This window comes from Hyla sarda, chromosome 4, assembly GCF_029499605.1.
Source record: "Hyla sarda isolate aHylSar1 chromosome 4, aHylSar1.hap1, whole genome shotgun sequence".
Taxonomy (NCBI): Eukaryota; Metazoa; Chordata; class Amphibia; order Anura; family Hylidae; genus Hyla; species Hyla sarda.
Window position 1 is genome coordinate 242,653,850 of NC_079192.1, and position 144,179 is coordinate 242,798,028.

The 144,179-nt window shown below is 43.2% G+C and overlaps 1 protein-coding gene across 5 annotated transcripts; it reads left to right on the forward strand.

Annotated features, from left to right (window-relative positions):
- Positions 1-9,092: 9,092 nt before the first annotated feature.
- ANKRD26 (ankyrin repeat domain containing 26) lies at positions 9,093-105,090 on the forward strand. Of its 5 annotated transcripts, none has more exons than XM_056573834.1 (40): positions 9,093-9,609; positions 22,150-22,264; positions 22,337-22,510; positions 26,666-26,772; positions 30,000-30,137; positions 30,560-30,720; positions 33,784-33,820; positions 34,440-34,503; positions 35,013-35,061; positions 35,149-35,381; positions 38,975-39,089; positions 40,657-40,718; positions 43,628-43,724; positions 44,704-44,778; positions 44,937-44,983; positions 45,521-45,593; positions 45,677-45,721; positions 46,111-46,377; positions 47,305-47,351; positions 49,525-50,406; positions 50,842-50,981; positions 51,133-51,276; positions 55,915-55,945; positions 56,070-56,196; positions 65,307-65,520; positions 67,325-67,508; positions 69,275-69,415; positions 70,693-71,664; positions 77,925-78,077; positions 78,160-78,335; positions 78,447-78,540; positions 79,405-79,482; positions 81,035-81,169; positions 81,887-81,999; positions 83,786-83,915; positions 87,656-87,946; positions 89,646-89,881; positions 101,549-101,792; positions 101,998-102,043; positions 103,671-105,090. In XM_056573834.1, exons 1-40 carry the CDS (start codon positions 9,404-9,406, stop codon positions 103,817-103,819), a joined length of 6,792 nt encoding a protein of 2,263 aa, XP_056429809.1. In that variant the 5' UTR covers positions 9,093-9,403; the 3' UTR covers positions 103,820-105,090. The 5 variants fall into 5 exon arrangements, with proteins under 5 accessions (XP_056429809.1, XP_056429811.1, XP_056429810.1 ...); XM_056573836.1 differs by having other exon boundaries at positions 49,525-50,343; XM_056573835.1 differs by having other exon boundaries at positions 9,094-9,609; positions 70,696-71,664.
- Positions 105,091-144,179: the final 39,089 nt, after the last annotated feature.

Genomic DNA, 144,179 nt, shown 5'->3' on the forward strand with positions numbered 1-144,179 from the left:
AGAATTTATGGCGCAAAACATAAGCCATAATATGGAATTTTAGGTGCAAAACTGAAAGGGTTAGGTAAGGAGGAAAAACAAAAGTGAAAACATGAAAAAACTCTTAATTAAGGGGTTAAAACTCAGAAATATTACAAGATAAATACAAGGTGCATGATTAAGTAGACATGGTCAGAATTGTACAAATGACCAGCACAAAGTGTAGCAGAGCTCGGATTTAAATAGCCCCACCCGAGTTCTCATTGGCTAAGAGCTTTAACTATTCCCTAGCCAGGGAGAATAGCAAAGACAACAATTCAGGCACAAACCTAGTGTCTGAATAGACTCCAAAACAGAGAAATACAAAAAAACACAGAAACAGACATTACAATCCTTTACTGTGATAAAAAGATCAAAGTTAGCCTGTGGACAAAAGAACAGGCCCAAGCTAAGAACCTGTTCCTGCTGGTAAGTCAGAGGTGTATCAGACAGATTAATTACCTTTAGAGGGGCCCCAACTTGTCTCCCAGTATTTTGTTGATGGGCATGTCTCCTCTCAATATGACATTGTCCATAGTAATTTTTGCGATGAGATCCTCTCGAACGATTTCTCCCAGAGGTATTGGATGAGACACTGGAGGAACTACACAATTTCCTCTGGAGCATACAGCATCTGATAAGTACTGGAAGGATTAAGATTTTTAACCTCTTCATGACGCAGGGCATATGGATACGCCCTGCATTCCGAGTCCTTGAGGACGCAGGGCGTATCCATACGCCCGTGTGAATTCCGGTCCCCACCGCTAGCCGGTTGGGGACCGGAGCCGGATGCCTGCTGAAATAGTTCAGCAGGCATCACGGCATACCGCCCAGGGGGGTCATTATTCCCCATGTCGGCGACAATTCAGCCCAGCGATCTGCGGCGATTCCGGGTCAATCGGGTCTCCAGTGACCCGGAATTACTGGCTGATCGGGGCCGTCAGAGACAGAGACAGCCATAGCCAGCAGGGGTGAGGTGGCACTGGTGCCACCTCACGATCGCCCTGATTCGTCGGCCGGTTTACCGGCCGACCAATCAGGGCACCTGCTGCGGGTGTCACTCCCGCAACCCGCTCTGCTCCTCTTCCAGAGGACGTAAGCGGGTGCGGGAAGTTGACCCCGGCAGCTGGGGACCCCGATCCCCAGCGTCCCTGTTGGGATCGGGGCCCCAGAAGCGACGGTGGCGGGGAGGGACTGACCTGTGTGCGGCGGTGTGGAGCAGCAGTTGGAGGTGATTGACAGCCTCCTACTGTTGCTTAGCAACAGCTCCCAGCATGCAAAAAGGGCATGCTGGGAGCTGTAGTTATGCAACAGCAGGAGGCAGACCACCACAACTCCCAGCATTCCCTTATGGGCATGCTGGGACTTATAGTTTTGCAACAGCTGGAGGCACATTTTTTCTATGGAAAAGTGTACCTTCAGCTGTTGTATAACTACAACTCCCAGCATGCCCGTTGGCTGTCGGTGACTGCTGAGAGTCGTAGTTTTGTAACAGCTGAAGGCACACTGGTTGTGAAACTCAGAGTTTTTTGTTACCTAACTCAGTGTTTCACGACCGGTGTGCCTCCAGCTGTTGCAAACTACAACTCCCAGCATGCACCGTATATGCTGGGAGTTGTAGTTTTACAACAGCTGGAGGCACACTGGTTGTGAAACACTAAGTTAGGTCACAAACTCAGTGATACATAACCAGTGTGCCTACAGCTGTTGCAAAACTAAAACTCTCAGCATGTACAGTCTGTCAGCACATGCTGGGCATGGCGCTCTCACTTTGGAGCCCTGTCGTATTTCAAGGCAACAGTTTAGGGCCACATATGGGGTATCGCCGTACTCGGGAGAAATTGTGTTACAAATGTTGGGGGTATTTTCTGCTTTTACCCTTTTTAAAAATGTAAAATTTTTGGGAAAACAAGCATTTTAGGTAAAAAAAAAAAAAATTTTTTACATATGCAAAAGTCGTGAAACACCTGTGGGGTATAAAGGTTCACTTAACCCCTTGTTACGTTCCCCGAGGGGTCTAGTTTCCAAAATAGTATGCCATGTGTTTTTTTTTTTTCTTTTTTGCTGTCCTGGCACCATAGGGGCTTCCTAAATGCGGCATGCCCCCAGAGCAAAATTTGCTTCCAAAAGCCAAATGTGACTACTCTTCTGAGACCTGTAGTGCGCCAGCAGAGCACTTTTCACCCCCATATGGGGTGTTTTCTGAATCGGGACAAAATGGGGTTCAAATTTTGGGGGGTATTTTCTGCTATTACCCTTTTTAAAAATGTAAAATTTTTGGAAAAACAAGCATTTTAGGTAAAAAAAAAATTATTTTTACATTTGCTTAAGTCATGAAACACCTGTGGGGTATTAAGGCTCACTTTATCCCATATTACATTTCCCGAGGGGTCTAGTTTCCAAAATGGTATGCCATGTGTTTTTTTTTTTGTTTTTTTTGCTGTTTTGACACCCTAGGGACTTCCTAAAGGTGACATGCCCCCCCAAAAACCATTTCAGAAAAATGTTCTCTCCAAAATCCCCTTGTCGCTCCTTCCCTTCTGAGCCCTCTACTGCGCCCGCCGAACACTTTACATAGACACATGAGGTATGTGCTTACTCGAGAGAAATTGGGCTACAAATAAAAATAAAAATGTTCTCCTTTTACCACTTGCAAAAATTCAAAAATTGGGTCTACAAGAACATGCGAGTGTAAAAAATGAAGATTTTGAATTTTCTCCTTCACTTTGCTGCTATTCCTGTGAAACACCTAAAGGGTTAAAACACTGACTGAATGTCATTTTGAATACTTTGGGGGTGTAGTTTTTATAATGGGGTCTTTTTATGGGGTATTTCCAATATGAAGACCCTTCAAATCCACTTCAAAACTGAACTGGTCCCTGAAAAATATCAAGTTTGAAAATTTTGTGGAAAATTGCTGTTGAACTTTGAAGCCCTCTGGTGTCTTCCAAAAGTAAAAACTCATAAATTTTATGATGCAAACATAAAGTAGACATATTGTATATGTGAACCAAAAAAAAAGTTATTTTGAATATCCATTTTCCTAACTAAAAGCATTCTAGAGTTATTAATGTTTAAAGTGACAGTGGCCAGAATTGCAAAAAACGTCCGAGTCCTTAAGATGAAAAAGGGCTAAGTCCTTAAGGGGTTAAACAGAAGTAATTTTCACCAGAATACCCCTTTCACCAGTGCGAGACAGCTTGCAGTGACATTGCAGACTGACAAGCAACAAGGTGCTCAATAATTATTTATTTGCAAAATGGTTTCTCTTTGGTCATTTTATTAACTTATTTCTTGTGTATTTGCGCCATAAAGGTTCCAAATGGCTGCTTTAGGGTTTTATAAAGCATGCACTTTTGGGCACAAAGCTCAGCAAAAGTAAAAATGTTTGTGAAGACCTCATGGCAAGGAAGGGGGAAGGAAAGGAGCTCATCATGCTCCTGGAGAAATGCCCCAGCCTCCAAGAGAAGTGCAAAAAGACTGATTACAGCAATACATAGACCAAAAAGTATTTTACATATGAAGACATCCATACATTATGCATACTGGTCCAGGGTTGGCCCAAGACATTGTGCTGCCTGGGTCCAAGAGTGACACCCCCCCCCCCCCTATGAAGGAAAAAAAACAATTAGGTAGGCAGCTTAGTTACCCCACAATACATAGGCAGCATATAGTTTCTCCACATTAGATAGGCAGCATAGTTTCCCCACATTAGGTTGCACAGTTTCCCCACATTAGGTTGCATAGCTTTCTCACATTAGGTAGCATAGTTTCCCCACATTAGGTAGCATTTCTTCCCCACATTAGGTTCCAGGTTCCCCACATTAGGTAGCATAGCTTCCCCATATTAGGTAGCATAGTCCGCCCCGCTTTTTCTGGGATAAATCCCTGTGTGGGATCTCCTGCAATCTGCTCCTGTACTATTGCCACCGCCTGTTAGCGGTCTCGGCAGAAGGCTGCTCCCGATCACCAACCTAAGGTTATTTTCCTCGCCACATCATCGGGACTTTAAGGATAGTGGCACCCGACTGCTCACCTCGATCTCCACCGCGCACTGGCCGCAAGGTACCAGCACACATCGAGGGGATCATCCGGCTGACCGCATCCGCCGACTCTGCCAAGCGGACCGCATCTGAACATCTGGATTACACCAGCGGACGGTGTCTACTCCACAAAAGCAGCGCTCCACATCACCGGCATCGGGTGACACCCTGCAGCACCGGAGACAAGCAAGAATATCAGCCAGCAGATCCAGCGGTCAGCGGCCCCGGAACCTTGCTGCATACCAGCCTATACGCATCGCAGAGTTGTGCCTGCACAACTCTGAAAGGTGAGCAGAAAATCTCCCTATCCTTCCCCGCTAAATCCCCCCCCCCCCCCCACCCCTTACCTCCTGTAACTAGAAAGGTAAAGGCACCATCAAGGCGCCACTTCTGAATTTTTTCTCTACACATATTTTACTCATATACTTTCTTGGCACTCAAAGGAAAACTGTCAGCCAGTTCACCCAAACTAAACCCAATACATGGGATAGGCTTCTTTCACACTACAAAATTACTCCATTTTAAAGATCCGTATGAAGTTCTGTCTGAAAATCAGCTGAAAACGGCAGTTACAAAATCCTATACGGCTGTTAGAAAATCCCATTATAGTCTATGGGATTTTTCTAATAGCCGTTTTAAGTCGTTATAGCCTGCTATTAATAACGGCCGTTATTTTGTGACGGAATATATTAACGGGAGAAATAGTGCATGATTTTGTAACTGCCGTTTTACAGCTGATTTTCAGACAGAACTTCGTACGGATCTTTAAAACTGAGTAATTTAGTAGTGTGAAAGAGGCCTTATAGTGTGGGTGAACAGGAGTCCATACAAGGGTCACTTACTTGTTTGCCTCCACTGAGTTATGCCCCAGTAAATTTCCGCTGTTTTCCCCCATCTCCGCCCCCTTACTTAGCATAATTATTATCTCCAACTCCACATCCTAGTGACATGGAGTAAGACACCCCCTGAGTGCAGCACTCTGTCTGCAGAGTGCATGCGCTGAAGTTTTTACCCAGCTCTCCCATCCTGATGATGTGAGAGCTGTGCGTCGGAAAAGCCGCTCTGCGCAGTTTAACTGCGCATGCGCTGGTCTCTCGCTACACCAAAGTCGGATGTTGCGAGGGACCGGCACATGCGCAGTTACGCTGCGCAGAGCAGCTCTTCCAACGCACAGTTCTCATATCAACAAGACGTGAGAGCTGGGTAAAAACTTCAGACAGAGCGCTGGGCTCAGGGGGCGTGTGACTCAACATAACTAGGACGTGGAGTTGAAGATAATGATTATGCCTTGAAAGCGCGATGCTGGGGACAAACAGCGGAAATTTACCGGGGCATAGCTCAGCGGCCAGTGTAGGCAGACAAGTAAGTGACCCCCTGTATGGGTCTATGTGTTTAGTCTGGGTGAACTTGCTGACAGTTTTCCTTTAATATGCCTGAAATACACATTACGCTATAGTACCAATATACCCTAATCCACTACATGTTTTTGTTGTTGCCTTATGTGACCAATAGAATTTGTATTTTAACCATATTTTAAATATTATATACCCGCTGCTGAAGAAAGGGCCACCCCACCTTAAAGGGGTTATCCAGGAAAAAAAACTTTTTTTTATATATCAACTGGCTCCAGAAAGTTAAACAGATTTGTAAATTACTTCTATTAAAAAATCTCAATCCTTTCAGTACTTATGAGCTTCTGAAGTTGAGTTGTTCTTTTCTGTATAAGTGATTTCTGATGACACATGTCTCGGGAACCGCCCAGTTTAGAAGAAAATCCTCATAGCAAACTTCTTCTAAACTGGGCGGTTCCCGAGACACGTGTCACCAGAGAGCACTTAGATAGAAAAGAACAACTCAACTTCAGAAGCTCATAAGTACTGAAAGGATTAAGATTCGTAATAGTAATTTACAAATCTATTTAACTTTCTGGAGCCAGTTGATATATATATAAGGTTTTTCCTGGACAACCCCTTTAAAATGCATCATGCATCTTTTTATCAGAATTTTTCAAATATATAAAAAAACTTTTAGACATATGAACAATATACTTTACCTGTAAGGGAAAAAAATGTGCATTCTGGAGACACATGGACACTGCGGACATTAACAGTGTTTGCTGCCACAAGCCTGGAATCCATACCATCTACCAGAGACCCCAGCGATACATTGGGGTGCACCGCTACCTGCCAATTAACTTCACCGCAGTGCAGAGCTCCACAGAACATCAACACATACGGGCACTATTAGACTTGTAGTCCGTCACTGTAATCGCACAGGATGAGTGGTGTAATACACCAAACCTTTCCTGCTATCAGACTTTATAACATAATCGATGAACAAGTAATCTTAACCTATGTGACTACCGTGCATAGTACAGAAATATTACAACTTAAAGACTATATATACTGAATCTTTGGATACAAATTTTTGACACTATTTGCTTCTGTTTTGATACATAAACAATACAGACTGTTACAATATAAATATCTCATATTGAGGACAATGGACATCCGGGATTTCTCTTATTTAAATATTAATATTTCTATTATATATACTGTTATATGATTTTATTTTTTATTCCTGCATATTGGTTGGTGAGTGGATCGCAAGGGCCTTGTGGTCTCTTGCTCATTAAAACAATATATTATCCATAATATTTATTTATTTTTACTGCTATTTGCTTAAAATATTAAAAATAAAGCTTATCAGTTGTTCCTTATGAACTTAGAGGACTGCTTTCTAGATTTTGCTTTTTTTTCTTGGGTATTGGAATACTGCAGTTACCTCAGATATAGGAAGGTGCTGCACCCCATTTCTGCAACCAATCAGATCGCTTCTTTCATTTTTATAGAGGCCTCTGAAAAATGAAAGCAGCAATCTGATTGGTTGCTATGGGAAACTCAGCAACTTTTTCTCTAGACAGGTTTTGATAAATCTCCCTCTTTGATTTGAACATTTTTATTAAAATGTTCTTACTAATGACAGCAACGCTTTAACCCCTAGGCAACATGCAAGGTAGGGCTGGGCGGTATGACCAAATGTGTGTATCACGGTACTTTTTAAACTTTTGGCAGTTCCACGGTATATAACGGTATTTCCTAGTCCCCCCCGGCGGGTGATAGGCTGAGCACATGACAGTGGGCTCAGCCTATCACCGGCCGAGGCGGAACCGGACGGCTGTCCGACGTTCCCGTCCCCAGGAAACAAGTAAGGCCGGTACCGGACCAACTGGAGGTGAGTTAAAGTTTATTTTGTTTATTTTTTGCAGCCCGGGCATAGAGATACCACACCGTATAGAGCAGTGGTCTCCAACCTGCGGACCTCCAGATGTTGCAAAACTGCAACTCCCAGCATGCCCGGACAGCCGTTGGCTGTCCGGGCATGCTAGGAGTTGTAGTTTTGCAACATCTGGAGGTCCGCAGGTTGGAGACCACTGGTATAGAGTGTCAGCACAGGCGGCCGCAACAAACAGGACGAGGAGGGCAGCGCATGCGGGTGACATGTGAGTAGTACCCTGATGGGAACAGCGCTGGGCTAATAATGAATTGGGCGGGGGCAGAACAGCGCTCGCAGGTTACATAGGATTAGTTCCCTGATGGGCACAGCGCAGGGTTTGGCTGATTCATTCCCGAGGGGGAGGGGCCAAACCGGTATTGCGCTATGGGTTAAAATTCATATCGTGCAGCACAAAAATTTCAGCATTCGGTATGAAGAGGTATACCGCCCAGCCCTAATGCAAGGTTGCCATCTGGTACTTGGAGCACACGACACACGTGTACATCACATTGTGTGGTAAGTCTAGGAAGTTAGCGCAGCAGCTGTGCTCACATTACAGAAGGTGAGTAGCGGCTGCTGTCTGTTTTTCCATACAGTGCAATGCTTGAAAGCAAAAAGTTGCTAAATTGTGGGGGGATGTGAAATGTTACCTCACATAAAAATATTTTTTCAGTTTCACCATACATTTTTATGGTAAATAAATATAATAAAAAAATACAATTGTTGGAGTAAAAAAAACAAGCCCTTATATGGGTACATAGACAAAAAAACAAGTTATGTCTCTTAGGTTCATTCACACCATGTTTTTGCAATACAGTTCCCGCATACGTTTTCAATGTGAAAACCGCACAGAACCGTATTTAAAACCGTATGCATTGACTCTCCATTGAAAACCGTATGCCAAAAGATGCATCAGGTTGTGTCCGTTTTGCATCCTGTACGGTTTTGTCAGTTTTTTTTTCCATAGTCTACCACGGTTTTTGGTCCGGGTGAAAAACTGTATTAAACCGTATACGTTTTTTTAATTAACATGGGAGTCAATGGGAACGTACAGAACTGTATGTGCATACGGTTCCATCTGGTTTTCACCATACGGTTTTTGACTTTGCACAGTTTTTTTTCTTGGAATTTCAATCAAACAAGTAGAACTTTATTCAAAATGGAGTGAAAAGTTAAAAACTTATACGTTTTTTTCTTAAAAAACAGATGCATCCCGACATCATTTTTCAAACCGTATACGGTTTTTAACTGTATACGGGTTGAAATTTATACACACGTTTTGATACAGTTTAGTCAGGTTTTGAGGAATCCGTTTTTCATCAAAAACCTGACACGGGAACTGTATTGCAAAAACGTGGTGTGCATGCACCCTTAAAAGGTGAAGAGGAAAAAAAATCAAGCGTAAAAGTGAAAATTGGCCTGTCCTCATGACCAGAATGGGCAGTCAGGGTCCCGCTCTGGAGATGGTCCCAGAGGACAGCCCCCTACTAATCTGGGACTTAGTGGATAGGGGAACACGTTTGTAAGTTCAGGAAACCCCTTTAGTGGACGGTGTAAAAACCACATTACAAGAAAAGGCCCGACAATCCCATAATAGTGCCATAAAGGAGACCGTGCCAGCTGAAAACGATACAAATGGTAAATTCGAGTTGTTTTCACTGTGATATGTTATTTGTATAAATGCCATAGAGACCCCGGATAACCACCATGTTAATCTCACGCCAGAAGACTCCGCGCATGCGTTCTACACACGGAAGTCATCCGGTTTCCAAGTCTGTCACGTGACTATTCCATTCCAGCTTTAAACTCTTCGGTGGGGCTCGCGACCTCTGATGGGCGGGGCTCGGCAGTGTACTATGGGCTCCTAATTGGTCCTTGCCTATAGTAACCGTGCGACGCTTGGAGTGGGCGGGACTTAGCAACTGGTAGCTGTGCTGTGTGCCCTGAGGTGTCACGGCGGAGCCCATGGGGTGTATGTAGGGTGATGTTGTGATCCGGGATCTCAGCATGGAGTGTGCGCTCTAAACCTCTACACTACTGACTGCAGCCTCCTAGCGAACGGGAAGATGAAGAAGATATTCAGCTTCGGGCGGAAGAAGAAGAGTGGTCCCCCGTCCAGCACCTCGGAGACCGGCAGCGTACTGTCCGCCGGCTATGAGCTGAAGGAGAAGGACCTCAGCAAGTTCCATCGGGCTGCCTCCTCCGGGGATGTGGCCAAGACCAGGCAGCTGCTGCACAAGCAGGACATCAACCAGCTGGACAAGGAGAACAGGTGAGGGCAGCCTATTACACCAGGGGACTGGAGGAACCACAAGTCCCAGCATACCCTGACAGCTGTCTGTCAACACTTACATTTCTGCTGCAGAAGGGGATTCTGGCTGAAAGTTACTAGAGCTTCTCCCCCATTTTGCCCAGCTATGTAAGTAAAGGCCAGAGGGGTCTCCCCCACGTCACCACAGCAGCCACTGCCCTCACAGCACACCACCACTGAGGGCAGTCATCGGCTACAGCTATGATGTGCCCATATACCCACGTCACCTCCGCAGCCAATCACTGCCCTCACAGCACACCACCACTGAGGGCAGTCATCGGCTACAGCTATGATGTGCCCATATACCCACGTCACCTCCGGAAACCAATCACTGCACCTACAGCACACCACCACTGAGGGCAGTCATCGGCTACAGCTATGATGTGCCCATATACCCACGTCACCTCCGCAGCCAATCACTGCCCTCACAGCACACCACCACTGAGGGCAGTCATCGGCTACAGCTATGATGTGCCCATATACCCACGTCACCTCCGGAAACCAATCACTGCACCTACAGCACACCACCACTGAGGCCAGTCATCGGCTACAGCTATGATGTGCCCATATACCCACGTCACCTCCGCAGCCAATCACTGCCCTCACAGCACACCACCACTGAGGCCAGTCATCGGCTACAGCTATGATGTGCCCATATACCCACGTCTCCTCCACAGCCAATCACTGCCCTCACAACACACCACCACTGAGGCCAGTCATCGGCTACAGCTATGATGTGCCCATATACCCACGTCACCTCCGCAACCAATCACTGCCCTCACAACACACCACCACTGAGGCCAGTCATCGGCTACAGCTATGATGTGCCCATATACCCACGTCACCTCCGCAGCCAATCACTGCCCTCACAGCACACCACCACTGAGGGCAGTCATCGGCTACAGCTATGATGTGCCCATATACCCACGTCTCCGCAGCCAATCACTGCCCTCACAACACACCACCACTGAGGCCAGTCATCGGCTACAGCTATGATGTGCCCATATACCCACGTCACCTCCGCAGCCAATCACTGCCCTAAAAGCACACCACCACCGAGGCCAGTCATCGTCTACAGCTATGATGTGCCCATGTACCCACATCACCTTTTCAACCAATCACTGCCCTCACAGCACACCACCACTGAGGCCATTCATCGGCTACAGCTATGATGTGCCTATATACCCACATCACCTCTGCAACCAATCACTGCCCTCACAACACACCACCACTGAGGCCATTCATCGGCTACAGCTATGATGTGCCCATGTGCCCACATCACCTCTGCAAACCAATCACTGCCCTCACAGCACACCACCACTGAGGCCAGTCATCGGCTACAGCTATGATGTGCCCATATACCCACGTCTCCTCCGCAGCCAATCACTGCCCTCACAACACACCACCACTGAGGCCAGTCATCGGCTACAGCTATGATGTGCCCATATACCCACGTCACCTCCGCAGCCAATCACTGCCCTCACAGCACACCACCACTGAGGGCAGTCATCGGCTACAGCTATGATGTGCCTATATACCCACGTCTCCTCCGCAGCCAATCACTGCCCTCACAACACACCACCACTGAGGCCAGTCATCGGCTACAGCTATGATGTGCCCATATACCCACATCACCTCCGCAACCAATCACTGCCCTCACAGCACACCACCACTGAGGCCAGTCATCGGCTACAGCTATGATGTGCCCATGTGCCCACATCACCTCTGCAACCAATCACTGCCCTAAAAGCACACCACTACCGAGGTCAGTCATCGGCTACAGCTATGATGTGCCCACGTACCCACGTCACCTCCGCAGCCAATCACTGCCCTAAAAGCACACCACCACTGAGGCCAGTCATCGGCTGCAGCTATGATGTGCCCACGTCACGTCCGCAGCCAATCACTGCCCTAAAAGCACACCACCACTGAGGCCAGTCATCGACTGCAGTTATGATGTGCCCATGTGCCCACATCACCTCTGCAAACCAATCACTGCCCTCACAGCACACCACCACTGAGGCCAGTCATCGGCTGCAGCTATGATGTGCCCATGTACCCACATCACCTCTGCAACCAATCACTGCCCTCACAGCACACCACCACTGAGGCCAGTCATCGGCTGCAGCTATGATGTGCCCATGTACCCACGTCACCTCCGCAACCAATCACTGCCCTCACAGCACACCACCACTGAGGCCATTCATCGGCTACAGCTATGATGTGCCCATATACCCACATCACCTCTGCAACCAATCACTGCGCTCACAGCACACCACCACTGAGGCCAGTCATCGGCTACAGCTATGATGTGCCCATGTGCCCACATCACCTCTGCAACCAATCACTGCCCTAAAAGCACACCACTACCGAGGTCAGTCATCGGCTACAGCTATGATGTGCCCACGTACCCACGTCACCTCCGCAGCCAATCACTGCCCTAAAAGCACACCACCACTGAGGCCAGTCATCGGCTGCAGCTATGATGTGCCCACGTCACGTCCGCAGCCAATCACTGCCCTAAAAGCACACCACCACTGAGGCCAGTCATCGACTGCAGTTATGATGTGCCCATGTACCCACATCACCTCTGCAACCAATCACTGCCCTAAAAGCACACCACTACCGAGGCCAGTCATCAGCTACAGCTATGATGTGCCCACGTACCCACGTCACCTCCGCAGCCAATCACTGCACCTACAGCACACCACCACAGAGGCCAGCCATTGGCTGCATCCATGAATAAAGCTATGATGTGCCCATGTACCCACATCACCTGCCCTAACAGCACATTACCCCTGAGGCCAGTCATCGGCTACAGCTATGATGTACCATGATTACAGCTATCATCGGCCATCTCCAGCAGCGCCATATACAATGAATGGAATGGTGGCCCACAACTCGCTGCATGGTGGTACCAGTGATTGGACCACCCACACGCTATCTGACACTTATTACCTATTCCAAGTGGTCTACAAACTGTGAACCTCCAGCTGTTGCAAATCTACAACTCCCAGCATGTTTGGACAGCTGTAGTTTTGCAACAGTTGAAGGTCCACTGTAACTTAGAATACTATTCTATTGCCATTTTAGGCTTCTTTCACAACACAAAATGACTCCGTTTCAAAGATCCGTACGAAGTTCCGTCTGAAAATCAGCTATACGGCCGTTAGAAAATCCCATTATAGTCTATGGGATTTTTCTAATAGCCGTTTTAACCCATTATAGCCCGTTATTAATAATGGACGTTATTTTGTGACGGGAGAAAAAGTGTATGATTTTGTAACTGCCGTTATACAGCTGATTTTCAGACGGAACTTCGTACGGATCTTTAAAACGGAGTAATTTTGTAGTGTGAAAGGGGCCTAAATAATAATAAATCAGAAACATGATCATGAGGTACGATGGGGCCCTTAGTTTTCTGTGGCATTACAGCTCTATACATGGACATGCATGAGCCTCTGTGTGTAAACCAAAATGCTTCCATCCAGATCTGAGGATGCGGAGGCATAACAAACATAATCGAGGCAGAATTTTTTTTTCTCACAATGGGGGAGATTTATCAAAACCTGTGCAGAGGAAAAGTTGCCCAGTTGCCCATAGCAACCAATCAGATCACTTCTTTCATTTTGCAGAGGCCTTGTTAAAAATGAAAGAAGTGATGTGATTGGTTGCTATGGGCAACTTTTTCTCTGCACAGGTTTTGATAAATCTCCCCCAATGTGTATATTTTACTCGTAAGACTATTGGGACTTATCATTGTTGTCTTTAGAAAGTGTGTTTTGAAGTCATATTTTTACTTAGGTTTTGCTTACACGCAACATATTTATCATACTATTGCAGGGGGTTCATAAATTTGACGCATGTAAGCAAAAAACAATAAATCACATTATTTTGTAGGGTTTCTCCTCTTCTCTGCAACTTTTTGTGCAACTTGTGCTATCCAAAGGCAGTTTTGTAAGCCAGGTCTGGGCTGGTGTAGATCTGCCGTGTTTTTGAGGGGTTTGTGACTTTTTGTGCGATCTTTGCCCTTGATAAATCCATTACCACTGCAAAGTGAAGACTGAAATTTATTTTTGCCAGATTGTTCTTGGAGCTTTTTGCTTACAGCCCAAAAAAAAAGTGCTTTGGCGCACGTTCAGTAATTTATGTACCAAATATAAGTAAAATAAAGGCTCTGTATGCAATGATAGATGTCCCCCTGTAAACTAGGGATCGTCCGATTATCGGTTTAGTCGATCTTATCGGCCGATATTCACGATTTTCTAAGTTATCGGTATTGGCAAATACCTTGCCGATAATGTGGGCGCTTTAAATCAATGAACTGCAGCGGCTTTTGTGGGGCCAGAGACCGCCGCCACCATCCGCTTCTCTCCCCCTGCCTGTCCAACCACCGCCGCTTGCCTCCCCCTGCCTATCCTCTGGCCAGAGACCGCCACCGCTGCTGCCCCATTGCCTCCCCCATTTCCGGTTTTATAATTACCTGTTCCCGGGGTCTGCGCTACTTCTGGCTTCTGCAGTGTCCTGCGCTCTTGCTGTGTGCTGCGTAATGACGAGTGATGTCCTCAATGCGACGTCACCATCAGTGGCCCGGTGCACAGTGACAGCTCAGGACGCCGCCGGAGCCAGAAGTAGCGCGGACCCCGGGAACAGGTAATTATAAGACTGGGGATGGGGGAGGCAAGCGGCGGTGGTTGGACTCAGGACCGGCAGGGGGAGTGAATCGGGTGGCGGCGGTGGTCCCTGGCCCTGCAAAAGCCGCCGCAGGGCAGCGGCGGTGGTTGGACTTAGGACCCCAGGACAGGCAGGGGGAAGAAACGGGTGGCGGCGGTGGTCTCTGGGCAGGGGGAGGCAATCGGGCAGCGGATTAAAATGCACAGAATATCGGTATAAGTTATCACCTATCGGCCTGAAAGTTCACAGGTTATCAGTATCGGCTCTAAAAAAATCAATATTGGTCGATCCCTACTGTAAACCCTTTGTTTTCCCAGTCTTTAGAATTGGTAAGGCTTTGAGGATAAATAGATGGTCATCTCTGTGTGTCTTTGGAGCAGTGTTTCCCAACCAGGGTGCCTCCAGCTGTGGAAAAACTACAACTCCCAGCATGCCCAGACAGCCTTTGGCTGTCCGGGCATGCTGGGAGTTGTAGTTTGGCCACAGCTGGAGGCACCCTGATTGGGAAACACTGCTATGGAGTGTGGAAATGAGGTTAGGCTTAAATCTGCACATAAGTCCTTGTCTGTTGTAATGGGATTACCCAGTTATCCTGTCACGGCATGGCTGCAGGTTGTCACTAATAACATCCTCCTCATCGTACACAGTCCCCCGCATCTTGAGGGGACATGTTACCATAGTAACCACTTCCAAACTCTACTCCATTGTCCAAAGTGCTAGTTTCTGTGCACTGGCATGCCCCGTCTGACAATGGATCTTCTTGTTTGGCATGCTCACATTCCAGTGGAGGCCATTCTGTCATTTTCACCTTCTGTTTACATAGGTAACCTTGGCAGCTTTTTGTGTGTTTTAATTTTTTTTTTATCCTTTTAATATTCAAAAGAATAGTATATTTTAATATGCTGTTGAAAAACCCAAAGTGAACTCTGTAATACAAGAATGGTATGGGTCCTCTTTATTAGGCTGGGTTCACACCACATTTTTGCAATACAGTTCCCGTATACATTTTCAATTTAAAACCGCACGGAACCGTATTGAAAACCGCATGCCAAAAGATGCATCAGGTCGTGTCCATTTTTCATCTTGTACCGTTTTGTCAGTTTTTTTTTTTCCCGGACCCAAATCTGTAGCCTACCACGGTTTTTGGTCCGGGTGAAAAACCGTATTTTAACACTGGAGTCAATGGGAACCGTACAGAACTGTACGTGCCACCGTGGACCTGAAGAAACGCCCGTCAGTGTGAAACTGTGCAGTCGTCCAGGGGAATAGCTCCTGCCGCTCCAGCTCTGTTTAGTCTAGGGGTGTCGGGATGTTGGATCAGAATTTACTGAAATAAACCACTTCAAGCAAGTCAAACAGGTGTGTGCTCCAATTTTTCTTCTCTTCTGCACACTTGAAGAACCGTATGTGCGTACGGTTCCATCCGGTTTTCACCATTACGGTTTTTGACTTTGCACAGTTTTTTTTTCTTGGAATTTCAATAAAACAAGTGAAACTTTATTCATAATGGAATGAAAAGATAAAAAGGATCCTTTTTTTTTTCTTAAAAACAGACTCAACCGGACATCATTTTTCAAACCGTATATGTTTTTTTTTTTTTGTTATCTTATACGGATTAAAATTTGTACACATCAGGGATGTGGAATCCTATCGCCCGACGCCCGGGACAAGTAGTTTTGGGCGCCGGGCAGGTGAATTGTTCATAGATTTAGCCCTGTATCGGGCTAGCAGGGACAGACAGACTTCTCCCTTATTTTTCTTTAATGCCGGTGTGAGGTGCAGGAACCGATGCATGTCTGCACCTCACACCAGCGCTCAGAGAGTATGGAGGGGGCAGTGGCGGCCCCCAGCTGATTTCAGTAGCCGCTGCTCAGAGCCCTCCAGCCGGTGTGAGGGGATCTCAGGAGCGAGGGCAGAGCCCGAGATCTCACGTCTGCAGGAGATGATTAAGCCACGCCCCCTCATTCCCCCCCCCTCCCGGAGGATGGAGAGCGCAGCTCTGCACAGGAAGACAGGGGGAGAATGAGGACGTACACAGCTCCTCCCTCCCCCACACACAGCCTCTCCCTTCCCCCTGCTCTGTCTACACAGGACCCAATTCATCACGGGGAGGTTTCATGTATTCACGGGGGAAAATACAGAGCGGGGTGAGGACGTGTGTGAGGAGACTGCACTGCACGGGCTGGGGATTTCACCTCACACCGGCTCAGGTGAGGAGGCCGAGCATGCAGGCGGCGGGAAGGGTGGTTGTATATGTATGTAATGTATGATATAGGGGGCAGCGGCGGGTGTATGTATGATGTGTGCATATGTATGGTGTATGTGTCATGTGTATATGTGTTTAGTGTCCGTATATGTGTGATGTGTGGTGTATCAGCGGCTGGTATATGTATAATGTGTATAATGTGTGCATATGCAGAAGAAAACGTTTAGTCTCAAGGGGTGACCCGCTTTCTTTACCATAAGAACTGTGAACTTATGGAACAGTCTACCTCAGGAACTGGTCACAGCAGGAAAAATTAATAGCTTTAAAACAGGGTTAGATACATTCCTGGAACAAAATAACATTAATGCATATGCAGAATTATAAAACGACATCCCTTCCCTTCAATTCCCTGGTTGGACTTGATGGACGTATGTCTTTTTTCAACCATACTAACTATGTAACTATGTAACTCCCAGCATGTTACACAATAACCTTAACTGTACTACTATACAGTGCAACACCCACAGAACCATAGGCTGCATCAGGGCATGCTGGGAGTTGTAGTTATCTAGTAACTAAATGCAACTTCCAGCATTTTCTGACACATAAATTAGAGTAAATAAAATGCACCACACAAACTGGAGAAGCAGAACCCCCCCCCCCCCCCAGTAACACAGCGTTGTTCAGTGTTCTCCAAGCAAAAGACTCCTGTGAAGTCCCTATGAAGACTGAAAAATAGTGATAAAAATATTTTAAGAAGTGTGTATATATGTGAATAAGCCCCTTTCCTAATAAAAGTTCTGATAAAAACTACAGATCATGTCACACAAGATTACCCTCATCCCTGTATATGGAAAACTTGGAGTTATAGGGGTCAGATGGGGGGGGAGTGGTCTTGCCTTGGGTGTAAAAGGAGCTAGCTACATCTCTCCCGCTGCTAATTGCCTGGCATGCTGCGATCACCGTGACCGACTATTAAACCATTAGATCACCGCTGCAGGGTGTGGAAATTTAAAAAAAAACTACTTGTCCAAGGGACTAAAGCGGAACACAATCTTCTTGTCCCTCAAGAAAATCCACTTGTCCTGGTAGATAAAATAATTTCGACCAAAATAGTACGATCCACCCCCCTCCCCCCCACTAGACCACCAGGGATGGATATAAGATGCCTTTATACTGCTGTCAACTTAGACAGCGGTGATCTAATGGTTTAATAGCGGCCACGGTGATCGCAGCATGCCGGGATATTAGCGGAGGGAGAGCTGTAGCTCCTTTTACACCCGAGACAAGCACAAAAAAGTCTAGATGTAACTTTTTGATCACCATAAAAAAATTCTAATATGAAGTGACCAAAAATGAGCAATTCCTGACTATTCTTTTACATTTACACCGTTCACCATACGGTTTAATTAACATTATATTTTTATAGTCTGGACATTTCCACATGCAGCGATACCACTTATGTTTATTTAAAGAAAATTGGAAACTTTTATTAGGAAAGGGGCTTATTCACATATATACGCACTTTTTAAAATATTTTAATCACTATTTTTCAGTCTTCATAGGGACTTATGTGTTACTGGGGGGGGGGGGGGGTGTTCTGCTTCTCCAGTTTATGTGCTGCATTTTGTGTCAGAAAATGCTGGAAGTTGCATTTAGTTACTAGATAACTACAACTCCCAGCATGCCCTGATACAGCCTATGGTTGTGTGGGTGTTGCAGCATGTTGCACTGTATAGTAGTATAGTTAAGGTTATTGTGTAACATGCTGGGAGTTGTAGTTTTGGTTTGCGTCAGCTGCAGAGCCATAGTCTGTGTCAAGGAATACTGGGAATTACAGTTAGTAACTACAACACCCAGCATGCCCTGATGCAGCCTATAGCTCTGCAGCTGACCCGAACCAAAACTACAACTCCCAGCATGTTACACTTTATAGTTTTACAGTTTAGGTTATGGTGCAACATGCTGGGAGTGGTAGTTTTGGTTCGGGCGTGTTTGCATGCATCCGTGGGGCTCTGGTTGGCGGGTGAGTATGAAGGGTGGGATTCTGGGGGTGCAATTCAGTGCGGGTGGCCAGAAGCCACTGAAAATAAAATTAGATGGCACAACTGGCGGCAGCAGTGACCCCCCCCCCCCACATCATACATTACATACACACATCACAGATACATCATACATATACACCATACATATGCACACATCATACATACACCTGCCACTGCCCCACCACATCATATATTGCATACACATCACACAGACATCATACACACATCACACATACACTCACACCATACATACACCGCTGCCCACCCCACATCATACATCACATACACACACATCATACATACACCGCTGCCCACCCAACATTATACATCACACATAGACAGACATCATACACACATTATACATTACATACACATCACACACCGGCATTATACACACACATCACACATACACTCACACCCTACATATACAACCACCCTTCCTGTCGCCTGCAATCTCTGTCTCCTCACCTGAGCCGGCCATGAGTGGACATCAGAGCTGTAGTCCCGGCCGGTGTGGGGTTACATGGGTTTGAAAATCTCACCTCACACCGGACGTCCTCTCTCCCCTCCCCCCCTGCTGTGTTTTCCCCGTGCAAACATGCAACCTCCCCGTGGTGGATTAGGTCCTGTGAAAAAAGAGCAGGGGGAGGGGGAGGGATAGAGCTGTGTGCGGGGGAGGGGAGGAGCTGTGTGCCGAGCTGTGGACATCCTTTCTCTCCCCCTGTCTTCTTGTGTTATGTGTAGCTGCGCCCTCCATCCTCCGGGAGGATTAGATAAGGGGGCGTGGCTCAACTATGTAATGCGAACGTGCGACCTCGGGCTCTGTGGTAAGCTGGGGGCCGCCGCCCCCTCCATACACTCTGAGTGCCGGTGTGAGGTGCAGACTTGCATCCGCTCCTGCGCCTCACACCGGCAGTAAAGAAAAATACGGGGGAAGTCGGTCTGTCCCTGCCCGATACAGGGCTAGATTTATAAACAATTCACCTGCCCGGCGCCCAAAACTACTTGTGTCGGGCGATAGGATTTTCACATCCCTGCACTGTCTAAGTTGACAGCAGTGTCTAAAGGGATCTTATATCCATCCCTGGTGGTCTAGTGGGGTGGATCGTACTATTTTGGTTGAAATTATTTTATCTACCAGGACAAGTGGATTTTCTTGAGGGACAAGTATATTGTGTTTCACTTTAGTCCCTTGGAGAAGTATTTTTTATTTTTTTATTTTTTTTATTTCCCCACCCCTGCACATGTTTTGATACAGTATAGTCAGGATTTGAAGAATCCGTTTTTCTTTTTTTTTTTTTTTTTATCAAAAACCTGATATGGAAACTTTATTGCAGAAACGTGGTGTGAACCCAGCCTTACCCACATTGGAAAGCTACTATAAAGAACCACCATCCTCATCCAGAGTTTTGCTTAGTAAGCAGTGAAGTGGACATGGCACTCTACATGGGGGTGCTGGGAATAAGAACACAACTATTGTGATATTCATAGCCTATAATAAGGTTAGCATGGCAGTTTGCAGAAAAGGGGTTAAAGTAGTTATCTCAAGATGGGGTTCAACTGCTGATCAAGTGAACAAAATCAAATGTCCCCTAAGTGAATGGATCAGCAGTGTGCACCCTCCGCCACCTCCCCATTCACTGCCTATTGGACTTCTGCACAGTAATGGACTCGACTGCGTTCAGAAGTCCCATAGATAGTGAGTGGTGCAGTTGGCGAGCATGCACAAAGCCATTTTATTCACTCGGGGGGCATCTTGAGAAAACTACTTAAAGGGGTACTCAGCTGGATAGCAAGGAACTAAATGTTCCAAATGCTGTTTTCGCGCTGCGGGGGTCGGGCACGCCCCCTTGAATGCAAGTTTGTGGGTGGGGGAGTGATGGCTGTCACGCCCGCTTCCATAGACTTGCATTCAGGGGGCGTGGCCTTGACATCACTAGTGGGCATGGCCGACCCCCACAGCGAGAAAACAACGTTCGGAACATTTAGTTTCACGCTGGCCAGTGCAGTACCCCTTTAAAGGAGTATTGTGTAATGCTTTGCTTCTCCTGCAGCAGAGTCAAATGAACATTTGGTGTTCATATAAGCGGATTACAACCCCCCCCCCGCCCTCACATCCACACATCATTGGTCACAATTCACATACACAGAGGTAGTCCAACCCAAATTAACAGCCGGCTCCTTTATTACAGATGTTTAATTGCAGTTTTCCTTACAAAAGTTTGATATGGAAAAGCTGCGAATCACATGATTTAGTAAAGACAATACTCTGCATACTCTCCGGATACAGCAGCTGCAGAGCCATGTCATGTGGTTGTTATAGAAACCTAATGTGTGTTAGGAGCACCAGTCTGACATAAGAACCCTTCACTCTCATTGTCTGCACTGGTGTATGTCTTCTGAACACCTGCATGAACAGTTTACCGGTACAAGGAAGGAAACGACATAGAACACCTAGCTTCACTGGTTTTATTAGTGAAAAAATATGTTGGAGGGGTATTTGACATTTAGGGTGAATTCACACATGACAGATTAATCACAGAAATTTCTGCTACTGTCTTATTGATCTGAAATATTCCCATTCAGAAACTGTTTTTGAGTTTCAGAAATGTCTGCAACAAATCTGCCACATTTGAATGCATGCTGATAGTACATCCACATCATATGCCATAAGTGTCTGATAGATGCAGGTCCCACTCCTGGGACTCCCTCATCTCTCAAGAACAAGGGCACTACTGCCCTGTCAAGCCTTCTTGCAGTGGTCGGGGAAATGAGGACAGCCAGTAATAGTACATATCCTTCCTTTCCTAGCTTAGCTCGCTGAGTTCTGTCACCAAGTTGAATGTAATGCTTCACAGTTGCACATCATTTTTTTACATCCACATTATAATATATGAGTCCAAATAGAGTTGTAGCTGGGCACTGCCCATGTGTTATCTGCAGATATAGATGTCACTGAGGCTAAATGGGAGTAAGCATCGATGGCAATTCAGGACCTAATATGGTGCTACACGGCTAGTGACAAGCACAACATAATTTCATAAAGAAAAAGAAAAGATCGGAGCACTCACCATTGAATCCTCATGCATAAGTTTATTCAAAGTTCAAGCGCAGAACATTTAAAAAAACATTACCCCCGTGTCACAAGCAGAGCTAGGATGGCAGGAGTGTGCACCTGGACGACAGCTGCTGTTTCACGCTGCTAGGCGTTTCCTCAGGCCCCCGGTGACCTAGCGGCGTAAAACAGCGGCTGTCGTTCGGGTGCACACTCCTGACATCCTAGCTCTGCTCGTGACAAGGGGGTAATGTTTTTTTAATTGTTCTGCTCTTGAACTTTGAATAAACTTATGCATCAGGATTCCATGGTGAGTGCTCCTATCTTTCCTTTTTCTATATGAAATCGCATTATAATATATGCTTGGCGGACAGATAACTGAATACAAGAAGATATTGCTCCCGTATATTGCTCCTATGCATCTAATGCAAATCTTTATTATGTGCTGTTATGGAGATTTACAATCTCACAATTTTATGATCTTACTGTTTCTGAGTAAATGTTCTTTTGTTTTTTTTTAGGACACCTTTGCATCTCGCTTGTGCAAATGGACATCTGGACGTGGTGAAACTGTTAGTAGAAAACAAGGCAAAGTTAAATGTCTGTGACACTGCCAATCGTACTCCATTAATGAAGGTGGGTGTAAGCAAATGGTGCACAATTCTAATGTAACACCTGAGAATGCTTAAATGCTGTTTCTGTCATTAGGCTATACAGTGTCAACATGAATCGTGTGCAACCCTTTTACTAGAACATCAAGCTGATCCTAATGTTGTAGATGTCAATGAATATGCTGCACTTCATCTTGCTGCCCTTATTCCATCAATGTCTATAGCAGTTCAGCTGCTTGAACATGGTGCCAACATCAATGCAATAAATAAGGTAGGTAGTTTGTTACCTTTCGTCCTGTACACATTTCACAAGATGTGCTTTGGGTGGAACTGCAAAGAGTTAATCTATTTACGCTCACTCAATTTATTACTAAAGGGCCTTTTACATAGACAAATTATAAGGCAAATGAGCACACACCCTGAAACATAGTTCTCTACCATAGGCTACCGATTTATGGTCTGAAACCATTCCATGGTGCACACTTCTCTTCAGAAGAAAATGAGTTAAAGTGCTATTAGAAAGTCTATAGATTTTTTTATTTTTTTTTTTACAGCATGCAAAGACCAAACTTATTAAAGGATTAACCACTTAAGGACCAAGACCATTTTCACCTTAAGGACCAGAGCATTTTTTGCACATCTGACCACTGTCTCTTTAAGCATTAATAACTCTGGGATGTTTTTATTTTTCATTCTGATTCCGAGATTGTTTTTCGTGACATATTCTACTTTATGGTAAAAGTAAATTTTTGTAGATACTTGCATCATTTCTTGGTGAAAATTTTTAAAATTTTGCATTTTTTTTTTTTACTTTGAAGCTCTCTGCTTATAAGGAAAATGAACATCCCAAATAAATCCAATATGTCTACTTTATGTTTGCATCATAAAGTTGACATGTTTTTACTTTTGGAAGACATCAGAGGGCTTCAAAGTATAGCAGCAATTTTTCAATTTTTCACAAAATTTTTCAGGGACCAGTTCAGTTTTGAAGTGGATTTGAAGGGCCTTCATATTAGAAATACCGATTAAATGACCCAATTATAAAAACTGCACCCCTTAAAATATTCATAATGACATTCAGAAAGTATGTTAACCCTTTAGGTGTTTCACAGGAATAGCAGCAATGTGAAGGAGAGAATTCAAAATCTTCATTTTTTTTTACACTCGCATGTTCTTGTAGACCCAATTTTTGAGATTTTACAAAAAGTAAAAGGAGAAAGAGACCCCCAAAATTTGTAACCCAATTTCTCTCGAGTAATTAAATAAGGAAATACCTCATGTGAACGTTAAGTGCTCTGCGGATGTACTAGAGGGCTCAGAAGAGAAGGAACGACAATATGATTTTTGAGAGTGAATTTTGCTGAAATGGTTTTTGGGGGGCATGTCACATTTAGGAAGCCCCTATGGTGCCAGAACAGCAAAAAAAAAAAAACACATCGCACACTATTTAGGAAACTACACCCCTCAAGGCACGTAACAAGGGGTACAGTGAGCCTTTACACCCCACCGGTGTTTGAACTATTTCTGCTAAAGTTGGACGTGAAAATGAAAAATTTGATTTATGTTTTTATTTTATTTTTTTACAAAAATGCTGGTGTTACCCTAAATTTTTCATTTTCACAAGGGGTAATAGGAGAAAAATCCTCCCAAAATGTGTATCCCCATGAAAAACCAGTGTGCCTCCAGCTGTTGCAAAGCTAAAACTCCCAGCATGCACTGACAGACCATACATGCTAGGAGTTGTAGTTATGCAACAGCTGGAGGCACATTGGTTGCGAAACACTGAGAGTTTGTTACTTAACTCAGTGTTTTGCCTCCAGCTGTTGCAAAACTACAACTCCCAGCATGTATTGTCTGTCAGTGCATGCTGGGAGTTGTAGCTTTGCAACAGCTGGAGGCACACGTTGCGAAACACTGAGTTAGGACACAAACTCTGTTTCACAACCAGTGTGCCTTCAGCTGTTGCAAAACTGCAACTCTCAGCATACATTGACAGCCGAAGGGCATACTGAGAGTTGTAGTTTTGCAATAGCTGGAGGCACACTGCTACAACTCCCAGCATGCCCTTCGGCTGTCTGTGCATGCTGGGAGTTGTAGTTATGCAACAGCTGGAGGCGAGCGGCAGGGACCGGAGTTCCCACAGGCGTATAGGTATGCCCTGGGTCCTTAAGTCCCAGGGTGCCAGGGCATACCTGTACACCCTTTGCCCTAGATGGGTTAAAGGGATATCCCCACAAATACCCACAATAGGGGGAAGTTGTCAACAAAGTATGCCTGGTTTCATGTGCCACAAATCTTTGCGCCAGGCCTATTTCGCTTAGTTTCTGACTTCTTACAACTTTAGATTGTGCTTGTGGAGTGTGAGGGATTTGCCATGCTCCTTTGCGTGCAGTAAACTTCATGCTGAAAAAATGAAAAAGAGACTATTGGTTGGAGGGTAAATTAAACTATACACCAATTTAGACCACCAAAGTGGTCAATAGAAACCCTAATATCCCAACCACTACTGTAACGTACAAAAATAATTTTATTGAATAATATTAATAAATGATACACATTTAAAAACACAGTGCACCAGTGCCCCTAAATAATCAGTATTTTTGCCAACCAGACAGTTGGTAATAGTATTGTCTGTAGCTACATATATTGCATGGAAAGTTGGTAGACTACATCACTATACTAGGGGTACTGTGCAACTGAAGTTGAAACCACAAATACAGCCCACCTTGACATTTAACAACTGTTGTGGCTTTATCAAGAGGCTAAAGGACTATGGCAGACAGAACACTGTGAAGGGGGTTAATAGTTGATCCAGTAATCAGATGATGTCGTCAGTAGGAGGTGATTTAACCCCCTTTCACAGCGTTCTGTCATTCATAGTCCTTTAGCCTCTTAAAGGGGTGCTCCGGTAGAATTTTTTTTTTTTTGTAAATTACTTCTATTAAAAAATCTTAAACCTTCCAGTACTTATCAGCTGCTGTATATTCCACAGGAAGTTCTTTTCTTTTAGAATTTCCTTTCTGTCTGACCACAGTGCTCTCTGCTGACACCTCTGTCCATGTCAGGGACTGTCCAGAGCAGGAGCAAATCCCCATAGCAAACCTCTCCTGCTCTGGACAGTTCCTGACATCGACAGAGGTGTCAGCAGAGAGCACTGTGGTCAGACAGAAAGGAAATTCAAAAAGAAAAACTTCCTCTGTAGTATACAGCAACTGATAAGTACTGGAAGGATTAAAAGTGTTTAATAGAATTAATTTACAAATCTGTTTTACTTTCTGGCACCAGCTGATAAAAAAAAAAAAAAAATTGTCAGAAAGACTGATTATTTACACACAATAGGGCACTGATGCACTGTGTTTTTAAATGTGTGTCATTTATTAATATTATTCGATAGTTATTTTTGTACATTATATTACTGGCGTATAGTAAACTCCATGCCAGCTCTAAGACCGGTGTGTGAGACTCCCCCGAGATTGCCATAGCTGGCTCCATCAGTCCCATAGTCTTTGACTGAAGCTAAACCATGCATGATTGATCACCACTTTATTTAAACTACTCTTTCCTACAGTCCAGTGACAGAAGAAACGTGCAGCTTGGCACCTCCTTTCCCCCCAGTGAGTAGATATGTCTTTTATCCTGTGGATAAGTGAAAAATGTAAATTGTAGGGAAATCCTTTTAAACGTGCTTACAATGATGATAGGGAGAAATAATAGAAAGGACTAAACAAGGGCTAAAGATCTCAAACTTGGATCTGACCCCCACAATATGAACCAATGACATTGCCCCAATCTTGTTTATACAGTTTATCCTTTCTTTTGGCTCCGATTTACAATGCTGCCCACCGGTTCATAGGCAAACAAGGTGTTTGTGACTGGAATGTGATAGTGAGTAAGAACCATAGCCCATTGATTGTCCTTTAATTCGTCCCACTGTTTCCTTAGTCAATGATAGAGGATAACTAGTTGCTTGTCTTTTGAAGTTGTAGGTACCAGGCTTAGGTTTAAAGGTCACACTAAACCATGGTCCAGTACATCCAAATCTACTGTAAAAATCCAAGGGTTCATTACCTTTTACTCCAGACATTACCCATGGTGTGACTAGTTATATACAGTCTGGTAAATCGAAGAGCTGACAAACATGCCTGGCTAATCTTGCAGCTCAGGTTGAGACTTAAAACAGAATGATCGCTTGCATCAAATGTTTTTATGCATTTGTGCAGCTTTTCTTCTTTTATTTGGGTTAGATGTTTTTCTTTTCTTTCAAAACTGACTAGCCCACTTACTGTAAAATGATTGGAAACAGGATGATGTAATGTTTCAGTAGAAAGTAGGTCGGTAGGTATGCAGTAGAGGAGTAAGATATGGTGAAAAAGGGTTTCCAGGAGTTTGATATTTATATTTTATTGTTTGCATTATTTTCTTCTAGGATGGCTGTACACCACTTATTCTTTCTGTTACTGAAAATCATCAAGAAATGGTTGAGCTGTTAATCAAAGAAGGAGCTGATATAAATTCAAGAGACAGCAATGGAAGGTAAACATATACCTGAAAAAGTGAAGACATCTACCCAGAATATACACTTAAAAGGAAACTGAGAGCAGGGTCACCTATGACACTGTGTGTGTGTGAGGATGATCACAACGGTGTTTTTATTTTTTGCTGATGTTGCACTAAGTAGGGGATATGGACAAAAATGGTAATATGCAAAACAGTATGCTTGGTGCACTGGGGGTATTCCCTAGCCCATAAGTGCACTGCTAGGCCTGTCTGGCAGGTCCAGTAATGCCCCATAATAAATTTGCGTTACCTTACTCAGCATTGACATATTTGCTATGTGCTGTGACATCTGCTGAGGAAGAATCTGCATATTGATTATGGGTGTTTTTAGTAGACCTACCAGGCAGGCGTAGCAGTGTACTTACTTATTTGTATATTGCTATTTTTGTCCATACCTCCTAAACAGCACAGTGTATGCAAAAAATAAATACACAGTTGTGATCAGTGACGTCTGCATTACCACCCAGCAGCCGCAGGTTAGCATGGGCAGCCCTGCTGTCAGTTTCCCTACCATGGTGAAATTGCTGACTGATCTGCCAACATTATGATATATATAATTGTTTTTGCAAGAGATTCATTATAACTAAAAGGGGTATTCCAGTACCTATCCCCTATCTGTAGTGTCTGAGAGGAATTTTGACTGTTGAGACTTCCTGCGATCTCCAGAATGGGGCTCAGCCTCTCCCTGTGCAGTGGCACACACTATGCACTGTCCATGGCACTCTACTCTGGTATCACCAGCTTCCCCTAACCAAATAGGCCATCAGACACTTATCCCCTATGCTTCAGTACTTGAGTACCCCTTTAAATGGATTCTTCTCCCCTTATCAGCCCTCTGCTACTGCTGTCCAGTTCACACTTCCAGAATTACTGGTGGACAGCTGGGGTCAGAGGCAGATCATTTGCTTCCGTGTCTGACAGAGCCCAAGCTAATAGTCTATGCCTGCAACTATCAGACATAATGAATGGGCTAAGACTGATGGTCGGGGATCCTAGGTAACCAACAAACAACAAGGTGGAGAGATAAGAAGAGAGAGCTGCAGAAGTTTGCTAAATGAAGCCAATTGGAAACTTTTTTAAGTTGTCGTGCTGTACACATATAATAACAACATTAAAAAAAAGACAGGCAAATATAGAATTATGTTTTAATCATAATTTCGTAAAAAAACAGGTATTTCTATTGTTTCTATTGCTAAGTAAAAAAGGTAACTAAACCACACAGTAGACATATAAAAATGTAAAAACAGGGTGGTGGCCAACACGGGATGAGTAGTGCTGCCTCAGGGGAAAAAGACCCCAAGTATTCCCCTTCCTAAATACAGCAGCAACTCTGGTCATCCCCTTCCATAGTTTGGGTTCTTTGTGCAAGTGTTGTGTTATTGTCTGGTATTGGTTCAGTACCCATATTCACTCATTGTTTTTGCACCTTATTTGTCTGTTTTCTGGGCTATAATTTGCATATTTTATGCACCCTATTGGTTTGCATTCTTGGATTGTGTGTGATTCCTGTATGGGGACACTACATATTTTTTGGTGCGTCATAGTATGACAGCACTAGTCCACATTATGATATCTAGCACATCTATATATTGCATATATTTCTATTATTTACATGGCCACTTTTTTTTATTTATATTAATATTTTTATGAATTGCAAGTAAATTATTCTCAGCTTGGGAAGGGTGTTGTATGCTGGTCACATCCACACTGATTCTGTATGTTTTTTTTTTACCTCTTGGAGACGCAGGGTGTACAGGTACACCCTGCATCTCGTTGCTTAAGGACGCAGGGCGTCCCGTTTACCTGGTTTAAAGCATTCCCACCAGCGAAGAACAGGTTAAACCCAGTGGGTCCCGGTTGCTGCGGGCAGCCAGGACCCGCGGCTAATGGCATTAACACTTTAGTTAGTTGATTGCGGCATCTAAAGCGAAAGTAAAAGAATCCCGGCACCTCAGCAGAGCTGATCGGGACTATCGCGACAAAATCGCTAATTTTTGGTCACTTCATATACCATAAAAATATTAATAAAAAAGCCAAAAGTCTTATCAAAACAAAAATGGTACCAATAAAAACTACAGACGATGGTGCAAAAAATATGCCCTCATATAGCCCCGTATGCGGAAAGTTATAGGGGTCAGAAGATGCCAATTTTAAACATACTCATTTTGGTGCATGCAGTTTATAATTTTGTTAAATATTAAAGTAAAATAAAACCTATATAAATTGGGTATCCTTGTTACCGTATGGACCTACAGAATATAGATAAGGTGTTATTTTTACCAAGCAGTGCATTGCATAGAAACAGGAGCCCCCAAAAGTTACAAAATGGCTTTTTTTTTTTTGCCACGGGTTATATTATAAAATAAGTGATGTAATTATAAAGTACAATTGGTGAAGCAAAAAACAAGCCCATATATGGGTATGTTGGTGCAAAATTGAAAGCGTCCTTAATGTGAAAATGGGTTAAAATAGTTTTAAGTGTCTTTTTGGTCTATTGTGTGGTTTACCTTTTTGTTTATCAATATAAATCACACATTTTTTTTTACTTTTGTGTGTATGGGTCTATATTTGCCTTATCTTTCTCTTTTGTTGCTATTGCTGATCTTTGGCCAAATTTGTTGCACCCCTTCTTGTGTACCTAGGTGGTGCCCATCCTTACGTACTGCTCTACACATATAGGCATGCTTAAGGAGAAGGGTATACCCCTTTAAATATATTTCATTTTAAATCTCTGCTTAGGAGTCCAGGGGGCGGTCCTAATCAGTGATGATAGCTAACTCTGTAGGCATGCTTATATGGGGAAGGCTGACAGTCATTAGATGGGACTGCCCACTGGACTACTATTCAAAGAAAGAGCATTTCAAGAAAAAAGTTACACTGAATTCTTCCCCACAAAACTCTGCATGTATCTGCTCAGCTCCTGGTCTATTACATGCTGGTGGTAGATAAAACAGCATTTTCATAGTGACTGGTTACCTTTAAGTTTCCTTAGGTCAATATGTAAGCTGTGTTTTGAAATTTCAAAAAGGAGGGACCTTTGGAGAAAAGTTTACAGCCATCGTCTATGGGGGCTGCCGGAAATAGCTGAGCACTGTACTCAGTGGCAGTGTATACATGACTGCATCTTCATTCTCATGGAAGCTATTGTATTGCAGGGCGTTCCAGGGAGACCCCTTTCTGAGCATAATGTTTTTTCATTACAGGACATCTTTAATGATTGCAGCAAGCAATGGTCACATCGGTTTAGTGAAGTACCTACTCCAAAACAGTGCCGATAGTTCCATAAAAGATTTGACTGGCTGGACTGCTGATGACTATGCTGTCAATGATGGCCATCATGCGTAGGTTTAACATTTTGTGTTTTCGCAGTGGGGTTTTTCTTTTTGTACATTTTAATTCTATAGTAGTGTGCAGAAGTGTTACCCAGGTGGAATAGGATTTTGGGATTGGGTTTATTATGACTTTGCTCCATGATTTCATAGATTTTATGAATTTCCTTTTTTACTTTTATGCTACATATCAATCATAATAAGTAATTGTTTTCCTTTTATTTAACAGTTGCTAGTGTTGGTGTCCTCAAACCTGCAAATATTTATTTCCCTTTTTTTTATTTCATAAAGCATTTATCTTAATTTAAAATGTATATTTTTACATGGTAAATATACTGTTTTATATGCTTCTATAATGGGTTTTTTTTCCCACTGGCCCACTGTTGTGCTGACCTTTTTTTTTCTTCTTTGTCATTTTGGGTTCTCTCCTGTAGATGTTCACAGTTAATTTTTGAACATGGCTCAAGAACCAAGCACAATAACTCTTCCCCTTATTATGGAGCTAGTAAAAAGAAGGGAACATTAGGGTTTGGCAGTCCTGATAAAGCAGTGGATGGAGCATTTACTCTTGGCAGTCCAGCTACAGACAGAGAAGGTAAGACCTACACAGACTTACAATGTTAGTCAAGTCTCTCACTAAAATATAAAGCAGTAAATGTGTTTTTATTTTTTTTTTATTTTTTTAATTAGCTTTAGTAATCTTTGGTACATAAAGTGTACGAATTAGATTTTTTTCTCGCCTCCACAAGTTCTGGATTCACCTGTATGCTTCCCTGTGTGCAGTGCCGCTCAGAAGCTTAACTTTTACTATACAGTGACCCCTTGACCTACGATGGCCCCCACATACGATAATTTCAACATGCGATGGCCTCTCAGAGGCCATCGCATGTTGAAGGCAGCATCAACATACAATGCTTTTTTTATGTCGGGGCCATCGCATGAACGGCTATCCGGCAGTGCTCACTGCTTCAGCTGCCACCGGATAGCCGTTTACGGTGTCCCGTGAGCTCCGGTGATGTCTCTTACTTGCTCTCGGGGCTCCGGCGAGTCCTCTTTAGGATCCCCTGCATCGTCGGTGCTCTCCAGCGTCATCATCACGGCATCCAATAGGAGCGGCGTGCCTAGCGACGTGATGGCAGCGACGGAGCGCGCGGATGCCGGGGAAGCAGAGGCCTTGCCGGAGCGTCGGGGACGCGGCGACAGCGATGGACAGTGACATCCAGGGCAGCGGTGACGAGCGGTGACTGTCTGGAGCGGCGGGGACAGGTGAGTACAACTTCCTCTAACAGTGGTCTTCAACCTGCGGACCTCCAGATGTTGCAAAACTACAACACCCAGCATGCCCGGACGGCCAACGGCTGTCTGGGCATGCTGGGTGTTGTAGTTTTGCAACATCTGGAGGTCCGCAGGTTGTAGACCACTGTCCTATACTTTACATTGCACGGATCCCTCAACATGCGATGGTTTCAACAAACGATAGTCCGTTTGGAACGGATTACCATCGTATGTTGAGGGACCACTGTATAGGCGGAGGGGTTTTGGTTGTTATTATAGGTTGTGTATACTTTTTGAACATCATTTTTTATTCCTGCACTCTACTTATAATGGTACAAAAACTCTTTCTCTATAGGTCTGTATTAAAAAATATTTAGTTTGTATTCATCAGCTTCTGTTGTTGGTAAACTGTGAGAGAAAGAAATTGAGTGATTTATTTATTTTTTCCCTACAGCAGCCAATCGCAGCTCTGCTTTCACTTTACCAGAGCTTGTTAACTGAGCTGTGACTGGTTGCTGTGGGAAAATCACTCTACTTTTTCCTCTCTCTCTCAGGTTGATAAATCTGGGCTTTTATCACTACTTCTTTTCACTCCTGAATTAACTACTGCAGAAAAGAACGATTGTCCAGTACGGAAGCTGAAATGCAGGTGCGATCTTTTATTAGTAGACACAATACACATGGACAGGCAGTGACGCATTTTGGTCGTCTCAGCCATCTTAGTTGCACTTAGTACGACTAAGATCGCTGAGACCACCGAAACCCGTCACTGTGTCCAAGCCGTCACTGTGTCCAATGTCCATGTGTATTGCTGTCTACTAATAAAAGATCGCACCTGCATTTGAGCTTCCGCGTTGGACAATCGATCTTTTCTGCATAATGCATACAGTGAAGTCCGCACCGGTCCGTGACATGGTTGGCAAGTGGGGGTGAGCTGGCTTTTCTCCTCTATCTCCTATGAATGAACTACTACACTGATTTATGACCCCATCAAAGCTAACCTTTCATCTGATCCTAAATCAATTTTGACGCTAGCCCTGGTGAGAAGAGAGTCTGACAAGAAGCCTGTCAAATTATTGCTTCTATGATGGACTTTTGTTTAATACAGATCTATGTAGAAGGGGTTTTTTATAGCATATTAACACAGGATAACATAGAATTTTAAAAAAAAAAGTCGGGATTATTTTAAAATATAGATAGTATAATGGAAAATTTAAATAAAAATATCACCATTTAAAAATATGACCTTTAAAACATGTTTAACATAAATACTTGATTTTAACAATTGGTCATTTTACTTTTAAGTATTGAGAAGAACTTAATTTATTTTGTCTACAATTTTTTTTTTTTTTTTTTTTATGCAAACTGATTTCATCATGAAAATGTGCTGAGATTTAGGTTTAGGGGATTATGAGGTTAGGTTAGTGAACACATTAGCTCTTATTACTCAGAGCCTGATTGACAGTAAGCTGTACCTTGTCTTTTTATATTGGTTGCTTAGTTCCCATGAACGCACAGTCCACTTCTTGTAACAGCAGACAATCTGCAATCTTATTTTTTTACAACCTTAGTTTGTACAAGATCAGATTTTGTAATGTTTTTCAAACCCTTATACAGCCTAATAAATATTGTAATATTTATTATAATCTACTAAAATGTTATTGGTACCTGCTTTATAAAATTTAACATCAGGAAATAATAAAATATTATTAGAAATAATGTAGATTTGGAGCTCTGTATCAGACATAACTTAAACTATAATGTTATAACAGTATATTAACCCTTCCTGACTTTTCACATACATGTACGTCAATTGTCAGTTGGGGACGTATGGAGCAGTCTTGGGAGCTGAGCTTTCTCCATACCTTGCAGGTGTTGGCTGATCTCTGCAGCTGATACCCAGCAATAGAAGCCAGCATCAGAGAACTCCAATGCAAGCTGTTTAACCCTCTAGATGCTGCGGTTAATAGCAACTGTGGCCTCTAGCTGGTTAAAAGCCTGGTGCTGACCATGCGCAGCCTCCCCTTGCGTCACAGTCTATCCAAAAGTAGCGTTCCATTGGTGCCTGGTCATGGCGGAACAGCACTTCCTGCTTTCATATTGTCATGCAGAAAACACTTTCTGAGCCAAACAATAGCTTTTTTTCTGCATGCATGGCACATAACCAATGATGCCAGTGATTTGCTGCAGCATCACGTGCACACTGCACTTTCTGCAGGGGACACCAGAGCAGCGGGGGATTAAGGGGTGAGTGAAGGTTTTCTTTTTAATAATTACCTTGCTTCCAGCCTGTAGAGATTTTTATAACTACTGCTAAACCCCTTTATTTGCATGAACTTAACTTCAAATACTGACTTGTGGTTCTGTGTTTTGTTTTGTTCAGGAGGGAATGACCTTTCCCAAGTGGAATCTGAATCCAGGTAAGAATCCCTAACAAGTTTTACACTTCCCTATTTAGTAAACCATTGGTATGGCTTGATAGGGCACTTTGCACAGAACACACTGTCTTTTGCCGATCCGGTCCGCCACTGTCCTATAATTAGTGTTTTATTAGATAAGCTCATTTGCATGGTAGGTGCACTGGGGTGTGGTTTAATCTGTAGGTATACTAAGGCCGCCTACTCCTGTAGCCACACCCACCATCTAACTCGGTGCCACCGTTGTGCTGTGATGTCTCTCACGCACATGCAATAATCCTGATGTCTTGTTCATGCAGGGTTACTGTGCATGCGTGAGATTTCGCTTAATACTGGGAAATATATCACAGCACAAGGGTGGCTCTGTTTTAGAGGGCAGGAGTGGACGGAGTGATTCTGGCAGCCTTACCGGTGCATCTACAGATGAAACCATGCCCCCAGGGCTAGTTAGCATATGTAATAAAACGCTTATTACAGGACAGTGGCAGACTGGCATAAAAAAGAAAGTGATCAGTCAGGTCAGTGCAAAGTGCCCTATTAGGCCATACACCATTTATTGAACTGTCAAGTTCCATGAAAAATACTCTTTTAAATGTTTACATTGTTTTTTTGTTTTTTATAGCCGTGGATCTGAAGAAGCGGATTCTTGGCCTTCTGATGAAGATGACCTAGATTTTAGTCCAAAGGTATCCCTACAACACTCAAAGAATGTGTGTATAATAATTTATATTTAAAAGCTCATGGAACAATGTGCTAGAGAAGTACATGGTCTCATGCAAATATTAACACAGTCAGTCCAATTTCTTTTTCTTGTCTTTCCTCTTTAAGCCTTTAAGGACTTCTTAGGTTGTTCTTATTTCTCCTACTGTTATTTGTTCCTATGGTTTACCTTACACCTTTATGTTATCTCTTCTGCTAAGACTGTCTTATAGTTACTTCATGCCCTATTTACTTGTATTAGTATACTTTTGTACAGTTATTAAAGGGATATCCTAGCCCCAGAAACTCAGCTGCTGTCCTGGTAGTTTATGGGGATTTAGTCTATTAGGATAATAGTTTGTGTACTGTTGAAAGAATAGAAGAGTAGTTCAACTTGAAAAGGTATAAGTGGTTCTTTAATTAATGATGTTTTTGTGATAATGTTTTGCACACTTTACACATATAATATCTATTTTCTCACATGTTGGTTGTTTAGAAGACTGCCAAACCAAGTTTGACACAGCTTTTGCATACAAAGAAGAACCGTAAGTAACTAGCAGATCATTCAGCATTTTGTGACTGGACTTAATCCAAACTGCATAACTGACTTGTGTTTGTTTCTTTTGATGTAGTTATTGAAAAAGCTAGTTTTACTTCAGTACAGCCTAAAGGCTTTACTTTCGAGAGTAAATCAGATAGTGAAGAAGACTCTGTTCATAGTAGTGAAGATGATGGTGCAAACATTCAGTCCCCTCCTAAGCCTTTCCCTCAGGCCCGATCCTTTCCTGATCCTGTGTCCATTAAACCTGGCTCTTTTTCAAAATCTTCCCAGATGGCTTCTGCTTCTCTTCTCGGAGTAAATAAGGTAAAATGTTTTTTACACACTGTTACTGTTTTTTTAATTCATATTATTTTGTTTTTTTTCTGCCTGCTTGTGGACTTTTACAATTCATCAGGAAAAAACAAACCTGAGAAGCATGACAGGAAAAAGCCAATATCTGAGGGGAATAGGGACTGTGCTAAGAAGCAAGATGAGGAAGAAGAAATGCAGAATGGTGATGAAGAGTGTGAAAATGAGGAGGTGCAGAAAAGTGAAGGAGAGTGTGCGGATGAAGAGATAAAGGAGGAGGAGGAGGAGGAGGATGATGATGATGATGAAGAAGATGAAGATGAAGAAGAAGAAGAGTGTGAGGATGAAGAGATACAGAATAATGATGATGATGACGAACAAGGTGAGGAAGATGAGGAAGAATGTAAAGACTGTGAGGAGGAGGAGGAAGAAGAGGAAGAAGATCGGGAAGTTGAACAGGACAAAGATGAGGAGGAGGATGACGACGATGATGAGGAGGAAGAAAAAAATGGTGGTGATTATGGGGCTGGCATTACTGAAAATCATCAAGACAGTTCAGAAAAAGATGCTCATGTTCCAGAACATTTCGAATATACTTCTAAACTTTGCAATAATGTTGAGTCGGGAAATATAGAACTTATGAAAGATACACAGCAAAATTCCCATAATAATGCGTTACCTAGTGACAATCACAGTTACATGGAAAATTCTGCCCAGGACACTAAAGATGCCCAAGTTTGCCCTGATGCTAATGAAGTTCCGGTGTCACTTATATTTGGGTTACTTGAACATGATGATGAAGGTGGAACTTCCCCATTGGAAAGTGAAGTGACCATTTTAAAAAGCTGCTTTAAGTCAATGCAAAGTGATAAACAGGTTTCTTTTGCCAATTCAATTGAAGAATGCAATAAGAAAACAAGCAGCTGTATCCAGCCATGTATTGCCATAGACAATCTATCAAACAGTGAAGCTGCACATAATAACATTTCTCAATTTTCCTGCAAAGTAGTTGAACAAGTAGGTTCCATTATTAGCATGACCAATACAGCAGGTGATGAAGGCGTACATACTAGGGTATTTGGAGAACATGTGAGTAAACTGCTGTGCCCTTAGTTCTTTAGACAATTAGTGTGTGCTTTTCTTAGTAGGTTATAGATTTTTCTTTCTTAGTATATGTGCTGTTAGTAGTTAGTTGTTTTTTTCTCCTTTGTGATATTATTAGTGTTTAGATTTATATGTGATTTTTCTAATTTTAATATAAAAAAAGTATAGACAATTGACATTCTATATTGTTGTCTCACTTTGAGGAAAAGAAATCCCTGCCTTCCTTATTTTTTAATTTTTAAGTTAAAGGGGTTCTCTCATGAGTCATATTCATCCCAGAAGTTTAGAAATACTGTTAATATTGGTTTTAAAGTAATTCACCGTGTTCCAAGCAGAAAATAATATTTTTCATGTTTCCCTCTTGTTACTAATCTGGTTTGGCGGGACTTCCCGCACCAGGACATACATTTACATCCTGTGTATGACCGCGAGCATCGGAAGGGTGCTCGCGTCATACACGGCAGGTTCCGGCTGCTAGCAGCAGCCAAGGACCCGCCCATAATGGCGGACATCCGCGATCGCACGGATGTCCGCCATTAACCCCTCCGATGCTGTGATCAATACAGATCACGGCATCTGCGGCATTGCAGCACTTTGATTGGATGATCGGATCGCCCGCAGCACTGCCGCGGGGATCCGATCGTCCAACATGACAGCCGGAGGTCCCCTTACCTAGCTCCGGCCGTCTCCCGGGGTCTTCTGCTCTGGTTTGCGATCGAGCAGACCAGAGCAGAAGATCACCGATAATACTGAGCAGTGCTGTGTCCTATGCATAGCACTGCACAGTATTAGCAATCAAACGATTGCTATAGATAGTCCCCTATGGGGACATAAAAAGTGTAAAAAAAAAAATAAAAATAAAAAAATAAATTAAAAAAATTTTTAAATTAAAAAATAAAAAGTGAAAATCCCCCTCCCCCAATGAAAATGATAATTGTCAGTTTTTCTCATTTGACCCCCAAAAAGCATAAAACATTTTTTTTAATAAACATATTTGGTATCACCGTGTGCGTAAATGTCCGAACTATCAAAATATAATGTTAATGATCCCGTACGGTGAATGGCGTAAATGTAAAAAATTTAAAAAGTCCCAAAATGCAGCTTTTTTGTCACATTTTATAAAAATTTTTTTTTTTTTATAAAAAATGATCTAAAATTTTATATATGCAAATCTGGTATCTAAAAAAAGGACGGATGATGGCGCAAAAAATGAGCCCTCATACCGCCCTATATACGGAAAAATGAAAAAGTTATAGGTGGTCAAAATAGGGCGATTTTAGATTACTGATTTTGTACAAAAAGTTTTAGATTTTTTTTAAGCGGTACAAAAATATAAAAGTATCTAGCCATGGGTATCATTTTAATCGTATTGACCCACAGAATAAAGAACACATGTCATTTTTACCGTAAAGTGTACAGTGTGAAAACAAAACCCTCCAAAATGTGCAAAATTGTTGTTTTCATTTAAATTTCCTCCCTTTTTGGGTTTGCCGTACGTTTTATGGTAAAATGAGAGGTTTCATTACAAAGTACAAATGGTCACGCACCAAACAAGCCCTTATATGGGTCTGTAAATGGAAATATAAAGGAGTTATGGATTTTAGAAGGCGAGGAGGAAAAAACAAAAACGCAAAAATTAAATTGGCCTGCTCCTTGAGGTGAAAATGGGCTTGGTCATTAAGGGGTTAATTAGGGTCTGCACAGAATCTATCTCATTCTTCCTCTGGCAGCTAGTAATATAGGGGGAGATTTATCAAAACCTGTCCAGAGGAAAAGTTGCTGAGTTGCCTATAGCAACCAATCAGATCACTTCTTTCATTTTTGAAAAGACCTCTGAGAAATTAAAGAAGCGATCTGATTGGTTGCTATGGGCAACTCGGCAACTTTTCCTCTGTACAGGTTTTGATAAATCTCCCCCATAGTCCCAGCTTATTTGCCATGCAAAAGAAGTCTTGTCAGAACTGCCATGCTATTGCAAAGGCTCTGCTACTTCCCTGACAAGCAGGGCAGAAAGTGAACAAAGGATCAGTATGTTGGGAACTAGCGGTGGGGGGAGTGTTTGATCATTTGTGTCCACCAACACTCTTCTCAGTAGGTGGACATGCACATTGCAATACACTTTACACAATAGCTGGTGATGTAAGAAAATGTCAAAATACTTCAGCGGATAATTTTTTACACAATGCCAATGGTAAACATTTGCTGATCTATACAATGAATATGATATTAGGGACAACCCACTTTAATTCTTGCCTGGCATACATTATTAAACTGCTACTATTCTTTCTTACTTTATATGAAGTACTTTTTTCCATTTTGCTGTACTTGACATATATCAGCGGTTTCCTGTTAAAAATGGAGTTGTATGTGTTTTTAAAGTTAACAAATGTGGCTATACTTCTTGAATGTACTGTTTCAGATTACACTTTTATTTATATTACTTTTTGCACAAGTTTTATTGATGACTGCTATTCTCTTTTTTTCTTTTTTTTTTCTTTTTTTAGGATGAGTCTTTTACCGATGATGAGGTTGATGATGAAAGTGCTAAACAATCACTTAAAATAGATACTGCTCAGCCAGAAAAAGGACAAGATAATGCAGATGGTATTGGCAGAAAAGGTTTGTGTGTGTATGCTATTGTTTAACCCAAACACCAAGAATTTACTCTCTATGTATATTCTGTGGACAAGTAACAATTACAGAGCCGATTGTTCTGTGTAACAAATCCTTTGTTTGGTAAAATTCCCTCAGGCATTCCAAAATTGATTAACATTTAAAATGATATATGTGTCTTTTTCACTCCATTTTCTACCTTTATTGTATACCAATATCCGGTGTGCTAACTTTATCATATTGCCATATAATGACTAGCACATTTTTCAATAGACTGCCTTGTGAAGTGAGATTGCCTAAAATTTTTAAGACACAGAAACAATAAAAATAAATTCATCTAAAGACCCACAACACCCACACCACATCCCTTTTTGTATAAGTTTTTTGTTTCCTTTTAAAGCTCTCGTGCTATGGTTAATTTTCTAAAAAATAAATAAATAAATAAATAAAAAATACTTATGGATATGGTTCTTCCTGCCATATACACTATGCAATAGCTTCCCGCTCTGTCTCAGAGACCCATTTTTCAGGTATCTCCAGAGATGTTCATTTGGGTAAGTCAGGACTCTGGCTGGGTCACTCAAGGACATTCACAGAGTTTTCCCTGAGCCACTTCTGTATTGTATTGGCTGTTTGCTTAGGGGCATTGTCTTGTTGTTAACCTTTCGGCCCAGTCTGATGTACTCTGGATTAGATTTTCAATAATAATATCTTTGTATTTTGTTCCATTCAGCTTTCTATTAACGCTGACCAGTCTCAGTGTTCCAGCACCTATAAACACCCCCAGCCTAATGATGCAACCACCATGTTTCTCTATAGGATTGGTATTGGGCAAGTTATATGCAGTGTCTGGCTTCCTCCAGGATCTTCCAGGACCTCCAGGAGCTATGACAGAGTTCTTTGTCCCTTCTCTTACCAAGCCCCTGGTCCCTCTATTACTTAGTTTGTTGGGGCAGCCAGCTCTAGGAAGCCCTGGTTGTTACAAACTTCTTCCATTTAAGAATTATGGAGACCACTGTGTTCTGGGGAACTTTCAGTGTAGAAGAAACTTTATTTGCACCCTTCTTCAGATCTGTGCCTCCACACTATTCTGTCTCTGACCTCTACTGGGAGTTCTTTTTACCTTATGGCTTATTTTTTTGGTCTATGCAATGGCAGCTGTGAGACCTTTTACATAGAGGGTTGTGTCTTTCCACGTTATGTTCAATAAACTGATTTTACCACAGGTGACTCAAATCAAGGTGTATAAACCTCTCAAAGATTATCCATAAAATGAGAGGTCTAGAGCTGAATTCACCTGTCATAGCAACGGACTGAATACTTATGTTTGTCCATGTGAAAGATTAGTGTTTTTTTTTTTTTTTTTTAAATTAAATTGCAAAGGTTTCTAAAATTTAGTTTAAACATTTTCATTATGGGAGTGCAAATTTATGGGGGGGGAGGGGGGGGCTTGATTTTATTTTATTTTAGCACAAGACCCCAACATAACAAGATGTGAAAACTCTAAACTGCCTAATTGTACATTTTGTGGGTAATTCTGTATATAACTCATATATGTATTTTATGTTTATAGTTGCATTAATGACAGAGCTAGGATTTGAAGATGATGATGTTGAATCACCTTGGGACTCGGAGGTAGGATAGCATCATTTTAATATTTATTTTACTACTGGTTTGTGTATGTAATCTGGGCTTGTGTACCTATTATATAATGTACCATCGTTTTGGTGAGGGTAAATGATATAGTATTGTCTTCTTGACTTAAAATTACTAAAATAAGTTGTTTTATCCATAATTATTTTAATCTGGCCATTAAAAGATTTTACTTACATAGACATGTATTCACAGCAAAGAAGTTGTCCAGCATGGCGTTGTGCTGGACAACTTTTTTGCGGAAATGATTAAAATGGTATATCTTATACAGAGGTTATCTAACAATATTCCTATTGGGGTTCCAACACTTTTCCCCCATCATATATGTTCGGGAAACTCTACATAACACACATATAATGGCCAAGGTGGTCGGTCCACAAGGCAGTGCAAGTGCACTTTATCCTTCCTCCCCTTGTCACTCTAACAACCTACCCCTGTATACAAACTATTGTTTTAGATAGGAGATTTGGATTACTACAAGGGTACATTCATGCCCCCTCTTTTATAACACTGGTAGTGGACCTTTGTGGTATATTATGTTTATTAATGTTTTAATAGGCAGAAATAAATGTTTAGTTCTAATAATATTTGATGGTCAGGGGTTCATAGTCGGTTATCTGCTGTTACTAAGAAAACAGCAGGAAACTAGTTGTCCAGTCCCTTTAATATTTAAAAAAAAAATTGTTCAGAATGTTTTAAAATAATGAAAAATGTAGTACTCACCTTACCGATTCCCTGCCACCCTAGATACTGCTCTGGGCCTCTGCTACTCTGCACAGACATGTGACCACTGCAGTCAGTATCTGCTTGTAGCAGGTCACTGGAAAGCATTGAAACAGCAGGTGTCAGGGATCGGTAAGTGGGTATACTTATGACTTTAAGACAGTTGATTAGAAAAAAAATTAAAGGACTGGACAACCCCTTTAAAGTGAAGCGTACTTTGAAAGTTTGTCCTGCGCAATCTCCCACTCCAGCAGGGAAAGACTTGGTCCATGCTGGTCAGTCAGGTTGGCAAGGCAACTGTATGGAGCCCAGCAAGCTTTTTGCACAAGCCCTTTTCTAAATAATAAGACTTGTGCACAGAATTCTCTGGGTGTCGAGAGATTGCCTTTTACTGCCTATGGACTATGGGGGGGGGGGGGGGAATTCATCATTGGTTTTACCCTGGTTTTGTCGTGTACATTTGTCTCAGTTGCTCTTTTGAGACTTTTCATTGAGACTTTTGCTTTAGAAGGTTTTTCTAAAAGAACATACCAAGTCATGATTTCGGTTAATATCATGCAGTGGTAAGAAATTTATCATATGTGACTTTTCAGTTTGTCACATCTTTGGTTGCAACTGTGCTAACTTAGGTGCAAATCTACACCAGCCCTGACTTGGCTTACAAAATTGACTGTTGACAGATTGTTCATTTTGTCGCACAGGATAAAAAGTCGCACAAAAAATCGCAAAGTGGTGTACTGAAGTAAGAAATGTAATAAGCACCAGATTTATCACATGCCGACACCATGTAATAAATCTGGTGCAGGTACACCGTTCCCACTACATGAATTAATGGGGTAAAAAGACATTCACCTACACTACTCTTGATGAATTCCCCCCCTATGTCTCTCCACATTGCAACTGAAGATTGCATGGGGCATTCTTTGCAGGTACACTTTAAAGTAACTCCTGAGGAAGCCACCGTAGCTGGTGGTGAAATGCGTGGGTCCACTACTCCCTTTCCTTGGTCTATGAAGTCCCTGTAGCAGTATTGGACAGCCTTTGCACTTTAGCAGCGCCTTTTTGACACCTACAACCTAGTACATTTTTAGCACATAGTACTCTTTTGACTTATATTATTGGTTATATTGGATGTTTTTTACATGATTATTGACAGAAAAACATTTGCATTATTGTGGTAGAGCTTTAGTACATGTGTATTTAGTGTGTATATTGATACATTGTTCATCTAGATATATGATCATTCCTCCCTAATTTTTGTGGTGCAGCTGCTTAATAATAACATTTATAATTGCTTTGTATCGGGACTGCTTATATCCTTGGGGTTATTATACCCAGTATGGCGTGGTAGCATTACATTCCTCTGCTCTGGTCAACTATATTTTAAATGATTTTAATTGTTTGTATACTCATTTTGTGTGTCTGTTCTAATAAAGAATGTTTTTTATGATCTTTACAAGTGGGTTTGCATCTTCATATAGTTGTAAGCTTTTTCTTTTTTGGTCTATATGTTATGATTTTTGCAACTAGTTTGCACCCAGTGGTGTATTATTGCAGATGGTGCCCGTCTTTTTCTGTATTATCACTTTAAGGGTACGTCCACACATACACAGATTTGATGCACAGGATTTTCTGCTGCAGATTTCAATGTAAAGTGAATGACTGAGCACAGCTTCTAATCGGTAGCTACAAATTCTGTGCATCAAATCTGCGCACTATCCTGTATGTGTGAACGTACCCTAAAGTAAAAGCACCATCCATAGAAAACAGACTGTAAGTCGGCACAGCACTCCTGACCAGTCTCGGACACTGGAGTATATATCTCACTATAGCAGCATTTATTGTCCATGGAAACCAGCATACAATTGCACAGCTTTCCTAGGGTTCTCAATCCAAGAGATTTGCTACTTGTCCACAATATAGAAAACCAGTAGATGGCAATTGTAATATTTGTGAACATGCCGGTCAGATAAACCTGACAGCCCGTATGGAGATGGTTTTTATTGCACTAAAATAAATGAAGATTTTGTGCCCAAAATTTGGCTTAGTGCCATCTACTCTTATTCTGGAAAGTGGATTAAAAGTAAAAGCAGTTACCTCCCAACAAAACTTGCCGTAACCTATTTACTTTTATTTTCTGTTTTCTCTGATATTTGTTCATCAATCAGTCTAATTCAGAGAGCCCAAGAAAGCAATCCGCCAGTGAAGGAGTTTTACCATCTGTTCAAGCCCATATGCAGTGTATCTCAGAAGAATCCAATGAAGGTATGGATTCCTTTGTTTCATGCAAGAAAAATGGTAAGGGGTTATCCTGCCTTTTAAAATTTGATGGCCTATCAATATTAGATCAATCGGGACTGACTCCCAGTACCTCTGTCACAGTTGTTTGAATAGGACTTTAGCCTCTTCAGTGTTTACATCTGCTGTAAGCCTGATCTTATTTATAAATGCCATGCTGTTTGAAGCGACTGTGCAAGGTATTCCAGAGTACTGCATTACATTGCACTGCCACTACAAGTAGCAGGTATGATCAGGCTTGTAGCAAATGTAAACATTGAAAAGTACCGTGGCCTCTTCAAAGAGCTGAACAGTGGAGGTCCTTGAAATCCCTGTGGAAAGATCATCAAAAAGACTGTGAATCAATCAAGACTGCAATTTTTGGTCAATCTGCCTAAATCCAAAACTGCCTGGTTTTACCCATAACAACCAATCACATCTCAGCTTTCATTTACGAGAGCTCGTTAAGTTATGATTGGTTATTAGGAGCATGCTTATTGGCATTGCACCTTCACAAAATCCAAGACCATTAGGCCTCTTTCACATGGAGCTACATCGCTCAGTCTGTCAAGAGCTGAGACAAGCCTAAATGGATCGGTGCACAGTGGCTGTGTGTACTTGACCAGTTGACTTGCATGTTGCAGGCTACTGTGAACAATGTTTTTTTCTGCTGGCAGAGTCTCAAAGAAATTGAAAGGAGATTTCACATATATAGTGTATCTGATGAAAGCAGGTTGCTTATGTAATATATATATATATATATATATATATATATATATATACATAAAATCCAGGCTTTGACTTTTTTATTTTCTAGCTTTGGTTCGGTGGAAAGAAATATTTATTAAACACATTTTCTTAGTTATGAGCAGTGGTGAAGGAAAGTGTTCTCTTGACCCAGTGTATATGAAAAGATTGTCTGCAAATATAGGCATGTTTTGAGCTGTCAATTCTCATTCTTTACTAGATTTGTATTATTGCCCTTCTTTTCCAAAACAATCAAGAAGTTGTAAGATGCAATATGAGGACTGGCACTTAAGGGGTATGATACACTTTGTATACAGCCACATCCAGCAGCTATCTGCAGCAATAACAGATTCTGCCTTTCTGCAGTACTAATTCTCTTGCTTTGCCTGATGGTTTTTGCATGTTTTCACAATGTAATTGATGAATTATTGTGTTTTTTCCTTTTCTTTACAGAGGCGTCCGACAACAGTACAGCTGAAAAAGAACTGCAAATGGAAAAGGTATCAAAATCTGTAGTTTGATCTTTTTACTTAAAGGACAACTGCAGCGGAAAACACTTATCCCCTATTCACAGGATAGGGGATAAGGGTTTTATCGCAGGGGGTCCGACCGCTGGGACCCCCCGCGGTCTCCTAAACGGGGCCCCGGCATTAGCGCTCAGTATGACGGTTACGCCCCCTCCCCGCCCCGTCCCCATACAGCTCTATGGGAGAAGCAGGGAGGCAAGAACTCTACCTCCCTGCCTCACCCATAGAGTTACATGGAGGAGGCGTGTCGGCCGCAACGTCATGCTGCGGCCAGCACGCCTCCTGCACTGGAGAGCCGTGGTCCCGTGCAGGAGATTGCGGGGGGTCCCCGAGTTTGGACCCCTTCGAGATCAAACACTTATCCCCTATCCTGTGGATAGGGGATAAGTGTTTTCATCTGCAGATGTCCGTTCAAGACATGCTTGTACACCTATGTAAACCTCTGTATGACCTATTTCCTATTTGTAAACTGCAGATTTAATATCCCTGCATGTTTTTTCTTTTCTACAGGCCCCGATTTTGCAAAGTAATAAAGACTCCGCTTCTAACTTTTTTAAGACCTCTTCCGAAAAAAATAAACCAGGTAGACCAAAGGCACTTAGCTGATCTGTTTGTGCAGCATGCTCAATATGAGGACATGTATTTAATGGTTTTTGTCACTTTTAGATGTTATGGCAGATTTGGGTCTGGATGATGCAGATGATATTGAAGGTAACGTTTAGGCAACTTCCTGTGCACTTGATTTCCCTCTATACAGAGGTTGATCAGAAGTGTGTGATGTTGGTTTTCCATACACCATTACATTTAAATTATAAGCAAAGTTCCTCCCTTTCTTTCCTTATTGTTTCTTCTAAGGTTTTTCTTATATATAATGTTTTAATAGTTATTCATTACAAGTGCTGTGGAATGTATTGGTACTACACATTTATATATTATTTTCTATTATACAAAAGTATGTAACTGTCTAGTGTGTCTGTGATAATATTTTTCTGTTATCAAATACCTAGTACATGTATGACATCCATTAATAAAAGAAATAAAATCACACTTGCATACTGTAATTTTCCCTTTATGATTTTATTTCATTTTATTGTTTTAAGATCCTTCAGACTGGGACTCAACTAGTCATTCAGTTAAAAGCACAACACAGACTTTACAAAGTGTGAATTCTCCCCACCATAAACTGAATGAACACACCTCTCCACTGACCAATCATGATAAAGTTGCATCAAAGGAAAATGCTCCTTCAGGGTTTCTATGTTCAGTACCTGAAGACAAAGTTGAAGAAGATCTAATGCAATCAAGACAAAATAATTCACAAGACATCGCCAGAAACCGGTTGGAGCAGCCTCAGAATGGCAAACTTGGTAAGTTCCTCATGGATGTTTGCAATGTCTGCTGGGATCCCAGATGCTGAATTTGCAAGGCAAAGGAAATCGGAATACATGGAATGCTATATATGGTAACAATATTTTTGGGTGCAGCAAGAAAGGGTGTAAGAGACATTGTTTTATCATATACATTTAAAAGGTTGTCATGTCAGAAAGAGAAAATGACTTGAAGCACAAAGCCAAGGATGCTTATAGCCAGGGCTGCTGTTATGTTGCTGGGCTTCTTCTCTGCCTGTACCGTCTTGCAGCCGATCCTCCAGAGTCTTGAAATAGGGATCCTCTTATGAGGTTGTTGTGAGTGGGCTCATACAGTTGTACTCAGAATACCTCATAAAGTCTAACTCAACAGAAATTCTGTATTTCATATTAATCCAGACATGTCCCCAATTTGAATGGATCACAGGGAGTCCCAGTAAATTGAATGAAGCAAGAAGGGTTAATCCAGCACTCTGCATAGTTAAATGTAATATTCTTTTTAGGAAGTAAATGACTAAGAGTATGGGCAACTTAGCCTCAAATCTGTATTCAACGCACTGTTTGAATTTGTGAACTTCCTAATAAAGAATATTGGTATTTTACTGGACTGAATGTTGGATCAATAGATCACTTGAATATGTAGACTGTCTTTTATGTAATTTGTTTTATGATTTTAATTGTAAAGGACCATTTGCCGATTTACAGATTTATACAGATGTACAGATTTACTTCAGCTGTAGCGATTGTCCAGTATAAATGTTCTAAAATGTTTAATAATAAAGGTTACTTAATAAATTCTCTAATTGTGACACTATTGCTATCTCCTCTACAGTAGTTGTAATGGTTTAAATGTCAATCTGACGCTCATGATAAATTCTGAAGGATCGGGTTATGTGTATTTTGAACTAAGTTATACTTTTTTGACAGGGTTGTCAGATGGAAACCAGCTGACCAATGACAAGAATAATATACCGGTGAGTTTTTTTTTTTTAATATGAATAACTAAGTAAAAAAAACAAAAACACTTCCTCCAACTGCCCAAAAAGGGACAAATTAAAGTAAAAAAAACGATGTTTTAAAGGCCACAACCTGGAACTTTTTTTTATCATTGATTTATTTTGTACTCAGAGGTAAAAAAAAAAAAACCTTAGTTCTAAAAATAAATTAGGTGTCTTGCCATTTCTGCTATAAAACAGCACCCTTCTTATACTTAATGTGGTTACATCAGGCTCTTATGTCCATTCCCTATGCAAGCACAGTTTGGAGACCTGGGAAGAAGTCCAGTATATTCTGTGTGGTCCCACCGCCAGCTATAATAGTTCTTTCACTATAGTCATTCATAACTGGTTTTCGGGAACTATCTGAACACATAGGGCTGCCCGCTGCAGTCCTATGTAGATAGCCTATGCATGCGCTGTTAGAGTGTAGTCTGCCAGTACTTCTAAATCTCTGTGACTGCTCACGCAACTTAATACACATTGACAGTGTGTGCTGGCTAACTATACAGGGCCACTGCGTTCAGATGAGCCCTGTGTGTCAGTCACTGGAAGGAGTGGGTGTTAAATCAGTGAGAGAGGCACAGTGGAGCCTGGGCAACATAATAGTGCCAAGATCTTCCATGTTAGCTCTGCTCTCTCCCTTGTAAGCTGCGACATCACAGGCTCTGAATGTAGAGCTCCTCCTCCTCTCCATTCTGTTAGCATGGGACAAGACCAGTGATGTAAAGGGGGGAGCTGATATTACTGCTCCTTAGATTTGACTCATTAGATAAGGCAACAGGGAGGTTGTTTTCACATGCTGGAATATGTTGATAGTTTAAGGAGGTGTGACAGATGCACTTTCAAGTGTTATGAAAAGTTCTCATAGGGGTTTTTGGCAATAGAAACAACCTATGTATGGGGTCGCAAAGTATAATTAAGAGACTTACTAATATAATATTATTAGCTATAGTGCAGAGATCTTCCATATTAGCTGTTATCTCTCCCTTGTGAGCTGTGACAGCACAGGCTGTGAATGTAGAGCTCACATACCTCCTCTCCCCTCCCCTTCTGTCAGCACAAGACAAGACCAGTAATGTGAAGGGGGAGCTGGTATTAGTCCTCCTTAGAATTATGACTCATTAGGTAAGGCAGCAGGGAGCCCATTCTCAGCCAAATTTGATTCAGTCAGGACTGGCTACCTGCTTGCAGAATGCAAGGTCACAGGCTTACAAGGGAAAGGGAACAGCTGATATTGAAGATCTCTGTACTATGGTTAATAGCATTGTATTAGTAAGTTGGTTTATTATCCTTTTTTACACCATATGCTGGTGGTTTATTTTGCTGCACAACCCTTTTAAGGAAAGGTAGGAAAAATAAGATTTACTATTGCAAATACAATAGGCAGTTTGCACTTAAAATGGTCTTACATGACTAGACCCTCTTCCACAGGGTCTGACAAAATGGTGGTAGCCTCAGTATGAAAAGGGTGAGAATTTGGGGGGGGGGGGGGGGGGAGGGGGCATGACCTAAATGCACTGACATGTTTGTGCATGATTCTAGTTTAAAGTAAGCCAGTAGTTGGTCTTAACTTAGATTAGAGAGTCTTCAGATATGATAGAATTATCAGTCAGCCTCATACACTATGATAAATCTGGCGCATTTGAAGATTGTCTTCACTGTCGAAGAAAAAGATAGAAAACCAGGGACAGTGGCCCAGATTTACCAAACTGTGTGAGCGAAAGAATAGAGTGCTCTTCCCACAACAACCAATCACAGCTCAGCTAATGAGCTCTGGTAAAGTGAAAGCTGAGCTGTGATTGGTTGCTGTGGGAAAATCCATCTATTTTTTTAAATCGCACAGTTTGATAAATCTGGGCCAGGGTGTTTACCATGAGTGCAATAAAGATGACCACGAGATACGCACAAACTCCCATATAATACAGAAGCTATTTAGGTTACAACTTGAGAACAGTATATGTAAAGCCTTTCTCATTGTGTTATAACAGGAATTTGTTTCAGTTCTACCCATTTCATGTGGAAGTTTTTTGTTTGTTTTTTAGCCATGTTTCTAATTAACTGACTGTGTTGTTAACGTTGCCTGAATCTGATATTCTGTACCTTTGCATGTCCTGCCTAAATTTGTTTTGTATTTTTATGTGAAATGGAGACTGAGCCTATGTTCTTGAAGTTCAGCCTAAGAAAAGATGATATGGTAAATGACACTAATGAAGTGATCTCACAACAGCAGCTTGAAAGTCAAACCATAGAAAAAAATCAGGATTCTTCGTCTGCATCTGATCTGTCTTGGAAGGAAAAATATGAAAAACTGTGGGTCGACAATGAGAAAAAGGATGTCAAATCTCAATTTAAAGACATTACTGCTGAGCTAAAGCAAAAGTTTGGGGAAATATGTCATAAGAAAAAGACTTCTTCAGGGTCCAATAAAATCAAAACACATAATTTGTCTACACTAGATAATGGAGGAAATAGTTTAGCTGAAGAAAACTATGCTTCATCTTTAGAAAAACTTGCATTGGCTGCTGAACTTAAAACCTCTAGCCCCATAGTAACTTCTCCTTTGGCACTCAATCTGGAGCCTAAAGATTCTGAAAGCCATTATTTCATCCAGCATCACAACAAAGCTGAGAGCAAATCTCAGGAGCACTACACTTCTAAAAATGAGTTGCATCCTAAAGTAGAAAAAGACGATACTATTCATATTATGCAGAAGCATCTGGGAAATAAATTGTCCATATCTTCTGAAAACAAAATAAAAAATATCTCCGATCCAAGCTCTGAAATATTAGGTAGTATGCATGCTGAAGGAAATGAGCCCTCTGGGAAGCATGTCATCACACTGAACCAGTCTCAAGATAATCCTCCGCATCGGGAAGGTGAAGATGGGGCCAGTGATTTTATATTTGAAGCTCTTAGCAAGAATCTAGACATACAACTGGATGCAGAGAGGAGAAGATTTAAGAACGAGGTAGGAATGCTACAAATGGTATTCCTGGATTTATCAAGAGAGAGAGAACAACTACATAAAGAGGTAGAGGTTTGCGATCTCCAGACCCTATGTCTCTGCTTCTCTCTGAGCAGTAAATGAACTTTTATGTTTGTTTCTCTTGTCCTGTAGAAGAAGGTTTCGGTGGCGCCTACATAGTGAACTTTGGGTTCCATCTTATTTTCACTTATATCTGTCATTAATTCTAAAAAAAAGGATGATCATTGCACTGTCCTTTTTTGCTGTGGTGTGTTCTTCAGCTACATTTCCATCTGCAGTGTGTGCTGACCCTGCTCATGACTTGCCTTCCATTACTAAGGCTTCTGTTGTGTGATCATGTTCATTTACCTCATACACGTTACAATCCATTGTCATGCAGTTTGCGTTACGTCCCTCAAATCTTATTTTTTCATTCATTTTTTCTTTTGTGCATTTGTATGTACTCCCCTAGAACTCACAATTAAACTTATCTTTCTGTAGGCTGGAAAAGAGAAGGGAACTAATGAGAGAAGACAAGTGGAAACAGAGAAGTTAAAAGGAGGCGGTGACTACAAGTCTGGTCTACAAGTTGAGCCTAATATTCAACCGAGCGCAAAAGCTAAATCTAGCCCACGTAAACGGTAAATAAAGTATCAAGCTTTTGACATTTCTTTGCTTTTAATACCTTTTTTTAATTTATTTTTTACGTAATTTCTTTTTACTTTGAGGCATACCTTCTGTTTTCTATATGTTGTTCTGTACTAGGTTCACTGAGCATCTTGTTTCCTTTAGGAATAATGAAGGGGAAAAGTCTGTATCCAGCCAAGCTGATGACAAAGCATCCTCTAAAAAAGAAAAGCGCTTAGTGAATGGCAGCATGCTTGATGTATTTGATGACAGTAGCCTAAGTGAGATCTCACAGGAGGAGGATGGGAGGTATAGTAAAGCATTTCAGTATGAAGAGTAAATGGAAGAAGCAAACTGACATCCAGTATTCATGTTGACACTTGTGATAAACTTCTTTGCTTTTTTTTTTTGGTTCAGTTGCACTTGATATTAATTGATGTATATTCTAGCTGCCCTAGCACAGGCTTGTGCCTGTCACACAGAACAGTGGATTGGTCTTGCATACTTTCAGAATCAGTCACTCTCACGCTTGTCCTACAGTTACCAGAACTTGTACTGTCAGGAGAAGAAACATTGTATTCTGACTGTTCTTCCCAATAGCTGACAATCAGTCACATTTTTCTTTTTGGGGTTTTCCATGAATAAGAATCCAAATTAATATGGTTGTACTCTCAACAGACTTCAGTGTTTGACACCTACTTTTTCACATTTGGGAGACAATGGGGATACGTTAATAACTGGAGACAACTGCTGTCAAATCCATTCAGTTATCAGTTGTGCTTCAGTAAAGAGAACTAACCTTGCCAGAACACAATGGACAACCTCAGTTGGCCTGCTGCATGGCAACGTCCTCTAGTAGTTCGTATCTTTGCAGAATGAGTCTGGGCATGTCTTCTCTGCTCATCCTGCTGTGTTCCATCATCTTCTGACTGAGCAGTGACACAATGCCTATCCATTATGGCCATTCTTAGTGGCTACGGCGAGCATGCGCAGTCACTCAGTGGATAATATTGTTATCTTCTAAGCAGTGTAACCTAATCAGCCAAACATGTGCAACGCCCAAGCCACTGAAACTACCAATGAGATCACTGTATATAGCTTATACTTCTGTATACTTTTTTTTATTGATGATGGGAATGGTGAGAAGAACATAGCGGGATGCTCTTAGGAAGTGTTTCTTAGATAACATCATTGCACATTGCATGCTCCCCCTTTGCAGGACTGCCCACACATGCCAGGCAATACAACTGGAGCAGCAGGGGTCAAAATACTGAATAGGATGAGGCTTACATAGTTAGTAGATAGATTGTAATTATCAGCACACATTCTTATGATGAAATAGGAGGATTTTGCGTGAAACGGAAACTTTGTAAATAACCCTTTATAGCGTGCCTGTAACAGATAGGGTGTGGATAGATGTTATCCATGCTGGGCTGTCGGATTGCCAAAGAAACTGTAGACACCCAGCAAGGTGAGAACTCAAGTTTACAGATACACTAAAAGAGCCCATGTGAAAGTAAGGCCCCTTTCACACTACTGTTGGTCACCTGTAACAACTCCTATCTAAAAGTCCCTTAAACGGCCGTCAAAATATCCCATTCATGTCAAAGGGATTTTTTGACCATCCTTCAGCACCATTTTTGTCCCATTATGACTAACAGACATTATTTTCGATGACACAAAAGACGTTGCATGCACTAATTTTTGTCTCATCAAAAATAAAGGTGGAGTTACGGACATTAACATTTCAACATTTAAGTCTATGGCTGATGGATGTTTACAATTGACATTCTTTAGCGCCCGTTATTTTGATGTCCGTTAAGAGCAGTTATTTGTACTGCGCATGCTCAGAACAGCATCACAACCATGAAATAAAATAAGGGACTTAAAATAATGGACTATAACGGTGCATGAAGGATGAAATAATGGGTGATAACAGAACATGTCCGTTATTTTGACAGAATGCCTGTTAAAATAACGTACATTGGTCATCCGTTACGTTCAGTTATTTTGTCTATTTTCTCATGACCTCTTTAAGCAGAAAAACGTCAAAATGCTGGGAACATGACGGTAGTGTATAAGAAGCCTAATTTTTATATTTACATTTTTATAATGTATTACAGAACTAAGGAATTTAATAGCTTTTTTTCATTACCTGTTCAGCTAGGTCAAAGGGGTTTTCTGTATTGTGTAGACCTTTTCTAAAGGCTTTGTCCAATCATGTTGGACAGTTATGCCGTCCTTTTAGTAGAGAATTAGTCATGTGATGGCCATTGGCACTGACTGACAGACACTAGATTTTGTTTACTAATGTTTTTTGTTTTCTGTCTGAATCGGTATATGGGTCTTTGCATTGTTCTAAAGTCAGACAACAATTTTAATGTATATGACCAGTGTAAAGTGAATGTATCGCTTCGATTTTTCATTTTATTATTTTTTTTTTTACTAATTAGAGATAGATACTGAAACTTTTTTTTTTTTTTTTGTTATTTCTGTTTTCTTATCTTGTTACATTTTTGTGTACATTATTTTAGGACAGCCATCTTGCTTGAGCTGTTTTTAACAGTATAGAGAGATATGCTTTACAGCAAACCCCATGGACATAGACAAAAAATAGACATAATCTATCCCAAAAAAAGTTACTTGGCATGCTCTGTGCCCTTTTCACAGAACATTACTTATTTGTCAATACATGCCTTATCTATCAAATGGTGTCAACTTTCGCTGTTATCCTCTCTGTGATGATAAGGAAGGCTCTGCTGTAAAGTGTCTGTACCAAACAGAAAGTCATATTAAGCATACTGGCCAGAATGAAAACTGCAAGATTTAAGGTTAATTTTATAATAAAGACTAGCTGAGTACCCGGCGTTGCCCGGTTTTTCCTTCCTCATCCTTGTTGGGAAGGAAAATCAACAAAGGAGGAAGCTTTTGACTTCATATCCCATCCCCATATATTGTTGTCATATCCCAACCCCATATCCCGCCCTCCTATCCCGCCCTCCTATCCCGCCCTCCTATCCCGCCCTCCTATCCCGCCCTCCTATCCCGCCCTCCTATCCCGCCCTCCTATCCCGCCCTCCTATCCCCTCCTCCTATCCCCTCCTCCTATCCCCTCCTCCTATCCCGACCTCCTATCCCGACCTCCTATCCCGACCTCCTATCCCGACCTCCTATCCCGACCTCCTATCCCGACCTCCTATCCCGACCTCCTATCATGACCTCCTATCTCTACCTCCCATCTGGACCTCCTATACCGACCTCCTATCTCGACCTCCTATCCCGTCTTCCTATACCGTCCTCCTATCCTGACCTCCTATCTCGACCCCCTATCCCGTCCTCTTATCCCGACCTCCTATCCTGACCTCTTATCTCGGTCCCCTATCCCGTCCTCCTATCCCGTCCTTCTATCCGACCTCCTATCCTGGTCTTCCTGTCCCGTCCTCATATCCCGACCATCCCGTCCTCCTATCTTGACCTCCTATCTCGACCTCCAATCGCGTCCTCATATCCGACCTGTAATTTGTGCACCAGGTATTGAAATATCTCCAGCAGTATGGAGGTTATGTGGGAATATACATTTCCCATTGATTTGCATGGGACTTTAAACAAAAACCCCAACCCTCACAAATGGGGGAAGTTAAGAGTTAAGTTAATTATCCTATATTTTAAGTGGACATATAAGTAACATGTGACCAAGTATTATCAAAATATCTCCAGCCATTTGGAAGTTATGCAGTAACATATATTTCCAATTTACTTGTATGGGACTTTAAATGCAAACCCCGCCCCTGGCAAATGGGGGTGAGTAAGGGTTAAATCACCTATCCTATGTTTATTGTTGGCATATAAGTAACATGTGTGCCAAGTTTCATGTTAATATCTTTAGCCGTTTGGACGTTTTTGTGGAACATACATACATACATACACATACACACACACACACGCACACACACATTGAGTTTTATATATATATAGATTGCAAAATTACATCTCTAATTATAATTTTTTTTTCTTCTAGTTTTTATTTTCTGATGACACATTCCCTTTAAATCTTACACTGCACTAGTTCATTTAACCCCTTTTTGGGGTTAAAGGGGCAGTCTGCCCCTAAACATCTTATCCCCTATCCAAAGGATAGGGGATAAGGTGTCTGATCACGGGGATCCCGCCACTGGGAACCCCTGCGATCTCTCCTGCAGCACCCCTGTTTCTCAGCTGCACAGAGCAAGGATTACTCTGTGGCTGATGACAGGTGATGCAATGGACAGAATATTGTGACATCACGGCTCCACCCCCTTGTGGTGTCACACCCCGCACCCTCAATGCAAGTCTATGGGAGGGGGCGTGGTGGCCTCCCATAGACTTGCATTGAGGGGGAGGAGCCGTGACATCAGGATACTCCGTCCCCTGCATATCATTTGTAATGATATCACTAATTTTACCATAAAATGTACAGCAAACTGTGAGGAAATTGAAAAGAAAACTGAAATTTTGCACATTTTGGAGGGTATGGTTGTTTCTTTATTCTGTAGGTCAATACAAATAAAATGATACCCATGTGTACATCCTTTTCTGTTATTGTACTGCTTTAAAAAAAAAAAAAAAACTCTAAATCGGTATATTTAAAATTACCTTATATTGACCACCTATAACTTTTTTTTTTTTTTATAACTCATTTTTCTGTATATGGGGCTGTATGAGAGCTTAATGTTTGCGTCGTGATCCGTAAGTTTTTTTTAGTACCACTTTTGAGTATATGTGATTATTTGATAGCATTTTTTTTTCTGGAATGTGATGTAACCAAAACAGAAATTTTGGACTTTGCTTTTTTACACTTACGCTGTTCACGGATCAGGACATTTACGTCCTATGTCCTTAAGCGGTTAATAATGTTACTGTATGTAATATGATAGAAAGGTTATTGATAGATTGTTATATTTCTTTCAGGTCAAGTGGTAAACATACAGAAAAAGGAAAGGTAAGCTTACAGTTTTTTTTTCCCCTGGTTTTGTGACTGAATGCATGCATGTTAAAGTGCAGTCTATCTGAAAACAAACATAGCAGTGATGAATAAATATATAGGAATTGTTTGATTTACACAGATTAATGAAGAAGATCAAGCAGATTACTCTCAGTCCTCCGACACTGCCACTGAAGATTCTGAATTGCCTACTTCAGCTTACAAAGATGCCATGTTACTGATCAGACAACTCAACCTTGAAGGTCAAGGTAATAGAAAATTCTAAACAAGTGATACAATTTATGTGTCTTAACCAAAGGTTGCACTTTGCAAGCATTGATGATATATTAACATTATTGTATGTGTGACATTATTTTCTGTCTTAAAGTTGTCCTTGATTAGTTACCTTTGGCATGTGAAAAACATTACACTACACTAAGCAGAGAGCCTATGCTGATTTCTGTCCACTACCAAAAGTCATTAAAATAAGCACATCCGCATCAGAACTGGACTATGGAGCAATTTTAGAATGTGGTCTGGTCTTGGGAATCATGTTTTCTTCTTTTACATCTTGTAAATAGGTGGATAAATTTGTGTTACTTACCTAGGAAATAAATGGTACAAGGATTAAATTTAGAAAGAAGGGAAACCGGTGAGCAGAGCCATAGTCTGGGTTGGGAAACCTCGTGTCCCGACTTTCATGTGGATGTTACTTTGTCATGTTCCACCTACCGAAACATTGTTGAAGACAAAAACACCTCAATATGGAAACAGTACATCCCATCATGGAAACAGTTCCCAATGGCAGTGGCCTCTTGATCAGGATAATGCATCATGCCATACTGCAAAAACTCACATAAATGTATAAAAACAAGTTATCCTCCTTACATTTAGAGGTAGATGAAAAACATTGGTACACTTACTGTTTATAATGACCAAATTGGAAGGACACAATAATATATAGCAATAATACAAGGGTCTAGTGGAACTAAGCACAGTTAGCCTATCAAAAAATAAAAACCACTTAAAAGACCATAATATAAGAATTACTCATATCATCTTTATTAAAGTATATTCATGAAGTACAATAAAACAATGTAAAACTGCATAAACAGTATGGAAAAAATATAACAGTTGGTTAATGGAAAGGGGATCCTGCTAAGCACTATAATCACATGCTGGTAAGGCTCAATGAGCAAAAAGAACGTGCATTCAAAAGATAGAAAAACTGGTCATATTTGGACTTGTGTATATGGAACATATAGTAAAGAATAATCGGTAATGATTAGCAATACACAGCATACCCATATACCCTATATGACAGCCAAAATACAAATATAAAAGTGATCTAGGAAAAACCTCAGTGCTAAGAATAAAGCAGCATATATTTTAAAGTGCAGAAAATGTGCATACATCCAGCAGAGGTCCCCATATCCCAGTTAAACACCACACCTCAACATTTGCTGCACTCAGGTACAACACCAATATACACGTGTAAGTAGTATAACTCTCCTGACCGGGAGGCGCTTACATCCAATACTGGAATCCAGGGAAAGAACAGCTTAATACTAAAAGCCAAGGAAAAGATCCATGAGGATCACTGGAAAAATGGATGTGCAAGGCATTGCTAACCAGAGGATAGTCCCAGAATATAGAAAGTAATACAATTCATCAATAAGGATCTGATGAATAGAGGATTTCACCTCTAGAAACATGTAGTCCAAATAACATTATTTTCCATAACAAGTTTGGTAACGATTAATTGTTATCTTCCGCTTAGCACTGCCTTGCTTATCTTTTTGTTCAGTGATCCTTGTGGATCCTTCTCCTGCAAAAACGGTTCAGCAAGAGCTTAAGGTGTTTACTTGGCCTCCACGTTTCCCAGATCTCAATCTAATTGAACATATGTGGGAAGAGCTGAAAAAACAAGTCTGGTCCATCAGGGTCCTAACAGGACTTAAAGGATCTGTTGCTTAAATCTTTGTGCCTTATAACACAGGACAACTTTAGGGGTCTTATGGAGTCTCTCAATGGGTTAGAACTGTCTTGGAGACATTAGGGGGACCTACATAATAACAGGCAAGTGGTTTTAAAGAGAACTTGTAACATGGAAAAGGCAGTCTGGTGGGTGGTGTGGTTCGTCAACGTGGTTTTTTTTTTTCTTTTCTTAAAACTCTGATTTTAAAAAGAAGAAAAAAGAAAATGCAGTCTTAGCTTATTAATATATAGTTTTTGGGTAAAGGTTCCTTGATAACTTGTCACTTATTCATGAATACCTCTGCTCATTCAGTGGCGGTCCTGCTAAATGATTGACAGCATTCTCTGTGTAAGTGTATGCATAGTGTAAGGATTCCTCCTTGGGGATTAGCTCCGGGATCGTCCTGGATGCTGCCACTGGACACGTTTCCACTCAATAAAGTTGCATACAACGGTTATTCATACAAGCCTGGCACCTTGTCAGCTTTATTTAGACAGGTTGCAGGGGAAAAGCAAACATAAAACAAAATAAAATCCTAGACCGTCTGGTCACTGACTACACATATCAGCATGCCTTGACTACCAGCTGGTGAGCTACCCTCAGCCAGTTAAACATGTGACTCCTGCAACCTGTTACTCACAGTTCACACCACTTCTTGGACCACTCACAGATTCCAGCTGTGTGCTTCCTCAACAGGGTCCGAGTGTCTCCCCCTACAGCGATGTGCTGTTTCCCAGGGAGAGCACAGATCAGACTGAGTCTCCATCTTATATACACCTCCCTTCCCTGCTGCCTCATTACTTAAGAAGCAGGTGAGATTCTTCAGGGTGACCAAGGAAATACACCCTTTCCTTCCCACCTTGTCACAATCAGGGACGTGCACAAGAATTTTGAGGGGCAGGGGTTCAATGTGAAAAAAATGGCACACCCGATCCATATGCAACTCCCTAGACCAGTTTTAACCCAAGCACGGTCCTTAAAGGACAACTGCAGCCAAAATTTAACTTTAACTTATTTAACTTAACTGATAAGTGTTTGATCGCGGGGGGTCCGACTGCTGGGCCCCTCTGCAATCTCCTGTACGGGGCCGCGGCTGTGCCGTGGCTCTCCCGTGCAGGGGGCATGCCGGCCGCAGCATGACGTTGCGGCCGACATGCCCCCTCCATACATCTCTATGGGAGAGGCGGGGAGGCAGCGTTCATGCCTCCCCACCTCCCCCATAGAACTGTATGGGGATGGGGTCGAGCTCAGAGCTCGACGCTATGCGCATTAGCACTCACAATGAGCGCTAATGCCGACGCCCCGTTAGGGAGATCGCGGGGGGTCCCAGCGGTCGGACCCACCGCGATCAAACACTTATCCCCTATCTTGTGGATAGGGGATAAGTTAAATTTGTCTGCAGTTGTCCTTTAAATACCCCCCAACAGGTCATGTTATCAGGTGATATAGTTGTAGAGATGCCTGATGCACAGACCAGAATTATATCACCTGTGAAAGACTAAGGGAATCTTGAAAACATGACCTGTTAGGGGGACTTGAGGACCGCGCTTGGGAAATCTACAGGATAGAGGTTTCACCCCCGCGATCTCCCTAACGGGGCCCCCGCATTAGCACTCAGCGCAAGGTCGACAGTTACGCACCCTCCCCGCCCTGTCCCCATACAATTCTATGGGAGAGGCCGGGAGGCAAACGCTGCCTCCCCGCTTCTCCGATTGAACTACATGGAGGAGGCGTGTCAGCCGTGATGTCACACCACCGCTGGCATGCCCCCTGCGTGGCAGAGCTGTGGCCCCGTGCACAAGATTGCGGGGGGGCCAGCGTTTGGACCCCCCGCGATCAAACACTTATTCTCTCTAACATACCATCCACAACTCCCCCGTTGCACTGATATAGCATTTCTGTCCTCCGTTCCGGCCTTCTTTCTGCTTCCTGTGCACAGATCGAAACACTGCGATGAACTTATTGCCGGGCGCAGTGATTTCCCGCCTTGACCAGTGATACAATGAGCGCAGTGTCATATAACAGGCCAAGGCTCCTTCTATGACATGCGCTCAGACTATTACCGACCGAGGTGGGACATCACTGCGGCTGGAGATAAGCTCATTGCAGTGTCCTGGTGCTGTCCACACCTCGTGTCACACTGGGTCTGGTCCTACATAAGCTGCATATGGACTATGCTCAGTTATCAGATGTGGACAGTTCCAGGAGGGGGGAGAAAGGAGCCCTGTTAAAAGGGTAAAATCTTTACCCTTTCAGTACTTATTAGCAGCTATATACTACAGAGGAAATTATTTTCTTTATGAATTTCTTTTTGTCTTGTCCACAGTGCTCTCTTCTGACACCTGATGCCTGTATCAGGAACTGTCCAGAGCAGGAGAAAATCCCCATAGCTAACCTCCTGCTCTGGACAGTTCCTGTCATGGACAGAGGCGTCAGCAGAGAGCAGTGTGGACAGGACAAAAAAGAAATTTAAAAAGAAAAGAATTTCCTCTGTAGCATACAGCAGCTATATTATTAAATAGCAGTAATTTAGAAATCTGTTTAACTTTCTGGCACCAGTTCTTTTAAAAAAAGATGTACCCCTTTAAGGTATTTAGAAGCCAAATTGGTTCTGCACAATAGTTATTTATAAGCAATGGAGTTGTGCTTTACAGTGTGAATCCAGCCATTGGGATTTTGCTACAGATTTTTTTTTGCTGCAGATTTTATAATGTGGATTTTATTATTGAATTACCAGCAGAAATTCTGCAGAAAAATGGGGAAGATTTATCAAAACCTGTCCAGAGGAAAAGTTGTCCAGTTTCCCATAGCAACCAATGAGATTGCTTCTTTCATTTTTAACAAGGCCTTTGAAAACTGAAAGCAGCAATCTGATTGGTTGCTATGGGCAACTTTTCCTCTGGACAGGTCCACAAGAAAGGTGGGACAATACAAAGATTGTAGGGACTGATGATGTGGGGAAGATACAGATGTGGAATGGCATTATAGGGGCACAGGTGGGTAACACTATTGGTTTATAGCAGTGTTTCCCAAGCAGGGTGCCTCCAACTGTTGCAAAACTACAACTCCTAGCATGCCTGGACAGCCTTTGGCTGAGAGTTGTAGTTTTGTACCAACTGGAGGCACCCTGGTTAGGAAACACTGGTTTATAGGGAGGGAAAGAACAACTATGCTGGACTAAGCTTTTCAGGTACTTTAGGTGGGGGACACTATGGGGGAGATTTAACAAGACCTGTCCAGGGGAAAAGTTGCCCATAGCAACCAATCAGATCCTTTTTTCAGAGGCCTTTTCAAAAGTAAAATAAGCAATCTGATTGATTGCTATGGGCAACTTTTCCTCTGGACAGGTCTTGTTAAATCTCCCCCATAGTGTATATCAGAATAAATAAGGAAAAAAACAAAACAACACATAAACACACTATAATTTCCCTGAAGCTGCTTGTACAGAGGAGGCCAGTCCTCCCTGACAGACCACCCTGCTGATCATCAGTTACTCTCAATGTGGACTCTTCTAACTCTTCTAAGTCCCCTCACACAGTCCACCGTCCCTACAGTCCTCCCTGACAGACCCAGCTGATGATCACTTACTGTCCCCTCATGGCAGTTCCAGCTGATCTTCTATCCTCTATCTCTTCCTTTCCTTACCCAGAGAGGAGCAGGGAGGGGGAGGGGCCGTCAGCAGCAGCAGGACCCCGGGAGACAGTGTCCAGAGAATGCCTGTAAGACAAGATGTCACTTCCTAACACTTGTATCTGCTCTTTCTTCTTGTCCCCAGCTGTTATCTTTACCAGCCGTGCCTCTGTACACTCCTGCCCCTGTGCCTCTGTGCCTCACACCTTTAAAAAAAAAAAAAGGGGGCATTAAGGAGCAGGTGCATGAAAAGGCAGGGGCTCAAGCCCCCTTTGAGCCCTATGTGTGCACGTCCCTGGTCACAATAGACAGAGCTGTCAATCAGAGTAGGAAGGCCCATATGACTATTTATTTAGCCCAGAATGAGCAGACATGTTCAAGAATTAATGACAAGTTATTATAGAACTTTCCTGCCAAACTAATTTTATCAGTCTGCTTGGCTCATTCTGTTCTGTGACATGTTGCCTGTAGATTAGACTGTTTTCAATGTGACAGGTTCCCTTTAATGTTATGGCTGATTATTGTGTATTCATGTTTATATTTGTAACATAGTAACATAGTTCATAAGGTTGAAAAAAGACCAGAGTCCATCAAGTTCAACCTATATCCCTAATAAGTCCCTACTGAGTTGATCCAGAGAAAGGCAGAAAACCTGCATATTAGAGGTAAAAATTCCTCCTAGACTCCAGATATGGCAGTTAGAATACCTGTAATGTTATTCCTCTCCAAAAATGCATCCAGACCCCTTTTGAACTCTTTTGCAGAGTCCACCATGACCACCTCCTCTGGCAGAGAGTTCCATAGTCTCACTGCTCTTACAGTAAAGAACCCCCATCTGTGCAGGTGTAGAAACCTTTTTACCAAAAGATCACCAAAAGGGTGATCCACTAATCCCCTAAATTTACCATATATTTAAAAACTATTATCTTTATTGTTAACTCAACACACTGTAGAAAACAAAAGGTTAAAAGTATCAGTGTGTCTCTGTTCCCATTGTATAGATTATCTTAGTACATACACTGTCTTTAAAACCAACTCTCGGCCCCCCTCGACATGTTTCGCCGCTACACACGGCTTTGTCAAGAGGTTTTTGGGCACTAAATGAAAAACGCCAATTCAGGGATTTATATCACCTCCTGTTGTGACGTCACTACTAAGTAGATACTAAGTCCCTGCGCATGTGAGGTTGCGCAGCTCTTGTATGGAGACATACAGCAGGATTAACTGCGAGCACAAGAGCTGGCGCAGGGGTCACTGCGCAGATGGGATAGAATAATACCGGAGTGCCGGCGCAGGGGTTACGGCGCCGATACGTCACAATTATGTGACATGGTCACTATGGTTAAGAGTAAACCATAACGCTGAATGGCGGAAATAGGAATACAGCCATAGGTGAATTAATATGCCTGTCAGGAACAGCACACTGTGATTGAATGGGATGGCATCCTACCAATCACAGACGAGCACTCCCTAGTAGTGACGTCACAACAGGAGGTGATATAAACCCCTGAATTGGCGTTTTTCATTTAGTGCCCAAAAACCTCTTGACAAAGCCGTGTGTAGCGGCGAAACATGTCGAGGGGGGCCGCGAGTTGGTTTTAAAGACAGTGTATGTACTTCCCTTGCTGTGAGCACACTGCAGGTGCACACAGACAACAATAGACGAGTGATACCAGAATGGTACTAAGATAATCTATACAATGGGAAGAGAGACACACTGATACTTTTAACCTTTTGTTTTCTACAGTGTGTTGAGTTAACAATAAAGATAATAGTTTTTAAATATATGGTAAATTTAGTGGATCACCCTTTTGGTAAATTGGTTTAAAACAACCCTCCATATATTGGTCCTTAAAGGAGTACTCCGGTGCACACTTTTTTCATGTTATCCCGTCCGGGCTGCAAAATAAAAGAAAACACACTTTATCTTACCTGCCAATGAGCCCCCGGAGCTCCGGTAAAGGTGTTCGGTCCCCGGGCTGTATTCTTCTTACTTCCAGTTATCCCGGCACGTCACACGGAGCTTCAGCCTATCACTGGCCGCAGTGATGTCCCGCCTCGGCCAGTGATAGGCTGAAGCTCTGTGTGATGTGCCGGGATAACTGGAAGTAAGAAGAATACAGCCCGGGGACCGAACACCTGTACCGGAGCTCCGGGGGCTCGTTGGCAGGTAAGATAAAGTGTGTTTTCTTTTATTTTGCAGCCCGGACGGGATAACATGAAAAAAGTGTGCACCGGAGTTCTCCTTTAATTGGATTATGGTGTAGAAACCATCTTTCCTCTAAACGTAGAGGATGCCCCCTTTGTTATAGATACAGTCCTGGGTATAAATAGATCATGGGAGAGATCTCTGTACTGTCCACTGATATATTTATACATAGTTATTAGGTCTCCCCTAAGCCTTCTTTTTTCTAAACTAAATAACCCTAATTCTGATATTCTTTCTGGGTACTGAAGTCCTGCCATTCCCCATATTACCCTGGTTGCCTGTCTTTGAACCCTCTCCAGCTCCACTATATCTTTCTTGTACACTGGTGCCCAGTACTGTACACAGTATTCTATCTGTGGTCTGACTAGTGATTTGTACAGAGGTAGAATTATTTCCTTGTCATGGGCATCTATGCCCCTATTGATGCACCCCATGATTTTATTTGCCTTGGCAGCCGCTTCTCGACACTGGTCTCTACAGATAAATTTACTATTAACCAAGACTCCCAAGTCCTTTTCCACATCAGTCAACCAAAGTGTGCTCCCATTTAATACATAATCCCAGCCTAGATTTTTCCTCCCCATGTGCATAACCTTACATTTATCAGTGTTGAACCTCATGTGTCACTTCTCAGCCCAAACCTCCAACCTATCCAGATCCATTTGTAATAGTGCACTGTCCTCTATAGTGTTAACCGCTTTACAGAGTTTAATATCATCTGCAAAGATTGCTACTTTACTATTCAACCCCTCTACAAGGTCATTAATGAATATAATAAATAGAGGACCCAAGAATGACCCCTGTGGTACCCCACTAGTAACAGTCACCCAATCAGAATAAGGACCATTAATAACCACCCTCTTTCCTATCACTGAGTCAGTTACTTACCCACTTGCACACATTCTCCCCCAGCCCCATCCTTCTCATTTTATGCACCAATATTTTATGTGGCACTGTATCAAATGCTTTGGAAAAATCCAGAAATACAACATCCATCGATTTCCCCCTGGTTCAGTCAGGAGCTCACCTCCTCATAAAAGCTGATCAGGTTAGTTTTTTACAGGACCGATCCCTCATAAAGCCATTTCTTTTTTATCAAGATTTATTTAGATTTATTTTTATTGTAGAAGTTGGAGTGCTGTAGAGGAAGCGTACACATTAACTTCATCATTGCAATTTTTAATGCAGTCTATGTATTTTAATCGGTTTTAATCCCTTGAAGACATAAGGTGCATTCAAAACATATTTTAGATAGCAAAAAGCTAAGATTGAGAAAATGTAATATCAAATTCACAATGGCGTGTTAATGATGACTGGCATTATTTTTCCTTGACAATTACAACAAACCTGGTCCATTCATGAATTCTACTATCATTCCTTTGATGACCAGCATGTAATGAATGTACCTTTCAGTGGCCACTGCAATGAAAATGTATGGCTGGAGCATGCTCTGGTGATGATTAGGCTGTTTTTTAAGCCCTATACATGTAGTTATTATTATGGTACAACATTGTTTTCATTCTTGGTGGCGTTGGATAAACCAAATACATATTTTTTTTCAGATTCATTAACATTTTTGAAAATCCAAAACACTATACATGAGTATGAACGAGTAATAGAAAAAGAAAAGGGGAGGCGTGCTCTTTTGTCAAGAGAAGTGAAGAAATTGCGTAGAGAACGGAAAGAAGTTCAACAGATTATGGAAGCAAACCGAGAGCTGAAGTTTTTGTTAGAACATCACAAAGTAGAATGGGAGAGTGACCTAAACAATTTAAGGTTAGAATATTGTCTTTTATCCCTCATCTAAAATATTGGATAAAGAAGGCATGTTTCGGATTGATACTTTGTTGAGTGTAGTCCTAATGTTTATCAGCACGGACACTGTACTGTACCTGTAATGAGTGGATCTGGTTCTGACCTAAGGGTTAAGTTAACCTGAGTTCGGCTGAGGCTTTCTGTGTTACTCTAGCAAAGCCCGAGCCAATCAGGGGGCTTAGGATTGGAGTCAATTATTTCTATTCTCTGTGTCAACACCATTCTCAGCTACATATAAATACCAGTCAGTATGTGTATCAACTTGCCTATGTTCAGTTCATCTGCACTAGGTTTCTATTATACTACTTGCTTGATCCTTCCTGTGTACTTTTGTCTCTTGGCTAAGCTTTGGCTATTTCTGTCTTCTGTTCTTGTACAGCAAGCTTTCTTGGTCAGCCTGTCTGTCTATGCTTTTTCTGTTTTATTTCCAGTGTTTTGTGCTTTTCCTGTTTACCCTTTCTATCCTGACCTGTTTCCCTGACGTCTGTACAGTGTTATGTTAATTGTTTTGGAACTTGTTACGCCCCTGCAGATACTAAAAACAGAGACCACCGTCCAGTTGAGGATCAGTTGTTTAGGCGGATACTCAAGTAGGTAGGGAAAGTTGCTATGGGTGAGTTTAGGGCTACATTTATCCCTGTCCTATGTGACAGTACCTCTATGATATATAAAAATTGCCCTAAAATGTGACATAGCTAAATTGCCTGTCTAATGGGACATAGCCAACACAGTGGACATGGGACATTTATCAAAACCTGTCCAAGGAAAAGTTACTGAGTTGCCCATAGCAACCAATCAGATTGCTTCTTTCATTTTTAACAAGGCCTCTGCAAAATGAAAGAAGGGATCTGATTGGTTGCTATGGGCAACTGAACAACTTTTTCTTTGCACAGGTTTTGATAAATCTCCCCCATTGTGCGGTATAATAAAAATGTTCCTCTGTTAGGCTAGGTTAAGCATTTAAAAATCCTCTCCCTAAAAGGTTTCTAGTTTAGTCATCAGACTACAGCGTCAATGGGCGCTTCCATTAATGTCGCTTGCAGCATTTTCCAACTGAAGTTAAAAAGTGTCCGCAGTTGAGCATCCATTTGGTGGCTGGATGGTCCAGTTCTCAAAGCAATAGTATGCCCCCAAAAGCCTCTCTTGCTAAGCCGTTTTACTGCTAAGACTACCATTGTCTACCACATTTCTAGCAATACATTTAGGCAAACTCACCTCTCACCTAGTAAATGCAGCAGGCACCTCCACCTCTTCACAATTAATCATAGAAGCCCCCCTCCCCTTTCACTAGTGACTACAGGTGATCCACACACACAACTTTTCCTTAACAGGTAGTCACAGCAAGGCCTTCCCTCCCTTACATTCCCATGCTGTGCCTTCTGCTAGCACGTAGCTTTCGGCTGCTGTATGCAGACTCTCCTTTAACAGAGCTCCATTTGCTTTGGTTTTTCAACTGTGCTTATACCAGACAGAGAAAGCACCCAGTGGTGGTTATAAAATAACCATCTGAATAACTCAGGAAAATCAGGAAAAATCATGGAGAATTTTAGCTTGAGGCTGCCGGTCACAGCACATAGCTCATATGCAATTGTCCCCAAGTAAAAGTACCTGGTCTCTGAATTCTTGCAGTTCAGGGAGCAAAACACAGTAGCCAGAATTGACTTTTACCCTGGCCAAAGGATTTTGTCTAGCTCTCAATTATGGAGGGCTTATTTATTATTTGCAGCCAATTGTTCTATAATATTTTATCTTCTTTTGGTGTTAGACTTACGCTGAAGCAGGAGGAAGAAAAACGGAAGAGCGCAGAATTACTGTATGAGAAGAGCAAAGAACAACTAAGAAAGAAGGAGGATCACTGTTGCAAAGAGATGGAGGAGAAGCAGCATCTTGAATTGACCTTAAGAAATTTAGAAATTGAAATGAGGAGCCTGAAGAACAATATGAAACAGGTATAATACTGTGATGCATTTTCCTTGATCATGAACTACCAAGGATAAAAAATCTTTTTTTAACTTGTTGCCTTTCGAGACCTTCAGAATATAAAAAAAAGAAGAAAAAAAACCTCTATGGGAAGCAGGGGAAAAAAATGATAAATTCTGTTTTTCATATCGGTGTTCAAAAAATGTAAACTTAACCCCTTAAGGTCGCAGCCTTTTTTGTGCAATTTTTATTTTTATTGTGTATATATATTTTTTCTTTCCAAAATTTTAATTGTATAACTTTTTTCATTTTGCCATTGACAAAACTGTACACTGGCTTGTGTGTGTGTTTTTTTTTTTTTTTTTTTTTTTTTTTTTTTTTTTTTTTTGTGGGACAAGCTGTAATTACCGTATTTATCGGGGTATACCACGCACCGGCCTATAACACGCACCCTCATTTTACCAAGGATATTTGGGTAAAAAAAGTTTTTTACCCAAATATCCATGGTAAAATGAGGGTGCGTGTGTGCGCGTGTATACCCCGATACACCCCCAGGAAAGGCAGGGGGAGAGAGGCCGTCGCTGCCCGCTTCTCTCCCCCTGCCTTTCCTGGGGTCTAGAGCCCTGCTGCTGGCCCTTCTCTCCCCCTGGCTATCGGCGCCGCTGCCCGTTCTGTCCTGACGTCATGCGCCGCGCCGTGAAGCGCATAGCAACGACGCAGGGGACGCACGCCGGAGGCCTGAAGCAGCGCGGACCCGACCCCGGCAACAGGTAATTATGCCACCGGGGATGGGGGGGGGCGGCAACGGGGCAGCGGCTCCGGCAATGGGTGCCCCTGCTCCTTCTCTCCCCCTGGCTGTCGGAGCCGCTTCTCTCCCCCTGGCTATCGATGCCGGCAATGGGGCGCCGGCACCGATAGTCAGGGGGAGAGAAGGGCCGGCAGCAGGGCTCTAGACCCCTGGAAAGGCAGGGGGAGAGAAGCCGGCAGCGATGGCCTCTCTCCCCCTGCCTTTCCTGGGGGTGTATCGGCGTATAACACGCACATAGACTTTAGGCTAAAAATTTTAGCCTAAAAAGTGCGTGTTATACGCCGATAAATACGGTATATATTGTCATCATTTTGAGATACATATTATAAATTGCGTACTCTGTTATGATAGGAGGTCCTGTAGTCAGTGAATGTAGCAGGGGCCAAGCATGCGTACTGTCACTCCAAGCGCTGTGAGGGAGTTGACCAGGCCCCCTCGTGACATCACACCACACCCCCTCAATGCAAGTCTATAGGAAGGGGCGTGGCTGCATCACGCCCCCTCCTATAGACGTGCATTGAGGGGCTGTTGCGTTACGTCTTGAGGGAGCGTGGCCGCTGGCTGAGTCAGATGATTTTGATGCAGTTCTGGGAGGGGATAATATTTCTCCTTAATGAGATCCAGCTTAGTTATAGAGTCTGGATTTCTTTACTCTTGAGTATTGCTTGCAAGACACTTTACATCAGCTGGGTCTCCTGAAGGAAAAACCATACCCCCACAGTTGCATCAAAGGCACCTGACCTAAATAACCACTACCCTACTCTTTACTAACTAGGGACAAGTACTACGTTACGTACAGATACATTTCTGGTCTAAATAAGGTTGCAAGACTAGTTTAGTGGTTCGACAGGGTCAATACTTGAGACTAGAAAGACAGTTTACTCACTTGTGGGAATGAACTAAGAGCTAATTTGCCTTCTAGTAAATTACATTACATAACCACTAGATGTATTGTTTATCACCAATTCTTTATTCTCCATTTGAAAGGTTGAAGAAGAACGGAATGAAGCGCAGCAGTTACATGCACAAGAACTCAATGCTAGAGTACTTCATGAAGGTGCTTTAAATAATTTAAAGAAAAAGAATGAAGAGGAAGAAGTAAAAAAAATCAAGAATAAACAAGCTGAGGTACTCTATTATTTTAGAAAAGTTGTCAATCCATCTAACAACAAAAGCATATTTGTTTACAAAAAATCAGTCATATATTTATTCTCCAAATTCTCCCTTACTAAATAATGTTTCATTAAAATTGATGTTATATTTAGCTCCTACGCTGACTCGAGGCTTCCATTGGATGTTGTATTGCTGTGAAGGAAGTTTCAGTGCATCTTAGATTTGATGCAAAACCTCACGTGATAGTATGTCTGGACAAACATTGAAAAAAGGACTATGGCAGCACCTTGGAAATGCTGATCTGGACAAGATATGTTAATTCCAAAAATATAGTAAAGAAATTTGCAGAAATACTTGCTTATGTTCAACTTTATAGCATTCAAGTGCAAGTGGTTAATTCAGTAAAATGTATTTAATAAAAATGAAGTGATTCTCAATAGATACCTAAAGTAGCTTGAATAAATATAAAATATTAGGGTAAAATACATTAAAAGAGTTATTATTTACAGAAACCATTCATATTTATTTAAAAGTGCACCTGTTTTGGTCCATTGACTATCCTCCCTTACTAGATTATGCCATTTATCAATTGCATGAACATTTTGATGCCTTTCTGACTTTATAATTACTAATGAATGTGCTTTTGGGCCAATATCATATACAAGGTGTGGATATACGTACTTGGGAAAAGACAGTTGTTTTTGAAGTATTATCCAAAAGTTTGATATAAGTGAATTTAAAGCGGTATTCCGGCTTTATACATCTTTTCCCCTATACAAAGGATAGGGGATAAGATGTATGATCGCAGGGGTCCCGCAGCTGGGACCCCCGTGATCTCGGTGCAGTCCCCGGCTGCCTCCAAAACGGGGATGTGATGTCACAACCACGCCCCCTAGTGCCGTCACAACCACACCCCCTCCGTTCATGTCTATGGGAGGGGGTGTGACAGAGACATGAAAGGAGGGGGCGTGGCATGAGGTCACATCCCCGTCTCTGAGGCAGCGCCCGGCACAGAATGCCGGGGGCTGCACAGAGATCACGGGGGTCCCCATGATCATAAATCTTATCCCCTATCCTTTGGATATTGGATAGGATGTATAAAGCCAGAATACCCCTTTAAAGATACCCATTGTATGTATATAGACTGCTGTGGTTAAAGTTACAAGCAGCAATCACAAACCAGACAGCAATCTCCATTGTGCTTATACTGGCAGAAGTGTCATTTTTTCACTGTGCAATCTTATTACAAGTGTCTGTAAACTGACAAAAACTTTGTCACTCACTTTTGTCAGCAGATGCTCAGCCAGTTTTCTGAAATAAATGAGAAGGAGAAAGATTTAACAATGAGAAACATAGCATTACAAGAGGAATCGAGCAATCTTAAAGTAGAAATCGAAAATATGCGTTCACGTTATCAAGAAGAAGAGAGCAGACATATGGATGAGAAAGAAATGTTAAAAGAAAAAATTGAAGATCTAAGAAAAGATCTAAAGATGAACGAGGAAACATTAACTCAAACTGTGATTCAGTACAATGGACAGCTCAATGCCCTGAAGACCGAGACAGCCATGATGTGCTCTAAAATAGAGCATGAGAAGCAAAGCAAAGAAAGGTTGGAAACTGAATTGGAGGCAGTCCGCTCTCGTCTAAACTCTACTCTACAGGATCTCGAAAGAAGTCAGGCTTTAAAAACAGACACCGAGCGCACAGTACAAAGAGAGCGTGAGGAGTGGTTGCGTTCTAAAGACAAGTTAACTCATGAATTGTCTAACTTGCGTGAAAGCCACAGCAACTTGTCTCAGCAGCTTAGCCGAACAGAATCTAAGTTAAATGGTTTGGAAAATGAATTGCACAGAAAAGGGATATCTCTCCAAGATAAAACTCTACTTTTAGATAATGCACAAAGGGACTTGACACAAGCCCAGTCCAAAATAAAAGAGATTGAACAAGCCCTCCAGGTGGAAAAAGACCACAATAACAAAAACTCTGTGAAGCAAGAGTCAATGCAGGAGAGACTGTCCCAGATAACTAGCGAGAACATGCAGCTTCGTCAGCAGCTAGAGGACGTGCAGAATAAGGGCATCATCAAAGAAAAGGCTGTTAGTGATGTTCAAGACCATTTTACCAACATATACAGTAAGCTGCGGGCTGACACAGAAAGACAAGTTCACATAATTGAAGAGAGAAACAAGGATTTGATTACCAAGTCTAATGAGCTAAGGGAGCAAATTTATAAGCTAGAAACTGAAAAAGTGGATCGGGAGGTAAGAATCCTTTCAAGTAGAATGCTTGGTGCAAAACCTTAAAGTGGATGTGAGATTATAAACCAGGGGCACTCTTGTTAATTAAGTATGTCAGGTGTTGGAGCTACAGGGGACCCCCAGCCACAAGACCATGGCTAGGAGGAGTCTTGTGTCCTGATGCTACATTTCACTTTTGTTGCTCTGCCGTGCTCAGCAGTTTAAATGGGCACTGTCAGATATAAAAACATTTTATATGTTGTAAAGCATGCAAAACCAATAGGTTTTGCAATTGCTTTCATTAAAAATGTTTCTGTACTACATACTGAAAAAGCCAGTCAAAGAACTGCCCCCCCCCCCCCCCCCCCCGCCTCCTGGGATACATACCAGTCCTACTGTGTCCACTTGTCATTACCTACGTCATGGACCCACTTCATGATTAACAGGTCTGTAGATCTAAAGCTGCTGCTTGCGTGCTCCTGTGGAGAGAAGGGGTGGGAGGGGCAGAAGCACAGGCTCCCTCGCTGTCTGCTGTGCTAAGAGAAGGGGGAGGGGCAGAAGCACACTACTCTCGGCTCCCTCACTGTCTGCTGTGTGAAGAGAAGCACACTGCTGCCGTGACTGAGCAGGGGACAAGACTGAATGGAGGATTTCTTTGTTTAAAAAGTAAATGTCCCTGCATGTATATATATGTGTGTGTGTGGATATATATGTATGTGTATATATCTGTGAATATATGAAGTGAATGTGTGTGTGTGTGTGTGTGTTACAGGGGGACTACAATCATATGCTTCCAGCTGTTGCAAAACTACAACTCCCAGCATGCCTGCACAGCCAAATGATGTGTGGGCATGCTGGGAGTTGTTGTTTTGCAACAAGCGGAGGAACACAGCCTGCAGCAACACTGCTGTAAAACAGTTTTACCAATCATATGCCTACAGCTGTTGCAAAACTACAACTCATATAATGTGTGGGCATTCTGGGAGCTGTAGTTTTGCAAAAGCTGTAGGCACACAGTGTGTGTGTGTGTGTGTGTGTATATAGCATAAAACTAGAAAGGAAAGGGTTACCGTTCCCAGAGCAGTGAGGAAGGAGGAGTAGTCATCACAGTGAGGACCCGCCCCCCTGCTGTAAATGAAAAGTACTTTCACTTTGCAATCACTCCAAGTAAATAAAGTGACTTCTAAGAGAAATATTGGTCATAGACACATAAAGATTATATGTACATGATCATGATGAGATACTGAGCAACAAATAACAGTTTTTTTTTTTTTTTTTTTTTTTTTGGGTGTGATCTGACAGGTACGCTTTAAAGGAGTAGTCCAGTGGTGATTCAGTGGTGAACAACTTATCCCCTATCCTAAGGATAGGGGATAAGTTGCAGATCGCGGGGGGTCCGACCGCTGGGGCCCCCTGCGATCTCCTGTACGGAGCCCCGACAGCCCGCTGGAAGGGGGCGTGTCGACCTCCGCACGAGGCGGCGGCCGACACGCCCCCTCAATACAACTCTATGGCAGAGCCGAAGCGCTGCCTTCGGCAATCTCCGGCTCTGCCATAGAGATGTATTGAGGGGGCGTGTCGGCCGCCGCCTCGTGCGGGGGTCGACACCCGCTATCTCGGCGGAGAGCTGGGGCCCCGTACAGAGAGATCGCAGGGGTCCCCCAGCGGTCGGACCCCCCGCGATCTCAAACTTATCCCCTATCCTTAGGATAGGGGATAAGTTTTTCACCACTGGACTACCCCTTTAAGTCAGTGCTATGGATTTTAAATAGAGCAGCATAGGGCATATTTGCCCATAAATATGTAAAACATTAGACCTTTATGTCCCATTTTTCTCGGTCGGAAACCATTGGGGGACACAGACTGTGGGTATATGCTCTTGCTGCTAGGAGGCGCTGACACTTGGCAAACAAAAAAAGTTCGGCTCCTCCCGGAAGGCTATACCCTGCCTACTGGCCCTGAGCTCATCAGTTTTAAGCTTAGTGTCCTAGGAGGCAAGACACAGGTCTGGATTTCTCCAGACCTGGTCTTCTCTTTTTCTTATTTTATAGTTAGGGACTGTTTAGTTTCTTTCATTCATTTTATTTTTTCACTGTTTTTAGGTGGGAGTTCAGGAGCATGGCGCTACCTGTTCCCCCATATGCGGCTAAGGGGCACGGGACATAATTTACAAATGCACCGTTAACCCCTTCCCGCCATCGGCCAGCACCTGGGGTAGTACCGTTTGGGTCCAGGTCTCCCTATATTCCCTGCTCGTCCTGGTCTGTAGCAGCATGACGTGATGCAGGCATCCATAAGTCTGGCTGAAGATATCTTCAGGTGGAAGACATCTTCAGGTGAGTATGGTGCAAGGTGAGTATGTTTGTTCCCCTCAGCCCCATTACCTGGGGTGTCTATTACAGGGGCCAGGGGCACTCCTTTTTATTGTTCCTAGGGGGCTTTCAACCTCTGGAGACCCCTGGAATTTGCCTCGGCCAACTTGGTTGCGATTCGTCGCGCCATGTGGTTGAAAGCGTGGGACACCGACGCTGCGTCAAAGAGGTCCATGATGGAACTACCCTTCTCGGGTTCCCGCCTCTTCAGAAAATGTTTGGATGAAATTATTTCTGAAGCTACGGGAGGTAAGAGTTCTCTGCTTCCACAGAACAGGTCTCGGCGCTCGGAGCCACGCCGGAAGTCGACTTCTTTTCGGTCCTTTCGGTCAACGGCTCCAAGTCGTCCCTCCAAGCAGGCGCAGCCTCCTCCTCGTAGAGCACCCTCTTTCAGGGCACGTCCATCATGGAAGTCGGGCAACCAATCTGAAGGTTTCACTGCCAAATCAGGTACCCGTAAGCCTGCCTCTTCCTGAAGGGGCACCCCCACCTGAGTCGGGTGGGAGGGCGGCTGTCTCTTTTCCAGGACATATGGCTGTCTCAAGTCCATGATGCCAGGGTGCGAGATGTTATTTCAGGAGGCTACCGCATAGAATTCTCTTCTCTCCCAAGACACCATTTCCTTCAATCCCGCCCTCCTCAGTCCCCTTCCTTGGCGGCGGCTTTTCAGACTGCTCTGCGTTCTCTCCTCTCCAAAGGAGTGATAGTGCCGGTTCCACCAGGGGAACGCGGTTCAGGGTTCTATTCGAATCTCTTCGTCGTTCCCAAAAAAAAAAGAGGGCTCGGTCCGTCCCATTCTGGACCTCAAGTTGCTCAATCGCCATCTGCGCCTCCGTCATTTTCGGATGGAGTCCCTCCGGTCTGTGGTGGCCTCCATGGACCAGGGCGCGAGTTTCTTTCTTCGGTGGATATCCGTGATGCCTATCTCCATATTCCGATCTTCCCAGCGCATCAGCGTTTCCTTCGTTTTGCGGTGCCGGAGGGTAATTTTCAGTTTGTGGCGCTCCCGTTTGGTCTAGCCACGGCTCCCAGGGTCTTTACCAAGGTCATGGCGACGGTCATTGCCATCCTGCGCAGCCGGGGGATCTCCATCCTCCCCTACCTGGACGACCTCCTAGTCAAGGCTCCCTCTCGGTCCGAGAATTTGGAGATCCTGCAGATCACACTGCACACCCTGTCCTCTTTCGGCTGTGTCATCAACTGGGAGAAGTCACATCTGCTCCCCTCCCAGTCCCTAATTTTTCTGGGGCTCCTTTTCGATACCGCAGTAGCCCGGGTCAGTCTTCCCTTGGACAAGAGGCGCTCTCTGCAGGTGGGGGTCCGTCGTCTGCGACGCCCCGTCCTGGTTCCGATTCGCTTCTGCATGGAAGTCCTGGGTCGTATGGAAGCAGTCCCCTTCGCCCAATTTCATTACCGTTCCCTACAACTGGCCATTCTGGGCAGGTGGGACAATTCCCCTTTGTCCCTGGATCGCAGAATTCTCCTGCCCCTGGCAGTACGTCAGTCCCTTCTTTGGTGGCTCCATTCTCCCCTTCTTCTGCTGGGGAAGTCTTTTCTTCCCCTTCAGTGGCAGATCGTCACCACCGACGCGAGCCTCATGGGTTGGGGAGGGTTTTTTCGGGACATGACGGTCCAGGGTCACTGGTCTCCCGGGGAAGCCCGTCTCCCCATCAATATTCTGGAGCTTTGGGCGATCTTCCTTTGCCTCCTCCATTGGGAACGTCTCCTTCAGGGTCGACCGGTCCAGGTTCAGTCGGACAATGCGACGGCCGTTGCATATATCAATTGCCAAGGCGGCACCCGGAGTCGTTCGGCAATGGAGGAGGTCTCCAAGATTCTCCTCTGGGCCGAGGCTCGGGTCCCTGCTCTGTCGGCGATCCACATCCACATCCGGGCGTGGACAATTGGGAAGCGGGCTTTCTCAGTCGCTCCTCGGCGGATCCGGGGGAGTGGTCTCTCCCCCGGAGGTGTTTTCACAGATTTGCGATCGTTGGGGGACCCCAGATGTGGATCTCTTCGCATCTCGCCTCAACAGGAAGGTTCCCCTCTTTGTAGCAAAATCGAGGGATCCCCTGGCCCTGGCGTCAGATGCTCTGGTCATCCCATGGGCGTCCTTCCGACTCCCTTATCTGTTTCCGCCTCTTCCCCTCCTGCCCAGTGTTCTGAGGAAACTCAAGGCGGAGGGAGTCTCTGCCATTCTGGTGGCCCCAGACTGGCCCAGACGCGCGTGGTACGCAGACGTGGTCCGACTGGCCGACTACGTGCCGCTGCGCCTACCTCTTTGTCCCGATCTTCTCTTTCAAGGTCCGCTTTGCCACCCCAATTTACTGTCGCTGCATTTGACGGCGTGGCGGTTGAAACCGCTGTATTGAAGGCCCACGGGTTTTCTGAGGGGGTTATTCATACCATGCTTCGGGCACGCAAACCTTCCTCGGCCAGGATTTACCACCGCACCTGGAAGGCTTATTTTCGGTGGTACGAGGAGCAAGACTTTTCTCCGGTCATTTTTTACCTTCCACGTCTTATTGCCTTTCTTCAGGCATGGCTGGATCAGCGTTTGACCCTAAGTTCTCTTAAAGGTCAGGTGTATGCTCACTCTATCCTTTTCCAACGGCAGTTGGCCTCTAATTCCCATGTCCACACCTTTTTACAGGGTGTGGCCTGCATGGCTCCTCCTTTTCGGTCTCCCACACCTCCGTGGGATCTCAATCTGGTGCTTGGAGCCTTGAGGGAGTCTCCTTTCGAGCCCCTTAGGGATGCCTCCCTTCGTATTCTCTCGTGGAAGGTCGCTTTTCTCATTGCCATCACTTCGGAACTGGCGTCACTTTCCTGCCGTTCCCCCCCCTTTTGGTGCTTCATCAGGATAAGGTGGTCTTCCGCCCACCTCCCTCCTTCCTGCCCAAGGTAGTTTCCTCTTTTCATGTCAACGAGGAGCTCGTTCTTCCTTCTTTTTGTCCTTCTCCTGCCAATGCCAAGGAGCGTTTTCTTCACACCCTTGACGTGGTCCGGGCAGTCCGGATTTATCTGTCGGTCTTCTCCTCTTTTCGCCAGGGGGACTCCTTTTTCGTGATTCCTGAGGGTAGTCGTAAGGGTCTTCCGGCTTCCAAAGCGACCATTGCTCGGTGGATTCGCTCGGCCATTTCGGAATCGTACCACCGCAAGGCCAAGGTACCACCCTTTCGGCCTTGCGGTGCGCATTCAACGCTTTCTGTTGGAGCTTCTTGGGCTCTCCGTAATAGGGCTTCGGCCCTGCAAGTCTGTAAGGCGGCCACCTGGTCGTCTTTGCATACATTTGCAAAGTTCTATCAAGTACATACTTTTGCGTTGGCTGATGCTAGTTTGGGCCGCAAGGCATGCAGGCGGCGGTAGCATCCTCCTCTGCTTGATTTTGGGTTGAGTATTTTCTCTCCCCACCCCGGGGACTGCTTTGGTACATCCCACGGTCTGTGTCCCCCAATGGTTTGCGACCGGAAAAGTAGATTTTTTATGCTTACCATAAAATCTCTTTCTCAGAGGATCCATTGGGGGACACAGCGCCCTACCATAGTTTGGGTAGAGTTTTTCGTTTGTTCTGTCCGAGAGGTGATTCGGGGTTTTTTCTTTTGTCTGCTTTTCTCGGACTTTTGCTGTTTTTTTTCTTTTTTTTGTCGGTTGCCTCCTATTGCTTTGAGACTAAACGGATGAGCTCAGGGCCAGTAGGCAGGGTATAGCCTGCTGGGAGGAGCCGAACTTTTTTTGTTTGCCTAGTGTCAGCGCCTCCTAGCGGCAAGAGCATATACTCACGGTCTGTGTCCCCCCAATGGATCCTCCGAGAAAGAGATTTTACGGTAAGCATAAAAAATCTACTTTTTGGGGGCAATGACACTTTTCATTGTTTGTAATTTACCGGTTCACAAATTGTTTTCCTCTTAGAGCAATATAAGACAACTTCAGCAGGAACTCGCTGATGCTTTGAAGAAGTTGTCTATGTCTGAGGCCTCTCTTGAAGTAATAACACGTTATCGAAATGACCTTGAGGAGGAGAAGCAACAACTTCAAAAAGAACTAGAAAAGTTCAGAATTAAGGTATGGAGTGTAGGTATACAATTTAACAATTTAATAGGAGGTTTTCTTGCTATACCCGTTTCTTTACTTTTGTTTTGTATAGCTGCAAGACCTTGAAGACCAGTTTTTTCAGTCAGAAAGACGGAACCATCAGCTGAAGAATGCATTAGATGATAAAGAGAGAGAAATGATCGCTGCATTTCAGAAAGTTCAGGATTTCTCTACTGCAGCCACAGGGGCTGAAAAAGCCGTTAAACAGCTAGAAGAGCATGTCCAAAAGTAAGTTAGGCATAGTATTTTGAGCCAGGTGCATTTTTAACAATTTTTTTTATTTGCACATTCCTGCAAGTGTGTTCATATTCTCCAATATTTTTCGTATTCATCTTTCAGACTTGAAATTGAAAATGCCAGGATTGAAGCAACTGCAAAACAGCAAGCAGGACAAATTGAAAGCCTTCAGAGAGAACTGCATGAATCAGTTTCAGTAAGTCATCCACATCTGACATACAAAACCCATCGCTGAAAGAGTTTATTTTATAGGATTAATAATTCCAGTTGCCTAGCACACACAACATAAATCACATGATCCAATCCTTAAAGCATATATGTCATATTACAGAAAAAAATAATGCTCGTATATGTTACTCACTAGGTCATGCACATTGCTCTCTGCTGACACCTCTGTCCATGTCAGGAACTGTCCAGAGTAGCATAGGTTTGCTATGAGGAGTTTCTCCTGCTCTGGACAGTTCCTGATACGGGCATCAGGTGTCAGCAGAGAGTGCTGTGGACAAGACAAAAAAGAAATTCAAAAAGCAAAGAATTTTCTTTGTAGCATATAGCTGGTAAAAAGTACTGGAAGGATAAAGATTTTTTAATAGAAGTAATTTACAAATCTGTTTAACTTTCTGGCACCAATTGATTTAAAAAAAAAAGTTTTCCACCGGAGTACCCCTTTAAGGTGTACCTACACTTTTATACAATTTCTGACATATCAGAGAGAAATGTCATAAGTTGTGGTCGGTGTGGGTCTGGATGCTGAGGCCCCCACTGATTGCTAGAATGAAGAAACAGAAGCATTGCGCTTGTTTTTCCAAAGAATGCCGAGCAACAATGAAGGGACACAGCAAGCCTTTCTGTCCCATTGTTCTGGCATAGGTTGGGGACTCAGTAGCTGAATTCCCACCGATCACAAATTCTGACATGTGTCTAGGACATGTTAGAAATAGCTTATATGAAAATAGCTTATATGAAAAAAATGTACATATTCAAAACCAAACGCCCATTGAAAAAATGGTTTATATTACTTGTTAATGCATTATGTGATATATGCGCTTTGATCTAATAGATGCGCAGTCGGCTTGAGGATTTGGTTACAAATTTGCAGTCCACAAAAATCGGTTTAGAAGAGAAGGTAAACCAGCAGGTAATTTAGGATTTTATTCAGGGTTATTTTGCACATATTTTATGAAATGTTTGTTCTTTCTCCCCATTTATACATGTTCCATATTTTGCTGCATATTTTCCTACCCATTGGATTCAATAGGTATGAAAATACGCAACAGATTTTGCTACCCATTGACTTCAATGGCTAGAAAAATATGCAGCAGTAAATACACAGCAAAATACGGCACATGTGACCCCACCGTGTTTGGGGTTATCCAGGGATAAATGTCTACACTGCGAGTCTGTATATGTTTCATTTAAAATGTGCTTGCCATTTTGACAAACTTCTGGCATGTCCTAGAGGAAGAAGCTGTGATAGGTGGAGAAGTGGGTCATAGCCTAACAAATGACAAACGAATGATCTGCACAGCTGAGCAATGCATCCCTTTCAGTCTTCTGAATTTTGTATAAGGTAGCTTTTTCATAAGCAGATTTCTTTTCAAACCCACAGCAGATCTCCCGCTGCAAGTTTTAAAAGGGGCAGAGCCTCAATGCGCTACCCACAGCAGATTTTCGTCAGCGGAATCTCCTCTGTTGAAAATTCGCTGCAGACCCTATTGACTTCAATGGGGTCCGTGGCAGATTTTCAACAGCAGAGATTCTGCTGGCGAAAATCTGCTGCGGGTAGTGCAAAGAGGCCCCGCCCCTTTTCAAACTTGCAGCAGGAGATCTGCTGCGGGTGTGAAAAGAAATCTGCTCGTGTAAACGAGCCCTTACTCTATGCTTAGCGCAATCAGCAGAGCACTTCTATGGAAAGCCATTCAGGACAAAGGGGCATAGCAGGGAGTCTGCCACTCCTGTCCTATTTGCTGTGTTTGATTAGGAAATTGGGGAGGAAATCTTCCACTGATCACAGCTTGGTTGAAATGACTTTATTTTGTCGTAAATCCTTATGGGAAGTGAATAAAATGTAATTTCCAGTATTCCAATTATTTAGAGTACTTTTAGATCTTGTCATACTTATATGATTAAAAGGGAAGTTTGACCTGTCCCATCAATGCACATGTTTTAGTCTAGTGTAGTGCAAAATGTGAAACTTACAAAAAACTGACATTGGCATATCTGAAGTTTGTCCGTATAAACAGGATCAATTGAAAGATGTTTTTGACACATATGAACATAGTTGACCAACCTTGTACATATAGGGGGGAATTTATCATACATTTAATCTATAAACAGTTGTGAAAAATCTTGCTACTTTTTGGCAGTCTAAAACAGACGGGAGCAACATAAATGGAGCATGGTCACATCGGCTCGCCAAGTGAACTATAATGTACACCAGTACCCTGGCATAAATCATAGCGGAAATCTACACCAGCAGATATGCATACATGACTTGCAAAGCATTTTAGACACCAGTATACCATTTGCTTACTTAGAAAGTAGAATTTTCCTGTTCTGCAATATATGAGAGGTTCTTACATGTAGGTGTTCTAATGTGTAAGCCTTAGTCAGTTCTATTTTAAGTCTTGGCGTCAAGTATTTTTCCTACAAGCAGAATATGACTTCAGTGTGTGTCTTTTATGATTCAGGTACATCAGCATTCTGCTTTGTCACAAAATGCACAAGACTCACAACATCTTTGGCAGACCGAGCTAAAATCAAGATCTCAAATAGGTGTCCGCTTAGCAGAGCTTGAAGGATTAAACTCTAACTTATCTGACCAGGTAAGTTATATGCTCACCAATTGATTTATTTTCAACCCATTTTATACCTATCGGTAAGATTCATCAAAAATTGCCCTAAGGAAAAGTTGACCAGTTGCCTATAGCAACCAATCAGATTGCTTCTTTTATTTTTCACAGGCTCTTTCAAAGATGAAAGAAATGATCTGATTGGTTGCTATAGGCAACTGGTCCACTTCTCCACTGAACAAGTTTTGATGAATCTCCCTCAAAGTTTTGCGAGCCCCTTACAAATTGTTAGTTGTGCAGAATAAAAGCAAAAACATGTTCATGGATACATGACATGTAGTGTTTTTTCATGTAAATTACAGATGTAGCCATAGAAAGCAAGTACATACATAGCAAATATAAATGAGACTATTTAAAATCCTATTCCATTAAAATTCTATTTCATTCGTTTTTTCCCAATGAAAATAAGACAAGTCTTATTGAATGTTTTCATATTTGAGCTTTGTCCCTCATATCTACATGCAGTACTTGTCTGTGCCATTACACTGATTTTTAATCAATTGTTTGTCACAAATACAATCAATTGGTATGACTAAGGCGACTAAGGTTGCTGAAACGCGTCACTCTACTCCATGATCCGTGTTGCTGTTTGCTGTGTGTATCTACAATAAATTTCATCTTGCATCGTGCTTTTGTGCTGGACATTGCTCTATTTTTGTCACAAATAGTTATGTATGGTTTTTTACTAAGGTTGCAGTTGAGAAAAAGAAACTGAAGAAATTGGCAGAGCAAAAGAAATCTATAGAAGAAAGATTTGACCAAGAAATGAAGAGAAGTAATAAACTGCAGCAAGAAGTGGCTGAGTATGGGTCTTCATATTTTATACTTTCTAAAGTCTTTATTTCTTGTCTTACAAATGTTCTGCCACATTATATTGGGGAAGTGTGACCAGATTACAGTTCCTAACACCAAACTAGCAAAAAGGTTTAAATGGAAATTGACAGCGGATCTACCCGCCCTAAACACTATGGGGGAGATTTATCAAAGCCTGTGGAGAGGCAAAGTTGCCATTAGCAACCAATCAGCTTGCTTCTTTTATTTTTCAGGAATCTTAAGAATGTAAGATGCAAGCTGATTGGTTTCTATGGGCAACTTTGCATCTCCACAGGCTTTGATAAATCTTCCCCCTATACCCTTTGTATTAGCCAACATTGCTATTCTGGAAGCGGGCAGCTTTTGCACAATAGAGGCGGGACCTGGCATATCCTACCTCCATCTCCTCTGCACCATTATGCCTACCCACCTCATGCTCAAATGGGAGAAAGGGTCCGATGAACATTCATGAGCCATTTGGCTATTTCTAAGATCATTCAAGATGATCAACTTAACATCACGAGCAATTAACTTAATTGCAAGGTATCTTGTTTCTTCCCCAGACAGCAGTATACTCCCAATAGTGTGTTAACCCTTTCACAATGTGTACACTCTCTGCCTGCTTGGCACTGACTGTCCTCTGAGTCACCACAGGATGGGGCCAAGGGCAGCCAGCAAGAAGTGTATGTGTCCTTTCTATCCTGAAATGGAAGCTCCTTATTTGTTCCTCAAAAATGGCATTATTATTTTTATTATTATTAATTTGCCTCCTGGACTTATGAAATTTTGAATCCAGCTTGGCTAAATCAAATGATTTCACAAGCCTTATAAGACCTGCAGGTTCTTTCAAGGAAGGGGCCAATTTTAAATAGGACATAAGGGGACTGAAGTTATTAATAAAAATTCTGTTCTGGATTAACTTGTTTTTTGAAGATGTTCTTGAGTCATACAAAGGCCACAATTAAGTACCCGTGAAAAGATTGCAGTACAGATACTTTTTAGATTTAGTTTTCCTTATCAAATGGGTAAACGATTTGAAGAAGAAAAAAAAATTGTGTTTTCTCGTATTAATTAAAGAAAATAAGGGGTTCCTGTCAAATCCATTCCTTCTGTTTGCAAATAAGTGGCCTCTCTGTGTTTGGGCCAGTGTTCAGTAGGCAGTTGCTGCTTCCTGATTTCTGCCTTGCTATTCAGGCATTGATGGTACACAACCTTTTATGTCTCCCTGTGAACATGCTAAATTGCAGAATGCAAAACACTTTATGTACAAAATGTTAAAAAATAAAAAAAAACTGGCTAAAATATAACCCACATTGTTAAAGTAAGGATGAATGGGAAGACATGCTGGGTTCTAGGACTTGAGCAACTTAGCCCCACCTCCTTGAGACTTAGCTGAGATAAAAATGCAATTTCATAAGTTTTGTAGCCACTATCAGCTCCAAGAAAGGTACAGTTTGCTTTTATACTCTCACAGCTGTCCTATAGCTATTGCCATTTTAGAGTCGGGAAGGACTTTTCCCCTAGAATGAGGCAATTGGCATTAGCCTCATAAGGGTTTTTGCCTTCCTCTGGATAAGGAAACAGTAGGAATATAGGTAGAACTTGATGGACTCGATGTCTGCAGCTCTTAACAGCAAATACAACTCACAGATTCTATTTAAAAACTACACTTACATCCAATTTGGATATTTTTATTGTTTATTGTAGTTTATTGCTGTTGCTTTTGAATTGTTGGTTATTTATACATGCCTACCTTTCTTATATTGTTCTGAGCAGGCTAAAGAAACTTTTAAAAACTGCCAAGAAGAAGTTGAAAAACTATGAAGGCACTGAACAACGAAGTTATTTGAAAGACGGATCCAGAAACTATGAAACGGATAATGAAGTTTTAAAACTGAAGGAAAAAGTTTGTCATTTAAAAAAAATAAATAATAATTTATAGATGCAAATTGTGATACTTTATCTGTGGATAGGTGATAAATGTTCATAGGGAAAGCCCCTTTAACTGCCTATTAAAGCTAGCAGGAGAGCTATGTATGCCATGTCTACGAGCGGAAGGTAATCAGTGTTTGTACTTAAAAAAAAATTTAGATTTATTTCTTGGTCTCACTTAGATTAAATGGTTACTTCCCTTCTTTCCTGCAACATAACATACCTCCCTTCCCCTTTCAAAATCTTGTCATCTATTATAGACAATGCTTTGGGGGCTTTGCTGTCTGTACTCCAGACTGATAAATTGTTGATTTTGGTTTTCGGCCAAGCACAGCCTAAATTTTTGGTCTCTGCCCAAAATTTCCCTTCGGTGCTTCCCTAGTACCCTTCAGTGGAAGTAAGCCCTAGCCCAAACCCTGAGAAGCAACTGCCTACCATTATTCCTGCTGTATCTAATTTTACAGTAGACACTATGCATTCCTGTATCTAAAGTCCTCCAGGCATCCATCAAACCCAGAGTCATTCATTAGACTCCAGAGTACATCTTCAGTGCGACAGATCCTGGCAGTGGCATGCTTTACTCATTCTAGCTGTCACTTGTCTTGCACATACAAAGAAAAAACACAAATTGCACCACTCAAAATTTAAGTGTTAAAGTGAAAAAGGATAAAAATGTATTCCATCCAAAGTGTGCGACCATTTTCAAGCATCCAAATGTTGCACTTTGAATGGAATATATTTGTATCCTTTTTCACTTTAACACTTCAATTTTGAGTGCTGCAACTTTTGCTTTTTCTTTGTATTTGAAGAGCCCTGGGCCAAGGCTGTTTAAATTGTGGGCACCTACATCCATGCACTTTGGTTGTGCTGCTTCCCTGGATTTGTGTATCGTCTTGCATATAGTGATCTTGTGCAGCTGTTTCACCATAGAAGCCTGTTTCACAGGCACTTCCAGTGGCAGTTTCCTATCTGTAGTCAGTGATGGAACAGATTGTTACAGACCTTACACTTCAATACTCAGCAATACAGCTGTATGAGTTTGTATAATATGCAGCTTTGAGGCTAAGCTGAGCCATTCAGGGTTCAGTTAAATATATATTCAGGATTTAAATAGCCAAAAACATAGACATTTTGCTCCTTTTAAGAAGCCTCAGAATTAATAAGCCAATTAAGTGTGAGAGGAGCTATGATTGGATGAGGCTGGACACACCCCCCTCAGCACTCCAGGCTGCACTTTCTGTGTTTGGACCTCTGTCCTAAGTCTGTGTATAAGATGGGGGAAAATGTGCTCTTGAGCTTTTTTGTGCACAAATAAAACATAGAAAACTTCATTTTTTTTAACCAAAGTATATTAGAAATATTTTTTATTTACCATAAGGAGTGCAATAGCAAAAATTTATTTTAATGAGAGTTACCCTTTAAGTAAGCCTCAGGTATGCATTTGTTCAAGGGTTAATGCAGCCTGACACTGATTCTCACTTGTTTATCTACACAGCCAAGAACAAATGTATGCTTACTAGTTCACACAGCCAGGGACATTACTATGCTAACCCATCACACACATATACACCTAATATGCTTTATGTGTGGCTTTTGTTTAATCTATTTCAGAAACATACAACATACACAGCCTGTAAGAGTGATATTACACAGGCAGACCCACAATACATGTGCCAATCTAGTAGGTTAGAACTCATTTACGGAACCTACTTCATGGCTCCATCATTGTGAAGGTAGGGTCGCACAAATGATCACTAGGTCGGGAATATAAGTATATATCAGGCTTAAAAGGGTATTCTGGCCTTAGACATCTGAAAAGATGTCTGATCGTGGGGGTCCCGCTGCTGGGACCCCCTGCGATTTTGATGCAGCTCCCGGTATTCTGTGCCAGACGCTGCTCCTGAGACTGATGTCACACCACACCCACTCCATTCATGTCTATGGGACGGGCGTGATGGCTGTCTCACACCCCCTCCCATAGACATGAATGAATAGGGTGTGGCGTGACATCATGAAGGGGTGTGGTGTGGTTTGACGACACGTCTCAGTCTCCGTCTCGGGAGCCTCCCCTGGAACAGAATGCCGGGAGCTGCACCAAGATCGCAGGGGGTCCCAGCGTCAGGATCCTTGTGATCAGACATCTTATCCCCTATCCTTTGGATAGGGGATAGGAAAAAAAGGAGGAGCGGACACATCTTTTCCTACAGCAACTTATTAAGCATGGATTTTCAATGCCTCCATACACTTACTTCACGGAGGGGAACCAAAGTCAGTCCTGCGTCCCTCCGACTTTTGTTCCTCCGATTTCTTGATCCCGATTTTTCAACTGTGGATCTGCCTGGAGGTTCGGCTCCCTTTTTAACATGGATCAGCAGGGAATCGATGTTTACAAAGGTGAGTACATTTATTACATGAATATAATTCAATACATCCGACGCGTTGCGGAGTTGCCTCCTTCCTCAGGGAATGACACAACAAAAGACCATCCTCCTATTTCTACTCCAAACGAACGAATGACATATAAAAATAACATATAGAACAATATAAATTTAAATTCTTTAACTCACATTATACCCGTTCTAACATTTCATTAAAACCTTTTGGCGTTAAAGTATCAAATTTAAAAATATAAAAACTTTCTCTCTTGCATAGTGTAGAAAATCACCTTAAACTTTTTTTCAATCTGTTCTATTGGGAAAACGGACAAAAGATCCGGGTCTGCATTGTGGGCTACAGAAAAATGTCGGGACACACTGTTTTGGATACCTGTGTCTGATATTGAATCTATGTGAGGTAATTCTAGTCCTTCTTAGCAGGACTGACTTTGGCTCCCCTTGGTGAAGTAAGTGTATGGAGGCATTGAAAATCCATGCTTAATAATAAGTTGCTGTAGGAATAGGTGTGTCCGCTCCTCGTTTTTTTTTCTTTTTTTTTTTTCCCCCCCTAGCCTTGATCCAATTCGGCTGGAGAGGGATCTCTCCACCAGAAGAGAGTGTAGTGGCAACCGTGAAGTTGAAAATATTTCAAGACGCCTGTTATAATTGTGAGGGGTCTTTTTTCGGCCACTCACAGAGTGTAAGTGTGACATCCCGTTTTTTTTCTCCTAAATTTCTGTGCTATATTGAAAGTGAACCAGCAACCGCTCCGTATTTCTTCACATCATTGGATAGGGGATAAGGATGTCTAAGGATGGAATACCCCTTTAATAGATGCAATCAGCTGATGAACGAGCATTTGTTCATTTATGTACCTATTGCAGGGCCTACTACAGATTGTTTGGCCAATAATCACCCCATGTAATAGGGTCCTAAGTCTCACCAAGGTTGTCTCCACAACATTCAGCATCATCTTCCAATCTTTCTCCTTGCTGCCATCTTCAGCTACTATGGCATAACATTCCTGCACTCCACACATTGACATCAACTTCCCCAGTACCCATGACATCTCCCCCTTCCCCTGCAGCACCACTTTGCTTGCTCCCCCCAACAACACTATTTCTCACCATCACGGCACAACTCAAGCAGACATTTAACTCTCCTCTCCTGTGGAATCCTTGTCCCTCTGCTGACATACTTTCTCTTCCTGCTATCAGCAGCTAAAACCAAGTAGATCTGATAGCACCTGTTGAAATGGTGTCCAGAAAGAAACATAAAGATCATTATGAAGTTTTCTGCTTGTCTGACCATTTTCTTACAAATTTCCTGAACATCACAGATTGAAGAACTGTCTTTACAAATGGAAAAGGAATCCCGTAAATATGTGGAATTAGAATCTACTAACCGTGACCTGCAAGAAGAGGTGTCTACAAACAAGAAATTATACAGGAATATTGAAAAATTGGAAAGAGGCAAAAGACAACTAGAGGAAGAATTGTCTGAACTTAAAAGATGTATTGACTCGAGCAAGAAGAGTCAAAGTTACCTAGACATGTATAAAAAGGAAGTAGATGAGAGAGGCAGACAAGAATTACGACAACAACTGGAGGAGGTCAATCTATTTCTGCAGGTATGAACTTGTTTGCTACTTGTGTATCATATTCTTATATATTTTAGACATTCAGTGTGGTATTTGGAACCCGTAATAGCACATTTACATTGTGTAGAAGTATATGATACGTCACCTTATTGTATTTGTGTTAAAGGGTCCCTTCCTTAGATTAGGCCATCGACATATGACAGGATTGTGAAGAGTTGGACCACCTCTGGTTGATCAGATGTTTATATGTCCCCTGGGTCTCCATAAAGCTCCACATGCCCTTCATTATTTACCAGATACAGTCCCATATATTTTGCAGCAGATGTGCCTGATAATATAGGTCAGTCCCTTTTACTTGAATCTGACAAAAAGTCCAACACTTATTGACAGCTGGGCTTCGGCTGTAGTGGCTACTAGCAGAGAAGTCCCTGAACACTGTAGTTTAAACACTTACTTACCACTGTCAAAAATCAGAGACACCATAGCTGTTATTAACTGAGAAAAGAATTACCATGGGTATCAGAAGTGAAGGCCAGTTATTGGCACATGAGCATTCGTAGGAATTGGCCCATATAAAAGCGCCAGTGATCAGCCGAGGAACGAAAATTTTTTGTCTGTCAGCTGATCGCATCTGTTCTGCAGTCTTTTAAATTATTTTTATTGGCTGCATATCACACTGTTTAAACAGAGGATGTGTCACTAACAGTAATGTAATTAAAGGGCCACACAATCAATCCAGCTCTCAATTGATTGAGGGCTGTGTTCACACACTGCGGCTAATTAGCCAACAACCCACAATTGCGGCATTTGTGGCAAAAGCGCATTTGTTAATCAGCTACGGTAACGCTAAAGGCTTATTAAGCAAGCCCTAATAATCAAGATTAGCACTCAAGATCAGTAGTCATGCAGCCCTCGGCCTATGTCCAATGGCCTTAAAAAAAATTGGCTTGTCAATGTAACACTGACAGGCAATAATGCTTAGAAATTCTGAAGCATTATCTAAGCAACAAATTTCCTACTAAAACCATCCTGCTTCACTACTAAATAAAATAAAAAAATACTGCTTTACCCCTAAATAAATCAATAAACCTTGTTTTTATTAAAATATTAAATGTATATATACGTCTGGGAAGGAACCAACACGGTGTTCAGGGCTCCAGGTCCAGGTGGGTGCTCTGCTGCTGGGGACAGGACTCAATGTCCCATGAACTTCACATCCAAAAAGGAGCGGCACTCCGAGGTAGCATAAAAACTACCATGGTTTATTCACCCATTGTGTTACATTGTATTTTAGATGTGTGTGTGTGTGTATATATAATCAATATAAAAAAAATGTAAAAAGGAAGTGGGGGGGCGGCATTGATGCCATAGGAACCATCAACTTGATATTTATACTGCATACTAAAAGGCATAAAATAAAAAATAGCAGATTTGAACTGCCCCCTGCTAGGCCATCCTACAAGAACAGGTCCAAATACAGCTTAGGTAACCACTGTGAAAAAGACAGCAGGCAGCACTTGGGGAAGGCCTCTCAGTGACTCTTCTTCTATCAGTGTTGGCACACATCATAGTGGTTTTGTACCTACTGTCCTAACTGGGCCTGTCTATCTTGCAGATGTTATATTAAATCTCATAAAAATGACACATTAAGACTTCTCAAATAGTTCACTACAGGTCATCTCCAGCCTTTTCAAAGTAGTTTTGAATAAGTATTATTTCTTCTTTGCAGGCACATGCAGCATCCCAAGACAAACTAGAACAAATGAGAGCTGAAAGTGATGCCTCTGTCAGAAGTCAGATGGAGCATAGAATTCAAGACTTAGAATCCGAGCTCCACAGGCTTAAGAATGCTCAACTAGAAAACATGAGCGACAAAGACTCCCACAAGCAGGAGCTGAACAGATTAAAGGAATTATACACAGAAGAAGAGAAGTCAAAAAAATCTTTGCAATCAAAACTAGAAAGGTAAGTGATCTTTGTAGACATGTAGTAGAACCAAGTATGAACTTTTGACTTCAAACTTTTTACCCCTTCCCCTTCCTGCACATAAACATACAGTATCTCCCATAATGAGTCCACCCCTTAAAATATTAACAAAAAATGTATTATATATTTTCATGTGACAACACTGAAAAAATGACACGATGTAAAGTAGTGAGTGCACAGCCTTTATAACAGTGTTTATTGCTGTTGTCCACCCAAAATAACTCAAGATATAGCCAATAGTGTCTAAACCTTGGCAACAAAAGTGTATACTCCCCTAAGTCGGAATGTCCGATGGGGGGAATTCATCTAGAGTAGTGTAGGTGAATGTCTTTTTACCCCATGAATTCATGTGGTGGAAACTGTGTACCTGCACCAGATTTATTACATGGTGTCGGCATGTGATAAATCTGGTGCTGATCACATTTCTTACTTCAGTACACCACTTTGTATGATAATTCCTTTGTGATGTTTTGTGCGACATTTTATTCCGTGCGACAAAATGTGCGACTTTTTAAAAATGCTGTCAACAGTCAGTTCTGTAAGCCAAGTCAGGGCTGTTGTAGATTTGCACCTAATTTAGCACAGTTGCGACAAAAGATGCGACAAAATGAAAAGTTGCATATGATGAATTCCTTACCACTGCATGATATTAACTGAAATAATGACTTGGTATGTTCCTTTTGAAAAACCTTCTAAAGCAAAAGTCGCAATGAAAAGTCTCAAAACAGCATCTGAGACAAACTGTGAGACAAATGTACACGACAAAACCAGGGTAAAACCAATAATAAATTCCCCCCAATGTCCTTAACCCCTTAAGGACCAGGCCATTTTACATCTTAGGACCAAAGCGTTTTTTGAACATCTGACCACTGTCACTTTAAACATTAATAACTCTGGAATGCTTTTAGTTATCATTCTGATTCCGAGATTGTTTGTTTGTTTTTTCGTGACATATTCTACTTTAACATGGTGGTAAATTTTTGTGGTAACTTGCATCCTTTCTTGGTGAAAAATCCCCAAATTTGATGAAAAAATTGAAAATTTAGCATTTTTCTAACTTTGAAGCTCTCTGCTTGTACAGAAAATGGATATTCCAAATAAATTATTTTTTTATTCACATTTCCAATATGTCTACTTAATGTTTGCATCATAAAATTGACGTGTTTTTACTTTTGGAAGACACCAGAGGGCTTCAAAGTTCAGCAGCAATTTTCCAATTTTTCACAAAATTTTCAAACTCACTATTTTTTCAGGGACCAGTTCAGGTTTGAAGTAGATTTGAAGGGTCTTATTAGAAATACCCCATAAAAGACCCCATTATAAAAACTGCACCCCCCAAAGTATTCAAAATGACATTCAGTCAGTGTTTTAACCCTTTAGGTGTTTCACAGGAATAGCAGCAAATTGAAGGAGAGAATTCACAATCTTCATTTTTTACAATTATTTTTTCAATTTCTCATGTTCATGTAGACCCAATTTTTGAATTTTTACAAGGGGTAAAAGGAGAAAATGTATACTTGTCTTTGTAGCCCAATTTCTCTTGAGTAAGCACATACCTCATATGTCTATGTAAAGTGTTCAGCGAGCGCAGTAGAGGGCTCAGAAGGGAAGGAGCGACAAGGGAATTTTGGAGAGTACGTTTTTCTGAAATGGTTTTTGGGGGTCCAGTTGCATTTAGGAAGCCCCTATGGTGCCAGAAAAGCAAAAAAAAAAAACACATGGCATACCATTTTGGAAACTATACCCCTTGAGGAACGTAACAAGGAATTAAGTGAGCCTTAATACCCCACAGGTGTTTAACGACTTTTGCATATGTAAAAAAAAAAAAATTTCACTAAAATGTGTGTTTCCCCCCCAAATTTCACATTTATGCAAGGGTTAATAGCAGAAAATAACCCCCAAAATTTGTAACCCCATCTCTTCTGAGTATGGAGGTACCCCATAAGTTGACCTGAAGTGCACTACGGGCGAACTACAATGCTCAGAAGAGAAGGAGTCATATTTGGCTTTTTGAGAGCAAATTTTGGTCGCATTTAGGAAGCCCCTATGGTGCCAGAACAGCAAAAAAAAAACACATGGCATACCATTTTGGAAACTAGACCCCTTGAGGAACGTAACAAGGCATAAAGTGAGCCTTAATACCCCACAGGGGTTTCACGACTTTTGCATATGTAAAAAAAAAAATTTGAAATTCACTAAAATGTGTGTTTCCCCCCAAATTTCACATTTTTGCAAGGGTTAATAGCAGAAAATTCCCCCCAAAATTTGTAACCCCATCTCTTCTGAGTATGGAAATACCCCATGTGTGGACGTCAAGTGCCCTGCGGTCGAACTACAATGCTCAGAAGAGGAGGAGCGCCATTGAGCTTTTGAAGAGTGAATTTTTTTGAATGGTAGTCAGGGGCCATGTGCATTTACCCCCCCCCGTGGTGCCTGAACAGTTGACCCCCCCACATGTGACCCCATTTTGGAAACTACTCGCAGAATTTAATAAGGGTGCAGTGAGTATTTACACCCCACTGGCATTTGACAGATCTTTGGTACAGTGGGCTGAGCAAATGAAAAATTAAATTTTTCATTTTCACGGACCACTGTTCCAAAAATCTGTCAGACACCTGTGGGGCGTATACGCTCACTGTACCCCTTATTACATTACGTGAGGGGTGTAGTTTCCAAAATGGGGTCACATGTTGGGGGGTCCATTGTTCTGGCACTATGGGGGCTTTGTAAACACACGTGGCCTTCAATTCCGGACACATTTTCTCTTCAAAATCCCAATGGCGCTCCCTCTCTTCTGAGCATTGTAGTTTGCCCGACGAGCACTTTACATCCACATTTGGGGTATTTTCTTACTCAGAAGAAATGGGGTTACAAATTTTGGGGGGCTTTTTTCCTATTTTCCCTTGTGAAAATTAAAAATTTAGGGTAACACCAGCATTTTAGTGAAAAAAAATAATTTTTTTCATTTTCCCATCCAACTTTAACGAAAATTTGTCAAACACCTGTGAGGGGTGTAGTTTCCAAAATGGGGTCACATGTCGGTATTTATTTTTTTTGCGTTTATGTCAGAACCGCTGTAAAATTAGCCACCCCTGTGCAAATCACCAATTTAGGCTTCAAATGTACATAGTGCACTCTCACTCTTCAGCCTTGTTATGCGCCCGCAGATCATTTTACGCCCACATCTGGGGTATTTCCGTACTCAGGAGAAATTGCGTTACAAATTTTGGGGGTCTTTTTTTCCTTTTACCTCTTGTGAAAATAAAAAGAAAAGGGCAACACCAGCATGTTAGTGTAAAAAAAAATTTTTTACACTAATAGGCTGGTGTAGACCCCAACTTTTCCTTTTTATAAGGGGTAAAAGGAGAAAAACCCTACGCCAGTGATTCCCAAACAGGGTGCCTCCAGCTGTTGCTAAGCTCCCAGCATGCCTGGACAGTCAGTGGCTGTCCAGAAATGCTGGGAGTTGTTTTGCAACAGCTGGAGGGTCCGTTTTGGAAACCCTGCCGTACAATACGTTTTTCATTTTTATTGGGGGGGGGGGGGGAGAGTGTAAGGGGGTGTATATGTAGTGTTTTACCCTTTATTATGTGTTAGTGTAGTGTAGTGTTTTTAGGGTACATTCGCACTGGCGGAGAATTACAGTGAGTTCCCTGCTAGGAGTTTGCGGTGCGGCAAAAAATTTGCTGCAGCTCATACTTGAAGCAGAAAACTTACTGTAAGCCTGCCTGTGTGAATGTACCTTGTACGTTCACATGGGGGGGCAAACCTCCAGCTGTTTCAAAACTACAACTCCCAGCATGTACTGACAGACCATGCAGGCTGGGAGTTGTACTTTTGCAACAGCTGGAGGCACACTGGTTGGAAAACCTTCAGTTAGGTTCTGTTATCTAACTCAATATTTTCCAACCAGTGTGCCTCCAGCTATTGCAAAACTACAACTCCCAGCATGTACTGATCACCGAATTGCATGCTGGGAGATGTAGTTATGCAACAGCTGGAGGGATCGCAACTACAACTCCCAGCATGCTGGGATTTGCAGTTTTGCAACATCTGGAGAGCTACAGTATAGAGACCACTGCAAACTGTGGCCCTCCAGATGCTGCAAAACTACAAATCCCAGCTTGCCAGGACAGCAAACAGTTGTGTGGGCATGCTAGGAGTTTAGTTTTGCAAGATCTGGAGGGCTATAGTTCAGAGACTACCATATAGTGGTCTCAAACTGTAGCCCTCCAGCTGTTGCAAAACTACAACTCGCAGCATGCCCAAACAGCTGTCTGGGCATGCTGGGAGTTGTAGTTTTGCAACATCTGGAGTGCTACAGTATAGAGACCAATATATAGTGGTCTCGGACTGCAGCCCTCCAGATGTTGCTAGGCAACTTACCGGCTTCCGCCGGATCCAGGGAGCCTGCTGCACGACATCGCCGCCAGCCAATCTCCGACGCCGATCGTCGCCCGCAGCCTCCGCAGATCGGTAAGTGGACTCCGGCGCCGGTCCTCTGTCGTTTCCCCATTCTGCCCCGCCTATTGTGGGAGGGCAGAATGGGGAAAACGAAAGTTAACCCCCCCCCCCCCCCCCCCCCCCCCGCCCACGTTCTCCTATTGGTGGTCGCGTCTAGACCACCAATAGGAGGGGTGGCACCCGTGCCACCTCACTCCTATCTCTTCAGGGGGATCCTGGGTGTCTTAGACACCCGCGATCCCCCTTATATTCCGGGTCACCATAGACCCGTAATGACCCGGAATCGCGCAAATCGCAAGTGCCTGGTCCTTAAGAGGTTAATGCCTTAAATGGGCACTGTCATTTTCAGCATTTCTTTATATACAGTAGATAATAATTTGTGTTTATTTGTAATATATATTGGTTAAAAGTATATTTTTGGGTGAAAAATGCTGTCTTGTCCCTGCAGCTAATGCCTGTGTGTTTCTGTGCAGATACAAAATACAGGAAGTGTGGGCCAGATAAGCAGGGCTCTGTGCAGGCTCCTGGATTATCAATCGACTTGCTATGTAATACGCCCCACCTCACACAGCATTAGTGCACAGAGACTTGCTTGTGTGTGGCATATGGTCTGAGCACTGACGGGCTGACACCTTTCACCGCCCCTTCAACCTCTACAGCAATGCTGGCAGCACTCATATATCTATTTCCTAAAGATAACCTCTTGATATGACGCTGACAAGACCTGTTATGAGTGGAACCTGTCCTGTTAAACCACCTTGGTGTGGCTCAGTTTCAGTGTCTTGGAAAACTTCTTATAGCCTAGGCCATCTTTATGTAGAGCAACAATTCTTTTTCTAAGAGAATTCTTTGCCATGAGGTGCCATGTCAAACTTACACTGACCAGTATTGGAGAGTGGGAGAATGATAGCACCAAATGTATGACCTCTAATGAGTCACATGACATCAGGGAGGGAAAATAGCTAACTGGACCCAATTTGGCCCTTTCTTGGTCTGCTCCATTGGGGGACACAAAGACCATGGGTATATCTTGCTGACACTAGGCATATAAAAAGAAGTCGGCCCCTCCTGGCAGGATATAACCCACCCACTGACTCTGAGCTAATCTGTTTTAGCTTAGTGTCAGTAGGAGGCAGACAAGGGTTTGGAGTTCTCCAGACCTGGTCTTTTTTATTTTTTTTCTTCTAGCGAGGGCCTGTAATTAGGTTCTTCTTTCCTTTACTTTTCTGGTTTTTAGGTGGGGATTCAGGAGCATGGTGTTCCCCAATATGCGGCTAAGGAGCATGGGGCATAGAGTATGCTCTGTTAAGCCCTTCCTCCCAACGGCCAGTGCTTGGGGTTGCACCTTGGGTCCGGTCCCCCTATCTTCCCTGCTCGTCCCGCTGTCTCAGCCTGATATGATTCAGGTGACCATAGCTGGCTGAAGACATCTAAATGAGTATGGCTGCATGCAGGGTGAGTGCATTCCTCTACCCCCCCCCCCCTCCCTACATCTTTTCCTCATTTTCCCTATCCCTTTCTGGCCCGTTGTGGGACTCTTTCAGTCTTTAATGGGGCTGGGGATGGTGGTCTGGCAGGGCTCACTATCTGCACTGTCGGGGCTTGGGGATCGCAGAGCAGCTTCCCTCCCCTCCCCTTCTCACTCTCTGGCACTGCTTACTTCCTGGCCACAGCAGCCTGTGATTTTTCTCTCTTCTGTGCGAAGTTTCACTTCGCCGCTCACGACGTTCCCCCAAGGCTTTCAGCTCTCATGCTGAATTTGACACCTTGCTAGACGCGGCTTGTAAGCATCATACGAAACGGTTTCAAGGGACCAAGAAGATCCAAGATTGCCATTCTTCGGGTTCGGGAGATCTCGATCCTCCCTTACCTGGACGTTCTTTTGATCAAAGCTCCGTCTCGGTCTCAAAACTTGGAGAGCCTTCATTTCACTGTGCAAACTCTGTCTGCCTTCAGTTGGGTGATTAACCGGGAAAAGTCCCACCTTTCTCCCACTCAGTCCCTTTTCTTTCTGGGTATCCTTTTCGACACTGTGGCTTCCCGTGTTCGTCTTCCGCAGGACATGTGGCGCTCCCTGTCGGAGGGTGTCCGTCAACTAAGGCGCCCCTCTGCTGTTCCGATTCGCTTCTGCATGGAGGTGCTGGGCCGGATGGTGGTGGCCACAAAGGCGTTTCCTTTCGCCCAATTCCGCTGTCGCCCGCTCCAGCTGACCATCTTGGCCAGGTGGGACAAGTTGCCGTCCACTCTGGATTCTTCAACAGGTTCCCTGCTTTGTAGCAGTCACGCGACCCTCTGGCGGTGCACGTGCTTGTTATTCCATGGTCGTCCTTCAGTCTTCCCTACCTCTTTCCCCCTCTGCCCCTCCTGCCCAGAGTTCTGAGGAAACTCAAGGCGGAGGGCGTTCCCGCCATTCTGTTGGCTCCAGACAGGCCCAGACACGCGTGGTACACCGACGTAGTTCGACTGGTCGCATTCAATCTGCTCTCCCAGCGTCCTCTCTGCTACCCCAATTTACTGTCGCTGCATTTGACGGTGTGGCGGTTGAAACCGCAGTTCTGAGGGCTCGGGGGTTTTCTTCCCGGGGTGATTCACACCATGCTGCGGGCTCGTAAGCCTTCTTCCACTAGTATTTACTGCTGCACTTGGCAGGCCTATTTCAGGTGGTGTGAGGCTCAGCCGTCTCTCCTGTTATCTTTTCCTTTCAGCGCCTCCTTGCTTTCTTGCAATCCGGTCTGGATCAGCGTTTGGTGCTCAGCTCCCTTAACCGGGGGTTTTTCCGTTTTTGCATTTTTGTTTTTTGCTCCTTGCCTTTAAAAAATCATAACTCTTTCAATTTTGCACCTAAAAATCCATATGATGGCTTATTTTTTGCGCCACCAATTCTACTTTGTAATGACGTCAGTCATTTTGCCCAAAAATCTACGGTGAAACGGGAAAAAAAATCATTGTGCGACAAATTTTTTTTTTTTTAAAACGCTGTTTTGTAACTTTTGGGGGCTTACGTTTCTACGTAGTACATTTTTCGGTAAAAATGACACCTGATATTTATTCTGTAGGTCCATACGATTAAAATGATACCCTACTTATATAGGTTTGATTTTGTCGGACTTCTGGAAAAAATCATAACTACATGCAGGAAAATTAATACGTTTAAAATTGTCATCTTCTGACCCCTATAACTTTTTTATTTTTCCATGTATGGGGCGGTATGAGGGCCCATTTTGGGGCGGTATGAGGGAAGTTTTTAACGGTACCATTTTTGCATTGATAGGACTTATTGATCTTTTAATAAGTGAGGATTTTTAAATGATATAAAAAGTGACCAAAAATGCACAATTTTTTGGCGCGCACGCCATTGACCGAGCGGTTTAATTAATGATATATTTTTATAATTCGGACATTTCCGCACGCGGTGATACCATATATGTTTATTTTTATTTACACTGTTTTTTTTTTATTGGAAAAGGGGGGTGATTCAAACTTTTAATAGGGGAGGAGTTAAATGATCTTTATTCACTTTTTTTTTTCACTCATTTTTTGCAGTGTTATAGGTCCCATAGGGACCTATAACACTGCACACACTGATCTCCTATGCTGATCACTGGTTTCTCATAAGAAACCAGTGATCAACGATTCTGCCGCATGACTGCTCATGCCTGGATCTCAGGCACTGAGCAGTCATTCGGCGATCGGACAGCGAGGAGGCAGGAAGGGGCCCTCCCCCTGTCCTGTCAGCTGTTCGGGATGCCGCGATTAGCCGCGGCTATCCCGAACAGCCCGACTGAGCTAGCCGGGAACTTTCACTATGACGCCGGGCCCGGCGTCATAGTGAAGCCGGGACCCGCCTCTAATAGCGCGCAGCGCCGATCGCTATTAACCCTTTAGCCGCGCGCTCAGAGCTGAGCCGCGCGGCTAAAGGGTTAATAGCGCGCGGCGCCGCGATCGGCGCTGCGCGCTATTAGAGGCGGGTCCCGGCTTCACTATGACGCCGGGCCCGCCGTGATATGACACCTTCCTGCCGGGTGTGGCCCATGCTGCTCCGCCGTACCGGTCTCCCACCTCTCCTTGGGATCTCAACCTGGTGCTCGGTGCTTTGAAGGAAGCTCCATTTGAACCTCTTCGAATGCTTCCCTTTGCGTTCTTTCCTGGAAGGTCGCCTTCCTTTTCATCATTATCTCCATTAGGAGGGTCTCTGAGCTGGCGGCTCTCTTGTCGCTCTCCCTTCTTGGTCCTTCACCAGGACAAGGTTGTTTTTCGTCCTTCTTTCCCAAGGTGGTCTCCTTCTTTCACGTGAACGAGGAGATCATTCTTCCTTCCTTCTGTCCGGCTCCATCCAAAGCCAATGAGCATTCTCTCCATTGTCTGAATGTGGTTTGTGCTGTCCAGATCTATCTTTCCGTCACCTCCTCTTTCCAGGAGGGTGATGCTTTCTTTGTGATTCCGGAGGGTCGTCGCAAGGGTCTTCTGGCTTCCAAGTTGACCATTTTGTGGTAGATCCGTTCTGCCATCTCGGAATCCTGCCATCATAAGGGAAAGGTCCCACCCTTTCGGGTGACTGTGCATTCCACGCGTTCTGTTGGGGCTTCCTGGGCGCTCTGCAATAGGGCTTCGGCCTTGCAAGTCTGCAAGGCGGCCACTTGGTCGTCTTTGCACACCTCCAGATTCTACCAGGTACACACTTTTGCGTATGCTGACGCCGGTTTGGGTCGCAAGGTGTTGCAGGTGGCAGTGGCTCAGTCCTCTGCCTGATTCTGTTTTGGTTTATTTTCCCACCCCGGGGACTGCTCTGGTACGTCCCATGGTCTCTGTGTCCTCCAATGGAGCTGAACAAGAAAAGTAGATTTTTTATGCTTACTGTAGAATCTCTTTCTCGGAGGATCCATTGGGGGACACAGCACCCACCCCTTTGATTTGGTTACTAGGGTGTGGTTTTTCTGTCCGAGGGGTTGTGTTTGGTTCTTTTTTTTTGTCTGGTTCCCTCAGACACCTGCTGGGTTCCTTTTCTGTCAGGTCCCCTTCTACTGCTTTGGGACTAAACTGATTAGCTCAGAGTCAGTGGGCGGGGTATCTCCTGCCAGGAAGGGCCAACTTCTTTTTGTATGCCTAATGTTAGCCTCCTAGTGGCAGCAAGATATACTTATAGTCTCTGTGTCCCCCAATGGATCCTCCGAGAAAGAGATTTTATGGTAAGCATAAAAAAATCTACTTTTTTTTTAACTTAAGGGTGTACTTACTTTTGTTGCCAAGGTTTAGACATTATTGGCTATGTGTTGAGGGGACAGCAACATTAACCCCTTCAGTACACAGGGCATACGGGTACACCCTGACGTCCTGGTACTTAACGTACGCCCTGGACATTTCCCTTTACCGCCGCACACGGGGCAATGATCGGGATGGCTGCTGATATCAGCACCCCATTCCGGCATATCGCCTAGGGGGGTCCATTTCGGCATATCGCCTAGGGGGGTCCATATCGCCTAGGGGGGTCCTGTGCAGTGGTCTCCAAACTGTTTCCTTTCAGATGTTGCAAAACTAAAACTCTCAGCATGATCATACAGTCCAGGCATGCTGGGAGTTGTAGTTTTGCAACATCTTGAAGTGCACAGTTTGGAGACTACTATCAATACTGTAGCCCTCCAGATGTTGCAAAACTACAATTCAAAGCATGCCCAGACAGACAGGCATGCTTGGGCATGCCTGGCCAAACTACAATGCCCAGCATGCCTGGGCAGTCTGGGCATGCTTGGATTAGTTTTTTTAACATCTGGAGGGACACAGTTTGGAGCCCACGACACAGTGGTCTCCAAACTGTTCTCCTCCAGTTGTTGCATAACTAAAACTCCCAGCATGCCCTTCGGCTGTCCTGGCATGCTGGGAGTTGTAGTTATGCAACAGCTGGAGGCACCCTGGTTGGGAAACACTGTGTTTGGTAACAGACTACCGCAGTGTTTCCAAACCAGTGTACCTCCAGCTGTTTCAAAACTACAACTGACAGACCATGCATTCTGGGAGTTGTGGTTTTGCAACAGCTGGAGCTACGCTGGTGCGGAAACACTGCGGTAGTCTGTTACCTAACTCTCTGTTTTCCAACCAGTGTGCCTCCAGCTGTTGCATAACTACAACTCCCAGCATGCACGGTCTGTCAATGCATGTTGGGAGTTGTAGTTTTGCAACAGCTGAAGGTGTGTGTGTGTGTGTCCCCATGTGAATGTACAGGGTGCATTCACACAGGTGGGGGTTTACAGTGAGTTTGCCGCTTTAAGTTTGAGCTGTGGCAAATTTTCCACTGCAGCTCAAACTCCCAGCAGGAAACTCGCTGTAAACCCCCACCGTGTGAATGTACCCTAAAAACACTACATACACTACATTACACTTTTCTGCACAAAGTAAATAGTAAAACAAAACATATACACACCCTTACAGTGTTACACCCCCCCATAAAAATTAAAAACTTCTCATACGGCATTGTTTCCAAAACGGTGCCTCCAGCTGTTGCAAAATAACTTCCAGTATTGCCAGACAGCCATTGACTGTCCTGGCATGCTAGGAGTTTTGCAACAGCTGAAGGCACCCTGTTTGGGAAACACTGCCATATGAGATTTTTTTGGTATAGGAGGCAAGCACCATGCTTGCATCTATGCACCTATGAAAATCCCTAATTTAGGCCTCAAATGCACATGTCACTCTATCACACCAGAGCCCTGTCGTATTTCATGGCAACCGTTTAGGGCCACATATGGGGTATTTCCGTACTCGGGAGAAATTGCGCTACAAATTTTGGAGGACTTTTTCTCCTTTTACCCCTACAGTGAGCATTTACAACCCACAGGTGTCTGACAGATTTTTAGTTACTTTTAACTTCTTCTCAGAAGAAGAAAGTCTCAGTTAAAAGTCACTAAAGACTCTCTTTAATGTCAATGGGGACTAAATGCTGCCTCCTTTGAACTTAATTTCATGCTGCTGCACTCTGCTGATACCATCTGGTCTCCTGTCAAAGATGAAGAAAACTGGGAGTGAAGGGGTCCCTCTGTGCCTGCCAGATTTCAGCCAAACTTCTTCATCTTGCTGAAAGTCTTTTAAGTGTATCTACAAGGAACATTTTTCTATATGTATTTATTTTTTGTTTGTTGTTTTTAACATCTAGTATCCCTTTAACATCTTCCTGTCAAAACCTATTCACAGAGCTAATGAAAGACTTGCAGAAGCCAACAACAAACTTCTTAATGAGAGACAAAGGAACAAGTCTTTGATCGCCAGTACTTTTCTAAGTGGAAGCATGGGTGCCAGTCCAGTTGTAGACACGAGTCACCTTGCACGTCTCAGCAGCAGCCTTCCATTTAACAGGAGCCTGGGACTTAGCGGAGGTTTGCTCAATACAGTTGGGAATAGTTTGGCTGCAAATCAAGTGGAGTCTTACTTTACTAAGGTCAGTTGTAGTTATTGTTTCCACACAGTGTTTTCATTTGTATTTTGCTGGTTCATGCACATACTTTTACATTTTCATAGACATAAAGGTTAATAATGCCAGCATATGTGCAATGATGTGTACCGTATATAAACCCTATTTAATTATTGGCCAGCTTCTTTGGAAAATCTTAAGTAATAAATTGAATCTCAAATGTATGTTTCAGATGCAACAGGAGCTAGAAAAAAATATTGCTAAAGAGCTAGATCAAGGTAAGTGACACACAGTGATAGCTAACCTAATGTGTGAATGTTCTTAAGCAACAGCTTAATATTTGTAGCTTGTCCAAAAGTGTACCGTACTAATCTGTCCGAAATATTGTGATGTAATCTCACACTATGGCCACATTGTGGATCATGAGCCTCTTTCCTGTGGCGCCTGACTCCCTAACCCAGTGTTTCCCAACCAGGGTGTCTCCAGCTGTTGAAGAATACAACTCTTAGCATGCTAGGAGTTGTAGTTTTGCAACAGCTTGGGACAAACTGGTTGCTAGCGACAACAAAGAAAAAAGGGCGCACACCCAAATGTAGAAAAAATATAACAAGCTTTATTGTACAAATCCAGAACAAAGTTTAATTAGCCAGACATTTAAAAATACCCCATAGGGTCTTTCCACAACAGGGAGGAGCTCTAGGACCTCTCCTAGGGCACCTGTATTAATCTAGTATATTAGGCTGATCCCTATGCTCGAAAAAAAATATCACAATCAAAGTCCATATCAATGGGTAACGGAACGCATGGGGTTCAGGAGGGCACCTATTTGTATGTTCATCTTCCATCTGCTATCCCCGGCTCCTTCGTTCCCTGGTATACTACTTGCTAATCAGTGCACTGGATAGCTGTCTATACAGGTTGCATTCAGGTGTAATATTGTTCTGGGGAATTGATATGGACTTTCACATTATTTTTGGAGCATATGAATCGGCCTAATATACTAGATTAATACAGGTGCCCTGTGAGAGGTCCTAGAGCTCCTCCCTGTTGTGGAATGACCCTATGGGGTCTTTTTAAATGTTTGTCTAATTAATCTTTTTTTTTCCCTACATTTGGGTGTGCACCATTTTGTGCATCTCTTTTTTTCTTTGTTGTCGCATCTATAGACTAATACACTTGGTAGCACCCCAGAAGTTATTATAGGGCTGAGCCCGCTTACTGGTTTATAACAAACTGGTTGCTAAACACTGCCCTAACCCCTTAACAAACCATCCTGAATTCAACGAGACAGTACCAGAATGCCACAATAACAAGCGGTCTGATAAAATAGATCAAGCAGAGTATCGCTTAAGATTACAACCACAGCGTGAGGTTTCACTAGTGTAATGAGTGTTAAAAGAGTATTCCCTTCTCCACTTTTTATCGGCTGTTCAGAGGATGTGCCAAAAATGTTTGATAGCTACAATTTGCAGCCCCGAGGCCTGCATTTATCTGTCAAACAACCCCCACTTTCTGCCTCTTGGATGGTGTGCAGAGGTGGCTGGGATTAAGGAAACAGCCAGACAGGCTGTTCTATAAGGTTTCCATAGTTCCTTCATAAGTGAGAGGGAGCTACAGAAACAGTGTAGCACATTGAATATTCCCATCTCAGCCATGATCTAAGATGGTAATAAGAGTTAACATTTGCTGCAGGACATGCTTCTGTGTTTCCATAACGGAGTCTACAGCTATCGATTGTTGTAGCTTCCTACAGCATGTAGTTGTCTATCCCAGTAAGTTCACAAACATGGGCATGCTTGCATTGCAAGCAGTAAAGATTTAGGGCTCCCCTATAAAGCTGTAATGTGTGTATAGATAGATAGTATTATCCATTTACCTTTTTTTGTTATTTTTTTTTTTATATAGCTAATGCTGAGCTAGAAGCTGGATGTACCAGAATCTCCCCTGTTGGCTCGATAGCTGGTTCCCTTAGAAACCTCAGCTCTGACCAAGACCCAGTTTCAAGAGCAACACAACAATACTTGGAAGTCCTGAAGAAGAACTACATGATCTAAACTGACACTGTTTACATGAAATGGTTAATTCAGTATGAAAATACTGTAGCAATTTCTTAAAGCGTTACTGTCATTTAAATAAACTTTATCAGTCAGTTTAAATCAGTCGGGGTCCCAGTGCTGAGATCACTTCCGATCATTAGATGCAGCCGGGTAAAGCGCATGGCTTTGCTCTTCTTTCCTCTGCTCGCCATTCAATCTAATTTAATGAAGGAGACAGGCTCCATAATAAGTCTATGTCTGTGCAACACGTCAAAAGTTCATTTAAATAAGTAACGCTTTCAACAGTTTTACCGTTTCCATAGGTATCTTGTATTTTGCACTTGTTATAAAACAACGTTTATGGCTTTATTTTATTTATTTTCTGTACCCATTCCTTTGTCCATGACCACTGCATTTGAATATGTTTATGTGACATAGTGCTATGTATGATATTTATTATATACTTGTAACCATCCACATTAGTTAATGTGGTTTTATTAACCCATGGTACGTAATGTCCTCTCACTCAATGTTTTATTCACTCTGTGACAGTATTTACTTAAAGTGTTAGTGCCAAGAAAGTTTAAGAATGTATTTTTGTAAAGATTTTTACACTGCTGCTAAAAATGAAAAGGTACAAAAGATTAAACCTTGGTGCAGGAGAGATTTTATGTATCTTTTGTTGTCATGAACACTCATTTTTAGACTGACTCAATTCATTTACTAAAATAATATGGTCTTAATGTGAATCCATATACCTCTTACAGTTGCTGGTACAAAGCGACTATATTAGCTGCCAAAAGTGTTATGGCTGTTCTTTACATGAATAATAATAATATTATCACTCATTTAAAAGGGTTGTCTAGGACTAGAAAAATAAGTTTGATTTTAACTTAAATAGGCATATGCTGCAATATGAGACACAAACAGTGGACAGTAGTGGCGCTGTTTCTGAAGCAATTAAAAAAAAGTACCCATTTTTCTAACTCCAGACAACACCTTTACATTCTCCTTTTCAAGGAGGTTCATAATAGTCTCTTTACCCTGTTTTAAAATGTGCAAAAGTTAAATATTCCAGGAATAAGATAAAAAAATGTTTTCTAGGTTTCTCTTCCCTATCTAAGAGCCTAGCATAGACTAGTGAGACCCCGATTCCAGCATTGTTTTACTTCACACTCAGCAGATGTCGTAAAATCATTGTTTAAATGGGTACTTCACTGCCCCAGCTTTCGTAACATTTTGTTCTGAACGCTGGGTGCGGAATACGGGAGGTGTGGTGTCATAGCCACTCCCCCTCATGATGTCACACCATGCCCCCTCAATGCAAGTCTATATGAGACTTGCATTGAGGGGGCGTGGTGTGACATCACGAGGGGGCATGGCTATGATGTCATGACCCCTGCAGCCCGCACCCAGCATTCGGAACAAAATGTTCTGAATGCTGGGGCAGTGGAGTACCCATTTAATACTGCACAGTACCACTCCTGCTGATTGACAGCTGTGTATACACAGTATAAAATGAAGGCTGTTAATCGGCAACTATTGTTGGGGAAGCAGCAGAACTGGTGCATTCAGCTCAATATTCTGGAATAAACTGTGATTTTTATGAGAGTGGCTGCATGCACCAATATAAGTAGTACCCTATTGGGGTACGTTCACACATACAAATCCGCTGCAGATTTCCCCTTGGATTTTCCACTGTGGAATTTTGTAAGCGGATTACATTGCTAGCCATTGAAGTCAATCGGTAGCAACATAATGGCTTGAGGTTTTTCACAGAAGGTTATTTATGTGTAAAGTACCCTTTAGAAATAGGGGCTTTATCTATAGTCTATGTTCCCCTCAGATAGGGCAGCTAAAACCTGATGACAGATTCCGTTTATGTTATCAGATATTAATGTTACAAGAGTTTATTTAGAAGAGAGCCTTTTTGTTACCGAGCAAGAAAACAAAGCCACATAAAACCAAATCAGACCTGCTGTTGTCAGGTTGTGCGCCAAAATGTGGTGCATTGCGCCACAATTTCCATCCATGCCATGTGCCATCAAAATACACAGTCAACCCGTAAAAAGGGTGTGACCAGACAGAAAAGGGGCGTGGTCATCAAAAATGGGCATGTGCTCACAACCTGACCAATTTGTTATTGAATTCACAGAAAATCCTGGAATAAATAACTGGAAATAAGAAAAAGATGGTCAGAAGTTAACAGACCTGTGTGTCCCCATAGTAAATAAATGAAATTATGAAAGTCTGAAACAACATTTAACACCAATAAAACCCTATAGTAAATCAGGACCAATATCTGACTAATAACACTGAACAGCCAGACATGTGGTAGAAAGTGTTGTTATGAGGACGCAGCAGCCATAGAAGCACCTTTTTGACATTTTTTAAAACCTCCTAAGGGTTGGGTCACACGTGCTGCATTTTGTTGGGTATTTTGCGGCCGCATATTTTTCTACTTATTAAAGTATAGGTAGCAATATCAGCTTCAGCAAAATATGGCACATGTGGCCCTACCCTAAATAAGCATTTCTTCTGTTAGTTCTCCATAAACCAGGATGTTTACAAACTGTACATATTAAATGCTAATTTTCTAGATCTCCTTTATAGAAGCCTGTGTTGTTTTATTTACTGATGTCAAATTATTCTATTTTCAGTTACTACAAAAATAAATTAAAAAAAACTTTATCTGATGCTTTATCTATATATATAAAACTCAATGTGTGTGTGTGTGTGTATGTATGTATGTATGTTCCAGCATCACTTCCAAACAGCTAAAGATATTAACATGAAACCTGGCACACATGTTACTTATATGTCAACAACAAACATAGGATAGGTGATTTAACCCTTACTCACCCCCCATTTGCCAGGGTCTGGGTTTTTGTTTAAAGTCCCATACAAGTCTATAGGAAATATATGTTCCAACATAACTTCTGTACGGCTGGAGATATTTCGATAATGCTTGGTCACATGTTACTTATATGTCCACTTAAAATATAGGATAGTTAATTTAACCCTTAACTACTGCCATTTGTGAGGGTCTGGGTTTTTGTTTAAAGTCCCATGCAAATCAATGGGAAATGTTTGTTCCCACATAACTTCTGTAGGGCAGGAGATATTTCAATAATACCTGGTACACATATTACTTATATGTCAAATAAAAATATATGATAGTTAAATTAACCCTTACCTACACCCTTATATAAAAGATGGGTTTTTGTTTCAAGTCCCATGCAAGTATATGGGACTTCCAGTACCTTACTCTACAAGCTCCCCTCTGCATCTCCTGGTGAATGTGCCGGTCCAGCTTGCAAGCCACATCCCATCTCACAAAGACTTGATTGGATATGGGGTTGGGATATCAGGTCAGGATATGAAGTTGGGATATGAGGTTGAGATAGGAGGTCGGGATATGAGGATGGAATATGAGGTCAGGATAAGAGGTTGGGATATGAGGACTGGATATGAGGTCAGGATTGGAGGTCGAGATATGAAGATGGGATAGGAGGTCGGGATATGAGGTCGAAATATGATGGGATATGAGGTTGAGATATGAGGACGGGAAATGAAGTCAAAAGCTTCCTCCTTTTGTTGATTTTCCTCCCCAACAAGGATTAAGAAGGAAAAACCGGGCAACGCCGGGTACTCAGCTAGTACTAAATATATATTGCAAAGTCTTTTATGGAACTTGCTTATCTAACCACTTTAAACCTGACTCGTGCTACAGTAAATGGGCCTTATATAGAATCACTATCTAAATGAAAATGGTAATGGTGCCTTGTTGCCCAATAACAGCACAGCTTTCATTTTTTGAACTATGGTTGGAGATTTATCAAAACTCATGCAGCGGAACAGTGGATCAGTTGCCCATAGCAACCAATCAGGTTCCAGATTTCATTTTTAAAAGGCCTTTTTAAAATTAAACAACCAATTGGAATGGTTGCTATGGGAATCTAATCTGTTTTTATTTGAACAGGTTTTAGTAAATCTCCATTCCGATGTGCTAAAACCATTGTACATTATTCAGAACACTGGTAAGCAGAAGGCATGAGGAAAAGGTCAGACTGTTCTTACTTACTCATTACAAGCTCCATGCAGTTTGTGGGCCCAGAGGATGCATTTGGGGCACAACTGGGGCACACTGAATTAAGGGAACCTTCCATGTATATTTAACCACTTATATGGTCAAAGCATAGTTAGAGACCATTAGATTGTCTTACAGTAACTTGTAAATGTCAAGCATTTTGATATTACTTTAAAACCTTTGCCCCTCTAATTTAAAACTGTCCTCTTGTGGTAGTTTTTCTTCCTTTAAATATGCTCTCCTCCTTTACCGTGTTGATTCCCTTTATGTATTTAAAAGTCTCTATCATATCACCTCTGTCTCTTCTTTCTTCCAAGCTATACATGTTAAGGTCCTTTAACCTTTCCTGGTAAGTTTTATCCTGCAATCCATGTACTAGTTTAGTAGCTCTTCTCTGAACTCTCTCTAGAGTATATATATCCTTTTGGAGATACGGCCTCCAGTACTGCGCACAATACTCTAAGTGAGGTCTCACCAGTGTTCTGTACAGCAGCATGAGCCCTTCTCTCTACTGCTTATACCTCTCCCTATACATCCAAGCATTCTGCTAGCGTTTGCTGCTGCTCTATTACATTGTCTTCCTACCTTTAAGTCTTCTGAAATAATTACTCCTAAATCCCTCTTCTCAGATACTGAGGTAAGGACTGTCAAATATTCTATATTCTGCCCGAGAGTTTTTACGCCCCAGGTGCATTATCGTGCACTTGTCCACATTACATTTCAGTTGCCAGAGTTCTGACTATTCTTCTAGTTTTCTTAAATCCTTTTCCATTTGGCATATGACTCCAGGAACATCAACCCTGTTAAATATCTTTGTGTCATCAGCAAAAAGACACACCTTACCATCGAGACCTTTTGCCATATCACTAATGAAGATATTAACCACTTAAGAACTCAGGGTTTTTCAGTTTTTGCACTTTCGTTTTTTCCTCCTTACCTTTTAAAAATCATAACCCTTTCAATTTTCCACCTAAAAATCCATATTATGGCTTATTTTTTGCGTTGCCAATTCTACTTTGCAGTGACATTAGTCATTTTACCCAAAAAATGCACGGCGAAACAGAAAAAAAAATCATTGCGCGACAAAATCGAAGAATAAAACACCATTTTGTGACTTTTGGGGGCTTCCGTTTCTACGCAGTGCATATTTCGGTAAAAATTACACCTTATCATTATTCTGTAGGTCCATACGGTTAAAATGATACCCTACTTATATAGGTTTGATTTTGTCGCACTTCTGGAAAAAATCATAACTACATGCAGGAAAATGTATACGTTTAAAAATGTCATATTCTGACCCATATAACTTTTTAATTTTTCCATGTACAGGGCGGTATGAGGACTCAATTTTTGCGCCGTGATCTGAAGTTTTTATCGGTATGATTTTTGTTTTGATGGGACTTTTTGATCACTTTTTATTCATTTTTATAAAAAGTGACCAAAAATGCGCTTTTTTTTGACTGTGGAATTTTTTTGCGCATACGCCATTGACCGTGCGGTTTAATTAATGATATATTTTTATAGTTCGGACACTTACGCACGCGGTGATACCACATATGTTTATTTATTTTTTTTTTTACACTGTTTTATTTTTTTTATGGGAAAAGGGGGGTGATTCAAACTTTTATTAAGGAAGGAGTTAAATGACCTTTATTAACACTTTTTTTTTACTTTTTTTTGCAGTGTTATAGGTCCCATAGGGACCTATAACACTGCACATACTGATCTTTTACACAGATCACAGGCGTGTATTAACATGCCTGTGATCAGTGTTATCGGCGCTTGACTGCTCCTGCCTGGATCTCAGGCACTGAGCAGTCATTCGCCGATTGGACACCGATGAGGCAGGTAAGGGCCCTCCCGGTGTCCTGTAAGCTGTTCGGGACGCCGCGATTTCACCGCGGCGGTCCCGAACAGCCCGACTGAGCAGCCGGGTCACTTTCACTTTCACTTTAGAAGTGGCGGTCAGCTTTGACCGCCGCTTCTAAAGTGTTAATACCGCACATCGCCGTTGATGAGCGCCGGGACTGACGCGATAGGTAAATATACGTCCTGGGTCGTTAAGGGGTTAAGCAATATTGGTCACATTACAGGTCCCTGAGGTACCCCACTGGTAACAAGACCTGAATATACTCCATTGACTACAACCCTCTGTTGTCTGTCATTCAGCCACTGTCTAATCGACTCAACAATAGACCTGACAGAGTAACTAATGTGCAAGTAGATGGACACCTAGGAAATAGTGATCATAATTTAATACATTATAACTTGTTCTTCAATAAGGGAATCTCTCGAGGGGCCACAAAAACAATGAACTTTAGGAAGGCAAAGTTCGATCAACTCAGAGAAGCCCATAACAATATAAAATGGGATAATGTCCTCAAAATGACACTAAATGGGAGACTTTTAAAAATATCTTAAACTCTCACTGTAAGATGAATATACCTTATGGGAATAAAAGGGTCAGAAATAAAAGAAAACCAATATGGATGAATAAAAATGTTAAGGGGGCAACAAATGACAAAAATAAAGCATTTAAACTACTAAAACAGGATGTCCGTGAAGAAGCATTAAAAAGCTATAGAGTCTGAACGACTGCCTGTAACAGTGCCGGAGTATATGTTCAAATGCGGGCTACTGACAGCTTGAGAGACCGCCAGTTCATATCTCCTGGCTCCTCTAAATATCTGAAATGGCAACAAGGTCGCAAAAGAGAAACAAACAGAACAAGAAACTAAAGAAATTAACAGACTTTTACCTGCAAGCTCCCCTTGACGCAAGCGGCGAGATGACCAGCGTATCCCCCGATCATGACTTCCACAGACGGAGACGCCAGGTCTCTGAGCGCAATTTTTCTTTTTTTGCTTTGGTAGTGGCTTTTGCTGCTCCATGTCTGAGCTGGAGTAAATTTAGTAGCTTTTTTTCATGCAATGCGACTTTTTTGCGATTTGATAAATCGCATTTGATAAATCTCTGACCACTGCAAGACAAAAATCCCTTTTTGCTTTGGTAAGCAAGATTTATTTTTTTTGCTTAGGACACTGAACAAGCAAAAAGTCGCAGAAAAAAGAGCGTAGGCGCACGTGCGACAATTTTGCGTAAATTTTAAGAAAAAAAAAACTACTAAATGCTTTGATAAATGTCCCCCATGGAAGTTAAAATGGATGCTCTGACAAACTCACAAAATGCGCTTATTGATGCACATACTGACCTAGAGGTAGAAGTAGAGACTATAAAATTGAAAATAGCTGACCTCGAAGATCGCTCGAGGCAAAATAATGTTAAAATCAGAGGAATTCCAGAGGGAATTGGGACATTGGAATGAAAGCCCTTTATTATAGAATATATGGGGACATTACTACCTGACATAAAAGCTACTGAACTCATAAATGATCAGGCGCACAGACTCCCACGGCCTAAACATTTACGTAAAGACACTCCTAGGGATGTACTGGCGCGCATACATTTTTTTCATGTTAAAGATGCTCTCATGATAGCTACTAGAAAGAGTCCCCCTCTATGTGATAAATTTGCTAAAATCTCACTTTTTGCGGATCTGTCTGCCACAACCATGCAACTGCGCAGACAATTAGCTCATTTTACTGCAACATTAAGAAGCAACAAAATGATGTATCGCTGGAGCTATCCTGCTAAAGTGGTGGTAACCTATGGTAACAAAGAGCATATAATCAAATCACTCGAAGAGAGCAATCGCCTATTAAAGGAGATGAATATTGAGCAAATTTTATCACGTTCTGCCCCCAGAAAATCTTCTGTTGAATGGCAAGTTGCAGGCACCAGAGCTGATAATAAGTAGCGGCCGTGGAAGGAAAAAAATGAGCATTCCCTGGCCAAGTCTAAGTGAACTATCACACTCCAAATGGGGTTCATCTACAATTTTTTTGCAGGTTTTTTTCATTTTTCCTTTTTTCTTCCTTTTTGGTCTTTTTTTATTTTATTTACTCTCTCTATTTTTATTTGCTAATTGTTAAAATCTGTATTAATCCAGGTGAAATGGCTAGTAATGTTATTTGCCCTATATATAAGGTAAAGGGGATAATTGTTGATATATTTCTGTTGAAAGATGAGAAACATTGTTATATCAAAATATGGTATTAAAATTTGCATCTATGAATGTGAAGGGTCTAAATAGCCCAAATAAGAGAGCTCATATGTTGGCAGAAGTGCAACAATTGGGTTGTGAAATATTTTGTGCTCAAGAAACTCATATAATACAGGCCGACGCACACCGTATATGTCATAATAGATACCCGTATATCATTCAGTCACGTTACCAGAAAAAAATCGAGAGGGGTAATGATTGCAATAAGCAACTCTGTGGCATTCCAACAAAAAAGTCAAATTATAGACCCTTTAGGATGATACATAATTTTGGTGGGAGTTATTTATTCTGTATCGTACACAATAGGGTGCATATATGCATCAAATAAAAACAGAGCCAACAGAACAAGTTTATTTAAAAAAATCGATAACTGTAAAGAAGGATGGCTAATAATCTGTGGAGATTTTAATGCTGTTATAGATCCAGAATGGGATGTATCCTCCAGATCCAGGCGTACCTCTTCAATACTGGCGGATATAATATATAAAAATGATCTATACGATGTGTGGCGTGCACAACACAGCTCAGAACGAGATTTTTCTTTTTTTTTCCTACTGCTCACAATATGTACTCAAGAAAAGACCTTTTGCTAGTAGACCGTGCAACACTGTCAGCTACAAAAAATTCTTCCATACAACAAATCACTTGGTCATATCATGCTTCTATAAGTATTTCTTTATCGGATATAGGAGCTATTCCTCCAACGTACCTATGGCGTGCTAATACACATATTGTTCATCGTACGTATATTCTCAGAATATCAAAAAGGAAATGGAGGAATTTTTTGCGACAAATGATAGTGGGAAGAGTGAGGGAAGATATATTGTGGAATACACATAAAGCGTTTATAAGAGGCTCTTTTTTTTAATTGGGTCATTATTTAAAAAAGACTAGAATGGCGAAAATAGTTGACCTCCTTCAAAAATTAAAAGAATTCGAAAAGGTAAATAAAGTTGGAGGAATGAGAGATAGAAATAGGGATGGAAATAAAAAGAATACAAGATAAAATACGGGAATGTTTATTTGAGACACACGAATGTCATATTAGGCAGACCAAAGCTACTTACTGTACATATGATAATAGATCAGGCAAATTACTTGCGACAAAACTTAAAAATAAACATTTAAAATCAAAAATAACATTCCTTTGGACAGCGGACAAAAAAAGGTAAATTGATAACACCCACAGATATAGCAAATTGATTTAAGGAATTCTATCATAAATTATACAATCTACACCAAGATGGAGAAATCCATCACCCATCTGAAGAAGAAATAACTGCCTTTCTAGACACCCTCTCACTACCCTCACTCTCACAGACACAAAGAGACACTTTGAGTGCTCCAATTACAAATGAGGAAGCAGGATTAATAACGAAGCAGGATTAATAAGCACCATTTTAATATGAAAACGGGGTTTTTATTGCACAGCCTTTCTAAACACTGCTTTTATTCCCATCAGGGGATACAAAATCCTTTTACTGTAACCCCTATCGAATCGGTTCCTGAAAGTAAATCCAACCGCTTCGAAATTCTAAAGAAACTGGAAGTCTACTGGATTTTTAAATGCGGCTCATTACAGCCACTTGGACTCAATTAAATATCAGAAACCATTCTTGTGTGACTGTGGTAATAATAATACGTACTATTGCCAAGTTCTCTTCTCTCCCAGTTCAGATCATAATTTTGTTTCACCCCATTAAATTACCATAAAACAAATATGTACTTTGGTCTGCGGTCTCACACACATATGTTACCCCCCTCCAAATTACCATAAACAAATACGTATCTTGAGCTGTGGTTTCTTGTCCATATGATATATTGTATCTCTCAAATGTAAGTTCCACGCAACATGAATGCATTCTTCAGGGCGCACAACATACATCTTGGACATGAAACACGTGCAGAATGTATGTCTAGGTGCATATGTACCATACAGGCATGTATGTATATTTTAAAACTTTCTTTATTTACTCATGCCTATACCATTTTATGACCCCAAATTTATGACAGTATTTCTGTGCCATTGTTTTAAGACTGTTTTATTAGTATTAACATTATTATGATTATCTGCCCCTAAATATGATGTTCCCATTTATAACAGAATTTCCAACATGTATATGCCTAGGTTTCTGATTAACACGCTCCTTTTCCCTCTCACTCCAATTATATATATATATATATATATATATATATATATATATAATTTTTTGAGAGGGAATCTCGGCCATATGATATCGTCCGTTACCACATTCATACCCACCCGCCGACTCTGAACCTGTTCCTATATATATGTGCACAGCACTGGTGTCATCGTAATCTCACCAGTCCGGCTGAGTTTGTGTATATATATATATATATATATATATATATATATATGTATACCTATCTCTATCAAATATCTCCATCCTGTACTACATCCATGTCCATCAGTATTTCCCCTTACTCATTGGCTAAAAAAATCTGGCCAATGAGAACACAGCCTCGTCTCTTTTGGACTCCGCTACCATCTATATCGCTCTTTCACTCCCGCACTGATCTATACATATAGACCAGCTTCGCTTCTCCCTATCTGCAAGCCTGACAGCTACTGACGCGCATGCAAGTAATCCCGCCCCCCTCAAACAGTGCTACGGTATTGTAGCACTCTCCCGTATCAAAGGATATGTTGTGACAAAACCATTCAAAGGTCCTCCCTCCTTACATAATTCACGCACTACGTGATATGTGCACAATTATAGTGCTAATATGTGCCGTAACCAATTTGCATAAGTCCCACCTACTTTCAACTCTGTGACGGCTGTTTATCGCTTCAGTAACAGCCTCACCTGCGTTTCACTTTGCTTGCTGCAATACTAGCGCAGCCTACTCTAAGAACAGGAAAGCATTGAAAATAAAGCTATTCAAATACCCATAATAACAGATCCCTTTCATTTCCGAAACATCTAACTTCACATTCTGCGAATACCTATGCTTTTAAAGTTTTGTGAATTTATATATGTGATGTTTCCCTTGTGAACAAATGTGTACACCTAAGTGTTTTGTGAATTCCCTAATTGACGTGCCCTTTGCAAGGACACCATGAGGATATTTATTGTTTGCTCTTCCATTCTTGTGTATGCACCTGCCTGACGAAGGGTCCATTATGGACCGGAAACGCGTTTCTCTGTGCAAATAAATCCGTTTTTAGGACAATATTTCTGTGTCCGCATCTATCCACTTCATCTGATCAGCACCTAGAAGCTTAAATTTTGTTTGGAAATAGTGAAAATAAAAAAAAAGGAAAAAATATAAATAGAGTGGGATATTAACATAATGTGAAATCTGTCTGAACATGAGATATAAAAGAGATTAGCCTGCCTTAATAATTTCCCTCTACCATTAGATACCAATGAGGTAAAAATATTATCAATAATATGATCATAAAATAAAAAGAAATATTCTATACTTACCAGATTCAATGACGGAATAGAAACAGAGAGAAAAAAAGAAAAGAGGAAAAATAAGATGACAAGACAAACAGACTATTTGGATACTTACCAGGTAAGGACATCACGGATTCACCTGTACCTATGGAAAACATAACATTCCATTAGAGTAACATCAAATACAATATTGGAAATCTATGTATAGATCCAGGAGCTGGATGTAAATTAGTTATTTAAAATAATTTCCTCTGATTATTAATATATCTGAACTTCATACAATTATTATGGTAATTATACACAGAAAGTAGTTACAAAAATAACCTTGGGGTATTATTATTATGGATATAGAGAACAACCTATGAGAATCATTGGACCATCAGTATAGTTAAAAGTATATTATCTATTTAACATCAAGAAAATAAAATATATAAATTATTTGGACTATAAAAAATAGAATAATAATTTACTTAGAACTGGAGAATGGAGACACATGACCAAAACAGGACCAACGATGACGCTGACCCAGGTTAATCACGTGAGATAGAATAGCAGGATCACATGACAAAGGTAAACAACACACATCACAGATCCCATAATCGGTCACCTGACTAATATAAACAAAGACGTCAGGGGAGGACCTGCGAGTCAGCCGATGGATCATGTGACCTCATGCAACCCGGAAGAATCAGAGGTGTCAGTAGGAGCATATGCGCAGGCTGGAAACGCTATGTATCCAGGTAAGGATGCTATTGGCCAAAAATAGAACTGACAACATTCTCCAACCATTCAGGGATAATCCCTGGTTCAGAAATGATGTATATGACGTCCGAGATGAATGGGATTGGAAGGAATTAAATAGTAAAGGTAACCTCCACCCACAAACGGAAGATATATAAACCCTGGATATCAGACAGAAACGCCATTAGCACCTCGACCCTTGATCAAGCCGGTCACGGCCCGCGAAATGTCGGGGGGGTGTGTCTGTGTGTATGTGAAATAGCAGCATTTGGATTAGTACCATTATTTACTAGAGCTGGATTCAAATGGAAAAATTCCAAAATATATAAGTGATATCCTGGTTAGGAATCGAATATCTTGAGCTCTAACACGAATCAAATAAGAGGAATGAAAATAAGATTAACCCCATACTGGCCAAATGACTGTGGTTTTAACTCACATTATAGTTTTGTTTTCTCACTAGTTTGAAAGTTTTAAACTAAGGAAATAAAAGTTACATTTTAACAATTAGGGTTCCAAAGTTTGGGAAATTAGTCCCAGGAGGGCGGAAGCCTGAATGGGAATTTGAGTAATTGTTAAACAACCCGGGGAATATCCTATGGGTAATATGGATTTATAATTTTTGCAGTTACTCCCTTTCTGCTAAATAGCTAAAACTGGCAAGTAAGCACAAGTGAACAGCAGCATTTGTTTTTACCCTATTGCCATTTGTTTTTACCCTATGGTAACATGTAAGGGCCCTTTCACACAGAGGAGCATCCTTCTGGACAATTTGCTGTCTCAATAGACTGCAATGCATTTCCAAGCGGATTCTTTTGAAAAATTTGATTTGGCCAATTCGCCGAATTATTGAAAAATTTGGTTCAATCCAAATTTAGTTGCGGTGAATCTATATTAAAAATGGCTATTTCTGGCCTACAGAGAGCCTCAATAGGGGTGTACAACACTTTGCCTTGTTCTAACACGCATATGGAGTGTGCTGGGGCAGTGAAATAATATTGTTATTCAGAATGACATGCAGATTACAGGCACCGCTATTAGAATCACTGTCACAAAGGGGCACAATGACAGAGCCTGGAGGTGGCATCAGTATGAGGAGACCATATAGTAGCTGAATGACACAGCTTGGAGGTGTTGGCAGCATGAGGAGACCATATAGTGGCTGAATGACACAGCGTGGAGGTGATGGCAGCATTAGGAGACCATATAGTGGCTGGATGACACAGCCTGTAGTTGGCAGCAGCATAAGGAGACACTAGGGCTTCACAATCCCTAAGATTAAAAGACAAATTTTGAAATTTAAATTGAAGATTTAGGGTAGCTAGTGCTACCATAAAAATGTTTTAGGCCCAGACTCAGGCCCAGCAGCATTAGTAAACCACATATTGGCTGAATGACACAGTCTGGAGTTGACTGAGGTGTGAGGAGACAGTACAGTATGCTTAAAAAAAACGTATTTTAGTAAAACACCAGCTGGTGATAACTTTTGCCTGGACTTTCACAGTATGTAGCCCCTTGACAGATTAACAGGTACAAAATAGTACACTAATTAGATGCACGTATGTGGTATGCACTTATGTGGGCAGAAAAATGCGCTACAGTATGCTTAAAAAAATAAAATTTTTGCACAGCACCAGCAGAGCACAACAGTGCTGCAGCACAAAAAAGCTGTGTACTAAACACAAAATTTCACTTTGTCAAAGACTATTAGGAATGGACTGCTGGGTATTATACCGTCTACAGACTAGTAGAACCAGCAGATGATTTGTTGTGGAACAAAGACACAGAATTGCATTGAAAAATTATTCCTGCCTCCTCTGCTAAGGTTTATGAAGTTGAGGCAGCTTGTTGAAATGATTGTTGAAAGGCAACACACAGCTCTCTGCCCCTCTCTGTAATACAATGCTGAAGAAAGTGACTGGGAGGTTAATGGCTCCAGTAAAAATCCTTTTCAGTGAAAAAAAAACACTGCTCTCTGTCCACCAGAACGCTAATGTGACTAGGATGTGAAACGCTGCTGGAATGAGCTTTTCAGTGTAACACACACAGCGATGTCCTATCTGTATGCAGTGTAATGAATATGACGAGCCGCAAAATGATCACAAATATATAGGGCTGTGACATCACAGGGGTGACTGGCTGCTAATAGGCTGCATCCTGCATGTGATTCTGGGTCATCCCACCTACTTCACGCCTTGCCTTCTTGCCTTGCCTTCCCGCCTTCCCACCTTCCCAGCGTTCCTTGCCCCATGTACTGAAATGTGGATCTGCCATTTTAGATGCCCTGGAGCCTGGACCGCAATAAATGGAGTTTAATGAAGTGATTCACATGATAGAATCGGGGCGATATTCGCATTGGTTGCAAATCGAATATTTCATGAAATTCATAAGGATTTCGTGTTCGTCAGCTTCGATTCGCTCATCTCTAAACATATTAATTCTTTCTGCCCAGTCTGGGATTTAAATTTCCATGGCAGAGATTTCCGTTGTGTGCACAGTGAAGGAGAATCCCACTGAAAACAATGGAACGCTGCTGCAACGGTGAATGGGTCTTTAAGGGCTTGTTCACACTGAGGGATCCGGAGTGTACTTTATGCTGCGGATCCGCCGACAAGGGACCCTACAGTGTTGCCTCCATCTGTGCCTGCTCATAGCAGCAATCCGCCGCTATGAGCAGACACACTGTGATGTGCGAGTCTCGAATATATTGCGATGAGCAGGCATAGATGGGAGCAACACTGTAGAATCCATTGTCGGCAGATCCGCAGTGTAAAATACGCTGCGGATCCATCCATGTGAACAAGCCCTTAAACTACATGTTTTGTAGGCCCCCTGGCTTGTGGCAGTGTGGAGCAGACAAGCAGCTTTTGTGTGTTTTAATTGAGACAAACAGATAATAATAGTGAGAGTGAACCTGATTTAAAAAGAAAAGTATTACTCATCCGGATCGCACTATAGCCATTTATTGGGTTTGTTGCTGGTAAAAAAAAAATGCGTCAGATTTGCTTTAATCCTAATCTGTGTCACAGTGATCAAGTTAGTTTAGATAGGTCTTTTTACATTTACCAAGATCATATCTTTCAGTTATACTGAAACATAGGTGTTGATGTTTCAGATTTTTCACATGTCCTAGAAAAAGGGTTATAGCAGGGTTAAAGCAGCATTATACAGGTCATGAAAAAAAGGTATAAAACAAGGAAAAGGGGTATACGCCAACACACGCAGTACCATAAGGTCCATGAGATAGTGATGGAAGTCGCATTGCAATGAGTGCTGTTACTTAATTTAAACTTAATAAAGGTACTAGCAACATATTACAGCTATAGGTCTGCTCTTTCCCACCTAGACTGCTGCCCGATAAAAAAGCTACAACTACAGTGACCCCCCGACATACGATGGCCCCGACATATGATCAAATCGACATACAATGGCCTCTCAGAGGCCATCGCATGTCGATGTCAGCATCGACATACAATGCTTTTTTATGTCGGGGCCATCGCATTAAGTGCTATCCGGCAGCGCAAAATGCTTAAGCTGCTGCCGGATAGCAGCTTAATGTTCCCCGTATGGTGCGGTAAGTGTTACTTACCCCTCCACGATGCTCCGGGGTGCCCTTCAGGTCCAGCGCTGGTCCTCCAGTGTCTTCTCGGCCCTCTCCGGTGACGTCAATACGAAGCTGCGCACGCTGTCCCATCATCCAATAGGAACGGCGTACGCAGCAAAGTAATGACGTCGCTACGTAGGCCCAGTAAGGCCTTGCGGAAGACAGCGGAGGACCGGAGAAGACAGCGGAGGACCAGAGAAGACCAGGAGAGCCCAGCAGAGGACCGGAGAAGACCAGGAGAGCCCAGCGGAGGCCTGGGGACACCATCTGGAGCGGTGGGGACACCATCAGGAGCTGCGGGACTCGGTCCGGAGCGGCGGGGACAGGTGAGTATGACTTTACTTTTTTACATTGCACGAATTCCTCAACATACGATGGATTCGACAAACGATGGCTCGTTTGGAACGAATTACCATCGTATGTTGAGGGACCACTGTACAAACATACCGCATATATGGAGGCCAAGAGAAACAGACCAGATTATATGAAAAGAGGATGGAGGGAGCAAATGGGATGTTCCTGATATGAGGGAAAACACAACACCAGCTGTGTTACAAGTCAATACAACTTACCTTACCGAGTCCTGTGCTCGCTGTCCCATCTAACACTGATTGGTTAGGGTGCGTTCCTAATAATATTGTGCTTTCCTGTCAAAATGAGTGCCAATGTATACATACACGTAGAAGCAAAGACCACATAGACTGACCTAAATAATAGCCAGCTAGTGACTATGTTCTGGTCATTTTCCTAAAGTATATGTATTTTATCTCTGACTGTAAAGTTTTATTTGCTGTGTTTTAGGGTCTGAACCCAAACCCATGATAGGATGCCATGGAAGGAACACCTGTTGTGTGAACATAGCCTTAGATCAATGACAGAATGTAAAAAGGACTTGCTGTGGCAGGCGGCACCCAGGTTGCTTCCCCTGGCGAGATAAGGCAGCTCGTAGGCTGGGTAGCAGAAGGTCAGGGCATGCGGCACAGTAGCGTAGTCAAGACGTAACAGGAGTTCAGTAGACAGGCGGCAGAGGAGCAAGGTCAAAGTCACAAAGCAAGGGATCAGATACACAGCAAGGCAATAATGAGGAATGCTTTCTCTAAGGCAAAAGGCAACAAAGATCCGGCAGGGGAGTGAGGAGGGTGGAGGAATTTTTAAATGAGCCACAGGTGAATTACACTAATGAGCGTACTGGCCCTTTAAATCTTAAAGCTCCGGCACCCGTGCACCCTGGAGGACGGGGGCACGCGTGCTGGAGCAGAGAGGCAGAGGCAGGAGAAACACCCAGAGACTTACGGACTGGGGCTCGCATGTGGGTGCATCCCGCGATGCCAGTCCCAGCCCTGTCGGCATCAGCAGGTAAAGGGACCATGCGCTCACGGCCAGTGTGTGCGGCCAGAGCGCATAACGTAACAGTGGTCACATTATTTATTTCAGAAAATGAAATAAAAAGTGATCCAAAAGTTACATATATACGCAAAAGTGAAAGCAATAAAAACTACAGATAACAGTGAAAAAAAACAACCCTCATACATCTCTGTATATGGAAAAATTATAACATTATAGGGATCAGAATAGGGCAATTTTACATACTGATTTTGCCAAAAAGTCTGAGTATTTTTAAAACCAGTATAATAATAGTAAAGCATGTACCCATGGGTATCTGTTACGCCGAGCGCTCCGGGTCCCCGCTCCTCCCCGGAGCGCTCGCCACATCCTCGCTACTGCAGCGCCCCGGTCAGATCCACTGACCGGGTGCGCTGCGATACCGCCTCCAGCCGGGATGCGATTCGCGATGCGGGTGGCGCCCGCTCGTGATGCGCACCCCGGCTCCCGTACCTGACTCGCTCTCCGTCGGTCCTGTCCCGGCGCGCGCGGCCCCGCTCCCTAGGGCGCGCGCGCGCCGGGTCTCTGCGATTTAAAGGGCCACTGCGCCACTGATTGGCGCAGTTGTTCTAATTAGTGTGTTCACCTGTGCACTCCCTATGTATACCTCACTTCCCCTGCACTCCCTCGCCGGATCTTGTTGCCATCGTGCCAGTGAAAGCGTTTCCTTGTGTGTTCCTAGCCTGTGTTCCAGACCTCCTGCCGTTGCCCCTGACTACGATCCTTGCTGCCTGCCCCGACCTTCTGCTACGTCCGACCTTGCTCTTGTCTACTCCCTTGTACCGCGTCTATCTTCAGCAGTCAGAGAGGTTGAGCCGTTGCTAGTGGATACGACCTGGTTACTACCGCCGCTGCAAGACCATCCTGCTTTGCGGCGGGCTCTGGTGAATACCAGTAGTAACTTAGAACCGGTCCACTAGCACGGTCCACGCCAATCCCTCTCTGGCACAGAGGATCCACCTCCTGCCAGCCGAATCGTGACAGTAGATCCGGCCATGGAACCCGCTGAAGTTCCACTGCCAGTTGTCGCCGACCTCACCACGGTGGTCGCCCAGCAGTCGCAACAGATAGCGCAACAAGGCCACCAGCTGTCTCAACTGACCGTGATGCTACAGCAGCTACTACCACAGCTTCAACAATCATCTCCTCCGCCTGCTCCTGCACCTCCTCCGCAGCGAGTGGCCGCTTCCGGCCTACGACTATCCTTGCCGGATAAATTTGATGGGGACTCTAAGTTTTGCCGTGGCTTTCTTTCACAATGTTCCCTGCACTTGGAGATGATGTCGGACCAGTTTCCTACTGAAAGGTCTAAGGTGGCTTTCGTAGTCAGCCTTCTGTCTGGGAAAGCTCTGTCATGGGCCACACCGCTCTGGGACCGCAATGACCCGTCACTGCCTCTGTACACTCCTTCTTCTCGGAAATTCGAAGTGTCTTTGAGGAACCTGCCCGAGCCTCTTCTGCTGAGACTGCCCTGCTGAACCTGGTCCAGGGTAATTCTTCCGTTGGCGAGTACGCCATACAATTCCGTACTCTTGCTTCCGAATTATCCTGGAATAATGAGGCCCTCTGCGCGACCTTTAAAAAAGGCCTATCCAGCAACATTAAAGATGTTCTGGCCGCACGAGAAATTCCTGCTAACCTGCATGAACTCATTCATCTAGCCACTCGCATTGACATGCGTTTTTCCGAAAGGCGTCAGGAGCTCCGCCAGGATATGGACTTTGTTCGCACGATGCGTTTTTTCTCCCCGGCTCCTCTCTCCTCTGGTCCTCTGCAATCCGTTCCTGTGCCTTCCGCCGTGGATGCTATGCAAGTTGACCGGTCTCGCTTGACACCTCAAGAGAGGACACGACGCCGCATGGAGAATCTTTGCCTGTACTGCGCCGGTACCGAACACTTCCTGAAGAATTGTCCTATCCGTCCTCCCCGCCTGGAAAGACGTACGCTGACTCCGCACAAAGGTGAGACAGTTCTTGATGTCAACTCTGCTTCTCCACGCCTTACTGTGCCTGTGCGGATATTTACCCCCTACCTCTTATCTCAGAACTCTTTGATCGCCTTCAAGGTGCCCACATCTTTACCAAACTGGACTTAAGAGGTGCTTATAATCTCATCCGCATCAGGGAGGGGGACGAATGGAAAACTGCATTTAACACTAGAAATGGACACTTTGAGTATCTGGTCATGCCCTTTGGCCTGTGCAACGCCCCTGCCGTCTTCCAAGACTTTGTTAATGAAATTTTTCGTGATCTCTTATATTCCTGTGTTGTTGTGTATCTGGACGATATTCTGATTTTTTCTGCCAACTTAGAGGAACACCGCCAGCATGTCCGCATGGTTCTTCAGAGACTTCGAGACAATCAACTTTATGCCAAAATGGAGAAATGTCTATTTGAATGTCAATCTCTTCCTTTCCTAGGATACTTGGTTTCTGGCCAGGGACTACAAATGGACCCAGATAAACTCTCTGCCGTCTTAGATTGGCCACGCCCCTCCGGACTCCGTGCTATCCAACGTTTTTTGGGGTTCGCCAATTATTACAGACAATTTATTCCTCATTTTTCCACTATTGTGGCTCCTATCGTGGCTTTAACCAAGAAGAATGCCGATCCTAAGTCCTGGTCTCCTCAAGCGGAAGACGCATTTAAACGGCTCAAGTCTGCCTTTTCTTCTGCTCCCGTGCTCTCCAGACCTGACCCATCTAAACCCTTCCTATTGGAGGTTGATGCCTCCTCAGTGGGAGCTGGAGCGGTCCTTCTACAAAAAAATTCTTCCGGGCATGCTGTTACTTGTGTTTTTTTTTCTAGGACCTTCTCTCCGGCGGAGAGGAACTACTCCATCGGGGATCGAGAACTACTGGCCATTAAATTGGCACTTGAGGAATGGAGGCATCTGCTGGAGGGATCAAAATTTCCAGTTATCATTTACACCGACCACAAGAATCTCTCCTATCTCCAGTCTGCCCAACGGCTGAATCCTCGCCAGGCCAGGTGGTCTTTGTTCTTTGCCCGTTTTAACTTTGAAATTCATTTTCGCCCTGCCGACAAGAACATTAGGGCCGATGCTCTCTCTCGTTCCTCGGATGCTTCGGAAGTAGAGGTCTCTCCGGAACACATCATTCCTCCTGACTGTCTGATCTCCACTTCCCCAGCCTCCATCAGGCAAACTCCTCCAGGGAAGACCTTCGTTTCTCCACGCCAACGTCTCGGGATTCTCAAATGGGGTCACTCCTCCCACCTCGCTGGCCATGCGGGCATCAAAAAGTCTTTGCAACTCATCTCTCGCTTCTATTGGTGGCCGACTCTGGAGACGGATGTTGTTGATTTTGTGCGGGCCTGTACTGTCTGTGCCCGGGATAAGACTCCTCGCCAGAAGCCTGCTGGTCTCCTTCATCCTCTGCCTGTCCCCAAACAGCCTTGGTCTCTGATTGGTATGGACTTTATTACAGACTTACCCCCATCCCGTGGCAACACTGTTGTTTGGGTGGTCGTTGATCGATTTTCCAAGATGGCACATTTTATTCCTCTTCCTGGTCTTCCTTCAGCGCCTCAGTTGGCAAAACAATTTTTTGTACACATTTTTCGTCTTCACGGTTTGCCCACGCAGATCGTCTCGGATAGAGGCGTCCAATTCGTGTCAAAATTCTGGAGGGCTCTCTGTAAACAACTCAAGATTAAATTAAACTTCTCTTCTGCTTATCATCCTCAATCCAATGGGCAAGTAGAAAGAATTAACCAGGTCCTGGGTGACTATTTACGGCATTTTGTTTCCTCCCGCCAGGATGACTGGGCAGATCTTCTACCATGGGCCGAATTCTCGTACAACTTCAGAGTCTCTGAATCTTCTTCTAAATCCCCATTTTTCGTGGTGTACGGCCGTCACCCTCTTCCCCCCCTCCCTACTCCCTTGCCCTCTGGTTTGCCCGCTGTGGATGAAGTGACTCGTGATCTTTCCACCATATGGAAAGAGACCCAAAATTCTCTTTTACAGGCTTCATCTCGCATGAAAAAGTTTGCCGATAAGAAAAGAAGAGCTCCCCCCATTTTTTCTCCCGGAGACAAGGTATGGCTCTCCGCTAAATATGTCCGCTTCCGTGTCCCCAGCTACAAACTGGGACCACGCTATCTTGGTCCTTTCAAAATCTTGTGCCAAATTAATCCTGTCTCTTACAAACTTCTTCTTCCTCCTTCTCTTTGTATTCCTAATGCCTTTCATGTCTCTCTTCTTAAACCACTCATCATCAACCGTTTCTCTCCCAAACTTGTTTCTCCCACTCCTGTTTCCGGTTCCTCTGACATCTTCTCCGTAAAGGAGATACTGGCCTCCAAGACGGTCAGAGGGAAAAAAAATTTTTGGGTTGATTGGGAGGGCTGTGGTCCTGAAGAGAGATCCTGGGAACCTGAGGACAACATCCTAGACAAAAGTCTGGTCCTCAGGTTCTCAGGCTCCAAGAAGAGGGGGAGACCCAAGGGGGGGGGTACTGTTACGCCGAGCGCTCCGGGTCCCCGCTCCTCCCCGGAGCGCTCGCCACATCCTCGCTACTGCAGCGCCCCGGTCAGATCCACTGACCGGGTGCGCTGCGATACCGCCTCCAGCCGGGATGCGATTCGCGATGCGGGTGGCGCCCGCTCGCGATGCGCACCCCGGCTCCCGTACCTGACTCGCTCTCCGTCGGTCCTGTCCCGGCGCGCGCGGCCCCGCTCCCTAGGGCGCGCGCGCGCCGGGTCTCTGCGATTTAAAGGGCCACTGCGCCACTGATTGGCGCAGTTGTTCTAATTAGTGTGTTCACCTGTGCACTCCCTATGTATACCTCACTTCCCCTGCACTCCCTCGCCGGATCTTGTTGCCATCGTGCCAGTGAAAGCGTTTCCTTGTGTGTTCCTAGCCTGTGTTCCAGACCTCCTGCCGTTGCCCCTGACTACGATCCTTGCTGCCTGCCCCGACCTTCTGCTACGTCCGACTTTGCTCTTGTCTACTCCCTTGTACCGCGTCTATCTTCAGCAGTCAGAGAGGTTGAGCCGTTGCTAGTGGATACGACCTGGTTACTACCGCCGCTGCAAGACCATCCCGCTTTGCGGCGGGCTCTGGTGAATACCAGTAGTAACTTAGAACCGGTCCACTAGCACGGTCCACGCCAATCCCTCTCTGGCACAGAAGATCCACCTCCTGCCAGCCGAATCGTGACAGTATCATTTTATTCGTATTGACCTAGAGAATAAAGTAAACATGGCTTAACATACAGTGTACTGCTTAAAAATTATACCCTCCAAAAGCTGCAAAATTGTGGTATTTTTTTCCCCACAAAATAATATTTTTTTGGGTTCGCTGTACATTTGGTAAAATGAGCAATGTCATTACAAAGTGCAATTGGTCATGCAAAAAAAACAAGCCTCTTGGGTATGTGGATGGAAATATAAGAGTTATGACTCTCAGAAGATGAGGAGGAAAAAAACGAAAATGCAAAAATTAAACCTGGCTGTGCCCTGGAGGGTTAAAATATTAAATCACACCCCTACTCCCACACAAAGTCTGGTAATGATTCAACACTGGTTAGGCAGCAATGTATGAGCAGTAATTGAATATTTCTATTGATCTGCTATGTGTATATATATATATATATATATATATATATATATATATATATGGTGTCCCGGTACCGTATTGCATACCGTACCTTGGTAGACGTCCCCAAAGTCAGAGTTCCTAGGAACGGTGGGGTCCCTCTTTTCTAGTTAGCCCCTCGTCACCCCTCAGTTAGCTAATATTCATATAAATATCAGTGTAAATATGTATATGTAAATGCCTACCTGTTAGCGTTGCAGGACCTTAGGTCATGTGACTCAGTGTTCAGAACTCTATGGTTTGTTGAAGGAACTTCGGTGGTTCTTGTGTCAGGTGTTCACCCACAATGCCATGTAACAGTGAGTGACAGCTGTTATGGACCAATCCAAAACCGCTCAGCCCCTGCCCATATAAGGGAGCTGCAGCTAACAGATGCTAAAGACTGTGAGTTCTTACAATTCCCCTCTCACTCTGCAAGATCACTGGACCTAAACCTACCCCTAAATGCAGCGGATCAATGCTACAAAATCTTCCTAAACTTAAGAGAACTTACCGGGTCCCAACCACTGTCAATCGCTGCTCAGCTGTATATAGACTCTGTTATCTGGACTGTTACTGGTTACTGCATGTTACAGAAAATCTTCAGTAAAGTTTCAACAAGTTTTCAGCTAAGCACTGGTTGTGGACAATCAGTTATTCTGCACTCACCTATCGCTCTTGGGAAGGATGGCGATAGGCCCAGCATTACCTCAGCATTTAACCCTTACCCTGGCATCACAAGTGACAAGTGTTAATAGACCCCTGATATCTGCTCAGCAACACCCCAACTACCCTACACCCCCCGAGGCTTATCACATATATATATGGGATAACTCCTATTGGCTTGGAGTCCTGATGATATCACCAAAGGTCCTAGAAGATACAAAGTAAGTGTGTGTGATGTCTATGGGCTCTGTGCAGCCCGGACAGCTTTCGGGCCATATTCTCACTACTGTATTTTGCCGCGATTTGCTCAAAATCGCTGCAAGAAAGAGCCGATTTTACCACGATTTTGCACAAAATACAGTATTGTGAGTAAGGATGTAAATATCTTCAGGGGGAACCCTTTTTGATGGGGGCCCTGGGCCGACCCTGACCACAGGGCAATGCCATTAGAGGCTACCGCATAGTAGTGTCCCTATAAACTGTAAAACATTTCTGGAAGGATTTGAGCCACTGATTTCTGGGTTTGTTGGCCGCTCAGAAATCCAAATTGACCCCACAGTCCTTACTGAATCTGACTTTATGTTTTTTTTTTTTCAGTGAGGACTTTGTCAATTTGATGGCGGCTCAAACTAACTTTTACACCCAAAAATTGTGGCCAAGCACTCCACTGCTTTTTTTGGCTAGGACTGATGAGGACATATTGGAACCTCGTGGCCACCATTGCATTGGGTGCAGAAATATACACCACATATAGAAGAGGTGTATTTCTGTCGGCCCTAAAGTCACATGTGAGAAGGACGGCCCCGGCACATTCCCTCAATGCGAGACCCTCACAATTTCTGCAACTGTCATCCGCCCTTGTGCAAATCACAAATTTAGGCCTAAAATGGGAATGGCGCTCTCTCCCTCCGAAACCCTGTCTTATTTCAAGGCAACAGTTAAGGGCCACATATGGGGTATTTCCGCAGTCAGGCGAAATTGTGTTACAAATTTTGAGGGATTCTTCTTCTTTTTATCACTTTTAGTGTAACAAATATCAGGGAGGTCTCTAAGTGTAACATATGGAGATATAGTGGCAGTTAGAGGAAATAATGGCAGAGAGTTCGGGGAGTGGATAAGTTTTGCCAATAATTCCAAGGCATGAACAGTGACTACTTAGAGATCCCTAATTTACAATTCAATATACTGTCTGGAAAACTTAATTTCCTTATGCTTGTGTTTTTAACACACCACTTTATTTTTCAACACTTGGGATACTTTGAATTTCAAATTGGAAAATATATTTTTTAACCTCTTAAGGACGCAGGGCATACCTGTACACCCTGCGCCTGTTCCCGATCTATAACGCGGAGTCATAGCTCGTCGGTCCCGGCAGATAATGAAAGGCGGGACCCTGGGCTAATAGCGCACGACACCGATTAACCCTTTAGATGTGGCAATCAAAGTTGATCACCGCGTCTAAAGTTGAAAAAATTGCAACCCGGCAGCTCAATTGGGCTGATAGGGACCATCACGGTGAAATCGCAATGTCCCGATCAGCTAGGACACGAGCGGAGGGTCCGTTACCTCCCGTTACACATCCAATGTGCCATTGACATCTCCATTCCTGAGATCTAGGCAGGAGAAGTCAAGCCCCGATAACACTGATCATCCTGATCTAGTTCTTTGCTGATGATCAGTGCTAGGAATCAATGTAATGCATAATATAGCCACTAGAAGGGGCTATAACATAGCAAAAAAAAAAGTGAAAAAAAGTTACTAATGATGAATTAACCCCTTCCCTAATAAAAGTAAGAATCATCCCCCTTTTCCCATATAAAAAAAAATGTAAATAAAAATAAACATATGTGGTATTGCCGCGTGCGGAAATGTCTGAACTATAAAAAATTTAAGAACATGATAGTCCAGCATTGTTAAGTCGGTGAATTCTGAGGAATTTATTTAGAACAAAACATACAGGTACAGACCAGGTGACGCGTTTCTGCTGCTAGTACACAGCCTCAGTCTTACAAAGGATAAAAAACACTAAAGTTGTTTAAATAGGAAAGAGAGGGGGAGGAGACACAAAGGGGATCCAGCACACCTGTGTTACATAGACACAGCCCCTCCGCCTTTCTTGATCCTGTCACAAGTAAAATATTTTCAGCAAAATATATGCCGTAGATCACACAGGAGTTCCAAAATCAGACAAACGCAAGGAAAAATGAAACACATAGAACAATTATTACAAAACTAAATAATTATTGATAAAATGCAAAACCTCAATAAAAATCTTGTCCAGTAAGAAAACCAGTAATCTTGTCCAGTATTGATATTTCCACCTGGACCTAGCATGCCAAAAAGAAATAGCAATAGGGCCATTGTGATAAAAACATTATATGAGGTGATGTCAGTGATGACATGAGAGAAGATTTCCTATGTTCTGTCCCATTGTTCGCTGCCTATTGCAGGAGACACAGCGTCCAGCGATTTCTCGTGTGACTACAGTCAGATTCTTGCTACTTTTCAGTCTACTGCTATTTTAGCCTGGACAAAAATATTCACTGGCTGCTTTATAGTCCTCCTTTGCCTACTTCTTGGAGGTCCTCTGGAGGCTAGGCCCCTTCCAATAAAGCAGATGGAAGATGAAGAGGAGCAGCCAAATATGGAGAACATAGGAGACTATGTGGATCCCCGCTCTGCACCCGGAGAAAGACCAAAGGATGGGATCCCCCTTCACCTTGAAAGGATTTCAGCACCAGAAGAAAAGGGTAAAGTTTTTCTAAAGAAAAATGGTAACAGAGGAGACTTTAGACCCCATCTCTACATACTCAAAGTGCCAAGACAGCGCATCAAAGTTACCCCTCCCTATACACCTACAGCAGAGATGGTCATAGGGAGCACTTCTTCTGCCCAGACAACACATGTGCCCAAACATGGCATCAGAGGTGCCCACAATCTACTCAACAGGATCTATAGTGAAGAAGACATGATAATCCCGAGAGCTCCAAAAGAGGAGACGTTAATGGACACCTTATCCTCAATCCTTGATTTCCCTCTGTAGAGTCTGATGCCCAGAAATCATTGGTTCCTCACTTTGTCAGCAGATTCTTATCCTATATGTGATGACAATAATTAATACAAGCCTGTAAAAACTGTACCATCTGAATAAGGGGCCTAACTAGAATCTCATGGGCCCCAGGACGAATTTTGGCATGTTCCAATCCATCCACTCCAGCCCTTTAATCAGTCCCCCATTCTTTCATACAGTGTCACCCCCCCCCCCCCCACCCTCAGAATGTCCTCCATCCTTCTAAACAGTGTCCCCCATCCCTCCACACCAGTCTTTTCCTACCAGCCAAGGACTGGCCAGGCATGCTGGGAGCTGTATTTTTGCAACATCTGAAGGCATCTTGGTTGGAAAATACTGATCCATTTAGTTACCCCGCGCTCAGCAGCCCCCCCCCCACACCCTTGCTTCAAAACTATAACTTCCAGCATGCCAAAGACTGTGTGGGCATGCTGGGAGTTGTAGTTTTGCGACATCTGGAGGCACCAGGCACCAGGTAATTAGATAGATAGCCAGATAGGTAGTTAGCTAGGTAGGAGGGCAACTAGGTTACCAGGTAGGTGGCTAGAAAGCCAGGTAGGTAGGCCGTCAGATACATTGCTAGGTAGGAATGAAAACATCCAGGTAGGTAGTTGGCTGGATAGCCAGGAAGGTAAGTAGCTAGCTTGCCAGGTAGTTTGGTACATAGATAGCTAAGTAACTAGGTAGTATATTTTTTTATATATGTATTTTGTAGATGGGTATGTATGTATACATGTACGCACATATATATATATATATATATATATATATATATATATATATATATTAGTGTTTATGTATTTTTTGTCAGCAGTATTTTAGAGTTATATAAAACCATTAATTCATGCACTTAAATTAATTATACACCATAATTATAGAACATTTATACACTTTATTTATTAATACACAGACACAACAAACTTTTGTTATTTGTATATATTATTTATTTACTACATGCACATATATAACTACACTATGTTTCAATATATAGGGTGGGCCATTTATATGGATACACCTTAATAAAATGGGAATGGTTGGTGATATTAACTTCCTGTTTGTGGCCATTTTGAAGTCAGCCATTTTGAATCCAACTTTTGTTTTTTCAATAGGAAGAAGGTCATGTGACACAAATTATTTGAAATTTCAAAGAAAAACAACGATGTACTTGGTTTTAACCTAACTTTATTCTTTCATGAGTTTTTTACAAGTTTCTGACCACTTATAAAATGTGTTCAATGTGCTGCCCATTGTGTTGGATTGTCAATGCAACCCTCTTCTCCCACTCTTCACACACTGATAGCAACACTGCAGGAGAAATGCTAGCACAGGCTTCCAGTATCCATAGTTACAGATGCTGCAGAATGGGCAAAACAAAAATTGGAACAGGACCCTCAGATTACGCAGAAGATTTTGTTCAGTGATGAGGCAAACTTTTATGTGAATGGTGAAGTTAACAAACAAAACCACCGCTATTGGTCTGATACTAACCCACATTGGATAGGTCCCTCCAAGACTGTTGGAACACAAAAATTGATGGTATGGGGGGCGTGTCCTGCCATGCTGCACTGAGGACGTCTTTCTGTGGAGCTCCGTCCCTGACTGCCACTGCACCGGGATTTATTGCCTGCAAATGACCAACAAGAGGAACAAAAAGCCTCCTAAGGCTAGGGGAACTCCCGCTGCCCCGGGGGTCCCTATCTCCAACTTCTTTACCCCTCTACAAGAGCCGCTGCGAATCGCGGACCGCGGCGACCCCCACCAGGCGCCATCTTCCTCCTCTCCCGCCCGTGGGCCGCGACCTCACCGCAGTCTGCACACCGAAACGCTGCCACCTCGGGAGGGTGAGTCCTCGAACCCGGTTAGTGCCCCCGACATCTCCCTGCTGGATCTGGCCTCCCCGGACTGCTCTGCCCCGGTCCTGGCTTGTCAACAGGCGCCATCTCCCTGCTGGCTGAGAGCGGACCCCTTGGCCCCGCCCCCTTTCACCTCGGCCGAGCAACCGCCATTGCAGAGGCCCTGCACACCCACGGCGGCTGCCGGAGGCCCCAGTCCAGGCCACCCTGCATCTGATTACCCTGAAGGGCCGCTCCTATCCTGCAGTGACCCCCACTTTCCACTGGCCTTGGACACTGAGGACGCTGCAGAATCAGCTGCTGTTGCTCCCGACTCCCCTGCTGCCCTGGACCCCACAAATCTGGCAAGCTCCTTGAGGGGGTCCCCCTTATTGTTTGGCTCTATGGAGCCTCCAGCATCTTCTCCTGCAACCTCGGACATCCCACCTGAGCCACGAGTGACCCGTCTGCCTCCTCCACCAACTGAATACCCTCAAGGACTTCCTGACCCTCTGTGCCCTCCGGGTTCCCCTGCACTGGGTTGCCCGCTATCCCCAACCCCCTCCTGGGGCTCATCGAGTCTCTCCTCCTGGCCTACAGTGGAGAAAAAGGGTGCTCCAACCTCCCTGCACCCAGGCCACCTGCCCACCATGCAGACTGTGGAGCCTCCACAGGTCCCACGACCCGCTCCTCTGCCTCGCTCAGTCTGTGACACGTTACCAGGATCCCTGCCACCTGCCACAGCCCACCACATACTGAGAGACCACCCAGAACTACAGGCCCTGCTGTCTTTGCTGCCATCTAAGCAGGATCTTTCGTCCCTAGCATCGGAATTAAAAATGTCCTGGAGGCAGGATCTCCAGGTGGTTCAATCAGAAGTGGATTCACTACGCTCTTCTGTGCAGGAACTCCAAGCATTCAAAACTTCCATACAAAACGAGATGGTCTCCCTCCGCTCTGACATATCCACCCAAGGGCATCACCATCACCTTCTACACTCGCAGTTGGATGACCTAGAAAATCGCAATCACCGGAATAATATTCGGATCAGAGGCCTCCCTGAATCGATCCGACCTCAGGACTTATTTCCTGCGCTCACTGAACTGTTTAATTCTATCCTGGACCGACCGGCACGCACGCCCATTGATATGGACAGGGCACACCGGGCGTTGCGCCCCCCGAATCCTGACCCCCTTAAGCCAAGGGATGTTATCTGCCGACTGCACTACTATACCGCTAAGGAGGACATTATGCAGAGAGCCAGACAAATACGTGATCTAGAGTTCCACGGCGCCCGTTTACAGCTATTCCCTGATCTCTCCCGCCACACTCTCAGACAGCGAGCTGCCTTGAAGCCGTTACTGACTGTCCTCCAGAATCGCAGTATCCCCTACCGCTGGGGCTTCCCCTTCGCCCTCACGATCCGGATGGAAGATAAGGTTGTGACCCTGCGTCGCCCCTCTGAACTACCTTTATTTCTCCAGACCTTGGGTCTACCCACGGTGGACTTACCCCAATGGACTGAACTCCTTCAAGACCCATATACGCCATCCCCCTCCGATGTGGCACCGGGGATTGTCACTATGCTGAATCCGGCTACTCCCCGCCCTCAAAGGTCCCGCAGACGACCCCGAAGCACCTCACGCTCCCTGCGAGGATCCCAAAGGTCGCAGTGATCCATCTCACCTGCAGTTGATGGTCGTGACCGCTATGCCAGACCTGGTGCATATTGTTTCGCACTGGCCTTACCTGTAAGCTGCTAACCTCCTGGACGTTGCATCTCCGTCTACCGGAGCTGATCCTGCAGCCGACAAGACTGATGAGTATTATGGTGTTTCTGTGACCCTCCTGTTGTATTATTGTATTACCCTGTCATCATTTTTCCCATTTGTTACTGTTATATACTCCTGTTATTATCGGGCAGTCATACGGATTTTGAAAGTCTGTGTTGCTTCACTACCTCCTTGCATTGCCCTCCTTTTAGTGTGGCTCTCACAATCCGTATTACCTTGTACTTTATAATCGCCCCCAGTAGGTTACTGGTAGATTTAATCTTCTACCGTGTTTTTCTTTTTTCTTTGCATTTGGCCTCAGGCCACTTTGTTAGATTTACTGCGCACCCATACATAGTGCGCTTAACACCCCTGTTCCTTCTCCCCTGCCCTTCTCTCTCCCTCCCTCTCTCTCCCCTTTCCCCTAGCTCCCTCACCCTGCACCTCCCCTATTCCCCGGCCCACCCACCTCCTCTCCTAGCTGGCCTAGCGCCCCTACGGCCACCATGTCCTCACTTAAAATTACATCCTTGAATGCTCAGGGCTTAAATACACCAGGGAAACGAGCGAAACTACTCTACCACCTACACAAACAGAGGTCCCAAATAATATGTTTGCAAGAGACACACTTCCGCAGCGATCAGCTATCGGGGTTCCGTAATCGGTACTTCCCGACGTGGTATCATAGCAGCTCCCCCTCCCAGAAAGTCAAGGGTGTGGCGATATTTTTCCATAAATCGCTGGCAGTACAGATTTTGGATACCCGCACTTACCTAGATGCTCGCTATGTGTTTGTCAAATGTTCCATTCAGGGCCTGGAATACACGGTGGCGAACATCTACGCACCGAATCATGGCCAACGGTCGTTCCTGGAGACAACATTGGAGGACCTAAATGAGTTCTCTCAAGGTACGTTGATAGTGTGTGGGGACTTCAACGCTGCCCTTGATCCAGTGTTGGACACCTCATCGGGCTGTAGTACACTCTCCTTTGCAACTCTGAGGGGCATCAAGAGAATGCTTCACAGACTCCAACTATGTGATGCCTGGCGTCTCCTCCACCCCACTGACCGTGATTATTCCTTCTTTTCACATGCCAGGGGAGTGTACTCTAGACTCGACTATATAATGGTCTCTCACCACCTCCTACCCGCTCTGACCTCAGGTACAATTGACCCGATGATCCTTTCAGATCATGCCCCAGTCTCTTGCTCTCTGTCACTACCCGCTCTACCCAAGAGGGAATTCACGTGGCGTCTTAATGAGTCGCTTTTGCTGGACCCCCTATGTATGTCAGACCTGAAATCTACAATGGCCTCTTTTGCTCTGGACCATGCGGCTGACTCCACACCGCCACAAACCCAATGGGAGGCACTGAAATGTGTCCTTAGAGGAGTCTTGATTCAGCATGGGGCCAGACGCAAAAGGGAAGCCTCCGATAAATTAAAAACCCTCCTTTCCCAACTCCATGCGCTGGAGGTCCGCCATAAGCGGACTCTCGCTGAGAACGACCTACGGATCTCCTCCGAGTGCGCAAGGAGATCCAAGTCCTTCTTGATAAGAAGCATAATAGGTTTAGGCAACAGTGTTCGGCCACCCACTACGAATGGGGTAACAAAGCGGGCCGCCACCTGGCAAGGGCTTTGAGAGATAAAAGGGCAGCCCTTTTTGTCCCCTCGATCAAAAACCCCCAAGGTAGCCTAGAACATCTTACTTCCGAAATACTCAAATGCTTCCACTCCTATTACTCTGACCTGTATGACCTGTCTGGCGTGGGTGGGACTCCTCCTTCCCCTCCACACGCAATATCCTCATATCTTCGCCGCACGGCTCTACCGTCCCTATCGCCTGAGGTTGTAGCTAGTCTGGAGGATCCCTTCACTGCTGAGGAACTGGACCTTGCCATTTCCTCCTCCCCCTCAGGTAAATCCCCGGGACCTGACGGCTACACCGCCCGGTTCTACAAGGCTCTTAAAACTGAGATCTCCCCCCTCCTTTTAACAGCCTTCAATGCCATTACCCCCTCCTCAGGTTTCCCCGACTCATTCTTAGCCGCGTACATCACGGTACTCCCGAAGGAGGGCAAAGACCCCAATCTTTGCCAGAGCTATCGTCCCATCTCCCTACTAAACTTGGATGCCAAGCTATATGCTAAAATGTTGGCTCTCCGCCTCACCCCCCTCTTGGAGTCCCTAGTACACCTGGATCAAGTAGGGTTTATCCCTTCTCGGGAGGCCCGCGACAACACTCTCAAAACCTTTACCCTGCTTCACCATGCCCAATCTTCCAATCTTCCCTGTATGGTGTTGTCCCTGGATGCTGAAAAAGCCTTTGACAGGGTGGGATGGGACTTCATGAGGGGTGTGCTGCAACAAATGGGTCTGGGGCCCACGGCCCTAGGTCGCATATTAGCCCTATACCGTAACCCCACAGCTAGAATTAGAATCAATGGGTCCCTTTCCCCCCCAGTTTTGATCCGTAATGGTACCCGACAGGGATGTCCCCTTTCCCCCCTGCTCTACGTATTGGTTATGGAGCACCTGCTCCAAGCCATTAGACTTGATGGTAACATTTGTGGCATTCAGGTTGGAGATTTGAATTTTAAATGCTCTGCATTTGCAGATGACCTTCTTCTTTATGTCTCATCTCCTGAAACGTCGCTCCCCGCTCTTATCTCGGCATTGGAGGACTTCAGTGCTCTGAGTAATTATAAAATCAATATCTCCAAGTGTATAGCCATGAACGTATCCCTCGACCCCTCCCTTGCCCTCAGATTACAGGGACTATACCCCTTCTCCTGGCACCCATCCTCGTTTCGCTATCTTGGGGTTCTGATCCCCAAAGACCTCTCTCGGATAGTGGAAATGAACCTCACCCCCCTGATATCCAGATTTAAGGGTGACCTTGCTAAGTGGGACCGAAAGGATTTCTCATGGATAGGGCGTATCAATATCTTAAAAATGAATCTACTGCCGCGTTTGCTCTATCTGTTCCAGACTCTGCCAGTGACGCTCTCACGTGCTTATTTCAAGCCCCTGACCTCTCTCTTCTAATTTTGTCTGGTCCAATGGACGGCACCGTCTTTCCCAGACTGTCCTGGCTCAGCCTAAAACAGATGGTGGCCTGGCTTTCCCCGATCCATACACGTACTATATAGCTACGCTAGCGACCCGTATACTCGACGGATTCCACTCCTCCCCTACCAAATTATGGGTCCAACTAGAAAATAGACTTTCCCCTTTCCCCCTCACTTCCCTCCCATGGATTCGCCCTGCATATTGGACGATGGCCACCAAAGGCCCTCTTCCGTTTGTTTCAAGGGTTATTCTCAACTGCTGCCTAACACATCTCTCCAGACTCAACCTCCTCAGAGCCCTAGGCCCCTTAACCCCCCTGGTTGGCAATCCGGACTTTTCCCCGGGTTCCTTTCCGGGTGGCTTCTTGACTCTACGCGACGTCAGCCCGATTATTAGGGTCCTTCAGGCTTCCTCTTTGAAGACGCTACCTGACATCCTAGGGGATTCCGTACTGTCACAGTTCCACTCTTTCCAATACTTTCAACTCCGGCATTTTTACAACACATGGCGAGCCCCGGGTGAGCTGCACAGGGATCCTACCCCATTCGAGAAACTTTGCTTAGCTCAGTCTGGACCCACTCATACAGTATCCTTAGTATACTCCATGCTTCGCACCCGTGACTCTCGTTCCCTATTGCCTTACCAACGGAACTGGGCGAAAGAATTGGACTACACCCCCAGCACTGCCGAATGGGACACCTCATACCTCTTGTGCCATAAAGCCTCTAGAGCAGTTGCCCTTCAGGAGACTAATTATAAATTGCTCTCTCGGTGGTATAGGGTTCCGGCCTTACTTCACCGTTTTTATCCCTCGGTCCCGGAGGCATGCTGGAGGTGTGGACAAACCAAGGGAACCCTCACGCACATTTGGCACTCATGCCCGCTTTTAGCCTCCTACTGGTCCTCGGTCCGCGCTCTCATATCGGAAATTACGGGTATGCAATTAGATGATACTCCTCAGATGCTCCTCCTCTCGATGTTGCCCGGGTCACCAGATTCCCTGCGGAAAAGTCTCACAGGTGTTTTACTAGCAGCGGCCAGACGAGTCATCCCTAGACGATGGAAAACCACCGCTCCCCCCACGACTACTGATTGGCTTCGCGAAGTCCTGCACATTCAGGGGCTGGAGGAATGTCTAGCAGATTTGAATGCCTCCACCGACCGATATATCCTGCGCTGGCGCCACTGGCTGGATTTTGCGGCCTCACCCAGCTTCCTCCAATATGGCCTCACCTGAACCCCCTCCTTTTCCTCTCGCTCACCTGTCCAGCCCCACTCCCCCCCCCCTGACCCCGCCTCCCTCCCTACACCCCCCCCCAGCACCCCACCCACTACCGATTGCAATGATTACCCCATTACTTGCCTACTATGTTCAGACTTACTAGACTAATGTTACTACTCGGATGAGTATTGGTTCTCCCTATAAGGCACAACTTTGCCCCTGCTGTACCTAGGCTTATTTTATATGTACATGTTGTGAACCTGGTGTGTGATATTGTTCCTTTCTTTTTTTGCTTAATAAAGCTTATCGTTGAAATAAAAAAAAAAAAAAAAAATTGATGGTATGGTGTGGTATATGGGGTACAAAGATAGTGAGGCCATTCTTCATCAATGGAAACCTCAAGGCCACTGGATATGCGAAATTGCTACATGATGATGTGTTTCCCTCTTTATGCACTGAAGCTGGCACGTTCCCTGTGTTTTTCCAGCAAGATGGTACACCACCACATTATGGGTGTCAGGTCCAAGCATTCCTAGATGAACAGTTTCCTGGAAAGTGGATTGGTCATCGTGGGCCAGTTGAATGGCCCCCAAGGTCTCCCGATCTGACCCCCTTAGACTTTTATCTTTGGGGTCATCTGAAGGCAATTGTCTATGCTGTGAAGATACGAGATGTGCAGCACCTGAAACTAAGGATACTGGAAGTCTGTGCTAGTGTGGTAGGGCCTTGGGGGTGTAGTGTAGTTGGGGTGTTGCTTCGGTGTATGAGGGGTAACTTAACCCCTGTCACTCGTGACGCCAGGGTGTGGGTTAATACGCTGAGGTAAATCTTTAGCCTATCGCCACCCTTCCCAGAAACGATAGGTGCGTGCTTAAATGAATGAAGGTCCACAATAGAGATGAACTTGAACTTGTATAAACATTACTGAGGTACTTGCGGTACATCCAATTAACAGCAACAGTCTTAGCAATACAGTCTCTATACAGCATGGCAGTGATTGACAGATGCCGCAGACCATTGACTTATCCAAAGGACTAGTAGAATTAGGATTGATGCAGAGATCCGTCCAGATTTAGGGGTCTGTTTAGGTCCGGTGATCTTGCAGACTTAACAGGGATTGAGATAACTCACAGATTTGTAAGATGGCCATTGCCGCAAGGCTTGGGCCTAGTCACTGCTGACGACAGCTGCGCAGATCCTCCTCTATCAGCAACCCACGAGGAAAGAGCGATGCTGCTTGCTTGGCAGCACAGGAACAAGAGAGAGATTAATGGCCGCTGCTCCCTTATATGGGCAGGGCCGTTTTGGATTGGTCCGTGTCAGCTGTCACTCACCGTTACAAAGCATGGTGAGCGATCACCTGACTTCCTCCAAAGGTCCTTGAACCACAAACCATAGAGTTTTGGAACGCATCACGTAACCCGCAGGTCCTGCGACACTGCAACAAGGTAAGTACACTTTATCTACATATTTACACTTAGAATTTTAATAGTTTTAACTATTAAAGGGGTGACAAGGGGCTAACTATAGATGAGGACCCCACCGGTACCTAGGGACTCTGACTTTGGGGACCTCACCACAAGGTAACGGATGCAATCCGGTACCGGGACACCATACTAGCATTTCTCCTGCGTTGTTGCTATCAGTGTGTGAAGAGTGGGAGAAGAGGGTTGCATTGACAATCCAACACAATGGGCAGCACATTGAACACATTTTACAAGTGGTCAGAAACTGTAAATAACTCATGAAAGAATAAAGTTATGTTAAAACCAAGCACATCATTGTTTTTCTTGTGAAATTCCCAATGATCCTCTTCCTATTGAAAAAACAAAAGTTGGATTCAAAATGGCCAACTTCAAAATGGCCGCCATAGTCACCACCCATCTTGAAAAGTTTCCCCCCTCACATATACTAATGTGCCACAAACAGGAAGTTAATATCACCAACCATTCCCATTTTATTAAGGAGTATCCATATAAATGGCCCACCCTGTATAACTACATTATTTAATCATGTTAGTTATATATGCCTTTTAGTTATTTATAATACGCACAAAATGTTGGATATATAAAAATAGTATGAGGAAATTAATATATATTGAACAAACATTCTAGTCCCAATTATTATTTATGACAGCCCCCTCTTTCTCTTCCCCGCTATAGGATTGAACCTTTAGGCTAGGTTCAGACTACGGAATCTCCGGGGAAAAATTTCCGCCCTGAGATTTCGAGAGCCTCCAGCGCCGACTGAATCAGTTGATGCTAGGACAGCGTGGACACTGCAGTCTCCAGTAGACTGCAATGTGTTCCACTAGTATTTCCACCTGAAGAAAGAGCAACGTCATTCTTCAGGCGGAAATTTCCGAACGGATTTTCCATTCATAAATTCCACTTCACAAATTCCGAAGTGTGAATTTTTGAACGGAAACCCATTCACTACACTATACATTTTAGCAAGCGGAATTTCCGCCTGCAATTTCAAAGCGGAATTGCAGGCGGAAATTCCGTAGTCTGAACCTAGCCTTAATGTTTCTTATGTACTTAGATCATCCCAGTGTTGGAACTATACACAGCGCTCCCAGCCACATAGGGTATGGGATGGCTAGGGTTAACTTCTGATGCTGCGCTGACATAAACAGCCTGCCGTGCGCATGAACGGGTCCACCAGTCGGCACTCTTCCAGGTCTGTGTCTGTACAGCCGATTATGTAGTGATCCACAGGTGTGGGTTGTGCTTACAGCCAAACACCGTGCAGGACGTTTGGCATTTGCCAGAGAACACCAAGATTGGCAAATCACCACCGGCGCCCTGTGCTCTTCACAGATGAAAGCAGGTTCACACTGAGCACATGTGACAGACGTGACAGAGTCTGGAGACACCGTGGAGAACGTTATGCTGCCTGCAACATCCTCCAGCATGACCGGTTTGGCAGTGGGACAGTAATGCTGTGGGGTTGCATTTCTTTTGAGGCTGCACAGCCCTCCATGTGCTTGCCAGAGGTAGCCTGACTGCCATTAGGTACCGAGATGAGATCCTCAGACCCCTTGTGAGACCATATGCTGTTTTGGTTGGCCTTGGGTTCCTCCTAATGCAAGACAATGCTAGACCTCATGTGGTTGGAGTGTGTCAGCAGTTCCTGCAAGAGGAAGGCATTGATGCTATGGACTGGCCCGCCCGTTCCCCAGACCTGAATCTGATTGAGCCCATCTGGGACATCATGCCTCGCTCCATCCACCAACGGCACATTGCACCACAGACTGTCCAGGAGTTGGCGGATGCTTTAGTCCAGGTCTGGGAGGACATCCCTCAGGAGACCATCAGCCTCCTCATCAGGAGCATGCCCAGGCATTGTAGGGAAGTCATACGGGCATGTGAAGGCCACACACACTACTGAGCCTCATTTTGACTTGTTTTAAGGACATTACATCAAAGTTGGATCAGGCTGTAGTGTGGTTTTCCACTTTCCACTTTCCACATTTTGAGTGTGACTCTACATCCAGACCTCTATGGGTTGATAAATTTGATTTACATTGATAATTTTTGTGTAATTTGTTTAGTCAGCACATTCAACTATGTAAAGACGAAAGTATTTCATACTATTAGTTCATTAATTCAGATCTAGGATGTGTTTTCTTAGTGTTACCTTTATTTTTTTGAGCAGTGTATATTTTTATATTGAAATAAGTGACTCCATCTCTCTTTTTTGTAATTAATAATGGTGTGGGAGTACACTAAACGTCCTATGCTTTTGTGCACATGGTGATATAAATTGTTCGAATAGCAAGAATTTGCCTTTATATATTTACGTTTTTTCTGTTTCATTACAGGTGGGATTGGGCAAAAGTGACCATGGATTTCAGAACCAGGGAACAAACCTGGCTCTGTTTTTAAGGGAGAAGCAACCTCTGGTGGAGATAGTGATCAGAGAAATGTTGTTTTTTTTACAGCCCTCACTTAGCACTTTATTTCACAGAAAATTATGTGTTTGGTGGAACAAATCATTTCTGGAAAGTTATATTTTAAGACAATTGATTCCGAGAGGTTTATGTATCCAAGTGTTTCCATCTTTCCCTATAAATGATGAAACCTTTACTACAAGATAGGCTGAGATATGTAACCAGGCATCACTCCAATTAATAGAGTAATTGGTTGGACTACATAAAAGAACTTTGGAGGAAGTTTGAAGCGGAGATTACCACAGTCCAGACTCAGCTTAATAATGCTACTGCACCAGAAGAACTGGAAGGCTTTAAAACCAAAATGGAGAAACAACATACTACTTGGGAAAATGATATTTCTGAAAAAAAAGTAAGAAATGATCACGTGATATGCATGAATTTCAGCAAAAAGTAGTGTACAAGTGGAAGAGAAGAGTGACGGGTGACGGGTGTCCGTCTCCTCCGTCTCTTCAAGTAGTGAATATAGTGGTCCGTCCTATCTTTCCAACTACTTCAATAATCAACAAAAAACGTAAGAGGGAGTTTCAATGCAATAACAGCAAGCAGAAATTGGATTCTCAAGAAATATCGATCCCAGCAGATGATACATCCTATCGATATAGAAGAACTTGCAAAAGGAATTACTTTTTCACCTACTTCATCTTTCAATCATTTTACAGCCTTGAAAGATTTGCACATTTTTGCACGTTCACTTATTTTTGAAAAATTTTACCACAAAGATGAATATGTTACTACTTTTACTACACCCATGGAGAGACAAGCCATACACACTTTAGATGATCTACTATTGGAACAAGAAGTGTCACAAGACAACCAGGTACCTTTATGTATTAAACCAAAACCTAAACATTTTCCCTCTTTGTCAATTTGTCCAGTAGTTGCAACCTTTGTGAAAATGGTGGAAAATGAATTTAAGAAAATTAACAAAAATGTAATACAAGACAATTTGACTAGTGAACAAAGAATGAGTTTAGAGAAATTGAAGAAGTTAGAAGGAATTATATTCAAACCAGCAGACAAAGGTGATAATATAGTTGTATTGCCAAAAGAGATGAAGCTTAGGCCCCTTAGACAACTGAGGGAGAATACTTGTTACAAAAAATTGACATTTAATCCTTTGATTTCCTTTAAAAACAGTTTGGAAGAAATTCTTGAGCATGCAGAATCCCAGTCTATTAGTTCACCAGAACTTCATCGTGCCTTGATTGTACCCCAGCCCAGAATAACAACGCTGTACCTTTTACCAAAAGTGCATAAGAACATGAATAAACCACCTGGAAGACCCATAATATCAGGTAATGGAAACATAACCAAATATGTCTCTAGATTTATTGATCAAAAACTAAAACCATTGGTGAAGTGCCTCCCATTGGTGGACTCTAATGATTTGCTAGGGAGGATTAAAGGTCTTCATCTTGGAGAGGATACTCTATTGTGGCCATCAATATTAAATCCCTGTATACATGCATACGTCATGCTGATGGTTTGGCAGCAACAGAATTTTTTCTTACAACTAGTGACCTGAAACCTGATATGTCCAACTTTTTATGCCAGTTACTTGAGTTTGTTCTTACCCACAATGTTTTCACATTTAACAGTTCCCTCTACTTGCAGCTCCAGGGCACCGCTATGGGGGTGCTTTGTGCACCCTCATACACTAATTTGTTCCTGGGGATGTGGGAGAGGGATCTATTCCTGTAAGATCATGGGGAACTCTTGATGGAATGTGTCCTCTTTTGGGCACGGTACATCGATGATGTCCTCATGATCTGGCAGGGAACTGTCTTTGAATTGGAACTTTTTATGTCTAAACTC

What these genes read in the sequence shown, in the direction of transcription:
- ANKRD26 (XM_056573834.1), top strand. Translation starts at nt 9,404, where the DNA reads ATGAAGAAGATATTCAGCTTCGGGCGGAAGAAGAAGAGTGGTCCCCCG. An exon ending in TCAAGAGACAGCAATGGAAG is followed by an intron (nt 26,773 to 29,999) that starts GTAAACATATAC and finishes TTTTCATTACAG; the next exon opens with GACATCTTTAATGATTGCAG. An exon ending in CTCTTCTCGGAGTAAATAAG is followed by an intron (nt 35,382 to 38,974) that starts GTAAAATGTTTT and finishes TTCTTTTTTTAG; the next exon opens with GATGAGTCTTTTACCGATGA.